This window comes from Salminus brasiliensis, chromosome 18, assembly GCF_030463535.1.
Source record: "Salminus brasiliensis chromosome 18, fSalBra1.hap2, whole genome shotgun sequence".
Classification (NCBI taxonomy): Eukaryota; Metazoa; Chordata; class Actinopteri; order Characiformes; family Bryconidae; genus Salminus; species Salminus brasiliensis.
Window position 1 is genome coordinate 13,106,949 of NC_132895.1, and position 144,179 is coordinate 13,251,127.

The 144,179-nt window shown below is 40.0% G+C and overlaps 7 protein-coding genes and 1 long non-coding RNA gene across 14 annotated transcripts; 4 read left to right on the forward strand and 4 right to left on the reverse strand.

Annotated features, from left to right (window-relative positions):
- Nucleotides 1-5,160: 5,160 nt before the first annotated feature.
- LOC140539394 (5-hydroxytryptamine receptor 4) lies at nt 5,161-41,537 on the forward strand. Of its 3 annotated transcripts, none has more exons than XM_072662099.1 (9): nt 5,161-5,329; nt 10,109-10,208; nt 14,403-14,493; nt 14,654-14,797; nt 16,551-16,751; nt 18,008-18,161; nt 20,777-21,339; nt 38,031-38,111; nt 40,610-41,537. In XM_072662099.1, the coding sequence occupies exons 3-9, from the start codon at nt 14,465-14,467 to the stop codon at nt 40,701-40,703; spliced, it is 1,266 nt and encodes a 421-aa protein (XP_072518200.1). In that variant the 5' UTR covers nt 5,161-5,329; nt 10,109-10,208; nt 14,403-14,464; the 3' UTR covers nt 40,704-41,537. The 3 variants fall into 3 exon arrangements, with proteins under 3 accessions (XP_072518200.1, XP_072518201.1, XP_072518202.1); XM_072662100.1 differs by having other exon boundaries at nt 10,154-10,208; XM_072662101.1 differs by lacking the exon at nt 10,109-10,208.
- Nucleotides 41,538-42,090: 553 nt separating this feature from the next.
- LOC140539258 (protein regulator of cytokinesis 1) lies at nt 42,091-47,370 on the reverse strand. Of its 2 annotated transcripts, none has more exons than XM_072661924.1 (14): nt 47,113-47,370; nt 45,836-45,968; nt 45,605-45,727; nt 45,286-45,519; nt 44,914-45,084; nt 44,625-44,774; nt 44,355-44,505; nt 44,095-44,231; nt 43,909-44,004; nt 43,495-43,641; nt 43,310-43,405; nt 43,090-43,227; nt 42,670-42,771; nt 42,091-42,498 (listed from the first exon to the last, which is right to left on the reverse strand). In XM_072661924.1, the coding sequence occupies exons 1-14, from the start codon at nt 47,127-47,129 to the stop codon at nt 42,433-42,435; spliced, it is 1,761 nt and encodes a 586-aa protein (XP_072518025.1). In that variant the 5' UTR covers nt 47,130-47,370; the 3' UTR covers nt 42,091-42,432. The 2 variants fall into 2 exon arrangements, with proteins under 2 accessions (XP_072518025.1, XP_072518026.1); XM_072661925.1 differs by having other exon boundaries at nt 42,670-42,768; nt 47,113-47,368.
- A 1,878-nt stretch (nt 47,371-49,248) lies between these two features.
- slc26a1 (solute carrier family 26 member 1) lies at nt 49,249-56,545 on the reverse strand. 3 transcript variants are annotated; one of them, XM_072662364.1, is made up of 3 exons: nt 56,403-56,545; nt 51,474-52,121; nt 49,249-51,382 (listed from the first exon to the last, which is right to left on the reverse strand). In XM_072662364.1, the coding sequence occupies exons 2-3, from the start codon at nt 52,092-52,094 to the stop codon at nt 49,871-49,873; spliced, it is 2,133 nt and encodes a 710-aa protein (XP_072518465.1). In that variant the 5' UTR covers nt 52,095-52,121; nt 56,403-56,545; the 3' UTR covers nt 49,249-49,870. The 3 variants fall into 3 exon arrangements, with proteins under 3 accessions (XP_072518465.1, XP_072518467.1, XP_072518466.1); XM_072662366.1 differs by having other exon boundaries at nt 51,474-53,988; XM_072662365.1 differs by lacking the exon at nt 56,403-56,545 and having other exon boundaries at nt 51,474-56,381.
- Nucleotides 56,546-60,573: 4,028 nt separating this feature from the next.
- Nucleotides 60,574-61,808, reverse strand: rbp4l (retinol binding protein 4, like). Its single transcript, XM_072662496.1, has 5 exons — nt 61,732-61,808; nt 61,410-61,527; nt 61,159-61,295; nt 60,939-61,051; nt 60,574-60,833 (listed from the first exon to the last, which is right to left on the reverse strand). Exons 2-5 carry the CDS (start codon nt 61,524-61,526, stop codon nt 60,574-60,576), a joined length of 627 nt encoding a protein of 208 aa, XP_072518597.1. The 5' UTR covers nt 61,527; nt 61,732-61,808.
- pde6b (phosphodiesterase 6B, cGMP-specific, rod, beta) lies at nt 61,167-77,923 on the forward strand. 2 transcript variants are annotated; one of them, XM_072662677.1, is made up of 23 exons: nt 61,167-61,297; nt 67,860-68,942; nt 69,705-69,857; nt 70,636-70,725; nt 70,825-70,965; nt 72,034-72,108; nt 72,198-72,262; nt 72,371-72,437; nt 72,557-72,604; nt 72,721-72,870; nt 73,072-73,215; nt 73,324-73,389; nt 73,541-73,687; nt 74,033-74,140; nt 74,247-74,356; nt 74,644-74,731; nt 74,828-74,928; nt 75,112-75,219; nt 75,347-75,410; nt 75,503-75,577; nt 75,729-75,812; nt 75,907-76,063; nt 76,221-77,923. In XM_072662677.1, the coding sequence occupies exons 2-23, from the start codon at nt 68,472-68,474 to the stop codon at nt 76,277-76,279; spliced, it is 2,571 nt and encodes an 856-aa protein (XP_072518778.1). In that variant the 5' UTR covers nt 61,167-61,297; nt 67,860-68,471; the 3' UTR covers nt 76,280-77,923. The 2 variants fall into 2 exon arrangements, with proteins under 2 accessions (XP_072518778.1, XP_072518779.1); XM_072662678.1 differs by lacking the exon at nt 61,167-61,297 and adding an exon at nt 66,376-66,399.
- Nucleotides 77,924-80,036: 2,113 nt separating this feature from the next.
- Nucleotides 80,037-82,706, reverse strand: LOC140539873 (uncharacterized). The gene is made up of 4 exons (XR_011977850.1): nt 82,617-82,706; nt 81,829-81,883; nt 80,506-80,604; nt 80,037-80,162 (listed from the first exon to the last, which is right to left on the reverse strand). It is a non-coding gene; the product is annotated as an uncharacterized lncRNA (long non-coding RNA).
- Nucleotides 82,707-86,733: 4,027 nt separating this feature from the next.
- On the forward strand, nt 86,734-87,619 carry hspb9l (heat shock protein, alpha-crystallin-related, b9-like). Its single transcript, XM_072662138.1, has one exon. The coding sequence runs from the start codon at nt 86,769-86,771 to the stop codon at nt 87,381-87,383; it is 615 nt and encodes a 204-aa protein (XP_072518239.1). The 5' UTR covers nt 86,734-86,768; the 3' UTR covers nt 87,384-87,619.
- Nucleotides 87,620-90,868: 3,249 nt separating this feature from the next.
- On the forward strand, nt 90,869-94,617 carry LOC140539411 (intracellular hyaluronan-binding protein 4). The gene is made up of 8 exons (XM_072662119.1): nt 90,869-91,300; nt 92,002-92,110; nt 92,531-92,677; nt 92,870-92,941; nt 93,079-93,162; nt 93,279-93,444; nt 93,554-93,757; nt 94,336-94,617. Exons 1-8 carry the CDS (start codon nt 91,006-91,008, stop codon nt 94,378-94,380), a joined length of 1,122 nt encoding a protein of 373 aa, XP_072518220.1. The 5' UTR covers nt 90,869-91,005; the 3' UTR covers nt 94,381-94,617.
- The last annotated feature ends 49,562 nt before the right edge of the window (nt 94,618-144,179 follow it).

The following is a 144,179-nucleotide window of genomic DNA, read 5'->3' on the forward strand; positions in this document are numbered from 1 at the left end:
ATGTGTTGAATTAGTGAAGCCTGAACTGCAGAACTGCAGTGAGGCTGTAGACACCAGACTCTCCTGATGTTCATACTCCAGGTGATTTTTAATGCGAGTTTAGGACATACTTTACACAAATGCTTTAGATTCAACAACAAAAATAAAAAAATCAACAAACAAATTACAATATGCTGCTCATGACTGACGATAATAATGACTCATTTCACCATCTCAATTTCTTTTTCACACTCAACCTGTTCATTAGAGCTTTCATTCATGACAACAGGGCAAATGTTAGGACTTGTAGGATTGCCTCATCTAGTGGCAATAAGTGGTAAGACTGGATTTACATTCACGTTAAACTACACAGAACTTCACCAGGTTTTAATGTTATGGCTAATTGATTTGTAATCTAACATTATCAAATCAAATCAAACATATCTGTATTGAGTTTTTATACACAGATGCTTTACAGAAATCCAGTGACGAAACGGAAAGATCAGCAAAACATAAACAATAAGACCCCCACTGGGCAAGTCAAAGGCGACAGCGGCAGGGACAAACGAGGAGGAAGAAACCTTGGAAGGAACCAAGACTCGCAAGAGACGACCCAGCCTCCTCTAATCAAAGCTTATAAATTTGTCACCAAATCATCACACGGGTCTGATTATTATGTTCAAGTGTACTGACATAGTCAATAGCACTAATGGTAAATATAATGAAAGTAATAATGATGGTTAATGATGAGAATAATAATAATAAGAAGAAGTAGAAGAAGAAGAAGAAGAAGAAGAAGAGCAGCAGTTAAGAGTGTAACATGTAAACGAAAAAAGGTTTGATTGACTTATGATGCTGACAGACAAGACGTTCAATAAGGCTCTCAGTAACCGTAGCTGACCCTTTTTGCTTTTATTTTGTTTTTGTGATGTTGTGACACTGATTAATTACACTGGTGTTTAGGTGTTCAGAATTACACTCCCAACAGTCTATTTTTACGCCTTCTGTCTGAGTCATTTTAATATCAAGCATCAATATGGAGGAGATAACTAGTGATATTTCTTCATGTTGAAACAGGAAATCTGGTGGCAATTACAGAGGATGAGAATGATGCCATTCAACAGCTAATGTTCATTGAGGTAGATGAGATGGAGGAAACTACCAAGAAACATTTGGGTGAATAAAGATGAACTGTAATGTACCAAACCTTGCTATGAACATCAACCCAGCGATGCCTTCCACTTCTGCTAGCTGTACATCCTCTATCAACACAAATATTGTCAAATATATTCATATTTAATCACATTTTATTGGGAAATTGTTTTTTACTCCAGAAGAAACAGGGAGACATCTCACAGGTGCTGGGCCTGAGACTGAAGCCACCAATGCCCTGATGAATCTTTTCTTTGAAGACACAGACTCAAACACGACTCTTGGTAAGGAAAGAGAGAATGAAGAAAGAATGTTATGAAAATGATACAGCTGAAGCCATTCAGGACCTGATGAACATCCACCTGGACGAGACTGAGGAGGCAACAGTGGAGGAATCTCTGGGTAAGTAAACCAAAGCAACAATAAACATGATGATGATGATGAACCACAGCTGTAGCAGTAGCAGTGCTCTTTCAAGGAATGTAGGAATGTAGGAATCCAGCTGATAAATGATGGTTATGACATTGATGATGCCATAGGCCAGCTGCTGTCCATACTCGGAGGGAGGACAAAAACAGAGGATGACCAGTTACTCAGTAAGTAATGTAAATGGTCAGAAAAAATATACCCAAAATGAAAATGGCGATAACTGATGACTGATGGTATTTACTGATGTACAAGCTGAGGTTAGAAAGAGTCAGTAGGAATCATACGAATCATAAGGAGTCATAAGTGGTCAGAAGGAGTCAGGAAGAGTCAGTAGGAGTCATAAGTGGTCAGAAGGAGTCAGGAGGAGTCAGTAGGAGTCATAAGTGGTCAGAAGGAGTCAGGAGGAGTCATAAGTGGTCAGAAGGAGTCAGGAGGAGTCAGTAGGAGTCATAAGTGGTCAGAAGGAGTCAGGAGGAGTCATAATTGGTCAGAAGGAGTCAGGAGGAGTCAGTAGGAGTCATAAGTGGTCAGAAGGAGTCAGGAGGAGTCATAAGTGGTCAGAAGGAGTCAGAAGGAGTCAGTAGGAGTCATAAGTGGTCAGAATGAGTCAGAAGGAGTCATAAGTGGTCAGAAGGAGTCAGGAGGAGTCAGTAGGAGTCATAAGTGGTCAGAAGGAGTCAGGAGGAGTCATAAGTGGTCAGAAGGAGTCAGAAGGAGTCAGTAGGAGTCATAAGTGGTCAGAATGAGTCAGAAGGAGTCATAAGTGGTCAGAAGGAGTCAGGAGGAGTCAGTAGGAGTCATAAGTGGTCAGAAGGAGTCAGGAGGAGTCAGTAGGAGTCATAAGTGGTCAGAAGGAGTCAGGAGGAGTCATAAGTGGTCAGAAGGAGTCAGGAGGAGTCAGTAGGAGTCATAAGTGGTCAGAAGGAGTCAGGAGGAGTCAATATGACTCAGTGTGTGCCTCGCGCACACACACACACTGAGAAGCACACATACATACACACGCCACAAACACACACACATTCAAATGATTTTAAGGCTATCAAACAGTGAACATCCAATCCAATACCAGGGTCTCCCACCTGTATCGTCTTAAGCCACGCCTCCTGTACGAGTATTGGATAAAGGTCATGTTTACGCCCATCCAAGAACAGTGAACGTAGGAGTAACGCAGGAGGCGGGGCTTGTCGGGATACAGGTGGTGTAAAAAAAGCTTTGTTTGCATCTGCAAGTAACGGTACGATATTTCGTTTATAAGCAGTTAATGCCATAATACAGGTGCTTAAAACCTACAGTCCTGTCAGCAGGCGGATCTTACTGAAGTTGGTTAAGAGATGCTGAGGTAATCATGACTGCCACCCAGTGGCTCCTAATAGCCCATCCTGCAGTCTGAAGAAATAGCCTCGGTTCCTCTGATCAACGAAATCTCAGTGAGATTAAGATGAACTTTTATTCTCTGCTGGGAAAACAGCAGGAAAAACGTTAAAACAATGAAGAAAGTGTGCTTTTATGGCTGTACTGGCGTTTACGGAACAGCAGAAGACGAGAAGCTATTTGTGCTAATGCAGTTTTTGACTGAATGATTTATTACATTATCTTATATTATCTTATTTTATTATATTATTTCATATTATATTATATATTGTATAGATGAGTTCTACAGAAAGTCTCTTCCTTATTTCTGCAGTTCTGTACCTTCATTTCAGGCATTTTAGAGCATTTTAAATATATTACCATTTCTACATTTTTGCTCATTACACAAATTAGTCTTGATTTTTAATCTACAAACATTAACAATGTAAAAGATATCCCTTTTTCAGAAGATGACTTTCTTTTCCAGGACTTTTAAATGTCATGCTTTTCCAGGCTTTCCAGACCTGTGTAGGAATCCTGCATTATCTGTGTAGTCATACAACTTTAGAAAGAGGTAAAGGTTGATGAAGTAAATGTTAGCTCTAAACACTAATGAGAAAGTGTACACCAATTAGCCATAACATTAAAACCACTGACAAGTGAAGGGAGTAACATTGAGTATCTGGTTACAACGGTACATGTGAAGGGGTGAATGGATTGGGCAGTGAACAGTCAGTAGTTGATGTGTTGGAATCGGGTCAAATTAGACAAATGTAAGGATCTGAGCCACTGAGCCAAACAGGGGCCATATGGTGATGAGTAGATGATCTCCAAAATGGCAGATCCTGTGGGGTGTTCCCAGTATGCAGTGGTTAGTTCTGGTTAGTTCAAGGCTCACTGGTGTGCATTTGGGGAGAAGACTAGCCTGCCTGTCCAATTCTGCAGAAAATCTACTGCAGCACAAATGGCTAAAAAGTTTTTTACTTTTGAACATTTTCCTGAATGAGAAAGAAGGATGTTTTGGAAAAGTTCAAATCCAATACAGTTTGCAAACAACCTTCACTAGTTATGTGCCCACTCCTTTGACCAGTTGTTTTATTAGTAGATGATGTGACCCCATCGATAGTTATCAGTATATGCATCCAAATCTTATTCAATATATTATATTGTACTGAGAATACTGAATTGTGAGCCTGATGTAGTAAAGTCCAGGGCAATTCTCAAATTTTACTAAAATAGCAAAGATTTCATTATGCAATTAAAAAAGTTATTTATATTTAGAAACATATAAATGTATTATAATTTATATTTATTTTATTTTCTTGTGTTTTTTCTTTCAATCTTTATTTATAATACATTTCATCCTCAGCATTTTTCTGCTAGTTGTACTGCGTTTTATGTGACAAATAAACTTAGATTTCATTAGATTCTTTCTTGATTAAGTTACAGAAAATAATATGCCATTTTGTTGTATATTATATGAATTTCTGGTGAGGGCAGGGGTGGAGCTATATTATACAGAAATATCAAATTAATGCCATTGTTATAGCTATGAATATCAATTAACATTTATATCGGGTACCTTTTAGAGTACTTCTTAGGAAATCTCTGAATGTCACTGAAATGGTTTATGATGGCCATGAACAGTAACATCCAGAATCGTTTTCTTTAAGAAGGAGCATATAAGCACTGTGAGGAAAACCCTGGCTATTTGAGGGATGCTAATAATAGTGATTACATCAGTGAAAATCTTAAAGGAGCAGGAGCAAGGCGACGTGTGAAAGGTTTAGATTTTGTATCAGTTCATGAGGCCTCCCTGGCAAACTGCACTTTGAGCTTTTGCAACAATAATTAGACCTTGGCGGTGGATATGGAACAAGGGACTAATCTAACAAGTAATGTGCAGTACTGCAAAACATCCAAAAGCCCCCTAATAGGCTTACTCTGCCCAGTTCACAAAAAAACTGGCACATCACAGTCTACTCCAGTTCAAACAGATAATTTATTTTCCTCTGGAAATAGATGTATATAGTATGTGTGTGGCATTACATACCCAGGTCTTTAGGGTGGCTGTATGGAAGCTCCTTACATGAACATTTCAACTTGCTTAGATCTACAGTCTGATCTAATGAAAGTTCAGGCAGCTTTTCATCAAACATTGGGTGGCACTGTTGTTCCAGGATGAAGATCAAGGCGCTCCTCTTGTAAAGTGTAAACAGGCGAAACAGGGAGTGTGCGTGCACCTTACTCTCCAGCAGACCTGCATCACACTCCTGGCTGAACTGCTCAGACGGCACAAGCACTCATCACCTAACTTCAGTCCTCTCGAAGAATGGATTATGACAGTTTACAGAAACAACCAGCGTTTGATGAAGGCACACTGTTCATGGATGAGGATTATTGAGGCACAAAGACCCGGGTGAGTAAAATGATTTGTATCAGACTTATAGTACGGGGCTATACAGGATGCTGCTTTACACTGTAAATAGGCCTGTAACTATATAACTGGAGCAGAACAACTTAACAGAAGTATGTATTTAATATGATTTCTTATAATGTTCTCTTCTTGTTGTATTAATAATTAAGCTTGCTACTGATTTTGGGGGAAATGTTTTTCCCTTGTTACAATTTACTTACTATCTAAATTATTCCTTACCTGTAATGCAACTTGCTTCAATATGAATGACACAAATATTTGACCCAACCAGTTTGCAAACATCCCTGTGTATACATCTGTGCATACATCTTCATTTCCCATAACATTACATTAATAGCCTGATGAGTCCATTGAGGTGGGCAATATGGCTCTACAAGTCATTGTGAGAAATGCATAAGCATAAGCATATCGTGGCCATTGTGAGTATTTACAGAACACCGACCAGCTGCATGTTTCATTAGTCAGTTTAGTTTGTGATTGAATTTTTTGTCAATTATTGTACTGTAATTGAATTATTGAATTTGATATAATTTTGGGAAAAAGTGCCACTACTGCTGCTCTTTGCCATTCATCATCTCATCAGACCTCAACAAACCACCGATTTATAAGGTTATATGATTTATAAGGTTGTGTGTAAAAGTGTATGATCAGTTTAGCTCCTTCTCTTAAGGATGTCTTTCAGTCGCGCTTCTCAACCTGGTCCATAAGACATCCAAACGTTCTGCAAAAATGTGGATCTTCTGGGGCACCATGAGGCCAGTTTGAGAAGCACTGTTTAATAGTAAATGTCTCAGGTCTGTCTGTTTATCCATATGTTCATGCTAAAGCTGTTGTGGACTATATTGTGTCTATATTTCTGCCATATCGGTCACTCCTAGTGGAATAAAATTGGTCAATATGGCTCAGACAAGGTGTGTCCTGAGGTGAGATTTTATGAGATAAGATTTTTCCAGTCAAGTCCCACAAGCCTTCCTCACTCATGCCCTTTGAAAAGTGGATTTAGCTTTTTTTCCACACTCAACAGCACATTGCAAAATAGAACTTTTGAAAGTAAGACGAATGGTAACAGGCCCCTACCACAAGCTTAAGGTCAATTTCTGTTTCATTTTCATGGAGTGTACTGTTTCTGAACTGGATTATTTGCTCCACTCTTAAGGGGCACAGTTAAAGGAATAGTTCAGTGAAAACAAATAAACATGATTTATCATTTAGCCCAAAAGCAGTTGCTCAAAATAGACGTTTAATATCTGACATGTGCTTATTTAGTTTACAACAGGAAAGGGGCTGTTAGGCTTAATGTTGCTGATAAACAACTGGACCTGGACTGACACCAGACTCATCATGGTGAAGACGTGCCACAATCTAAACTTACTTCCTTCAAAACAATGTAACAAAATGTTATGTAAGCAAGTTAAAAAAAATATGTTTCTATAAACCTAATAAACATCTATAAGGGGATCATGCAATTACTGAGCATTTTAAGTTGTTTTAAACAACTAAACAGTACGTTTTTTACTTTGGTTGGGGTGACAAATGCTGTGATATGGTTTTACAAGCCAATTTACAACCCTGTTATTTTACCTTAGAAAGAAACACATTTTGAGCTCTGCTTTTATTGGCTGGCTTAATGCATCTTGACAGCCTACAGCAGCTTAGCATAGGCTAGTGTGGCTTGGCTTAGCCTAGCTTTTAACTGTAACAACAACTAGGTCTAGTAGGGTTAGCTTTTAGCCCAGCACCTGACAATAACCCAACTAACCCTCAGTGCATCATCAGCTTCCCCAAGACACACAGCTCTTTCTTCCTGGCCGTCGTGGATGGCTCGTCATTGAAGGCACTCGCTATATGTGGTTGGCTTGCTGAAGAGATTGTAGTAGGGTCTAGTATTGTTAGCTTTTAGCCTGGCTATTACCACTTAAGCCAATGACTAAAGAAATCATGGACAGAGCAATATCTCTCAAAAGTGAAGCAACCACGGGTCTGGCACCTCTGCTGTCTGGTTGCTGTATGTGAGTGTAGCTCATCCCATCCCCATATGTTTTAAAGACAAAAACAGCCCATTTCCAAGTTATTTTTCTCCTCTAATCATCTCCAGTGTCTACAAATTCTAACAGTTAGTTTTTCATGTGCTAATATTGGCACATTTAATTTTCCATCAGAAATCAGTGTGTAAAACTTTATTTTGCTGCATCATGTATCAGAAATTAAGTGATTGACAGACTTGGCTGGAAGAAACGGACAGCAAGACATGTACCACACACTTTCTGTTCATTACATGCAGTAGAAGACATATCCAGGGGGAAAATCCGCTTTGCTTCTGGTGGTCTGAGACACGCTTGGTCTGGGAGAAGGGGCAGTGGTGGCTCAGTGGTTAGAGCGCCGGGATATCGATAACAGGGTTGTGGGTTCGATTCCCGGGCTCGGCAAGTTGCCACTGTTGGGCAAGGCCCTTTACCCTCTCTGCTCCCCGGGCGCTGGAGTTGGCTGCCCACCGCTCTGGGTGTGTGTGTGTGTACTAACTGCCCCTAACACGTGTGTGTGTGAGTGTGTGTTCACTACCAGATGGGTTAAATGCGGGGGACACATTTCGCTGTACACTGTACAGTGACAAATACGTGCACCTTTACTTCACCTACCTAATGAGTAGGCGAGTCTGACTCCGTCTCTGGTCCATCATGTGTAGACTCTGGTTGCAAATTTGATAACATGGCGGACAATTTTGGATTCATTTCTATAGAGCGAACAGGAATGGAACCAGTGTCCATGTTTTCTACAGCCATAGTTCTCCTTCTATATTCTCTTGACATAGCTGTTGCATGTATATGTAAATGTAATGAGACAAGACTGTGATGTAACAGTCCAGGGATTTTGCAATTGACCTGTCAAATGAAGATTTAAACACATTTTCAGCAGGTTGAGGGACATTTTTTGTGTATATATTTACAGAGATGTGCTTTTAAGAGAGTTTAAGTCAGATAAGTCAGTTTATTAGTAATGTTAGCCTAGCATCTCTTGTTCTAAACTAGAGAAGCAAACGCCAGATACCAAACCTATCCTGGCTGATTAGCTGAGGTAAGTGAGATAAGTGATGAATCATATTAATTCCTTTAGTTATTCCTTTAAAGATGGACTCATAATCTGAAAGATAAGGGTTTTAAGGACTGACACCAAGTCTTTCACCTCATCATGAATCAAAACAATTGGGATTAATTGCTCTGCAAAAAGCAGTTTTTCATTTTATTTCAAAATGTTGGAGCTGTTTTCGGGGATTTTAGCAGGGAACACCCTCTGTGAGCAAGGCAGCTTCCGTGATAAGCTAATTGCTGCTTTTGTGTGCACTTTGTTAAGATTCACATTTATTCTATCGTCTTTTTCTTTAGAATTTGCGGTTAGATGCTAAGTGCTTCTGTGGAATTCTGGTGAACACTTAGCATCCTGTTTGTTTGTACTGTGTTAAAAAGAGGATTTCAACCGAGACGGAGATGTCATGTACACCCTTCCTGCAGACAGTCTTTAAAACAAAGGTGTCAGAAATGGTTGGCTTGAGTGCTGCTACAGAAGAACCACTTTTGGTGGCCAACATATAGTTCTTTAAATAACCATGCTTGTCAAAGAAATGTGTGAGGAACCTGTGTAAGGTTTACAAAATTATTTGTAATGTAAAACGTTTTTATAAACAGATTTATAAGGTTAAAGGGTTCTCCTAGAACTGAACCTCCAAGGCAAGAAGCATTTAAGAAGCATTTTTGAGACCTGGCCACATCATGACCCTGTTTACACCTGTTCACTTCATGCATCTTGAGTATCGGGATTATACCTACATATAGACTACATAAACATGGTAAGTAAGTAAGTAATGGTGCACGTATTTGTCACTGTACACTGTACAGCAAAATGTGTCCTCTGCATTTAACCCATCTGTGGTAGTGAACACACACACACACACTAGTGAACTAGGGGCAGTGAGTACACACACACCCAGAGCAGTGGGCAGCCAACTCCAGCGCCCGGGGAGCAGAGAGGGTAAAGGGCCTTGCTCAAGGGCCCAACAGTGGCAGGTTGCCGAGTCCGGGTATCAAACCCACAACCTTGTTATCAATAGCCCGGTGCTCTAACCGCTGAGCCACCACTGCCCATGCAGGTGCAAACACAACCAAGACACATTTAAAACAACAGGGGTAAACGGGGTCCATAAGACTAATATCTAGTTAGTATTTTGATAAGATTTTAGCCATATGCATTTACACTGGGCAGTCTTCAGTTAGTCAGACTGAAAGCCGATTGCTGTGTGGGATGGAATATGCAAATTCACTCGTTGCACATAACTGGAGTTTCGGTTGTATTAGGAGGGGTTTTGATTGTGGAATGCATCTTGGAGAGACCAAAGCATTTACACTGCTATAAGCTGGTCAAATGTGTCCCTAACCATCGCCTGAAGTGGTTTAAATGCATCTTGGGTGCATTTACACTCACATTTTTTATGTGTCTCTTCTGAGATATAATCCTGATAAGATGGTTAAAGTGACCAGGTGTGAACAGGGTCTTTAATTGTTAAAGCTGACCAGTTTAGCTGCAGGGATCTCTACTCTACAGCAGTGCTTATTAAACTGGTCCTCAGGAACTAAATTGGACCTTCTGGGGGACCTTATGACCCATGTGAGGATCGCGGTCTATCAGTAAATGTTCTTGTGTGTGTCTCTTTATCTATACATTTCTGCTAGAACTGGTTCTGATGTGTTTCTGATGCATTCTCTCTCTCAGATGCTTTGCTTGTTGTTTGCTCCTGTTGTGCTGTTGCTGATGAAGACCTGTGCAGGTTCCAGACGTGACTAGACTAAGGCTGAGATGATCTTGTCCAAAGGTAACATTAACATGCCAATTCCACATGCTTTTTCTGTTTGTGCAGATTGTGATATATGCCTTTAAATGTAAACGCAGCTGAAAGCATTCAGTTTGTCTGATGGAGCGGAATTAAAAAAAGGGCTGTGTGGGAAGGTGTTGAAATTGATTATCATAGCATTTGTCACTGCAGTTTTTTTTTTCCCTCATGTGTTTGTATCACGTTAACTGTGTATATTAGGGACAGTCATGAGAATGTTCATGGTGTCCATCCATATTGACATGAGAGTGATTATTCTCTAAAATATGATAACTGGTGGTGGATTTATTATTTTTTTCTGCTGTCTCTCAGCTGCAGAGTTCTGGGAGCCTGACTTTAGACTTGATCCCTTTAATTAGTTCCTTAAACAAATTGTGCAAGTATGTTATTTCTCACAACCAGCACAAGCAAGCTATTTCCCCATGAGGCCGTTTGTTCTAGAGATCTGTTTTTGGCGGAGCAGCCTCATCTTTGACGGCACGGATGTACCAGATTCTCCTAAACTCGTCTTTGGATCTGATGCTGATGAGTCCAGGACATAACAGCACTCTTAAAAATAAAGGTGCTACATATGGTTCTGTCAGCTACACTACAGAAAAAAACATCTTTTGGTTTCATAAAGAACCATGGCCCTCACCAGCTGTTCTTAGAAATAGAAATTTGTTTGTCAAATTATTACCTTTTTATCCGAATTTGGTACTGTCAATGAACCCACCTGATCCTAACTCCCCCTAGCACTAGCAATGCTTGCTAGGAAGGTATAGCCACTACCTCTTTTCGAACTTCCGCTGATGCAGCATTGCTAGGCAGCCGTTACTCCACAGCACCAGCTAATAGATGTCTGTGCCAGCCAACATCACCCATCTATCTACCCACATGGAAAGAGCACAGCCAATTGTACTCTTTCTGACTTCGGCTGCTGATGGCAAAGTGGCACGCAACTTTTTTTTCTTTGAAAAATTCTTTGGAAGGATGGTTCATACTTCATACTCACACATTCTTTATGGAACCAATTGTAGTTCTTTTATGACAGTATTCCTTAACCCTGTTCTGGAGACACCCTGCCTTGCATATTTTAGTGCTTTCCCTGCTTTAACACACCCCTTTCAACTCTAAAAGCACCTGTTGATTAACTGATTACTTGAATCAGGTGTGTTGAGAGAAGGGAAAGCAATAAATGAGCAGGGCAGGGTGCCTTCAGGGCCAAAGTTGAGAAACACTGTTCTATGGCATCACTCAAAGAACCATTTGAAGCACCTTTATGTTTTAAGAAAGTGGGATTACAAACTTTTCCCCTTGTTTAATTTTTTAACTGTTTCATTTGAGTGTTTTTGGAGAGCATTTACATTTGTGCTTACACTCATAGCCTGTTACCATGAGGAATTCATTAGTAACTAATAGGTTTCTGTAGAAGTATTTTAGGATTTTAATTTTCTCCCATTTATTACCCTGTAATTTCAGCTGACTAAACATACAATGAACAGAACATTCTGAAATGAAGTCCTTTTTTAAGACCTGCCCAAGTTCTTGTCCTTTTAATCCAGTCTGTGTGTACTTTGGGTGTGTATTTGGCTCTACACTTTCCAATAAACCATGTTCACACCTGCATGTGTTCTTCGATAGGTGGAAATGAAAGTGTGGTTCAGTGTGGTTTGATGGATGCATGCACATTTGCACTTCGCTTCATGTGAGAAAGAAAAGGTCAGGGAGTAACGTCGTGCTCAGAATTGGCAGCCTCGCTCCCACCGCGTTTTTAAGGACAATTGATCTTGTTCCAGCAGCCCTACAATTCTCCTCAAGTAGGACAGACCTCTCTGCTTAAACCTTACCCTGTTAGCCATGCTCCAAGTCCTTAGAGTGGCCGTGAATAGATGGCCCTCAGAAACTCATGAGCTGCGGTTTGTGAGGATCTAGTGGTAGAACGCAGGCCACAGTTTTCACACTCATTGACACTCTGCTTATACATCTTTCATGAGTCCATTTAGAAAACTGCAAAGTTCAAGACTGTTGTGAAAATTTGCAGTCCCCTGTGAGTGACCAGAGCTGAAATGGCAAACTTGGCGTCAAAGACTTTGGTACACCTGTGTAGTCTCAGGGCTGATTTAAAAAAAAAAAAGGGAAGGTAGAGCGATTGGGCAGAAGTCGCAGAATTGAGTTCACCAGTTGGAAAAATGCATCACACTTCTCTTCTGTGTAGCCAGCAGGACCTCACTCCACTCCTGAAGGACGTGCCTCCAGAGTGCTTTCGGCTCAGGGTGTGATCTGGCCACTGTGGCCTGGACACTAATAGTGTGATGATGAAGTGTCCTTGCTGTGTGCTTGGGCTCTCAGAATGAGGTGGCGTCTTCCCTGTGTTAGATTTGTTTGCAGTTTTTTAAAAAGGATGTCAGAAAGAGGAAAACGGATTGAAAGACTGGTCCGTCAACATGACCGCATTGAGACAGTGTGAGGATATTTTGGCTTTATGGTATAAATGTTTCATTAATTGTTTTAAATGTTGGTGTAGCGTGGTGGAAAACATCACTGCCCTCCCAACAGCAGACTAGGATTAGATTCCCTGTTCCATTCCCTTGACATTTGCACTATATGGACACCTGCTCATTCACTGTTTCTTCTGAAATCAAGGGTATTAAAAAATGTCTTCAATGTCCCAAAATTTAGCCATGTCACTCCACTGCTGCGTTCCCTCCACTGGCTTCCTGTAGCTGCCCGCATCAGATTTAAAACCCTGACGCTGGCCTACAAAGCCAAGAACCAGCCCCTCCGTATCTGATGGCAATGGTCAAAAGCCGATCCGCACCAAGAGCCCTTCGAGCTTCAAGTACGGCTCGGCTCGACCCGCCATCCCTCAAAATCCGCGGAAGACAAGCGTCCAGGCTTTTCTCTGTCCTGGCACCAAAGTGGTGGAACGAGCTGCCCCTGGGTGTCCGAACGGCCGAGTTGCTCGCTGTCTTCAAACGCAGACTGAAGACCCACCTCTTCAGAGAGTACTTGGACGAATAGTTCTATGGTCGCCTTATTGTATTGTGTTTAGCAATGTCTAAGCTTGGAGGTATCTTTTGTATTATTAGTCTATTCTAGCTAGCTAAGGCTTTTCTTGGGTAAATAGTAAAGCACTTTGTAAGTCGCTCTGGATAAGAGCGTCTGCTAAATGCCATAAATGTAAATGTAAATGTAAAAAAGACTTCATCCTGCTTTTGTTGGAGTTACTGTCCAGGGAAGGCTGGACAGTAGATTGTGTGGCATTGCTTTCAGTGACAAGAGTGTTAGTGAGGTCAACTCCCCAACTCATTCCACAAGTATTGGATGGAGCACCAATACTCATTCCAGCTCAATGCTGGGGGAGCTTTATATTCCTCTAAACAAGCTGCCAATGAGTTCATGTTTACCCATTCTATTGGTAATACTTCTCTACAGGGACTAGACAAGCGGTGTCAGCAATGGGTGCAACCTAAAGTAGCTGAAAGCATTCTTTAGAAGGGGTGTTTATAAACATCTGTGTATATAATGTATGCAGAGTGTTTTAGCCTGGACTGCTTCAAGAATAGGGCCCAGTACAGGGCAGCTGTATAATACATTGGAAACAGAGCTCATTTACATCTATCAGCCTAGAGAGCACAGTCTAAAAACCGTGTGATAAAGCTTGGTTCATTTTAGGGGTAATGGTCACCTAAATTGAGAATAATATAGGATAGAAAATGTCAAATGTAAGATATGGGTCCCTTAAAAATAAGCTGTAAAGTTTGTGGGCCTGGTTCTTAAATGCTTGTCGGCTCAGTTTTGTGTGAGAATGTAAAAGGTCAGGGACACTTAAATATGGGTCACATTCATGTACTTCCTCTGAGGAAGCATATCTGTAAGAGAAAATTCTGCCTTCGCTTCTTCATATCTGTCAAGAGACAATCTGCATTATTGAATCTTTTTTTATTTACATAAATGCCTTTAAGGTGTTATTGTCCAAAAGACCTTATTCCATTCCTCTAAGAGTGACTAATACAAGGTACCCGATAGTGCCTGTATTTGGCTTGTGGCTTTTTCTTTTTTTTTTCAGAAGGCCTGATGACAGACCCATCTTTCATTTGGAAGATATGATTTGGTCACATAGAAGTTCATTCTGCGAGAATATGATTGAGTTTGAGATGTGAGAAATTGAGCTTGTTATTTCTCTCCTTGCAGAGGCGCTGCTGTGTCTAGTGTGGAGGAATCCCATCTGACCGTCTCCATGCAGATGACCAGTGATGGCCACAACATCAGACCCAACAGAAGAGTAAGGATATTATATTATGCTGTGTTTGAGCTATTTTACTGATTTTAATTCTCCGGTGGGAACAGTTCTAGTTGTGAAGGCGTATTCCTGTCTTTGACTGGTTACCAACTCCGTGACATGAGCCAATCTTCCTATAATCACTGCTCTTATTTACTTCCAGTTCAGTTGATGAAGTGGTGACTGAGCACATTTTTAACCCCTTGGAGAGGATCGTTCTGACCTTCTTCCTGGCCACCATTATCATAATGACTGTTCTTGGTAACCTGCTGGTGATGGTGGCTCTATGTAAAGACAGGCAGCTGAGGTAAGACTCTTCCTGCCCTAGATATCACCTGAAACAACAGTGCACTGATTTAGAACCTGTCATGCGAACAAATGTGCAAAACATACCATGTTGTTGTTATTACAACCACTATACAACAAAGTGGACAAACTGCATTATTTGGAGCAATGCCACTGAAGATCTACATTGATCCTAAAAAAATAGTTATATTCCAATATATATTTTTCATAAAATCGTACTTCCAAGCTGAGAACAATTTAGAACAGGACTATCAGATACACATGAACCTATTGGCACCATGCATAATGCTAGGTGTGGGCTAACTGCACTGGAGATTTGGGAATGAGGTGGGATGGTGATCAACCAACATAATCTAGTAGAAAGCTCTGGAAAGTAGAGACAGTTACTCCAACAAAAGAAACTCATTTTTAATTCCATTGGTTTCAGAAGAAACAGTGAATGAGCAGATGTCCCAATACTGTTCTGATTGGCAGTCCTGTATTTTGTCTCAGTTAAAAAGCAGTAAGGGCTGCAACACATCATATATCTTCAGTGTAAATGGGCAGGGCTGCACTGTTGTCATTAGAATAGGTGGATACAGGTACATTTGTAACATCACAAAAACATTAAATTGAAAATGTTTTTTTTTGTCTTTGCTTTCACATCTAGCATCCATATTTGGACTATATGGACATGCTACATTCAATTATTTTATTCACACGTGATTTTCTATGACACAGGCCCTTTAATGCGTTCATAATTACTGAAAATTGTATGTTAGTTAAAAAAAAAATTAAAAAAAATAAAATATATATATATATATATATATATATATATATATATATATATATATATATATATATATTCTAATAAAATAATGTATTTTATATTTAAAGAATGGCCTTTTATTTATGTACTGTTTGATTGTTATACAGCATCCCAGAGTAAACTGAAAGGGGCTTATAAATACAATTCAATTTTTATTATTATATCATTATAATTAAGTCATGCTGAAAGGGTGGAATTCCCCAGCTCAGAATCACCAAAGCATAAATCACAGCTGTTTGCCGGGGATCTGGGGATTTAGACCAGGACCAGAGGTTGTTAAGCCAGTGGATTGAATGATGTTGTAACTGAGAAGTAATATGTCAGTCGGGAATTTTCGCCTCATGAGTTCATCCTTAAAATTATGAAGAGCCCAAAATGCGGTTGCACAATTCAATAATACAAAAGGGCCACATGAGATGTGAGTTAGTAGGACGATTGCATGTTCGAATGTCGGGCAGTTGCAGCATTTGTGAAATTGGGAATTATGTTTTATACACTATATATCCAAATGTTTGTGGACACTCCTTCTAATGAATGCATTCTGCTACTTTAATTTGCACCCCTTGCTGACATAGATGTGCAAATGCACACACAGCTTGTCTAGTCCCTGTAGAGAAATATTGCCAACAGAAGAAGTCTCCCTAGAGCAGATAGCACTATACCTAATGCCAAACGTGGGCTTGAGGGGTATAAACCACCCCCCCAGCATTGAGCTGTGGAGTAGTGTTCTCTGGAATGATGGTGCTCCATCCAATACATTTGGAATGAGTTGGGGACCTCACAGCAGTGCTCCATAATCTAGTAGTATGCATACAAATGTGCATACTATGTTAAAAACAGTAGAGTGCAGCACAGGTTAGTGCGATACTCTAGCAGCTATTTTTCTAATAAGTAATCATTTTTAGTTAAGCTAACTCTCTCTTTTTTTTTTTTTACCAAATGTCAGGAAGAAGAAGACCAACTACTTCATAGTGTCTCTGGCCTTTGCCGACCTTTTGGTCGCACTGTTAGTGATGCCGTTTGCAGCCATAGAGCTCACCACAGGCCACTGGAGTTATGGAGAGACGTTCTGTCTGGTTCGCACCTCACTGGACGTTCTGCTGACCACTGCATCCATACTGCACCTGTGCTGCATCGCTCTGGACAGGTACATGTGATTCCAGCTAATGGCCCGAGGTGCACATCTTATCAGGAAGTTATCTGATGTGCTTCTGGGTTATTATTAATAGTTTTATGATGCTTTACTACTCGCTCTAAATAATCAGAAATGAATTGCGTAAAAGTTTGTAAATGTTACACAGTTGGCTTATGAGCTGGATCAGATCCTGTCATTATTACCGTGGCCTCATTATAGCGGTGGCGGAGAGCCCACTTTAGAGCTCCATTGAATTTAATGGGAATGACTAACACAATGGTCCAAGGTTGATGTGTTTCGGTTTATTAATCAGTCATGTCTGATTAGTGCACTGTGGGTCATGGTTTATTTATGATGTTCATACATATTTACCCTACGTTTCGTGGCGCAATTGCACTTTTATCAAACCGGTTTCAGTGCTTTTCCAAAAGTGTCGGTTTGCTCTTTGGGTTTCTGTTGTTGTTCAATGCACTATAATTTCGCAATGCTGTATCAGAATGTGCTGTTGTTCATTTCTTTTGTCTCATGTTTCCTGCTGGGTCATATATTTAGAGTCCTTGCCAGGGCTCAGAGTTCTGAAACACTGATTTGCTTGTCATCAGTTTTTCCTTTAACTCACTGCCATGTTCTGGAAATTTCAACATGTACGATCCGCTACAAGCCTCTGAATAGAGCGCAGCGTATTCCGTATGTCCAAAGGCCTTGTATGTCTTCATTGACAGCACGGGTTTTGTCAGGCTAATGATGTCTAATTTGCAGTGTTTTGCATGCACAATCTCTGTGCTCATCTATTAGGATGATGCCACCTCCCATGGCTTTAGAGAGAGCAGCTGTGTCTCTTGTACTGCACCTGGTCCATATGGCAACAACACTCAACACACTGTTTTCTCTCTCTCTCTTGCTCTCTGTAACACACACACACATATGCATACACATTGTCGCATTCTCGCCTCCCCCACTTCGTAATTTTATTCATCCCACGATGTCATTCATTCTTCCCTACACCCCATCGAGCCATGACTCATGTTTTTGCCTCACGCAGGTCAGAAAAAAAAGAACGAAAAAAGGCCTGATTTCTGAACTCTGAAATTTGCACAGACTTTTATTTCTGGGTAAAATCAGCATAAAATAAAATAAGTAACAATGTGTGTCCAAGCTGTTTTAGGGATGCACTGGTTATGTAAGACACCCCAGTTGCTCAACAGCATCCATGAATCACACTCAAGATATTCACTTCAGTTATCATTCACAGTTCTCGTCTTTGGCAGGTACTATGCAATTTGCTGCCAGCCGCTGGTCTACAGGAACAAGATGACACCCATCAGAGTGTCTCTGATGCTGGGGGGATGTTGGGTTATCCCCTCGTTCATCTCCTTCCTTCCCATCATGCAGAACTGGAACGCCATTGGCATCGAGGACATTGTAAGTGACATAAAGATACACTGTATAAAAAAGTATTGGGACACTTTTTTCTTTTGAAATTAAGGGTATTAAAAAGAGTGAGTTTATCATGCTTTTGTTGGAGTAACTGTCTCTGGGGGTTTGATTGCATTCAGTGACAAGAGCGTTAGTGAGGTCAGGATTTTGGATGATCACCACCCCACTTCATCCTCAACTCCCCAGATCATCCCACAAGTATTGGGTGGAGCCCCAACCATCATTCCAGAGAACACAATTCCACTGCTCCACAGCTCAGTGCTGGGGGGCTGTAAACCCATCTAGCCCATGCTTGGGATTAGGCATGGTTCCAATAGGTTCATGTCTATCTGCTCTAGAGTGTTCTATTCTATTGGCAGTACTTCTCTACAGGGACTAGACAAGCTGTGTGTGTGTGCATGCATTATTTTGCACATCTGTGTTGGCAATGGGTACAACTCAAAGTAGCTAAATCCATTTATTAGGAGGGGTGTCCACAAACATTTGAACATATAGTATATATGACCATATATCCTATATATATGGGAGTTTGTTTTCAGAGAATCTTAAAAACAAAGGTCCCTAAATGGTCCAGTTTTAGGAAGATCCTTCTTTAGGAAGGTTCTTTACACTCATTTATAAAAGAACCAACCATTGAAAGGTTCTTTAGGGAAAAGATTGTCTATTGCATGGCTCCAAAAAACATCTTTACTTTGAAGAGAGTAATTTACTTTGACAGGAACACTGAGCCTGAAATACAGTTCTGTAAAAATACTATGCAAATTGCAATGAGCAACATTTTTAGTCTGCCTGTGAAATTGCCCAGAAGAGCACATACAGCTACAAAAGGACAGGTTTGCCGCACTGAGGTTAGCAGTATTCCTGTGACCCACAGAGACCAGACAGCAAGGAATATTTCTGACTAATTAAAAGACAAAAAGTCCAATATTAACAAAAATGTTACATTGTACATTACATGTACATTGGTTTGTTATCTTATAATCCCAAAGGCACTGAGTGCCTTTATCACTGACTTAAACAAATAAAAGTGACTGCCGAAGCTCTCAGAACATCACCAGTATTTAGTGGCGGCTACAGCAGCGTTTACACAGTGTTAATATGGCTGTCTGCGATTTTGAACCACTCCGTCTGATGTTCAAGCGTTAAATGCTACTTACCTAAGCTAGCGAATTAAGTAATACATTTGAATGTGTTACATAAAATAGTTCACTACTGTAAACCATGTCCAAATGTTTGTGGACACCTTTTCTAATGAATGCATTCAGTCAAGTCAAGTCAAGTCAGATTTATTTGTATAGCGCTTTTTACAACTGTTGTCGTCACAAAGCAGCTTTACATAGATAGTGATTAATAAAAGACAGAGACAAAGAAGAAAGAAGAAAATAACGTAAGACATGATGGATCAAAGACCCCCAGTGAGCAGCCAACGGCGACAGTGGCAAGGAAAAAGAAACCTTGGGAGGAGCCAAGACTCACAAGGGGGACCCGTCCTCTTCTGGTCAGAACAATTTAAACATTAATGATTAAAATGACCAAACCAGTTACTTTAAGCTGCACCCATTGCTGACACAGATATGCAAATACACAAACACAGCTTGACTGGCACCATTCCTAATGCTAGGCGTGAGCTAGAGGGGTATAAAGCCTTCCAACATGTGTTAGCTGGGGAGCAGTGGAACTGTGTTCTCTGGAATGACGGTTGGTGCTTTATCCAATATTTTTTGGGATGAATTGGAGAGTTGGGGATGAGGTGTGGTGTGATCATCCAATATTCTGACCTCACTAATGCTCTTGTCGCTAAATGCAGTCAATTCTCCCAGCAATGCTCCAAAATCCAGTAGAAAACCTTCCCTGGGCAGTAGAGAGTTTCTCCAACAAAAGCAGTATACACTCTTTTAATACCCTTGATTTCAGAAGAAACAGTGAAAGAGCAGGTGTCTCAAATGTGCTTGTCCATATACTTTAGACTAAGTGGCTAGTTGGTCGTTTTTAACCTCACTACAGCGGTGAACAGCACTTCATCAGCATGCAATTGGTTGGAGTCTAAAGATCACAGGAGTCTTATAATATTCCTGTAGATTAGATTTAGGGCAGTAGGGTTTGGCTGTCAGTGTAAATGGAAGCATAGTGGCACTTGGAGGAGAGAATTTACAGTTTGGGTCTATTTTCACAAGCTAACAGCTGCCTGAGATTGCCTGGCATTACTCTAAAGAATAAAGAGTAAGGGAGGACCATGTGCCCACCCCAAAAGCAGCAGGGCCAGTTATGCTCTGCTAGGGATGACTGTGGCATTGTCAAGTTGTACACTAGGGAATGATAGAGTAAGAATGCATAGGATTCTTCTGTTTAATCATTTTCTCACTTAGTGGTCAGAGATCTGGGTTACTGCCACCGTTGGACCCTTGAGCAAAGGGCTTAACATTCTCTGCTATAAGGGCTCCTTAACATGGTTGACTTTGCTGCACTCTGACCTTGACCTTCTAATGTGGGACATGCAATAGGAATTTTGTTGCACTGTATAAGTATAGTGACAAAAAGGCCCAAAACTGATTAAATTTCCAATGTAATTTAATATCTGTAATGTTTGTCCAATTTGTTAGATTGAGGAGAGGAAATTCAGTCACGGCACCAATAAGACGTCTTGTGTGTTCCTGGTGAACCGGCCATATGCTCTCATTTGCTCGGCGGTGGCTTTCTACGTTCCCTTGGGGTTAATGATTCTTGCCTATCAGCGCATCTACGTGACTGCCATGGAGCACGCCCGCCAGATCGGAACATTGCAGCGCGCCGGATCCGCTCCCGCGTCCTACTACAGCCACGTGCACCAGAGCTCCAGCCGCATGAAGATAGAAACCAAGGCTGCCAAGACGCTGGCCGTCATCATGGGCTGCTTCTGCCTGTGCTGGGCTCCGTTCTTCATCACCAATGTTGTGGACCCCTTCATCCAGTACAGCGTGCCCTGGCAGATGTGGACGACGTGGTTGTGGCTGGGCTATGTTAACTCAGGCCTGAATCCGTTCCTCTATGCCTTTCTGAACAGGGCTTTTCGCAGAGCCTTCCTCATGATCCTGTGTTGTGGGGATGAGCGCTATGCCCGGCAGGAAAGCTTTAGCCCCAGCAGACCTTACTCGGCGTCTGTCAACGGCACCTCCATCGCGCTCAGGTACAGTAAGTCCCCCCCTGAACACACTGTTCTTCCAGAAATGAGTTCTGAGAGAAAGGAGATGAAAGATTATCTAACATATGAAAGCCTTATCTTTAAGGGTTAGCAGGGTCATCTTTGCAGGTCCAGCAGAGTCATACTGCTGCACTTATGTATAGTAGATACCAGCTCATTGTGGCCATTTTGCACTTTTACTCATGTTCATTTCAACTTTGCCTATGGCAGTGCAGACCAAATGAATTTCCCTCTATTGCTCTGCTTTATGATAAGTGCCTCAAGATGCCTGGGATGTTTGTGCAGACCGCCTGGCATGTAGAGAAATGGTTCTGAATCATAGGGGAAAGTGTGGCACAACCTAACATATTCTGTTTTTTGCTATTTTTGAAAGCATAGAAAAGTATAGAAGTATATAAAGGAAGATTCTTAGTAACCTACACCATCTCGGCTACGAATGAAACTTTTTTTTACAGCAAATATCATTAGTGAACAGTTTTTCAGATGTTATTAATGGTAACAGACAGAGAGGCAAGTTGACGCAGTTTGGTAAAGCGGTGCAAAACCAATTCATTCAAGCTTTCCAACCTAAGTAAATACAAATAGATATTTAGTTATATGTGTACACTATTGAATCTATGCTCTTAATATGGTTGAAAACAAAAGCTGAAAATATCCAAACACTGACAACGACTGAAGAACTCTCTGAAGAACTACTGGTCTGGCATTACTGCGACGTATGATTTCTCATTGTGGTACTCTGGAACACCCAAAGTCAGTCAATAAAATTTAGTGTTAAACTGAAATACAGATCGCAAAAAGAATAGAAACAAAAAATATATGTTTTAACTTTTAAAGTAAGGAATTTAAGCAATATGAATGATGTAATTATACAACAGATAATGAGTTTAAGAATGTAAGACCTGTATTGTTTAGACAAAAATACAATTATTCAAACAGTTCACCAGTAAGTAGCACCCTAATCAAGAGCTATTATCCCAGACCAGTACTTTTTACATTCAGATAGCTTTTCTGCTTTCCTTTTCAACCATAGTAAAGGGCAGATTCACAAAGGGGATTTTACTATTGATCAGAATAAATCTGATCAGTGAAAAGGCTGTGTTTAATTTTAACGTGGCAAATTTATTTCTGACCAGAAAGAGGAGGAGCTAGGAGGAGTTTATATATATATATATATATATATATATATATATATATATATATATATATATATATATATATGAAAATGAAAACTGTCCAAAGCAACTTGGTAAGAAGTAAGAAAATTAACAGGGAGGTATAGACTTCATCGGTGGAGGCTTAGTTCTAACACTATGTGACAACTAACCCCACTGTGTGGAGGCTGTACTTTAGTCCTAAATACCTAAAGAGAGTGATTCATAAAATATGTCCTGCAAAAATTATATAATGTGAATCTGGCAGTTAGTCTTTACATTTTGTCTAAAGTTCGTCATGAATGGACCAATAACTATGCTCCCAAATTAAAACTGACTTCCATTGAAAGTTTTTTTCCTTCTCCTGTAAAGCTGCTTTGTTGCTTTGACACCAACAATATGACGAAAAGAGTTACTTTTGGGGTGCATAAACAGTTTTCATGGTAAATCTAGAGGAATAGCTGTCTGGTTACACATTTACAATTCACAAATACGTGAAGATGACCAAAATCATGATGTACTTGAACCCCTTTAACTGCATAAAACTGCAAAAAGCTGTTCCGTTTTGCCCCATGTTAGTTTTTGCTCTTCCCCTACTTTTTAAAAAGTAACATTTCCATCAAATGCATATGGCTCATGTCTGTCTAGGTCACAGAACAAATCTCATAATTGTTCTGGATGAATCTGGGAATTTTCAAGGCGGGCACAGTTTTCTCAGAGCGATGCTGTCCTGAAACCAGTTTCCACATATCCACAACTGTGTTTTTTTTTTACTCAGTGCTGTCATGAAACATTACTACAAGGCTTTAGAGAAAGAGAGCTGGGCTAAATGACATCATGGTGGCTTGTGAGGGGTGTGACCACCAGTGTTCTTCACTGCAGAACTTTATGTGCTGTGTAAAACGGCGCAGACGTTTTAAAAGCCCAACTGCTTATTTTCTCGCCTTTTTATTTGTGCATTTATTTTACTTGTATGTGAATTTTCCCTTCCAAACAAATGAATCTCTTGATTGATGTTGTGACCTTTCATACTGCTGCGATTAGACCCAATGCTACAGCTGTGCTGCCCTTCGCGGTTTCAAGTCTCCTTCTGGCAGGATGGCTTTATGCGCCATTACTGTGGGTGGGTCTTTATGGTTTGTTTTTGTACAATAATTGTTTGTGGGCATTCCCCACATTTTATTGCTATTAGGTTGTTCTTCAAATTTCGTTCATCCACTTTGTTTTCCGTTCGTTATGTTTATTGGAAAGACTTTTAATCACGGCTTGTAAGTTTGCTGCATGTTGGTATTTATTGGGTACAACGCAACTCTTAGAAGAACGTAATTCAGGAAGTACACAAACAAATATTAGAAACACCCTGTGGGCTGTGTGTGTTTATGAGACACAAAGCAGATGGGCTTATTTTTTGGTAATGAATTCAATCACTGAAGCTAGAATAGAAGTTGTCTGAATTGTGTGTTAACAAGTCTGCTACGATGCCGTTGATGTGTTTAACAGGGGAACTGTGTTAATCCGTGCTCCTTTTGCTGTTTATGGCTTGTCTTCACTGGTGTTTTTATGCATTTTATGGTGATTTTATAATCTGATCTAATGGCGAAGTAGATCTTTCCTTTGAAGCTCACTGGGGAGAATAGAGCAGAGAGCCAGTCGTCTCTTGAAATACATCACCTGCCATGATTAGCATAATTAGCATTGATAAACTCTCTTGTCATTTGAATGTGTTTAAAAAGCAACAGTATTTTTATTTGTTTTACCTTTTATTTTTTGGTGGTTAAACTGCGAAGACTTCAGATACTCATTTTCATAACTACATAACACTTTTTCCATTTAGAATCCTGGTCATGAACACAAATTCTCTAAATTCTCTTTTTTTAGTGAAGCTACACATATTCTTGTTCTTGGTAAAGTCGCAGTGTTTGGCCAGAGTGAGCATCAAACCCCCGTGCCTGAGGGACATGATGGTGTTTGAGCATTTTACCCTGATATGTGGTATTGCACACTACCAAATGTATCTTCTTAATAATAAACCTGTAGATCTATGAACAATTCTGTGAGAGTAGTGGAGTGTATTCACTGTCCTGTAGTTCTTTGCAATGTGGTTGGTGTGGCGCAACAGATAACACCACTACCTGCCAGTGAGCTACCACATCATGTGGGAGACGGGGGTTTGATTCCCGGTCTGGGTGGCTATGCTGCGCTACACCAATAAGAGTCCTTGGGCAAGACTCCTAACACTACACTGACCCACCTCTGTAATACGAGTAACCTTGTAAGTCGCTCTGGATAAGAGCGTCAGCTAAATACCATAAATGTAAATGTAATGTGCTCCCATGAGTTTATCAGTCACCACCTGTGTTATTAATTTGTTATGTTCTAAATATTTTGAAAATCGACTTATGCTCCTTTAACACATAATCAGTCTACAGATTAATTACTGAATAATACGCTTGTGAGGGGTTAAGTGCTTCCCTACTGGAGTGTTTTTTTTTTCAATGCTGCTTTCACTGTTTAACAAAGTAGGGATGAAGAGTTGCACTTTGTATGGAGAGGCACAAGCCATTCAGGCTCAATCAGTGCTGGTGAAACAGCAGCAGCACCAAAGCCAAAAGAGAGGGGGTCTCAGCCTTGACAAAATTGCTCCAGCAGGCCTCTTTCTGAGTAGCTTCATTATCAGTGTGATGATTAAAGTGCTGCAGAGGTGGAATTAAAAAAGACCCTCATGTGCTGTTTTTCATGTCTGCAACCCCAGCCACCCACAACCCACAGCTTGTGTCAATCACAGTCTTTCTTTAGAGAAATATTCTGTATTTCTGCTTAATATAAGAGGGTTCCTGAAGCATGTGGAGAACACTATGGTGTAGTAAATTGGTAGTGCTTATAGTGTGGTAAGCGGCTAGTCATAGTTTAGGGGGAAATATAAGGTAATTCTAAATAATGTGGAGTACATACTTTGCATGTTGGAAGTTAAATGGAAGTAAATGCTAGGCATGCAGTTTTCCGCCCAATTTCTCTCAGATATTTGGTATCTTAATAAAGTATTGACCACAGTCGATTTAACACTACATTGGTGTTGTCATTGAGAATGCAGCCACACATTTAGATAAGACATAGTTTTAGATTTTAGCCAGTTGGCTGATTAGCACTTGGCTAAGCACTCGCTCACTTCACCAGCTTCCCCACAGTACGCAAGCTGCTTCTTCTGGTTCAGCATTACCTTATTATCTTATACATTACCTTATACATATTCCTACGGAATAGCCTTCGTGTTAAACTGTGCTAGTGGGCTGGGTATATGTACGTTTTGGGGTGGTGTACATAACAGTTTGGGGTTTTACAGATCTATTTTTGTTACATCAGATTTTTTTTTTCAGGAGGAAACAACAGTGTTTCAAGTACACGGTCGGTTACTTCCATTTACTGAAAGTTATTATGCCAGATTTGGACAATATGAGGTATGCAATTTCACATCTTTAACATTGAAGTAAAATCACATTTTAATGGACTATTTGCATAATCTGGACTAATCCTAATTAATAAAATGACTGTTTTGTAGTGTGTTAATGTGTTTAATCAAATTTAAACAGTTTCACAACAACATTTAAACTGCTTTTTTAACTTTAGAAACATCCCTCATCTTTGCAGGCTATGTCTGTTTAGAGTGCTTGTAACATAGCTGCATTAATGGGTTAGGGGAAAAAAATAATTGGTGGTGGATCATGCTTAATATTAACTATATTAAGTATTCATATTATATGAATTACTTCTGCATAGCATACATAACTGTGACATTATAGCACTTATACCTGGTGTTTCCCACTGTGCAACATATTTCTATATTTTACTCCTTTCTACATCTATCTCTTTTCTATGTACTTCCATATTCAGCTTGAAAAGTATGCCCAAAGTATTACTTTAATATATAATAATCTGTCAAGGGTTGGCATACATTAGGAAGCAAGTGAACAGTCAGTTCTTAAGGGTGATGTGTTAAAAGCATTGAGCCATATTGACAAGAGCCAAACTGTGATGTTCAGACAACTAAGTCAGAGCATCTCCAAAACATCAGGTAGGGCTTGTGGAAGTTTTCCAGGTTTTTTTGGGGTGCAGAGCCAGCGAGACAGGGTCATGGGCACCTTGATGCTATCCATGGAGGCCCCACCTCACAACTTACAGTACTTGAAGGATCTGCTGTCTTGGTGCCAGATACCACAGGATGCCTTCAGAGGTCTTGTGGAATCCATGCCTTGAATGATTAGATCTGTTGTGGTGGCACAAGCGAGACCTACTCAATATTAGGCAGGTGGTACTAATGATATGGCTGATAGGTGTATGTACTTTAGTATCCAACCTGGATACCATACTGTAGCATAAATGCCATTAATTGCATAAACCTTATGTTTTAAACTATTTCTCAGATGGAAAAGGCCTTGGTTGAGATCAAGTGTGTGTGATTAGTGGAAGTGAATGCATGCTCCCGTTTAGGTAGATGTGCCTGGCAAAGCTTTACATCTGCAAGAGGAACTTTGGACTTGGATGCAGTGAAAGCCAGCTACAACCAGTATTCTTATTGGTTTAAGCAGAAGGCTGTGCGCTTTATTCATGCCAAGAATGAGTAATGAAGGACTGAGGCCAAAAATTGTTGTTCTTGAGTTTGCTCAAGCTTTCTTTTTTTTAATTATTATTCGGAGCATTTCTGAAAGATGTTGTTCAAAACAGCAAGTCACTAAGCTGTATTTGACAAGCAGCAACTAGATGAAACAGAGGCTAAAGTGAACATCTAGAGACAAGTCCAGAGATAGAGGTCAGAGAGTCCATCTTGATGCATTTACTGTCAAATATTCATACAGAAACTCTGTAGCTTACCTAGAAGTGTAGATAAATATGATTGCATGACTCCAGCAAGGGAGATAGACTGTGTCTGACATCATGTACACATATGGCACCTCAAACAGGACATGGCTAAGTGCTAAAGTGTTTTATGATGCTCTTTTAGATTAGGGATGTTGTTATTATCGCTTGCCATAAAGATGTCCTGTTAGGTCTGGTTCGTCCGGTTAATGGTTCAACTGCTGGAAGGTTATCTTGATCACAGTGCTTTCGCTTGGCAGTTGCACAGTCTTCAACCTTACATTTAACACACAGCAGTTGGTGAACAGAATATGACCCAGATTGTTCTGTATATTGTATTTTTATTTGATTCTTTATGCAAAGCTCATTGATCATATAGCACTGTTGCTTGCTAGCAATAGCATTATGTTGATAAATGACTGGTTTATTACTGCAGAAAAAACTGTCTATTTTATTGAAATTTCAGGGACCACATATTGATTTGCCTGTGTTGGCCAGCCTTGAATTTCACATTTATGATATGGCCTTGATTTATACTGCTGTGGTTGTTGCTTTAACCTTCCTTCTTGAAAGGTTAGGGCAAATCACAACAGTTCAAATATATATAGACAAAGGAGCTGAATCTCTTTCATCAAGTCGATCAACTAAATACAGAATACTTCTGAAAGGACAACTTCAAATCCATTCAATACAATATCCATTTAGAGCTAGCATTTAAGTCCTCATAAACTCATAAACACGGGAATTTCTGAGATTACTATAAGGAAGTTGCCGTCAAACAGCTGACTAAGTCGTAAACGCTAGTGGTAAACTTAGGCAAGTGTCACGTTAACCTTGTTCGCCATTTGTTATGTATTCTCTGATAACACATGAATGCAGCAGACCAGGCTGGCAGACTGTGCTGTAGTTGATATCAATGACACTTCAAATTCATAATGCGTGTAAACGATTAGTCTGCAACATTAGGTATCAGCAGTCAACAGTAAATTTGCAGTGAGTGAACTCATTGGTCCACCCCCCCCCCTCTTACTTGCATGTTGTTTCCTATCTATCCAAATGTTTGTGGACCCCCCTCCCCTTTGAATGAATTAATTCAGCTACTTTAAGCAGCCCCCATTGCTGACACAGATGTGCAAATGCACACAATCACATATAGCTTGTCTAGTCCCTGAAGAGATAAATTGCCAGTAGAACATGTCTTTCTGGAGCACATACGCATGAATCTATTGGCACTGGGCTGGGAGCAGTGGACTGTGTTCTCTGGAATGATGGTGCGTCATTTATTTCTTTTGGGATGAGTTAGGGATGAAGTGGGATGGTGATCACTCGACAAATCGTCAAATAAGTGCTTCAAAATCTTGTAGGAAGCTCCATTAAAAGCAGGATGCACTCTTTTTTTAAATACCCTTGATTTCGGAAGAAACAATGAATGAGCAGGTGTCCCAATACATTTGTCTGTATAGTATACATAGTTCACAATTCTGTGAGCAGATTCTTTTCAGCTGATAATATTCTAATACGCAAGCCTGCTTTGTGTGATGGGAAGATTCTCTGGACAACTGAATAGGCATATAGGCAGTAAATACACTCCTCAGCACTCCTAACTACGTGAGACATTTAGAATGTGTTAACAGGGGCATGGGAGTTGTGTAATATCGATTTTACAATGTGCTTTTACAAGCTGTCACTGCGGGTTGATGCAGTTATTAGAGCTACAACCCAGTCTTGGCAATGTCTTAGCAACCTGCAGCAGTGCACATGGAAAAAGGAGAAGAATCTACAGAGACTATTTTTGGAGTTGGATAAGGATCATGTGGTGAAATGTATAATGCAAAGTATTCATGGATCGGAGATTACAGTGAGGCAGATTTTGAATAGTCAATTGACTTGGATTGTGCAGTTAGGTGGTCTGCTCCTGGGTAAACTGTTTATGGTATAAAGAATGAGGTTTCATGTGGAGTTATGGAATCTTGTCATTTTTGTTTTCTTGTCTGCCAGACCCTCATGGACAACCGGGCCTTTTATCCATCACATTTTAAAATACTGAGTCAATTCTAAAATATAAATCTCCACTGCATGTGCCATGGACACAAAGACAGTCAAAGTTGGCAGAACCCCAGTTCGGCAGAGAGGCAGGACAGTTCCACAACAGCGAAAGGAATGTGTTCATTGAGAAAGTCAGCAGAAGCTTCTTGTAATCCAGTAAATGTTGGCACTGTGGTGTCAAACAAATGCACATGGTCACTGTTTATGTGGCTATGTGAATGTGATGTTCTTTAGGGATTTGAGTTAGCAAAGTTGGCTACCTGAGCAGGTTCCAAGGAGGGTGGGGGAGCAAAGCTAACACAGCAATCCCTTCGTAGTGGTGGCTTGACACCGCTTGTTTTTTGCTTTGTAGTTATTTTCAAAAGGAAGAGGAAAAGTGATATTTCATACTTCCTCCAAAAAAAGAAGAGACTCATGCAGAAAGTCAGATAGAGCCAGATAAACATGATAAGAGTATAAACTGTATAAATAAAATGTGGAATGATAATGAATGCATACATTTCTTTCTTAATGCATGCAAAGCACCATAAGCTAGAAAGCAATCTGCCCCTCTAACATAATCACTAGCCCTAGACTGGCCCCAGACTGGCCCCCCTAGTTGAAATGGTCTAGAACTGCCACTGATCCATCAGCATGCTTTAGCTTTTAACACTTTTTTTGGACCACCACTCCTGGATAGACTCAAAAAACTTATATTATTATATTTTGACAGGTACATCAGCTGGGCCCTCCTAGCCCTACAGTCACCATAAAGAGACTTGACATAGGTACAGTAATATATCACCAGCATCGTAAATCTCTTGAAGTTTAAATGTTATTGTTATTTTTTGTCTCATTTCAGTCTTTGCAGTCTTTTAAATATGTGTACCTCTTTATTGAATAAAAACAGCATTTCCTTTTTGTCATTATTCATTCTTTAGAACATGTTTTCTGCTTTCAGAGGGCATTACACACAGACACTTGTACAGTTTCAATAGCCATTTCTCTAATTCTCTAACAAAACTCGCGGCAGGGAGTCTCAGCCGCAGCAGCCAAACAGAATGAAGTGTCCCATTGTGGGTGCTGGCTTGATATTAAGCTTGCAAGCACAGTTGTCTCATTGCGAAGCACATGTACCATGGCTTTTCTTTTTTGAACCATGGGAGCAGTTATAGCGTTATGTGCTTACTTGGCAGTCATACACCATCCATCCATTTCAGGCAGGAATATGCAAATATCAACTTATATTATTGGTCGATTCTAATGAAACTTACAGGATTATTTTAATATATTTCATTTTGATTTAACAAAATGCTAAACTGTGTGTGTGTGTGTGTGTGTGTGTGTGTGTGTGTGTGTGTGTGTGTGTGTGTGTGTGTGAAAATGGTTGCAGACCAGCAATGGTTGTTTTAGAGACTTTCTGGGCGAACCAGTGTGGTGGTTTGAGTTTGTACTGTACTGGGCAGTGTGCAATGGCTGCTGAACAGAACCTCAAATCACGAGTTCTGAGATTTGAGTGTCACTGCACTGAGCAGGCTTGTAGAGGTCCTGAGAGAAAGGAGTTTATTTTTAAGGACCATTGAACCAAGTTGCAAATCTTTTATTTACACGTGACTGCTGCAGAACTGTGGAAATACCTTTATGACTCTGATGTCCTAAGAAACAGCTGAAATCAGATTTTTGACTGTGTTTATGGTTGTATGTATGTATCTTGGTTCTTCTAGTGCTTTCCAGCTCTTTAGAAATAGCTTTTTTCAGGCCTCCAGTACACAGAGCTCAGAATAATCTGTGCTTCACTGCATGCAAATAGCAAACATTTATATACATGCCCGCTCCAGTAGCACAAGCATGTGCAGTGAACAGGATCATTTGAAAAGCAGCATTGCTCTCACACATTAACACACTCACTTTTAAGAGCACTGTTGTAGGTTGGTGGGGGAGTGGGTGAGTGTGTTCATGTGTGTGAAAGTGACACCATGCAGTGGGAGCTCTGCGCTCAGATGGTCTGGACTACTAGATAATGGCCCGAGCTTAATAGCTTTGGTGTGAAAATAAACAATTGAATGAGTATTTGTTCTCATCCATGAAGTGCTGCTTCACCTTGAAGAACATGCCAAGTTCAGTCCTTTAGCAGGAACGTGATAACTTTGTGGTAGTGGTATTATTAGCAAGCTTTTCTACATTTGCTCTATTCTGTTGCTTAACAAGCATAAACAAAAGAAGACACATTACAATTCTGATGGAGGAATGATGTTATCTGCCCCTCAGGCTGCTTTAAAGGTCTGAATTTGGTGAACTGTAGATGAATGATAGCCGAGCTTGGCAAGCAGCATTTGAAAGGTATCCTCTTTAATCCACTGCTAAAGATGATGTTTCCATTTTTGGTCAAAACTGGGACAGGTTTTATCTCTGGGGCAATAAATCCAGCTTTTCAGGTTAATGCCATGTCGAATAAATTCTGGTCATAGCGTTAATTGATAGTGCTTCGAGTGAATGCCTCATTTATTGGTTCCTTTGAGTGTACATGATTAGCACGTTTCGAAAAATGATCGCCCATTTCGAGGGGATCGGAAGGAAACTTGACTCATCCTGTTTGGAATCTCAGTTCCTTTTTTTATTTTACATCTTGACACACTTTCAGCTCTTTAGTATAATGTCTTCAAATTGACACTATAATAGGAATAAATGCTCCAAAATCCGAGAACACAGACTTGTAGCCGGGTTCCTTTGCTTTGCGGCCAGAATCTGTAGAGTTTCATTGCCAGAGCCCTTCACCTTTTGAGGAACCACTGCGCAGATCTAGCTTCCAACACACCATAACGTAGGGTATGGAAGTCTTAGGTGCTTAGGTTTGTTTACATGGCTGAATCAAGTTGCAACTGGCAAACGTCTCATTTACGCATCAGTGCAGAACAGTGGAAACCCATTTAGGACTTGTTGATGAGCAGAAAAACTCAACACATATAATGCTTTGCAATTAAATCTGACATTGCTTTTTTCAGGCCTCTCAGGTTTCTCATATGTAGCTCAATAATCTGGGCTTCACTGCAAGCAAATGGCAATTTTATATAAACATGTCAATTCCAATAGCACAGTGATTGGCCTGATGGTGCCTGGATACATATGGATGTAATGTAAAAGCACTGCCAAACTTGTCAAAGACAGTTATTAGAACATTTAGGTGAAACAGGGATTTGGCTGAGCTGAACCGAAGCATAAGAAGCCAGTATTCCTTTTCGCTATTCTATCACTGCTCGTGTATTTCAAACTGCCAGTGGCTGAGAATGGGCCATTTTTGGTCCTTTTCTGTACAGAATGTGTGCAGATCACACAAGTATGTGAGAGCGTCAGTTCAGATAGGAAATCCATATCCTTTAGGGATTAGATCTATTTATCACAGATGTTTGGGATGTTTTTAAATGATCAAGCTATTTGACTATGGTTTGATTTGATCTGTATATCAAAATGAGATTTGCAATGGTTTATTTGGGTATGATGTATCTGTGCAAATTCGTAAGGCCCCTGCATATTTTCGGCCACCCCTATTCCCTTGTCCGTCTTTAGTTCTGGACAGCCGCGGCCTGTGTGGTCAGATAAGTTGCCAGAGGATTCAGGCTGCTAAAAATAGTTTGTACAAATTCACCAAATGAACACTTTGTACATTTTTATACAATTCGTAACGCTTTAATGTTAGCCATCCCGTACCCAAAACGCTGTAGGCTTTACTTCGAGTGGCTAAACAGTAGGGGTCGCTGTAGGGGTCTTGGCTTTGCAAGATGTGTTAATTGGCACGGGGGCCTTAAAGGCAGCTCACCAAGGTTTCCATCCACAGCAGCAGAACACACGGCACAACTGCTGCCAATATGAAGGCACAGGGTACTGATCATTGTCAGCAGGAACAGTAATTAGGTTCATGCACAAGTGACCTGTTAGCGCTGTTAAAAAACCTTGCACTTGCAAAAAACTTCACACTCATGATGAGAAGTTCTAAACTATAATTATAGAAATGATAAAATATAAAATGATACAATGATAAGAAATGTTTTCCCTATCTAATTGTAAAAATGCAGTTTCAGAAATACAAGGTTTTATTATTATTTTGTTTACTTTTTGACATCTGGCAGTTGTTCTTTTCATTGTTTTAAAATGTCATAATGAACGCAGACATCACACCTTTCCTGTGACTCGTGGGATACATTGAAAGAGGCTCCCTGATGCCCACAAATCATATGCAATATCCCAAAAATGGAAACATTGTATATCAGGCTCGCTTGCTCACTTTTTGGGAGCAACAAGCGAGACTGAGCAAGTGAGTGACAGACGTAGCGAGAGTGTGACATACAGAGCATCCTGATTGGTCTGTTGTTGTGCTCAGTAGACAGATCAGTGTCCTCTGTAGGCGGGACTCACACTCAACCTTTCTCTTTCATAGTGCACCAGTTCAGTTTAGTTCTACAGCTCCATCGTAGAGAGTTTAGAAACCTGGGATAAGTAAGGACTCTTACTGTCTGTATTGCCCATGTTGAGAATTTGACTGTAAGACATGTATAAGTTATGTTTTATATACTAGCTGCTAGCTAGTATATATGAATATTTGTTTAGAACTGATATCATGAAAAATACATCTTTTTCATAAAAGAATACATATTTCAACTCATTCTGAGCCCAAATAAAAAAAATTACAGATATTCTACCATTATCTTCCATGGAAACAATAAGAAGCTATTTAAGGCTAATGCACATTGTCTTTAACATAAAAAGGATCTACGAGGTTGGCGAAAAGTGTCATTTTTGTCAATGATATACAGACATAGATGGCTCTCCGAGACTAATTGCAGCTCTTAAGCTTAATGGCTTTAAAAGCCAGAGCTCGCCTGATGTCAGCAGATGTTTCGTGTCTCTGCTGGAGTTGGTACCTGTGGGAAGGCTAATTGATCCAAGGCCACTCTGTAGCGGAGGACAACATGGACTTAGGAGCGCATTCAAGTGCTGAGCTGAAGTCATTACACTTGTCTCAAGCTTCTCGGGTCTGTGCCTTTTTAGTCATCATTTCGCACAGTGGACCAATTTGATTCTAATCAATATCCAATTTAGATCGTGCTGTAACTCAAAATAGCCTTGCTATCACACAAAAACCTTGGATCTCCAGAAAGGCAACTTAACTTTCAGTGTAAAATGATTTATTCTAACACCTTAAATCATGTTGGAGCATTTCTATTGGTCCATTCGTCATGAAATTCAGACATAACGCAAAGAACAACTGGCCGATTGTCGTATCCAATTATATTAAAAAGTGAAAAATTACAAAAATGAACATACAAGGTTTTTGCTTGACCGTGCAAAAAAAATTGTGTCCACTGTTATGAACAGTGCAAACCAGACCCAAACCTGAAGTCACTGTTTAATGCTCATGAAGCTCTATGGTTTGTTTTTAGATATTATAGTTCATTCTGCACTCACCGCTAACATCAGCAGTGAGATCAAGACACACAAACCTTTGCTGAAACACTATGTTCCTATTAGGCAAAAGACAAGAGGCCTGAGACCAAGATGGGCTGTTCTTTTTATGGTAAATGCGTCTCAAAACACACGAGTCGTGAGAATCTGTTTTGACATATGGGGAGTATTACTGGACATTATGAGTATAATGTACCTCATAAAAGCGGGTACGGAGCTGAACTGGATTACTGATCTTATCGCACCCAGTCTTATTATAGTAAAGGTTCATGTGAACGGCTTGAAAAATGCCTTGTATAAATGCTTGTTGACCCGAGGGTACCTCGAACGTCTTTCATTTCTCTGCGACAGTTAAAGCACTAAACTATAATCCCTACATTCTTCCACTGAAATTTGCTTCTGCCTGTTCATGCGTGTATTTTGGTGAGAAAAGGGTGTAGATGTAATGTTTGTTGTTATTTTCCTGCTTATTTATTTCTTACATTCATTCATAACTAGTGCTTATGTGTTTTATTAGATGAGATATTTCAGATATACCCTTTTCAAAATCATAGAAAGGCCTGAACATCTGGTTTGTTAACTTTTTTTTTAATATATATATATATATATATATATATATATATATATATATAATAGAACACCAACTGCAGCATGTTTCATCTGGTGCCAGCAACCAGCTCCTCTTTAAGCCCTAAAACTGCACAGTGGAGATCTGTCCTGCACAGGCTATGCTAAGTTTATCTGAGAACCCATAATTCCATTATAATTTACAGTGTTAATAATATTCCATACACTGAACAGGTGTAGGCCATCCTATAGATGGAGGTAGCATGCCTTTTCAGTTTCCAGTTATTACTCAAACCGCCGTCTGTCAGAATAGCCAGTACTGTGTTTTGATAATAATTTGATTCAGATCCTTCGGCGCTTCAGATGCCGTCACTGGTGATTGATCTGATCTGTATTTTGGAAAGCAGAAGAAACGTTTGGATCTGGATTCCAAAGCCGGCGTTTAACTGCAAATTTAATTCCAGAAGAACTTTACCTGGCTCGCATTCAAATTACCATTCCCTCATGAGAGAAGAACAATTTCAGAGAAGGAGACAAAGAGCCATGATGTATCTGACACTGGCATGAGCTATGATCCATGAAAGAAACTTCAGAGAGGCCTTTAGGGTAGTAAACACGCCTTTTGCTGTAGAGTCAAATGCATGGGAGCGGTGTGGCCTGTAGTGTTTGCAGCCATGCATGGCCATACGGCCGCATGTTTGCTCTCAGCGTTCATAACAGGGACACTTTTAGGGACTTGGGTCGGTTTGCACAGGAGACAGAGAGGAAGAAGGGAAAGCGAGCATGAGAAATGCGAATGTCAAAGATGAACTCTTGCGGCTTCTTTAGCAGCCAGGCTGAAAATTCCACAGTCATGCACTACCAAAACTTAGCAGAGCTTTCTACAAGACAAATTCACACAAGTCAATCACTTCATACTCCTCCTGTACAGCCACAAGTACGCTTCAACCTATTAAACATTCACTCCAGATTTAACACTGCCAAAGTGCCATTATGTGCTGCTCTAATGAAATACAGAGCATGCATGGAGGAACTAATGCATGCACTAGAAACTAATAACTGTAACTTTCATGTGAGGTAGAGGACATTTCATGGCGTAGTAGAAGCAAATATAAGTATCCTGTACTCTTAATCCTATATTTTCATAGGCCTTGTAGCCTTGTAGTTGAGGTTCTTTACATCTTAAAAAGATTCTTCACACTCTTCTGCAGCCTTAGAGCAGTAAGAGTGGTTCTTCTGTCTCGCTCCAAAGAACGTTTTTTTGACACCTGCATTGTTATGTGTTTTATGAGTGTAGGATGGATAAGGAAGAGATGTGGGTGTGAGTTGCTGAAGTTATTATAAGAATGGACTGTGCCAAGTTTGACTGGCTGAAGCTCTACAGAGTGTGTCAAAGGTCTGCTGAGGTTCAGCAGCCAGTGTTGAGATATTGCACATGAAGTGATACTTTTAGAGTTTCTGCACCACATTCTGCTGCTCCATGACTGATGATGTTTTAGTATCAGGTTCCTTCAGTAATTCAACCAGGCTTAACTTCCAGACTGCCGAATGAAATTTAAGTCCATCATAAAGCTGTTACAATACTATAACTCTAAAGAAAGGCCCTGGAATTAACCTCAGCCTGTGAAGAGAAAAGGCCAGAATGGATCAAACGCAGTGGAGCGAAGATTACTTTCAGGTGGAGCGCAGAAATCCTGCGCTGGGGCTAAGAAGCATCATTAAAGTTGATCATCTCACACAGAAGGTGTTTCTGTAGCTCCTGTTTTAATCAAAGTGTTGTTTAATACCACGCTTTAACTGGGCAAGAGCCTCTGCAGTAGTGCTGTTGTCGAGAGTTTTAAGGGAATTGCAGTAAACTTGACCATCTCGGCCATCTCGGCAGGAAGTGGAATGTTGGATTGAATATCAACATAGACAATCCAAAAAAAAAAAAAAAAAAGTAATAATAATAAAAAAGAAACTTCTTTCATGCGTCTGTGAACACTCTTGCATAATGTTTTTCCTGAACAAGGATAAACTGTGTTTAATAGTTTTGGAACAGAGTCATGAGCTACAGTTGAAAAGATTCCCTCTCGGAATGTTATCTCAGCGCGATCTGTTTTCATGTCTATGCGGCTTTATTACGTTCAGATACATTCAAATTAATTAGCTTTCTTGAAAAAGAAAAAAAAAAGAAAATTGAACTTGTTCCACACAAGAACACTGAATAAACCAGATCTATTTTCATAATCTGGAAGCTTTTTCGCTGCTGTCGGGTTACCAAAGGGGGAAAAGAATGTTTCCAGCCAAAAAGGCAAATGTGGAGTAGAGCAAAGAAAAGCAGATGTGCTGATTGAACTGATAAGGAGCAGCGTATGCACGTCTCTGGACAAATTTAGATGCCTCCTGCCTGCAATCCATCCCTGTATGTTCCTTTTCTATCCAGATTAACCTTCTCCTTCATTGTTTTTGTCTGCTGTAGATAAGGTACACTCTAAACATATACTATTAGAATGTTTTTGCAGAAACGGATATTGTCTTAGCACTCAGTGTATCTCTGTATCGCCAAAGCTTGAGCATGGTTGAGAAGTATTGGTGTTAATATAACTGGGGCTATTTGTTGTATTTCATGTTGTCGATCAGGAGCACATGTATTGAGGTTCCCTCACCAGCTCTGCAGGAGCTCCTGAGACACAGATTCAATGGACAGGCCCATCAACCTAGGTACTGCACCATGCTCTTGTCCATGTTGTAGCTAGAATTCATTGTGTTGATGTTTGTGATGTGTGGTATTTCCTGAAGAGACATTTCTCAGTCATGGCATCAACAGCAGAAGAAGTAAGGGACGTTCTGAGAAATCTTGCTTCATGAAAAGCCCCACAACTCACCCCACCCCATACGTTGAACATGTTGACATTTCATTCAATGAGAGGTGACCTTTTGTCATGTAAAAGGGCCATATCTTATATTTTTACATCTGATTTTTTCCCAAGCTCTAATTTTGTCAGCTGTTCTCTTTTTTTAACGTTTTATTTTGTACTAAAATGGTACATATTTCATTTTTGAAACTCCCTTTACTGCCTTAAAACAATATATATTTTATATAATATATATATAATATATTAATGACATTAATGTATAATGACATAATATATTAATGACATTTACTCTAACTGGCTGCCCTGTGTTGTGCTTTACATTATAAAAGCAGACTGAAACATACTTCAATTTCAGTGTGAATCAAAAGGGCAAAAACAAAGGTTTTGTGACTTCTTAACAAGTTGTTTTGCTTTAAACTTCCATATATGGAGTGGGGAGTTGATGGTTGAACAATGCTTATAATTTATTATACAATTATTTTAAAAATCAAGGACGTTTTGTTTCCTGTGATATGGGCCCTTCAAGACCCATGTTCTGTAATATGTCTGTTATACTGTACGTAACATCTCAGCTCACTGTCTACATTTTACAGGTTTCTGCTAAAGTCTCTTTATGTCCGAAGTCATAGTGTGTGTGTGTGTGTGTGTGTGTGGCACACAACCATCTCAATATCCTATATTTGAAGCTGCAGTTTCATTATTTAAGAATGTTTTTGAATTCAATCAAATTCAACACTGAATTGTTGTTGTTTTTCAAGTCTGTTGAAGATATGGATTCTTCACATCATTTCATTTGTGTGCTTACTCATTTGTTTTCTATTAAAAATTACATGTACATTGGCACACTGATGTTTGTTCAGTTATGTGTAAATATATCATTTTACTGTGAAGTTACTTCAACTTAAAAAATACAGAAATAAATAAAGTAGTAAATTGTGGCACATGCAAATGTTTGGAACCCAAACAAAGGCAATGCTTAGTGACAGCCCCACTGGCCAATATCACAGCTTGCAAAAAGCTATTCATAGCCAGCTAATCTTTGTTGTTTTACAAATGTTTATCCACTCTTCCTTGCAGAATGCTTCTAGTACTTTAGCTGTCCCGTTCAACATCTATCCGTCTATTTTTCTTTGTGTCAGGGGACTGTGACAGCCTTGTTAGTAACCTCAGCTTCAATTTCTTGAAGTAGTTCCTGCTGGATTTTGAGGTTTCGAGAGTTTGTTGATATTTAATGAGAATTTATTCTTTCATATTCATATGCAATGTGAATATGTGCTGGCACACAAACCCGAAGCATGATAGATCCACCTTCATGTTAAAGCAGGCAAGGCATCAAAACTCCAAAACCTAACTTTTAGTGACTGTGGTCAAAGTGCTATGACTAATTCATCAGTCACTTGTTTCCAAAATGAAGTATGCAAAATACTTTATTTTGGAGTTCTGCATACATGACACTGACTTTTGTGATGAGGTCAGAGGTATGGCATCCTTCTGATGGCACCTGTGAGTAGATTATGTTTTTGCAGCAGCTCACCGCCACTCATACGGAGGTTTGGCTTTGTCTTGGGGGCCCTATCTTGCACACCCCCGCTTTGCACTATTGAAATAACAATCCGCCAGTCAGACTGCACCTCGCTCTTAAAAGGGAAGGGCAAGTTACACACTAAATGGTTTATTGCATGTTACGCCCAAAACACACCTATGGTTAATTAGAGCCTTAGAACATGCCTTTTGTGTGTTTCGAGCCACACAAGGCGTACGTTTCCCGTCTTTGCAATAGCAAAAGACACAGGGACACCCTAAATCAAGCTGTGTGGAGGACGATTGACAGCTCACCATAGGACCCCTGGTCTTCCAGGGCTCACTTTGACTTCCACAGTTCCCCTTAGTTGACGTTTCCTTGCAGAATGCTTTTAGTCTATTCTAACTAGCTAAGGTTTTCTTGGGTAAATAGCAAAGCACTTTGTAAGTCGCTCTGGATAAGAGCGTCTGCTAAATGCCATAAATCTAAATGTTTCTTAATTATCAGTGATATCTTTTTATAGCCCTACCCTGCTTTGTAGATAACAATTAGCTTCATCTTCAGAGCAATTGAAGAGTCCTAGAATGTATTACGCTCTGAAACAAGAGCTGAGAATTACTAATTATTCCTGCCCTTTCTAACCAGTCCCCAATTATGAATAAAGCCCCAATGAGTTAATCAATCTCCAAGACTTTAAAATTGGTTGTCCAAACAGTTGCATATGCTACAATAACTTTAACAAAGTAAGGAATTTGGTGCATAAGTATTGACTACTGTATTATAACCTGTAAACTCTAACATTGGTCTTGTTTTCTCCACAGATTGTCGTTTCTTCCAAACCGAAGCTACAGTGACAACGGCAAGCGAATCCTATCTAGTGAGCAGGAATCTCAGGATTCCGCCGGTGTTTTATAGCAAAGAGAAGACCTACAGATGGCAACAGGCTGTTACAATGAACAAGCATCAACCCATGGGAGGAAGACACGTATACAGATGAGACACTGAATGCTCTAATGAACATGGTTTTCACCTGTCGCTACAATAAACCCTGTGAAGAGGCATTTCACAGGCCTGACTCGAATAATGTATAGATGCAACAGGGTAAGCCAGGCACATTGGAACATTGGGCCTAATTAGCCTCCAGGAACGCATGTGACGCTTGATGCTGAGAGGAACAAAACCAAGTGGACAATGGAGTGAACGCTTCAAAGAAAAAGCTTTTGTTTTTTACCTCTTAACCAAACAGATTTTCAAGAGGCCATGAGGTGCTTTCAGCTCTTCATTTCTCATTTATGTAACTGACACTCCCTTTCAGTTCAGCACAGTGCATCTGCCCAAGACTGTAAAAGTGTCCCTCACCCATACTTTATTGCAATGTCAGAGCTGGTCATAGGACTTGCTGTATGACCAGCACATGTTGACAGCGTGTCCAAGTAATATAATTATTATTTAAAGCTGCTTAAAAGCCATTAAAATGGTTTCATCGCAACATTAACTTAGTTACAACGATCAGTCTGGGGTAGATGTCCCAGATGTTCTTTACTTCACTGCTTTATTTATTTTACAGCGTGCAGTTTCGGCTTCAGAAACGAGGAGCAATGACGACTGTCACCATGTGACATTTCTTATTGTACCTGCTTGTATTCTCTTTGATCTTTGTGTTGAAATATTGTTTCAAATGTTTTCTGTGGGACAGATCTAGGAGCTGTGGCAAAGTTTTTAATAAATAAATAAAAATAAATCCAAAAATGCTCAGCCTTGTATCTGTTCACTACATCAATGAATTTACAGTAACCTTCAATACACAACTGTTTGATTAATAAATCAATTCTTCTCATTTCATGCTCCCAAGACAGTTAGACTGGAGTTCAGAGCAGACAGATGACTGACGAACTGTTAATTACATAATGCTCCATATTGCTTTGAAAGCATGCAGTGCTCAAAGCATTATACCATTGTGCTCAAATGAGCCGATTACAGATTGTGCACCGTTCATAAAGCAGCTTGCAGTCATCAAAAGATCCAAGTCACAATTAACATGCAAAATACAGAGTATTTGTGAAACGAAAAAGGTAGACCCAGGCAAACGAGGTAAAATAAGATGGAGATTTCCACACCCACACTAAATAAACACGTCAAACACGAACATTTGCACTATGCCAGCCACAAATGACAACACCATCTGCATCTGTACACTTGCCACAGTTTTAGGTGGGTAGATGCTTTAACTAACAGCACTGCTGTCTTCCATCCAAGCTAACCTTGTTCACATGGACTGATCAGTCAGGTTATACCCCAGGGCTAGAATTGTAGATATTTATTTGGCTTTTAACAAAACAAAGATACAGCTTTAGAAGTGCTCAGCACAGAATATTTGAAATGTATCATATTTGCATGCCGCTACAAAAGAATTGTACTGTACAAAGCAGATTTTAAAAAGTATAGATAAAAAAAAAAAATAATAAAAAAAAAACTGTATAAACTGATAAAGCAAAAGCTCCTTAAAATGACATTGCACCACACATACATAAACAATGATCCTGAAATAATAAATGCCCCTCAATCTGTAGATGCCCATAAGAATGCCCTATAATACCATGATGGGGGGAGGCAAAAGTAAAATGATCTACGATTTGAAGACAAATCACAGCACGTCCTTAACAGTAGAGTTCAGAACAGCATCGTGACAAGCCTTTCTGGAGAGCTCACTCTGGGGGAGGAAACCAAACACAAATAATCACAATCAACACAACTGCTCCTAAAAAATTGTACAATAAGTTATGTCTAATGTGGACAAATTACTTTTCATTTTGCAGCTGATCTTTATTTATAAATAAATCTAAACTGCTTTCCTAAAAATGCACTGAAGGGTTTCACTTACTGTAAAGTCTGAGTAGCTGATGGAGATGGGCTTCTTATCGCTGTTGAACTCTTGCAGTGGCGTTCTGGGGCCTGAACAAGCCTCAAAGGTCTTAACCCTCTGCTGGACCAAAGAAGATGAAATGAGCCTTGCTGAACCAAGGAAAACAGAAGCTGGACAAGCAAAGTGGCTAAAAAGTCTTTTCAGCATTTATGCACCCTTCAAGTGTAATGACACTCAACAGTCACAAGTTAGGGAGCTGACCAGTATGTCAACTTAACCAATCAAAGCTCAGTCACATTTCTAGATTCTCATTTTAGGGCAATGGTGCCCTCTATTGTTGGTCTAAGGAACTGCTTTGTTAACTACATTATTTCTCCTTCTTTTCCAGCGTAATGTAGAACAGATCAACACATGAGGAAACTGAAGCAGTGGTTCTACCTTGGCTGAGAGTGGAGGCTTGCCAGGAACGCACAGAAAGGTGCTTGACACGCTGCTGGTGCTGCCACTGATTGTGCTACCACCACTGCTGTTGCTGCTGCTCATTGTGGTGGTGCGGAGAGCAGTCTGACTAGGAGTCTAACAGGAAATTAACAAGGAAATGAATGAGGAAAGAATTTGTGATCAACATAAACTTTAAAGCACTGTTTATTTGCCGCACCTTCCTTATCTTGCTGGGGGTCACGCTGCTGTTGGCTTGTCCGTGGGCCCTCTTAGTGGGGGTCTTAAACTGAGAGTTGTCTGTTTTCTTGGACATCTGTACAGAAACAAGGGGGAGTCAGGTCGCTAGTAAATGGTCCCCTGTGTAGCAATGTTATAATCTAGCGAAACAAATATGAAACTCACACGCTCATTCTTCTCCTTGTCTTTCTGCATACGATGCTCTTCCCATTGCTTGGAGATGTACTCCATAACCCTCTGGCCTTTTATGAGAAAGGGGGCGCTCTGATTCTTTTCCCAAGCCTCCACTCGTGCTTTCAGCTCCTCTTCTAGCTGTACATGCACAACACACAAACAGTAGGCCAACAACATAAATTCTAATTGACATTGGTATTTGATGGGAACACAGATGTAGGTTAATTACAGCTATTTACTGTGCTTTTTTAGCATTTTATCTTCATGCTACTGCCACAAGCCAATTTACCAGTCCATAGAATACACTATACTAAATATTATTAATAAGCATTATACTCCACTAACGTCTCCAACATCAGTGCAGTTGAATTATCACCATCCTTGGTTACACTCTTAGTGTTATACCTTGGGAAGCAACTTCTGCACTTTGGCCCTGTCCTTGCTTTCCTTCAGTAAAGCACCTCCTCTATTGGAGAAGCGGTTTGGATCTGCAGCCTTTCTCTGCATAAAACAGAAAACAAACATCATCTACCCATTTTCGGTAAAGACTGATTACGTGCTGAACATAAGTTTAGAGTTTTCTGTGAGCACCTCAAAGTCCTGGAAAAGAACCCAGTGTCTTTCCCATTTCTCAATGCCCTCCACTAACGGACGCGCTGTCTCATAAAACTGCGTCACTTTCAGCAGCTCAGAGTCATGTAGGGCAAGCAGCTCCTCTGTGTAATTATCTGTAGGGCAGTAAGAGAGAAGAGAAACATAGGTAATAAGAACCAGAATCTAGTCCATGACAATGTTGTGTTTACATTCATTTTCACACAAAATATTGACACTGCCTTAGTAACGAAACTTACTATCACAGAAGTGCGCACTGAAAGGTTCTCTCTGCTCTGGTCCAAACATACATTTATCCCAGAGGATCACAAGCTCCTGTCGTACTTTGTCGATCACTTCTTCTAGCTTAGCCCTTTGGAGCACCTCCAGACGATCCACTATATTCTGCCACTGTAAAGACAAAAAAATGTAGGGTCAGAGACAAACTCCATGAGTCATCATCCTGTTTAACAAGGTTTATAGATTAGATGATTGTAGATAGTGACAGAAGCCCACTACAAAGCCCCTACTCTTCTAATGTCATCAGAGAGAGTGTTCAGCGCTTCCTGTTTGAATTCCTCTGCTTCCTCTTCTGGACAACTCAGGCGATTCCACAGGCTGGTAGCTCGATCCTTGAGTTTGTCCCTAGTTGAAATAAGGGATTCCTTCTTCATTTCTAGCTATACAGGAAAAGAGGATAAAAGGTTCATAAAGATCACATACAGCAATTTCTGGCACTGTACATTTACTGTGCTTAAAACATCAATACATAAAACAACATTAAAAGCAATGATTTGCAAATGCTGCAAGCTTTAACACCTGACTGAGAAGCAGCTTCAGGGCTTGGATGTTTTCATGTGTAAGCAGAAAGATGTCTGTATCAGAACACACAGACTCCCTCTCCAAGCTGGTCTCAGGCTCATGGCCCATCTCATCCATCAGGCTCTTAATGTCCTCCCGGAGACCAGAGAACACCTTCACCCTGCTCTCCTATGCCAACAGATGGGATGGTGTGACGGCAGTGATTAATAACAAACATCCTGTGGTGAGCGTTGATTACTCAACCTCAAACTTTCTGCAAACTCCACAGAGGAGCAAGAGGAGCAAAAGGAGCAAAAGGAGCAGAAGCAAGGGAAAGAACAAAAGAAGCTAGAAGCCACAGAGCAGAGTCTCTCCCATGCGGCCTGTTACCTTCTCCTCACTCAGATTCTTGATGTGCTCCCGGAGCTCCTGGAGTTGCGTTTGTGAGGGCATGCTGCCACTGGGAATGTAGTATGGAGTGGCACACAAGGTCACACATAGCTCCTCATCCTGCTGCCTCAGGTTATTTAGCTCCCTCAGTCGCTCATTCTTTTCCTTTTGAAGCGTCTCCAAACGACAGCGGAGGTTCTTCTCCATCTGCAAGACTGTCAGGTCTTCTTCCACCTAAAAAATAAAGAGAAAGAAATACATAATCACATGCTGATTCAAGATGTTGAACCAGAGAGATTATTGATAAAACACAGCATACTTTGTATGATTCCATAGACAACTCCAGACATAATGTCTCTAACTGCTTCTGGGTAGTAATGATACTGGTTTTAATGCGATGCCTCAGGGATTCCTCTTCAGTGATCATGTCCGTCAAAAGGTCCTGTGCGGAAGATCATTGGAAAGTATAGTTACATAAAACAGGGAAGACAGAAACAAAAACTGTCAACTGTCTCAAACAAGCAACATGCAAACAAATGCTGCAACTCACCTCAATATATTTCTTCACGGTCTGCATTCGTTCAATCCTCTGATCCTCCATGATGCCAATACTGTCCCATATGTCCACCAGCCTGGCCATAGCATGGTTAATTCCGGTTACAAGGGAGGATGCCAGGGCTTCACTGTATGTTAAAACTGTATGTTAATGTCCGAAATGTTATATTTCATTTGGCCCATATGAGCTCACCTGACCACAATGACCCAAAACATATGGCTAACAGCATCATGTACATGCTCATAATAAATTAGCCGCGTATTTTAGACACATGGGACTACTGATGCTCTTTAAAACAAATGAAAATAGGGAGTTCAATTGAGGGAATGCAGCAGTTTAGTTAATCGAGGGAACCGTTTAGTAAATCTTAGTTACTAGCTAGCTACTATAATAGCTACTTCAGGAGCTTGCACAGAAGACAACATCTAAACAATAATTAAAATATACTTTAGTAGCATTATTATTGGATATCCACGCAGGTTTAAGCACTTCAGACCAATATTAACATGTTCTGTAGCCCTTTATTGGATTATAATCACAACAGTGTAGCTATAAGACTTTTAAATGAACGTCTCTCGTAAGCAAACAAACAAACAAACAAACAAACAAACAAACGTCGCGAGGGCGCGCGCTCGCTCGCTCGCGTGTCACTAGACGTTAGCTAGCACTAGCTAGCTACTATTTACAAAGCAAACCATAACGTTAACTGAACGTGGTAGCAGATGTTATTACGGCAAAACGAGATAAACTTCATACACAAAACAGAGCCACGGTCGGCTACGTTTTTCGCTCGTTGGTTCGTCGGCACGCTCTCTCTAACGTTAGCTAGCTAGTAAAGGTGGCTAGCTAGTAGCACTAGCACTAGCACTAGCTAGCCTATTTTGACTGACAGTTGGCAAACAACAATGGCGATAACAGAAACTCGGTCAAAGATAGCTGGATATGGACGTTAGCTAGATGTTAGCTAGCTGTTAACTCGCCGCACGTTCACTGTTGACTCTACTCCGGTATCTACCCCTTAATTTCGGCCACTTGTGCACTTGCATCGGACATATCAGCGAACATTAAATAAATGGATGCACTTTACTCACCTAAGTAGCTAAACGTTTTTTGAGGAGAGCTATGTGTCTAGATTACTGTACAAAAGTCGTTTGATTTCGAAATAAAATATATTTGTTTATAATTAAGTCTTTGTTTAATTAGATGCGATTACCGCTAGATACTTAGCATAGCTACTATCTAGCTAGAACTTACCGAGGCAAAAGACTTACCTTCTTCGGCTCCCCATTGTTTTAGCGTAGGTGTAGAGACCACCTTTCTTTTTAGGACTGTTTTTAAAACAAAAAAAATAACCGAAAAAATACCGCAATCTTCTCCCCCAAGGCGAACAGCCCTCGCTAACCCAGGCGCTAAAATTTGAATTATGTCTCTTCCTTAGGGCTTCCTGAGAGGCTGAGCGGAGCAGGCCGGACTACTGCCGCCTACTGGAGCGGGCTCTGAGACCGAGGACCTCACCTCCAACGACGAGCCTTCATCATGGGTATTTGTGGCTTTGTGTGTTGTTCACTGCTTGACTTGCTCGCTGTTGGGTCTCGCTAAGGGTCCGAGGTTCGAGAAAAGAGGCGTTTCTCTGCTTACTGAAAGTCAAATATTGGAGGACACTGAATTATGGCTACTTTTGCTATAGAGGTTAGGCGTGCCGTAGCTTTCTGGATATTTGCTGGGACATGGGCATGCCAGACTGCTTGCTGTGCAGTATATGACCATGTATGAATGTGCCTGTGTTGTGAATGATACTGAGCCCTTAAAGTATATTTGGAAACATACTCAATTCTGTGAATGTAAACAACTGTCTCTTGATTAACCTCTTAATTAGCTTCTTAATTTAGTAGATTTTTCCCACTAATGTGGGGAAACAGTCTGTTCCCTCCATTTAATCAATCAATTTGAACTTTAGTTAAACTGAGGGAATGATTTCTGAAATTGAAGGGACATATTTTTTAATACAAAACTATGATTTATACAATTTAAGGGATGCTTTATTATTTTGGGGGCTGGTCCAACTCTCCTTTGGTTTTGCAATCTTCCATTGTTTTGTAGGCTAAACCTGTGTTTCTCAACCCTGCTCCTGGAGGCATCCTGTCCTGCACAGTTTAGTCGACTTGCTGCTTTAACACACCTCCTGCAATCCCGAAAGGTCTTGTTAATGAGTAGGGAGCAGGGAAAGCACTAAAATGTGCAGGGCAGGGTGCCTCCATTTACATTAATGGTATTTAGCTGACGCTCTTATCCAGAGCGACTTACAAGGTTATTCGTATTACAGAGGAGGGCCAATGTAGTGTTAGGAGTCTTGCCCAAGGACTCTTATTGGTGTAGTGCAGCACAGTCACCCAGACCGGGAATTGAACCCCAGTCTCCCACATGGTGTGGTGGTTCACTGGCAGGTAGTGGTGTTATCTGTTGCGCCACACTAACCAACCTCCAGGACCAAGGCTGAGACACAACAGAACAGTGGGCTAAACTACACCCAGGTCTTTCAAGATTTCACATGTTGTTGTGGTTGGGTCAGCGCGGGTGACTACTTAGCTTGCATACCACTCATTACATGTCGGCCATAACATTACTTCAGTTGTTAAAATAGGTAAACCAAAAGAGTCACTGTCTGTTCCTTCACACAAGAAGAATGCACTCTGAAAATGATGGCCAGTCATCTGCTTGGTCATCAGTCCCACTTTTCTGGGCTTTTGGTGTTGTGAGTATTATGAAGTCCACCAAACAAGTACCTGCAAGCCGCATGTAGTCCTCAGACTCAGTCCTGGGCTCTGCCTAGTCCTCACAGTTCTTCACAGTTCATAGTTCTGGATGAAAATATGTTCCAGTGCAATTTCTACAAGCCAGTTTTGTTTCGCCTCTCTCCTTCATCACATGGGAGGTGGAACAAAAAGTAGTGAATACACTGATGTAACTGTACTCAGTAGTGTATTCCATTCCAATATACTAGTAGTATCATTCAGAATACACTTACAGAAAATAACTCACACTTTTCCTCACTGTTTCTTCTTGTTTTCTGTGTGTTATTGTTTTGTTAGGCTTATCTGTTTAATAAAGATTTAGTACATTGCTGGCAGGACTGCTACTCAACTCGCAAGCTAAGCAAAAGTGAGACCCTTTTTGGAAAATGCACCCACAAAAAAGGTATGTAGTCGTGGCCTTTGTGTTTTGTGAGTTGTCTCAAGCCTCTTAAATGTAAAACACACACTCTAAGCTCATGTGGAATGTCATTCTAAGCCTAGAAATGGTGCACATGTCCACCAACATAGAGACTGTTTATTTAATCATTCCTCAAAACGTGTTTAATTTACCTAACAACCTCCATAGGCTACTCCATAAGCAAAATGGTAACAGGCCAAATGTATCCATTTTTATTAACAATGTAAAAAAAGAGCAGAAATGTTATTCACTGTATAGTCCAACAAATAAACTACACAGCCATAATGTAATAATATCAAAAACTATAAAACTAAAACAGATGACAGACAGGAATGCTTCTATTAGATCTCAACTGGATAATAGTTATTCTGAGATTTAAACTGATCTTAACTGTATTTTCAGTTACAGTTTTTACATGTATGTCAAATAACACAACAGGATAAAAGGAAAAAATCTATCCCTTTCATTTATACAAACAGGTTCATGGAAGGAATGCTCATGACAGTCAGCGAAGTACACTCAGCAACAATAGTTACTTCTTCTTTTGCAGTAAAAGTAAGAAAAGAAAACAAAATGTTGTGGCAGTGTTTTGATACCAGGTAATTAGTGCTATCGAGATTCCCTTCTGTTTCAGCAAAGCATTTAGCATGTATAAAATGCTGAGTTTCTGAGGACATACAGGCAAATGCTGGTAATTGTCAGTAACATGTTATGAAGTGTGTGTTAGTGGTGGTGATACAGTTTTTGTGTGTATTACTACTCTTTTTATATTTAACAACAGACTTTTTTGTAGCCACCTTAAATCAAGTTACAGACAGGTTACACAGATGAAGCATTAACCGATGCTGCAGCGGCATCTGTGGCAAAAGAAACTGCACTGTGAATAGTGTGGAATGACAGTGTATACATTTCTTTATCATCGGGTCCAAAGAAAGAATCTAGTCTCAAAGAATCTATGACTTTGGTGTTGCAGCAAGCTAGAATTACGTTTACACCAACTTCTTTGTAGTCTTTCAGCAGTCCTTTAAAGGTGGAAATTCCTGTGGTGTCAATGAAGGATATGGAGGAGCAGTCCAAGATAATGGTATGGAAATCCAGCTCACTAGCTATAAGACCTATACTTACATCACCATTGTCCTTGTCAGTCTTCTTTGCAGCCCTTTCTTTTGCTTTCTTCTCCAGTTTTCTCCTCCGAGCTTTTTCAAGGAATGGCTCGAGTCCAACTGTTTTGTACAATGACTTTAAGAAAAAGTCCTTGTTTGCATAGTAAAGAGGAGCCTGAAAGCGGAAGATTTTTACTTTGGGAATGATCACTAGGTGGCTGTAGTCGTCCATGTCCTCATAGTGATTAGTGTTCTCGATTTGGCCCAGTAGTGAAACCTTAGGGTATTGAGTTTGAGCCACAACACATATCATGGAAACGACTACTCCGATCACCAGTCCGATCTCCACGCTGATCAAAGCAGCTGAGCACATTGTCACCATCCAGACAGTTGCATCAATCTTGCTAAGACGCCAGAGTGTGGGAACATCTCTGAATTTACGTAGGGCGCCTCTCAGGCTGACAATAATGATGCAGGCGAGGACACACTTCTGCAGGGAGTAGAAGAAGGGGGCTAAAAATAAAAGGACTAAGAGCACTACAAAGGCACTCACTACACTAGAAACTTGTGTCTGGCAACCTGTTGAGTCTTTCACCATGGTTTTGGCCAGAGCAGCACTTGTGGTGAAGCAGTGAAAGAAGGACGGAATGATGTTGCAAAAACCAATTGCCAGCATCTCCTGGTTTGGTCTAACTGTGTATCCATTCTTTTTAGCAAACATCTCTGACAGGGAAACAGTGAAGGCAAAGCTGATCACAGCCAGTGGAATGGCATCAAGGGCTATCCTTGGCATCAGGTCAAAACTAGGCACCTGTGGTGGAATGAAACCAGTTGGAATGGCACCTGAGATGCTAGAGCTGTACTGCCCATTGAGATCAGCAAAATGGGACACTATAGTAGCTACTGCTACTACTACAAGTTCGGTGGGGAGTGGCATCTTCAGACGATTTTTGTACCGGTCCTGGAGCTCCTTCCCTGCCACTAGCACAGCAATACAAATAGCACTTGTGATCATATCACAGAAGTTGGTCTTGTGTATGTTCTTGAAAATGTTGATCCAAGTCACCACAACTGTACCGTAGCCCTGGTGGCGAGGGATTTTGAGGCCCAGTAGATACTTAGCCTGAACAGTTAGGATGGTGCATGAAGCACCAGTGGCAAAACCATCCAGCATTGGAGCAGAGAGGTAAATGGAGACAAAACCCAGCCTAAATACAGCCATCAGTACCTGGAGAGTAAGTAACAGGTTAGGCTCACACAGTAAAGAGTTAAGAGACTTTTTTTAAATTGTGAATGAGTTTAAAGAAAGAAGAAAGTACCTGGTAAATCCCAGCGAGGAATGTTAATGATGTTGCAATGCTGATAGCATAGCATTCCTTTCCACATTCCATATTAAGGGCTTTTATTGTGAGATTCATTGCAGTTTTGCTGTAGTCTTCACTAACGTTCCAGCCTCCATCCATGGAGCTCTGCGTACTCTCTTCACCCAAATCAAAGCCAGCCAAATAGACCTCTCTGTCTACAACCTGCCCCACCATTAAACTCATGAGACTGAAGATACCCACAGACACATGCCTGGATGTGCCCAAGATGAAGTAAATTATATTTCCGAAGAAGGACGTGTACAAACCATAAATAGGTTCCAAACCTGCCAGGAGGCAGTAAGCAATGGCTTGAGGCACCAAAATGATCCCCACTATGAGCCCAGACATCAGATCACCCCACACATATTCATTAATCTTGTACTTTGGCAGCCAGAGCACCACAGGGAAGAAGTCTGTTAGCGTTCTCTTCACTTTTGGCACAGAACAGGAAAATTGACGGCGCAGTTTTGTCTTCATGGTCTCGAGGGCTCCTTTTCTCTTCCGAGCCTTGCGTTCCAAAGAGCCCATGGGTAGAGGTTTTGTGTCCTCCATGTCGTCTAATGATGAAGCACCCATGTACTGCTGGGGCTGTTATCCTGTCTCCTAGAAGGTGAAAAAGAAGCAAGGCTATTTCAGCAATCACCAAGATCAAAAGGCACTTATAAAACAGGACCTGTCCTGCCTACCCACTACAGTACATGGCATTATACAGTGCACCTGCTCATGGTTGCTTAGCGATGTGGAAGTGATCCTGATGCTGCCCCCGTTTTTATTGTGCACAAACTAAATCAGAAGTTAGTTTGTTGTGTCTTGAGTATTGAATATAACGTTCTGGTGACTCGCTTCACACAGATTAAACTAAATACTCATTCATGCTGCAAAGGCTGTGCAGTTTACATCTATGTTTAAACATCGGTTCAGAAAATCATTTAAACATTTAGTTTGCTCTCAACCTCTCAACTGAGATGAGACTTTTAATTTACAATGGCTTGATAGCAAGATGGCCCAAACAAATCCTAACAAAGTCCTGGCCTAACACCATGTCCTTCAATTTATTACTGGTTACTTTGATGTGAGGTTTATTGACCTGACTTTGTATCCAGGGTATAGCAGGCATTTATTGAGGTCAGCATTAATTAATCATCCCATTTTATTATGGCAGTAATAACAGAAGAAATAACACAAGAAAACTATTTATTCTTTCACCTTAGCCTTCAGGAAGGATGTCCAAGGGAAATTAAATTAATGCTTGAACAGATGCTTACACCAACCCCTTTATATTTGTGCAAAGAAAAAGGCACTAGTCTGAGCATGTAGATATGTAATTACGAAAGCAGTTCTGTTGTTTCCTGAAAAACACCTTAAAACGTGGAAGAGTAAACAATGTGTGATGTCCTATCACACTAACCTATCTTAATGTCATTAAAGCAAACAGATGGGTTCTGATGTGTGCTTCCTTTCTGCAATTGAAGACTCAGCTGTAAGTTAGCTCATGTAGTTTTAACTTCATATGAACTACAAAAACAAATTGGTTGTTATAATTGTACGGATTTTTGCAATGTTAACCCTAATATGAACTATACCAACTTAGGTGATTCTAAAAAATAAGAATTGGCTTGTTGTAAATGTACATATTTAAAGTATTACCTTCTCGGACAGGCTCACCGGAGACGGTTAACATTTTTACTATAAATTTACTATAAACTATAAATTTTCATATATTGTTTTAAAATATTATCTATCTCAGAAAGGTTTACAGGAGACATATATGACCTCTTATATATTTTAAGTCATGGTAATTGCATTCTAAGAGAACAGACTAAGATAATCATTGCAAAACATCACCTAACGAACTCATCTTTAACTGTTAAATACAACAGGGTCAGTGGACTTAGCTACAGCATGTTTGTATCTGGTCTAGATAAAAATAAAATCTGTATATTGGTTACCATTAACTCCATCAATCTGGTTTCCATGGAACACACTAAACAAAATATAGCAATTTGTCGAACAAAATGAGAGAAAGAGATGCGCAGAAGAAACGTCACTCACCCAGATAATTCAAGTCGAAGGTAGCTCAGTACCTCAAAATGAAGTCTTCACAATGTTTAAACAACTTAAGTTCACCAATGGAGGCTGCCCCCACCCTCACCCTTTTCATATAAACATGTGCTCTTACCACCTTGCCTAGACTATGTCTTAAAAAGCTGAAGAGGTCAAGCCTGCTGGCACACGATATAAAAACATAAAGGCAGTCCTCTGCCAGAAATTGCCGTATTTATAGGCTGAGAACTCCAAGGGGTGGGGCTGTTGTCTCTTTACAGGGTGGAACATAGTGATAGTAGGTTGTCAAGTCCTCCATTGAGCAACATCAGCAGGATCAGGGCAAAGGGTGCAGTCCATTTTCTACTGACTGCTCTCGTGCGTAGGGTGTCTATTCAAGCAGTGTTCTTTCCACTGCCTAAGTCACCTGAAAGAGCCACCAAATGTCAGCATCTGGCACACGTCTCACATATTACTCGTATAACCCGCTGTTTAAAGTCCTTCAACCAGCTATTTGGGATTAAATACGCCAAGGATCTAACTACATATTAACTATTTTTTTCCTCCTACCCAGCATTACTAAAGTCAGTGCCTTGTAATCAAGAGGCATCACTCATTTATTTGGACTTTCGCTGTCCTATCAATATTTTGGCAATATATGGCAACTTTAGCTTTTAGATTTTTATTAATGCAGAAAAATGTCAGTATATTAAGTGTCTTAAAGAAACAATACAGGTCTTCCTGTTATGTTACTGTGGAAATTACATCAGAAACCAAGGCAAATTGTAACTGTGTCTTGTGATCAGTGGTGTGATTTGAGTAGTACTGGGCTATTTAAGTGTAAAAAATTGTGTTTTACATGCATATTTTGGCATGACGGCATAAAAGCAACTGAGGCCTCTTAGGTTTTTGTAGTAGTTTATGTGTAGGTGGCATTTATTTATATTTTCAAAAAGGAAGGTTCATTTAAGATAGATGTTACAATAAAGAAATGATCATCACATGTTTTTTAGTGTCTGCAGGAGGGACATTTGATTTGTTTCCAGTATTTTTCTGCTAATTTCTGATTTACTCTTAGAATTTGAGATAAGCCATGGAAGAAGCTATGAGTAGGCCTGTCACAATATTTCGTCCCAGAAATAGTTATAGAGCAATAGAGCAATTTTAAGACCATGGTAAAGCAATTACACCCTTTTAAAGAGCAATGAACTAACTTTAATTATTAGGAATATTCAGACATGGGAATTGAAATATAAAATGTTTAGAAATTCTAAATAAATAAAACAAACAAAATCAAATATTGGTGAGGTTTATTCTTAGGTAAACAAAAATACAAGTAACCACAATGGGCAATATTTCGAGGTCAGCAAATATTATTTTGATCATGTCCATATATTGTCCATAAGTAATTATTGCGACAGGCCTAGCTATGAGAGAATATTACAGCTATTAATATAGTGTGTATAGTATTTGGACATTAAACTTGCCTATGTACACCATAACAATGGATTGTAAATGTGCTGTTTTTCAGCTTTGATTCAAGGGGTTAACCGTTTAGGAGTTAAAACCATGTTTTACATTTTACATTACAATTATATTTTAATATTCTCAGACGTAATTAAACAAACTAAAATCCTTTTAAATGGACAGATTATTTAAAATACTTGCATATTAAAATGTTGCAGTCAAACACTGCCTGTAGTCTGGAACCCCTGGACATCACCAAATGCTGAGTGTCCTCTTTTGAGATGCTTTGCCAGGCCTTTACTGCAGCCAGCTTCAGTTGCTGCTTAATTGTGGGTGTTTCTGCCGGCAGTTTTGTCATCAGTTAGTGAGGTGCTGCTCATGTGGTTTGAGGTCAGGTGACTGACTCTTGGACTGCTTTTTCTATTGCCTATGTTTTGATTTATTATCCATGCCCATGCTATAGCACTGCCTCCATCATGTTTGACAGACAATGTATATATATATAAACTAAATCTGTGTTAATCTACATGTCTTTCATGGTTTTCCAGACCTTTTGTTGTTTGGAGTCATTCCTCTATTTTAGAAACGTATGAAATTGTTGTTTTGGCCAATCTAAAAGTGTCTACTATCTGTGTGATAGATTTGAGTTTTTTTTGAGTCTAATGATGACCTCTTTCACTTGTATCATCACCTTTTCAGACCTCATATTAAGAGTTCCAATAAACAGCTACTCAATGCAAATTTCATACTTGGAATCACCTCCAGACCTTAATCTCCTTCATTTGTCCAGACATAATGAGGGAGTAGGCCACAGCTGCCTATGAAACTGCTTATCAGTTCATTGTCCTATTACTTTTGGGCCTATGAAAATGGAGGGACTATGTAATGGCTGTAATTCATAAACAGTTAATGCAGTATTTTTGTTAAACCCCTTAAATTAAAACTGAAAGTGTAAATTTGCTTAATTTCACAACAATTGAGGTGGTATACATGGGCAAAATTGCAAAACTCATGTCACTATCTAAATACTTATGGACCTGGCTGTATGATTCTTGGGAAATGTATGATCTGGATCTCATTTGTAAGTGTACGTGTTTGGGCATTTTGCCTTAGTTTGGATAATGTCTGGGAACTGCCGCAATACTCCAGATAGCTTACTGCAATTCACACAGGGTTTTGGAAATCATAAACAACATAACATTAACAAACTATGAATAGACACATAAAGATTAAGATTAGCGAGAGAGGTTTGTGTTTCCATCCAAAAAGCTAATCTCTGATCTGATTGCAGACCCGGCAAACACATGGGAACCCCTCCTTCACAAAGCCTGCTTTTAGGGGCCAGAATTTCATGAGACAGAAAGAGCAACTCACCCTGGTTATAGGAGCGAGTGAGTACAGTGGAGAATACATTTGCCATGCCTTGCTCGCTGGATTTCCTGGTGTGCATCAGCTCGATTAGCTTGCTTTGAATGGGGCAAGGAATGATGGGAAAACACCGTCGCTTCTTACTGAGCTCTGCACCTCAGCAGCCAATCCGGGACAAATGGAGACAGAGAGAGGGGGAGGGGGGATGTAGGCTTTCAGTCTTGTCACCATGGAAACAGTGCCTCCCACAGACATGACTGAGTATATTTGAACAAAAATGGATGGATGTCTCTGCAGAAAATGAATGTGTTTTTTGAGCTTTAGGGTTCTCTTTTGCATAGCTGAATGAAATTAGTTTGCAATTGTATGCAGTTTATAGAGATGGTACTGCCTTGCTCCGCTGTGCCATTAAAAGATGGCCGGCCTTATAGTGAAAAGTCCTTTGTTTATAGCTTGTTTGAAAGAGACCCTGCAATAGCATATATATAATCAGAATGCCATAAACGCCAATGACTATATTGACATGACGGCAATATTACGTAGCACAATTTTCCCCGCCCTGCTGAACTACCTGATAATTACAATAGGAATTTTAATTGCTTTTAATGATTTAGCAATGAATACACTGTTTCTTTTAAAGGTTAACATCAACAAAACCAGCTAAAACATTGTCCTTTCTCACAACCTTCCGCCAGGCCTATGGAAGTATCAACACACACAAGCTCACGTAGTAATTTACATATTAACCTCACAGCTCAGGACCATCCTGTTTACATGTAAATGTTTACGTTCTGTATGCTCAAGCGAAGTACTGACCAAGTCACTTATTGCAAAGATGTGCTTGAGAATGTGAAGTGTCACGTCTCTTAGGAACCCACAGTTAATGTGTACACAGCTTTAGCTTACCTATTTTCAGCCTGCGCTCTTCAGCTTAAACTATGACTATTATTAGTGATATTTAAATTACAATATGATATATGTTACCTGAACTTGCTCGTCCTTTTGAAAGAGTTAAAGTCCGTAACCAAAGTCTTCATTGTCATGGTCATTATTCACTGACCAAAACAAGCTTGTTAATGTTTCATTTTCTTAATGGAAAGTTCTCCCCTACAGCAAGTATGGTTACTTATTATTTTATGATGAGGTAGTGAATTCGTGTCCATGTGCAAGGGTTAGTTGATAAGAAATCAGTGACTTTAAGCATGTCAAGGATGGATCAAGTGTCAACAGTGTTAGCCACCCATTACGGGTTGGCTTTTTTTGGATTTATGTTATATTTTTATTTGTAGTCCCAAAAGTCCAAATCTTCTGATATACATATCAATTCTGTTTATATAAAATCTGTATATACATTCCGTATATAAATTCTGTATATGCAGAGCTGCTGCCAGGAATGTGGGGCACCATGAAAAGATATTACAGTAGATCACACAACTCCAACAATTCTGCCACGCCTGCCTTGCTTTTTGAAGCATATTGAGAATAATGTTAGTGCTTAAAGTATACTGATCAACTGCAGGTTTCATTACAAACAGTGTAATTTAACAGCTTTGGTTAAATTAGATGAAGTGCAGCAGATGTGATAAATATTGCGTATCATAAAAAATGTCTTTAAATATTGTGATATAGTATTTTTACCACATCGCCCAGTTCTAATTTAAAGGTCCTTTATCAATTTAAGGATTCTTCACATTCACAGCTCTCACACATTTATTTATTTTATGGGTTCCTCCTACCTTGCTCAAAGAACCCTTTGTAGCACTTTTTTTATTAACAACATTTTTTATTTAATGTCAAAACTATCATCAACCAATGTCTCAGTTATTAGCAGTGTATTTATAACAAATCTGTGTAGTAGCTTTCTGTGTGGTAGCTTTTAGACATTAACTACCATCACCATTGTGAACTATTCTAAGACATTTAAAGATTTCTTCAAAATGCAACATTTCTCAGCAAACCACTCTGAATGACTTTGTTTACTTCTTAATCGTTTAATTATAGTGAAAGAATTGTTGGAGTCCTGCTTCAAAATGCTGAGCATTTTCCGTTTCTGTAAATAAATAATGGATTAAACGTTGTCTTTCTGCAGGACTGAAAAATAGAAAAGAAATAAAGTTACCACTAGAGGGAGCTGGATTTATAAATTAGGTTTGACCAAAAAAATCAACTGATAGCATGTCCTCTCTGTTCTCTCCACTGTCTAGCCAATAGTCTATATGCTGTTCTGAAATGTGCGTCAGAAAAGTGTGTCAGACTACATGTCTGGGCTTTTCCACATTGTTCCCTTACGTTAGCAGCCAATACTAACTGACCCTCGAAGCCACTTAAATCATTAACCCTGGCTTCCCTAAAACAGATTTCTTTAGTAAAGACTCTCAGCAGTCCCGAGCAAGCAATCTGGTGTCTGCAGGAAAGATCAACTAGCAGCTGCCAAGAGAATTTGTTTTAGTTGTAGACCAAGAACAAGTATTTTCTTTGTCTTTTTATAATTAAAAGCTATATTTACAGTATAATTTATAACCTACAGTATATCACCAACCTGCTTTCTGCCTCACGCAGAACTGAATCATTTTTGCTCTGTACTTTTGTTGTTGTTTTTTTTAAGTTGGCTTGTTTTCAGTAATTAATGGTAATTTGACTCAGTAGTGTGGTTTACCAGGCCACATGTAATCTGGTTTTCAGACAGTGAACCATTGGCTAGACTCTTGTGTCTGTATGTAAGCTATATGTATGTATGTATAACCTGTGTTTTTCTCATCTACATGGGCCACGTAAGTGTGGTTGGACAAAACCAAAATGTAGTAAATATATAGAGAGAGAGAGAGCGAGAGGGAGAGATTCATACAGTCTTATGGAAAAATACATGATGAAAAATAAGTAAGCAAATCATTTACAGGAAGCTTCAAATGATTTTTTTCTGCACATTATAGTCAGTATAGTCAGTCATGTATTTTCTGAAGTTAACGTATGTGCCATTACTTTTGCACTTTTGCCACAGTCATTGGTTTTTTTTTAGCTTTTCTTTTTTACAATGTGTTAAATTAAGCAAAAAAAAACCAAAACAATAATTATACTTTACACAAGTAATTTGACCAAGGGGACCCAGTCATTTGCATAGAGAAGTACTGCCAATACAATAGGACTCTCTGGAGCAGAACCTATTGGCACCATGCCTAATGCCAGATGTGGGCTAGAGGTGTATAAAGCCCCCCTAGCATTGATCTGTGGAGCAGTGGAACTGTGTCCTCTGGAATTATGGAATGATGGTGCTCCATCCAGTACTTTTGCATTGGGGAGTTGGGGATGAGGTAGTTGTCTGGTAGAGAAAATGTAGTAGGAAGCGTTCCCTGGACAGTAGAGACAGTTACTCCAACACAAGCAGGATTTACTCTTTTTTTTTTTAAACAGCCTTGGTTTTTATGTAATTATTATTTTTTTTTATTAAAAACTTCTGTACTATATGTACTTTTGTCCATATAGTGGATTGTTTGTTCTTTTGCAAAGCCTCACTGGTCTTTGAGATTTTCTGGTAAGATCACAGTGATCTAGTGTTTTCTGTGCTACCTCTCATTTGATTTATTTACCCTTGTTTATGAGCTTAGACCTTCTGCAGTTGATGTTTTCTTTAAAATTGCTATTGTTTAAGTGCACTGGACCTGCAGTGGAGCTTTCATTTTGCAAAAGGAAAAATACTATTTATTCTTAAAAATGAAGATTAAATACTGTTCATTAGTTACTACAGTAACAGACATTGAGTACCTTCATATTTCAGCAGATCTGCATATTGCACTACTGAAGGCTATTATATAGACAGACTTTAAGACAGAACTTTTGTTTAAAAAATATTTATTTTCACAGACACAAGTTTCCCTTGAGACAGTGAGTTGCAAACAGTTTCTCCCTGATACACTCTTTGTTTTCTGAATCTCTATAATGCTGATTTGAGATGCCTCCACTCCACGTGCCTCTTCTCTTGCCAGCGCGTTAATGTAACCTCTCTCAGAGAGTTTAGCAAGCTCCTGTGGACCAAGGAAAGAAAAGAATGAAATGCTTAGGGTTGCATTCTTTCTGAGTTCACAAATTTCCTTCATGTTAGCATTTTTAAAATCTTCAGTTCAGAATGAACTCAGACAGGGTATTACATTAGCATTAGCAGGGCATTCCTTTAGTGTTTTTATCATAGGCGCTTGGCCATGTGTGAGAGAGCCATATATTCAGCCTCACCTGATTGGAGCACGGGCTGGAATTGGCCCGCCATGCAGATTTCCTCTTGCTTCTGGCGCACAGTGCGCTGGATGGCAGGGGGCAGGCCACGGGGGTTGCGAGAGAAAATAAGAGCATATCCATCATCGCAAGTGCCGTCATCCTTCAGGGTGCGGCAGGCATAGGTGATGGCGTAGTTGTCATAGTCGGTATCAATGACCCAGTAGTTGTCACCTGTATGAATAAACTATACTGTGATATAGGACATGAAGCAGGGTCTGATTTTAAACAAGCACAAGTTAAATGTATTGAGCTGTGTTAGTGTGCATGTTAACTGACCTCCACTGGACAGGTAGCTGGCCAGACCCTGGTAAGTCATGAACATTTTGCCAGGGGTGGTGGGGTCAGGCACAGTGTACTGGGCAGCCATATCAGCACACACAACCCAGAATCTAGATTTGGTAAGGATAGTATAGATTATTGGTATCTTCTAACTCTGGTAAATGAAAGTTGTCCTTCATTTGATCGTTAACATTTCTTCGTCTTGCTTTTTACTCACCCAAACAGTGTGACACGACCCTTGGAGGAAGCAGTCATGGTGCCATCTTCATCAATGGTGTATTCTGCAGAAATGTTGTCCTGGAGGAAGAGTCCCTCCGGGTCTTTCTTCTGCTGGGCGTACCATTTTCCTGCATACTGTGAGTGAAAAGGTCAGGTTAGAGGCCCTTCTTCATGTTAGCAACGAAAAGTAGCAAGATCTGCTGTTAATTCAATTTGAGCTTCATTCTTCTCATGGTTCCCTAGACTCACTTTTTTTGGGTCAAAGTCCTGCTTGACTGTGAAGCTGTCCACCACACAGGAAGCAGACCAGCAGCGCTCGATGTAGGACAAGAAGACCACAAGCAGGGCAAACTTGTAGTATTCCATTCTGTATGACAGACAGAGAGTGCACATGTGATCTAGCTGATGTCTGATGTCCTCAAATGCTACTTCTTCCACTGTTTACTATTGTTTATCCTTCCACATTTTAGTCTTGAAATGTATTTTACATCTGAAACTTGTGCTGTAAATCTGCTACAGTTGATTCCAAACCTAAAGCTTCAGAGGCGCATCATAGCATTTTTAGATTTACCTGTTTGGTCTGATGTTGTCCGGTGTTCAGGGGTGAGAAGAAAGCAGTGTTGTAGGACCTCTCTATGTGGTTCTCCACCAGGCTCTTATGTCTCCACACAACAGGGCTGTCTTTATACCAACTCCACAGACGGGCTTATTGATTATTTTCACTTCTTGTAACTAAATAAGGTGCTTAAATCTAGGGTTAATCCGTTTGTAGAAATCCTCAGTGTAATCTGGCTACTTGGTTGAACCCTCCCATGCTTGCCGTAAAAACAATTAAGGCTTTATATAACACAAGGAATTGTATTAGTTAAACCCAGGGAAAAACCTGTGGTGAAAACCGCAGATAAACAGGATCATCTCCTTATTGTAAGAGGAATACATTTCTAGGTCAGAATGTACTGTACATATGTTTTGATTGGATGTAACACATTGCAGATGTAGATTACCTAGCCAGAGGGTTCTTACTGGTGATGAGCCCGACCACTGTGTGGTTCTTTCTCTGGGGTTGTTGGGTAATCAGAAGAGCTATATCCAAAGAAAGCTGTTTAATATAATACATTGAACCTCCTACAAGTTCTGTTCCACAGTGGCAGTAGATAAAGTAAACCATGTAGCTATAGTTTCACCCAGATTCTCAGTTAATTTTAGAGTAATAAATATATGCTGGCATCGTAAAAGCTGGACGATCTTCTGGATCATAAACTTGGATGTAGACAGTGATTAACCACAAACGGCCATTCATCATGAAAAAAACAAACAAACAGTGCACTCCAGTGCCCGTTTAAACATAGATTCATTTTTGGAGTTTGCTCTAGACAGAGTCAGAACAGTCACATGTCCTAAAGTCTAATCCAACATCGTTTCTTGATTAACATATTGCCTCGTGGTTCCTGTTTGAGGCCCCAATGTTTGCTCAAAATTGACTGCTGCACTGTCTTTTAGTAGACCCAAAGCCAGTAAACACTGATTGTCTTGAATTTTATCTTTGCTTGTTATCTGCAGACCTGACCGTGCTCTACCGATTTGGCACAGGAACTGTGATTACGCTATGTTTGTTGGTTACAATGTGGAAGTGCATGTGCCAATGTTTTGTCCATTATAATGAGCTCCTGCTGGCTGTGGGCCAGTTTGATGACATGTGCATTGTTACAGAAGCAGATTTGCTCATTATGAAAACCTGTTGTGTAATTTTAAACCATTGTCAGAAATAGTGTACATAGGCTTTAAATAGCAGTTAATGCTGACTAGTTTGTATGCTTTACCTCGTATGATCCATTGCTGCCTTACTGAATGCAGATTATAATTATCACATTATGTAAGGGTCTCAAGGCAGATTCACTACAGACTAATTATCTTAACTGACAATTTGATACAGTATAAGATAAAATCATCCATCCATTAAAAAGAACCTCGGCTCTGTTTGTCCTCAGGAATTCATTAAGTCATAAATGTAGTTAACTGTTAATTACCGTGGTTTTATTTATTCTGAATTTTCTCACACTGTTATCTGTTGAGGAAGTCTGTCTTAAGTTGATCTAGGTGTGTTAGAAAGCAAAACTGCAGTGTAGAACTATTGGCTTTTTAATGGCTGCTAATTACCAGATCAATGATCTCGTGTTTGTGTTTGCTGAGCTCATTTAAAGCCAGTTAAACTTTATATCATGTTTACCTTCAAACAGCTTATCACCTTCATCTTCTGATGAAACTGAAAATTCTTCCAATGCGTTTCACAGTGCATTATTAAATGAATGGTCATTCTACATTGTCAAAACATACAGTACAGTACAGTACATACTTCTGTTAGGCAACATGACCCACGTTGAACTCCTCAGGTGACTATTTCCCACGAGGCTATGTAATCTCATGCTGAGTGACCAACATTCTGCCAACACACCTGAGTAGCTTTATAGATGGCAGTTCAGTGTCCTTAAGGGCCCAAAAGCTCCTGGCCCTTCAGCAGAACGCTACAACTTTCTTGTCATAGTGAATATGAGAACCTGTCATATGGTTAATTGAGCTGCGGAGAACTGTATCAGACGATGCTGCCCTTCTCATTAAAGCCAGCCTGAGCTCCTGGCATAGACTATAGATACACAGTTCAATGATATTGTCTATTTACAGATGAGCTTTGAAAGGATTAGCACAGTTCTTTTAAAAGCACTTTTCTTTATTTGGCTGCAACGCTTCAAGCCCTTTTGCTATATTTATACATGTCAACAGAAGTGCTAGGATGCACATGCTCTGTTTACTAAGCTGTTCCGTTTTTTGTACAGTAAAGCACATTGCACACCACGTGCAGTGTTTTTCTAGACAATGCATACCCCCTGACTGATAAAATGTATTCTTATGAAATACAGTGTATTTTATTTCATGACAGTATATTTGATAAGTCTGTATTTGTCTAGAAACACACAAAAATGACAACTGACGTGATGTCACTGAGAGTTTCTAATTGTAACTTCGTCTGGGCCTGCTCTATCCCAGTAAGACCACTCTTTCCAGTCCTGGCATGCTCACCCTCTCCTGTAGAAATGCATCCATAACCGTTCTGTGCTCCACGTGGGCCTTCTCTCATAAACTTGTAGCCTAATCTCCCACATCCCCCATGTGATCAGGACTGGCCTCCAGCCAGCCTGTTCAGGCTTGCAGTCCTCAGACAAAGGCAGTGCTCAGTGCAGGCTCAGAGCCGAGGACTTTGATGCTACTGCTGATTGAGCACATGTTCCCACAGGCGGATGCACTGGACCAGGCTTTGGACTGTTGCTAAGGCTGGGCCTTGTTCATTTTGTTAAGTTAAAGAGCTTTACATTAGACAAAATGGTCCATCCATTCAGCCCATAAATTTGGCTATTTTTTTTCAACTCAAATAAATACTTCGTCTGAAAACAGTTGGAAATAGGCTGTTTACATTGCTACAGTTGAGTCCAAATGACTGGCTTGATTTAACAGTACAATGATCCAAAGTGTATCATAAACTACCTTAAGAAACACAAACAGAGGTTTTTGGACTTTATCATTGTGGGAAGTCAAAATCTATAGAAAGATACACTATAGGTCCAACTGTTTATAAAGACCCCCTCTAATGAATGCATTCAGCTACTCTAGGTTGCACTAATTGCTGACACAGATGTGCAAATGCACACATACACACAGCTTGTCTAGTTCCTGCTGTAATGCTATCATTATTGATAGAATAGACTCTGAAGCAGATAAACATGAACCTTTTGGTACCATGCCTAATTCCAGACATGGTCTTAAGAGAAATTAAGCCCCCCCCCCCCCAGCCGTTAGAGGAAATGTGTTGTCTGTAATGATGGTTCTCCAATAATAACTTTTGGGATGAGTTGGGGATGAGGTGGGGTGGTGATCATCCAACATCCTGACCTCACTAATGCTCTTGTTGCTAAATGCAATTAGACAGTAAATGCAAAAAGACAGTTACTCCAACAAAAGCTGGATAAACTCTTTGTAATAGCCTTGCTTTCAGAAGAAACAATGAACGTGCAGGTGTCCCAATACTTTTGTTAAAAAAAAATTAAACATGCTGAGAATACAAAACGGCCCACAGAACAGTTGGTGAAAATTCCTAAAACATGGACAAAAAGACTCAAAAGCATTTTCATGCAGTGATATCTGCCAAAGGGGATATTCATTTAAACCAAGAGGTTTTGTTTTGCTTGGATTAATCTGTCCACAGAACATTTTTTCAATGTGCTTCTGGCTTATCCATGTGGTCCTTGAGCAAACGTCATATGGGAAGTAATGTTCTTTTTGGAGAGAGTTATTTTTTCCCCTTCCTTTGTGTTTGCCTGGTGGTGGTTACATGGACATTGACATTACACCGTGCAGGAGAGGACTACTGGTTCTAGAAATCTAAGTAGCATAACTAAGAATTCTGTATTAGATAGATAGTGCTAAAAGATGCTTGTTCAGTTGATGAATACACTTAAATTGTGCAAACCTACTGTAAACCTAAGCCTACTGTAATCAAACATCTACTTTAAATGGTGATAATGAAGACTTGGATTTGACATCCTTTTAATTGTCATTATATACAGAACAAACACACACACATACTGCTGGGTACGTTCTACTATGAAGAACACGGGCTGTTTTAATCAATAGTGCCTTAGTAGTGTGTTTTACATGACGCCAAAAAGCTGCAAAAGTAGCACTGCCTCAAAATCCCAATGGCAGAACATTAGCCAGTTAGATTTGATGTAAAGTTTAATCCCCAAACAAATCAATATTTCAGATTAATTTTATTCAATTTAGAAAAAATCATCAGGTCAAAATGTTGACCAAAAGATTTTGTAACAACACATTTTTACATTCAGCACGCTGTTGCTTAACTGTAGTTAATTTAATGTGGATTTTGTCCAGCATTTCTGGCTTCCCATAATGCTATTTGCCAAGCTTCTGGTCTTTTAGTGATTTTAGCTGGACAGCCACTATTTGAGAGAGTAATATTGGTGCTGAATAGCCTCCATTTTTAGACCATGTGCCTCTCAGGGGATTGGTGAAAGCCATTATGAAACTTCCATAAATCTGTGTGGTGAAGACCAGACTCTGATAATGAAGACCATGTGTGCACATTGTCCACTGTGTGTGTGTTTGCTCATTAATGTATATGTGTGTGTTAAAGGTGGAGGTCCAATTTCATCTGTGTCCAACACAAATGGTGATTGTGCTTATCATTTCCTGTCTTATGTTCTTTATACATAAAAGGGTTTGCTAAAGTCACATCCTCTTGATTGAAACACCTGACTTCAATTACCACTTTGACTTTATATGTTGGATATTATATGTATGCATGTTGGAGACATTTTCTTAATAAGAACGAAGTGAACGCCATGTTTTTGAGAAAATTGTTTAAGTTTGTTTAAGCTTCTTTGAGTTTTAGGGATAAAAACATGTAAAGGGTACACAAACTTCTAACAACACTGTGGATCTACCCCCTCTGCATGCAGTGTCCCAAACAATGTGTTTTTTGTGTTTTTTTTTTTGTTTTTTTTACATTTTCCACAGAAATTGACAATATGGCAACTTTCTGTAGCTTTACTGTATGTTTTCAGTCTTACATCTTCTACATAGACGAGTTTCCTGTTTACAAACATTACTGTTTATGAAAAATTGTTTTAGGAATATAGCCGGTCAGATGCTTATAACATTAGTAAACGTAGATTTCACAGTGTTTGTCTACTCAGTAATAAAGAGTTTTGCACGCATCTCTGTGAGGAGATTGCACAGAAACCCATCTGTAGTGTTACTACTTATCCTGGGCTTTATGAGACATTGAACTATTGGATACTGTTCTGCTGCTCTCTTCTGGGCATTTAAAACATTGCACAAATCTGAATGCTGCCGCAACAGGATGACATTCAGACCTCTGTATGCATTTATTGGTGAATAAGTTTGCCATGTATTTATATTCACCATCTATGTGCCCTTTTTTTGTTGTTGTTTGTTGTATTGATTGTGTAGTTTCATATAACGGAATAAACCATTATGCATTCGATGCCGCCCACTAGGTGGCATTGTGGCTATCTCAGTATTCCATGCATGTGCAGAGATTAGTTGCATACTGTATATTTTATCAGTGTATATAAAGAAGACTTTCATACTATAACTATACTATTGCCAACCCTGTTACTCGGTTGTATCTATTCGTTCCTTCTGGACACAGCCAGCTGCTATTTCCAGATATGACACCAGTATGAAGTCTCATACTCTAGTGTGTGCTCTCACACTCACTTGCTCACACGTCTGTTGAAAGGCTTTGTCCTCCGTGTAGATTACTATGTGCAGGTATTGAGCTATTAATGTGGCGATAATCCTCCTGACCTTTTGCCTAAGATGGTTATTGGGTCTTTATATAGATGTGTGCTAATGACATTTTCTTATTTAGGCTTTCTATCATTCTCCTACCAGGGTCCACCTCACTCAGTATTCATGGTTTATTATTGCTGTTGCAGTCTTGCATGGTAAGATTGCAAGATTGCAAGTTCCCTCAGTATAGACCTACCTTAAAGGTATATATATGTAAAGACCAACAGTGAACATGAATGCATGAACTGCAGTAAATGATGCTGTAAAATATGTGCAAGTATTTCTTTACTTTAATTTCTTTCTATCTTACAGAAGGGCTGTATTACTGCTCTCTTCAGTGAGTGAGGAGAAGACCAGGGTGCTGAGATAATCAGCTAGTGGCCTGACTAAATAGGGCTTAGGAATGAGGAGTGTGTTTTTAATAAGAACATAAAGAGCTTGTGTCACAAAAGCCTGGGAGAGGAGACAAGTGGAACGAACCAAACACACATCTTCAAAACACACCAGTCACATCTGTGGCATCTTTCAACTGAAGCGTTCTTCAAGAAAATGGCCCTTTCCTGCTAATGCAAAGACGAGGGAGTGAAGAGGACTAAGGTGCTCCATTGTGGCTGCGGACCCCAGCTTTGCTGCTCATCACCTGATCAGTTTTGCATGAGCGGATCCTGGTTCACCTTCAACACTATTAGGGAAACACCTTGCTGATGACAGTTGGATTGGACTCAGGTCGCCCCTGCTGCTGCAGGTGTTTCTCCACGCAATTTGTTCCTGTTCTGCCGTCCTCCTCTTTCTCGACAGTTTCAGGATCATGTGCTGCAAACATTTTTCTCTCTTTTAGGCAACAACAAGCTTAAACCTTGTTTGAACCTTCGGAGGTGATTATAAGTCAGTGCTGGAACAGGGGCAGAATATACCAAACCCAAGATGAGCGTTAAAAGTGAAGACGTGGCAAAGTTCCTGGAAGGAAACCCAGGCTTTGCCAAGACCTACTTTGAAAAAAAGCTCAAACCTGGAGCTGTGGCCTCTGTGATGGGAATTGCAGAATCCAAGGTGGATGTGGATTCCTTTGAGCAGATATCTCAGGTGGAAGAAGGGGCGATATTCTATGATTTAATCAAAGACATGCAAGAGAACGTCAACATGGAAAAAGTGATGTTCAAGATCCTAAGGAGACTCAGTTCTTTGATCCACGCTGACCGCTGCAGCCTGTTCATGTACCGGCAGAGAAATGGCATTGCCGAGCTGGCCACCCGACTGTTCGATGTCAATGATGCGGCCAAGATGGAAGAATGTGTGATTCCTCCAGACTCAGAGATTGTCTTTCCTCTTGATGTTGGCATAGTCGGACATGTGGCCCACACCAAAAAACCAATCAATGTTAAGGATGTGAATGAGGTAAGATATGTATTTCATATATTTGCTGTTGTACACAATTCCTGGTCTTTATTTTTCGACAAAGAAAATCACAACCATATCTTTGATATATCTGAATTCATAAATTCATTCAGTGAAGGAGTAAAATCTGTACAGGCTGCATATACAGATACAATAGTACATGCATATTTTAGGACACCTAAATCCTCTTGACATAATCCATTTATTTCAAGAGCCATCTACAACTGGGGATTATTTCACCTGGGTATTTTTGTGTCAGCAACAGTGATTTATTTATTTATTTATTTTACATTTTTCACACAAAATACGGAAATTTTAGGTTTCAGGTTTATCTTAGATCTGAACTGCCATAGATCTGACAATTTCATCTTAGTTCAATTTGGGACACACCGGATAATAATTATAATAAGTTATTATTTACATTATAGAAAAGTAAAGAAAACATCAACACTACGTTAGAAGAAATATATATATATAAGAAGAATTATATATAAGAAGAAAAATACCTGTTTAACCTTTAATCCAGAAATTCAGATGCAAAACGAGATCAAAATGTCTGTAGAATAATGGAAAACATTGTCAGTTGTGTCCAAACTTTTAACTTTTGCCCCCAAGCAGGGGGGTTAAGACCTGAGAGTTTTGAGACCCTAATATAACTGTAGCATTACAGTAGTTATTGGCATTTTGCATGATAGCTGCATGTGTTTATTTGTGATGAGCACTTTCATGTCATTTCTGATTAAACCTATTGAATCATTCCAGAGTAGTCACTTCTGCTCATTTGTTGACGAGCTGACAGAGTACACCACACGCAACATCTTGGCTGCACCCATCATGAACGGCAAGGATGTAGTGGCAGTCATTATGGCTGTCAATAAGACCAATGGACCCCATTTCACAGATGCAGATGAAGATGTAAGTCAAGCTGCACCATCCCTACCCACCACCAAAAAAATTAAACATGTAATCATATGTGTTGCAGCACACAATTACTAATTTTAAACATATACAGTTGACCTTTTAAGCCCTAGATTACTAATTCAATTATTAGTCTTAAAGCAAAAACTATTGTGTAGCCAAGTCCCACAGGGTTCAATTTTAGGACCTATTGAACTGCTGTAAATTATGAAACTAATAAAGTGTATAAGTACATACAGAGTTTTAGAACATACATTATGTAACTAATATTAGAGACTGTATTAGGAGTATTAGTCTGAAGACCTACTAATTATACAAGTGGAGTCAAGTGATCTTCTACTTGCCTGACCTTTAAAAACTATAGCCTTTAAAGGCCATTTCAATGCACTCCTGTAGGCCTGTAGACCCTCTGCACTGAATTATGTGCCTTGGTGCAGTACATTTGGGGTGGTGGTATTACCCTACTGCCCTTCTTAAGCTGAAGTACAAGCAAAGGCTTACACATCTTTGGAGCTTGATAAGATGTCTGTGAGTAAATCTGTTATAAAGGTCAGACACATAAATATAGTGTTGTCCAGCGGAGCTTTGGCTTTTCCATATGTTCCCTCATTGCTTATCCATGCCTTCTAAACATGCTGTACACTCCAAGATTAACTAAAGCGTTCTAGACTTGTTGCACAAGCCAATTTCTGACATGGTGCATTTTTCTATTTCAAACATGGTGTATTTTGTGTTATAATTAAAGTATTGCCACACTGTCTCTTTTACTTCACAGCTTTTTTTAAAGTATCTGAAAGTTGGCACTTTGAACCTGAGGATTTATCATCTGAGCTACCTGCATAACTGTGAGACACGTAAAGGGCAGGTTAGTGCGTGCCCTGTCCTCTTGGATACAACATGTGTGTCCATCATTAATGTTGTCCAGAATGACAGGAACTAACCCTGTTCTCTCTTCTGTGAACAGCTGCTCTTGTGGTCTGCTAACAAAGTGTTTGAAGAGCTTACTGACATTGAGCGGCAGTTTCACAAAGCTCTGTACACAGTGCGGGCGTACCTCAACTGTGACCGCTACTCTGTGGGATTGCTGGACATGACCAAGGAGAAGGTGTGTCTAAAGACAGACACTGTGTAAAATGGAATAGCTCTGCATTTCAGTTAGTTAACCCATAGACATCCCTTATGATCACATTGCTTTACATTTAATTTCATTCATTTCCTAGTTGATTATTCAAATATATTTAAACTAGATATACATTATACACTATATGGACAAAAGTATTGGGACACCTGCTCATTCATCGTATCTACTGAAATCATGGGAATTCCAAAAAGAGTTTATATTGTTAATATTGTTGGAGTAACTGTCTCTACCATCCATGGAAAGCTTTCTACTAGATTTTGGAGTATTGCTGTAGGGATTTTTTTTTTTTTTTTTGCATTCAGTGACAAGAGTGTTAGTGAGGTCAGGGTGTTAAATGGAGCACCATCATTACAGAGAACACAGTTCCACTGCCACTATGACCCGATTTGAATCTTGGGTCATGCTGCCTGCCATCAGCAGCCAGAGCCCAAGAGAGCAGAATTGGCCTTGCTCTGTTTGGGTGGGTAGATGATTCTCTTTCTCCCCACATATTTAGTGTGATGCTGGCCGGCACAGGCACCTGCTAACTGATACCCAGTGCTTTCCTCCGAGCATGTTTGAGAGCTACCTCAAAGTGACAGTGGCTAGTTATGCATGTGTCGGTGGAGACGTGTCAGTCCTCATACTCCCGGTTTCGGAAACATTACATGTGATATGGAGAAATTACTAATAAGTGGGCTGTGTAGTGTTATCTAAAATTAGGAAGGGGGAAAAACTTCTCTACAGGGACTAGACAAGCTGTGTGTGTGCATTTTCACATCTGTGTCAGCAATGGCTGCAACTTAAAGTAGCTGAATGCATTCATTAGAAGGGGTGTCTGCAAACATTTGGACATATAGTGTATATCAACAGATTTGCGACATTTAAAACATGGTAAACATCAAAACAATGTAAAATAAAAAGGTACCCAATGTATTTCATTAAGTCAGTCGATCTCCCACAACTATGGTATTGTTTTGAATGCCCTTGTACCAAAAATGACATTTATCCCAAATGAATACTATAAGGATGCCTGCTGTTTCTCATCTACAGGAATTCTTTGACATCTGGCCTGTGCTGATGGGAGAGCAGGCACCATACTCTGGCCCTGTAACTCCAGATGGGAGGGTACGTGTCTTGAGCACTTCATGAGCTGGATGATTTGCTTTTCACCTAAGCTTGTCAGATAACTTGAAGGCTCATTTATTTTTATGCAGGAAATCAACTTCTACAAAGTCATTGACTACATTTTGCATGGAAAAGAAGAAATCAAGGTCATACCGTAAGTTTTTTTCCTTGTTTTGAAACACAATCTCTCATCACACTGCAAATCAACATGATTTTACAATAACCTAATGGTTGAATGATAAACATGTGTCCATTTGATCAGAAATCCACCTGCAGACCATTGGGCACTGATCAGTGGACTTCCCACCTATGTAGCGGAGAGTGGTTTTGTAAGTGGTGTTCCTTTGCTTTTTTAGCAGGAATATATGACTATAATGTTTATTGCAGTGTATTCATTAGACCAGAATATCACAGTGTAACACTGCATGCTTATTTTCTTGTTTTTAAGATTTGCAACATCATGAATGCAGCAGCAGAGGAAATGTTCAGCTTTCAGGTAGAAATCCATGCTGTCTACATAAAGTTTCTATTTTATATATATTTTTGACCATTTTTACGAAGTGTGCACAAAGCTCTCCATCCATTCCAAGCTTTTGTCTCTATGTGATGTAGACCGAACCTCTTGATGACAAGGGCTGGACCATTAAAAATGTGCTGTCTCTGCCAATCGTCAACAAGAAAGAAGAAATTGTGGGAGTGGCAACTTTCTATAACAGAAAAGATGGCAAGCCATTTGATGAACAGGATGAACAACTAATGGAGGTGTTTTTCATGTTTTTTTCCCTTGGTTACTATTCTTATTATTTCCTTGGTTACTTAATACTAAGAGTATTCTGTTTAAATATCATGTATTTTCCATTGCTTATACACTATGAAAACTTGAGTGTTTTGGTCAAATGCAATGTCATGTGACTATGTGCATGTCAATAAGACTTTGATTCAGAGAACAATGTTGATTTCAAGGCTTTGACCCAGTTTCTGGGCTGGTCAGCACTCAATCCCGACACTTACGACAAGATGAATAAATTGGAAAACAGGAAGGATATTGCCCAGGACATGGTCTTGTACCACGTCAAGTGTCGAGATGACGAGATTCAGAATGTCCTTGTAAGTTCATGTCTTTAAGTCTCTCTATTGGTTCACAAATATTGGAACAAATGCAGACAAACAGAAATTGATTCTACTTTTTTGTTGGTTGTTATTATTATGTATTAGAAAACCAGGGAGATTTACGGGAGAGAACCAAGCGACTGTGAAGAGGACGAACTTTGGCAGATCTTGGTACATACAGAGCTGAAAATCTTACAATTTTGTAAACACCTAAATTTAACATTACTGTGATATCAATACATATTTCCAACAGACACTCACTACATTCACTTTTAGTGTAGTATAAGGAAAGATAATTAACTGATGTCTTCTTTATTCGTAGAAAAAAGAACTTCCAGGGCCAACTAAATTTGAGATCTACGAGTTCCGGTTTTCAGACTTCGACTGCACTGAAATGGACCTGGTGCTGTGTGGGATACAAATGTACTATGAAGTTGGAGTTGTAAAGAAATTCCAGGTCCCTCAGGAGGTCAGTGTTCCCACTAGTTAGGGGAATCAGATGAAACAGCAGAACTAAAGGCATATTGCTTCATGCTTATCCTTATACAATGACAGTTCAATAGGAACTCAAGATATTTAGTATCAAACTGCCTTGTATCTCCGTTTTTGTCATTTATGGGTTTTTTTGCCTTTAACAGTTGTTTCTTACATTGTGTCAGTTTCAACAATTTCATGATCAATGGACCAATAGAAATGCTCCAAAATAATTTGGAATAAAATATAGTTCAACTTTCAATGAAAGTTTAAAATGTGTTTTCCTTCTCCAGTAAAGTTGTCATCATAAAGTAATGCTTTTTACTTTAACCTCTGCTAGGTTCTTGTGCGATTTATGTACTCACTCAGCAAAGGCTACAGGCGGATCACTTATCACAACTGGCGCCACGGCTTCAACGTTGGACAAACCATGTTCACACTGCTAACGGTATGAGCCTCTCTCCCTCCAACAATGCAGTAAAAGATAATTTACAATGTAATTACAAAATAATATAAAGCATTTTACATTTATGCTTTCATATTTGTGGGCTCAGACAGGGAAGTTGAAGCGGTACTACACAGATTTGGAGGTCATGGCCATGATCACAGCCGGCTTCCTGCACGATATCGATCACAGAGGCACCAATAATCTCTACCAAGTGAAGTAAGTTCATCTCCGGCATTGCTACTGATAACATGGTTACAACAAAATTATTGATATGTTCATTAAAATGTAGCTAATTCATGTGACCAGTACAGTAGTGTTTCTTAACCCTGGTCCTCAAGGCCCACTGTACTGCCCTGCACATTGTAGTGCTCTTCCTGCTTTTACACACGCACTTTAACTCAGTAATGAAATACTGAAATACTGACCTGCAGCATGAACCTATAGGCCTATGCAATTGAACCTGTCAGAATTTTACACTGTTTTTTTTTCTTCTTTTTTTTCAGATCTCAAAATCCTCTAGCGAAGCTGCATGGCTCCTCCATTCTAGAGAGGCATCATTTAGAATTTGGAAAGTTTTTGCTTGGAGACGAGGTAAGAGTTTGCATCTTGAGAACATGCTGCTCCTGCCCACCAAAAGTAGCCAAGCTGCGAAAAATTACTGATCTTGACATTTCCCTTTCTCTGCAGTCTTTAAACATCTTCCAGAACCTCAACAGAAGACAGACAGAGCATGTTTTCCATCTCATTGATATTGCGATTATCGCAACTGACCTTGCCTTGTATTTCAAGTGAGTCATCATTATTTGGTCAATGGTATTCTTTCAGTTTAAAAAACGCTCTTTTTATGGATCTGTTGTGTATTTGCATATAAATCAGAGCAATCTGAACAAATTCAGTAGGCAACATCTACAGCTCAAGTCGAGTGCTTATACAAGAGCATTGAAATGTCATCAACTCTTTAATGTTGACAGGAAGAGAACAATGTTCCAGAAAATTGTGGATCTCTCAGAGACGTATGAGGATGAGAAGAAATGGGTTGACTTTATGTCTCTAGAAACAACAAGGAAGGAGATTGTAATGTGAGAGTAAACAATTTATATCTACATTAAGCCCTTCAGGAAAAAATGCACAGAATACAGTAATCTTACACTCCTGGTGATAAAGACTTGTTTATGAAGAACTGTTCTTGTTCCACTCAACATGTAGGGCCATGATGATGACAGCTTGTGATCTGTCTGCCATCACCAAGCCATGGGAAGTTCAGAGCAAGGTGAGCTTTGACAGGGTTTATTGTCTAATGCAGAGTAAAGTAGAATAACAAAGTTCTGACGTTTCTCTGCACGACTCTGTGATTCTCTCCAGGTGGCCCTCTCAGTTGCAGCGGAATTTTGGGAGCAGGGTGACTTAGAGAGGACTGTTCTTGAACAGCAACCGATTGTAAGTGCTTAATGGTTGGGCACTCTGTGTGCGTGTCTGTGTTGGTTAACGTAAGTTAGAGCAGTCCCCTCAAGGCTGATTCTGGAGTAAATGTGCAGTGGTTTTGTTTGTGTGTTTGGGGTTAGACACATGTCCTGCTTTTCATTTCTAGCCCATGATGGATCGAAACAAAGCAGCAGAGCTACCCAAGCTTCAGTGTGGTTTCATAGACTTTGTCTGCACTTTTGTCTACAAGGTATTGTTTAGAGGTATTCTATGATCCTGATTATGATTTAAAAAGGGCCAACAGCCTACATAATCACAACACCCCATAAACCTTTCCTTTGCAGGAGTTTTCTCGTTTCCACCCGTCCATCCAGCCCATGTTTGATGGCATCCTGAACAACAGGAAGGAGTGGAAGGCCTTGCAGGAAGAATACGAGGCAAAGCTGAAGGTGGCTGAAGAAGCAGCCAAGGCAAAGCAAGAGGCCGCAGCAGCCAAAAATGGTTTGAATTATACATTATCCCATTGTTTTTAAACAGCTGCTTTTGAGAAAAGAGGGAATGTTTAAGACACTGTGTAGTCTGATTAACTTAAGCTTCATCCATGTGGTAGGCTGATGCTGGCTTTGTTACATATTTCTATTCTGTTATTTTTCTACAGCTACTGCCAACAACACCAGTGAAGGATCATCGGGATCTAAGACCTGCTCAATCTGCTAAAACTGACGGACCATTGGGAAGGTCAGGGTATTTTGGGAAACACAGCCACCGACTACTCGGGCGGGAGTAACCTCACGCCAAAACACACATTGACTGAGGAAAAAAGAAAGACTGACTTACAGAGCAATTTATTAGGAAGACCTGTGTACTTGCTCATTCATGCAATTATCTAATCAGCCAATCATGTCACAGCAGTGTAGTGCATAAACTCATGCACATACTGGTCAGCAGCTTTAGGTCATGTTCACATCAGCCATTAGAATTAGGTAAAATGAGATCTTGGTCATTTTGAGCATGGTAAGATTTTTCGTAACTGCTAGAACAGCTGATTTCTTGGAGTTCTGTGGATGATAACAGCTTGTTGATAACACGGGTCAACAGAGAATGGCCAGACTTGTTTGAACTGACAGAACGGCTACGTCCAGCATGATGATTGCACAATGTCACAAAGCAAAAGTGGTCTCAAACTGGTTTCCTGCACATGACAATATTCTTGCGTGGTCTCCCCAGTCACCAGATGGTGATGGATGTGGAAGAACGGGAGATTTGCAACATGAAAGTGCTGCTAGAAACTGCAGGAATTGTGTGATGTGATCATGTCAAAATAGGATAGGAATGGGGAATTCATGCCACAAACAATTGAGGCCCTACCGGTATTAGTATGGTCTTCCTAATAAATTGCTCAGTGAGTTTATATGTTCAATGCATCACAAACTATCAGTGAGCCTGTAGACCACCAACTCTGGTCGAAAACATTTTTTTTGTAGGCAAAAACTGGTGGTTAAGTTTGCCTCCAGTTTGTATCACTGTTTTCTGTTAACATGTTTGTATATTTTGGCTCTTAGTTCTTGGTCAAATGTATTCATGTTGAGTAATAATTACCTCTTGTGATGTCCAGAAGTGGAGCCTACACAGGTGGTTACATTGCAATGTACAGTGCAATCACAGTGCAATGGTAGACCTGTTATTTCAGTTTGTTTGTAGACAGGTGTGATATTTTGATAAGCTGTGATAGCAGTGGTTTGATACTTCTTGTTATTGTTTACTTTAATTGGCAGCGACTTTAATCCAGTGAATACAGTACAATTATCAGTAGCACTTATGTAAACAAGACACACATCTCTAGGCACACTTAAGTTATCCAAAGTGGATAGACTTTTTGGAGCAGATATTTGAATAAGTGTAATTTGAAAAAAACAATGATGTGTCTGACTAACTTTGATCTGTCAGGATGATGATAGCATTGTAGTTCTTTCCTTGTGGAACTTCCTCTGAATTTTGGATCGATTTGCATTCTCTACACACACTGCATTTCGCTGCTGTCCAATGAAAACCAATGTATGCCCATTTTTGTCCGTTTTTAGTTTTCTCCATTTCAACCCTGTAGCTGCTCTGTGCACTGTCTAAATAACTGTAGATGAATGAACCAATAGAAATGTTCTAAAGTAATTAGAAAAACAAATCAATGATTTTACATTAACATCCACTCAAAGTTTTTGCCTTCTCCTGTAAAGTCACTATTTTGGAGATACATGGTTTTCATTGGACGGCTACAAAATCCATTTGTTATATTTAAAATGTCCTTCCTGAAGTGACCAAACATTTCCTACAAAATGGGTACTGGCTAATATGTGCTTTGTTTGCATGGAGGTCAGTGTATATATATATATATATATATATATATATATATATATATATATATATATATAAGCAGAAAATATTTCGTAGCATTAGGTTCATTGTCACTGGCATTACATTTTGATCACTTAAGAGACAATTTGAACATTTATTTGAACAATATCATCATTTCCATCAAGTGCTACTATGCATGTGCTATGCGATGTTTCCGATTATGAGACCTGCAATTGGAGAGAATACTAAAGCCTGTGGCCTTGATACTACACATCTAATGAGTTCTCAGATTTGATGACACAAAACCTACAGATGTTACAGCTATCTGTGATATCAAGAGTTCAGACAGGGGTACAATGTCAACTATTTTGTTGTGTTTATAAAGGAGGGAAGTGTCTTTCTTCCAGTAGCTGTTTATGAGGCAATCTCAGAAAAGCAGTGATCTGACAGCAATTGTAAATTGTCTTTATTCTGTAAATAAACAAGTAGAAGCGATCAACTTTAGGAAGAGAGCATGTGGCTGGAGTATACTGTATAGCACCCAAATTAAGGTTTATTTTTGCTATTAAAAGTTGCTGCTTTATTTGCGCATGTGCAACACTAGTTTTTGTGTCTATACCTAAATGAAAACCAAACTTTTGTCAGATATAAATCGTAGGATTGGTCTCAGTTTGAATGTGGAATTCGAACTCTGTCGCTGCTGAAAATACTGCTTTTAAGATACTAACCCCACTCCCAACATGTTTGATAAATCCCCCTGTAAAGCTGTTTCTCTATGCTTTCCACAAAGAAAAATTAAAGTCTGTATTTTTATGAACTTATTTGTAATGGTGTTTGGTTAAAGTGACTTCTGTACCGGTTTTATAGGTTTATGATTCAATCCAACTTGAGAACTGGCAGCACAATTTTTGATGGTCTATTTCAAACAGCCCTTTAATTAGCTTTCATGTCATAGCCGTTTATGAGCACTGACTCACTCCCTAATAAAGCCTCTTATCTTATACAAACTATCAGCAGTTTCCAGCCCTCTAGCTCAGTGGTTGCCTGCCGGTCACCTGCTTAGGTTACTTAAGTAACTGCTGGTCCATCCTTGCTTCCTCAAGGAATTCTTTATAAACAAAAATATCAGATTGTCACCTTTAAAGATCTGCATGCTGCTTTCATCATTTTAGCAGTGTTTTTTTTTGTTGTGTTGATTAATTTCCATGGATAAAACATTAATATATGTATAATTTCTCTAAACTGTAGTTTATGCTGTTTAATTTTATTTACAGCAAAACAGACAAACAAACAACCACAACTGGAATAGTTCGGGAGCACTGCACATCTAGTTTGGTAAAACCTGCAGTAAGTGGTATTGCACAAACTCAGCACTTTCTTGTATTGGACTGTGACCTGAATCCCAGGATTTATGCTAAACCTTGTGTGGCTTACACAACTGCTCTCCCTCTTTAAACCTCAGTGTAGCAGCGCTGAAGGGCAATGATGAGCGCTATACAATTCCTACCATAGCAAATTATTTGAATGTTGTTTGTGTTTCTCATCATTTATGTTCAAGTATTCATTTGGAGTTTATAACACTGAGTCAGACATGTGATATTATACAGCTGAAAAAATGAGGTAAACATACAGCAAAAGTAAAGTAGCTGTTCTGTTAAAGTTTCATGCTTATTTGCTTACACTCGTTTACCATTTCTCAGTCAACTAAATGTAAAAGGGTCTAAATCATGAGCAAATGGGTAGAAATGAATAGTAAAGTTCACATTTAAAGCTGTATGCTGTACATACAGTCAGGCAAACGTTCAAACAAGGTTTTTCAATAAGTGAATGTAAAGTCCTTTATAGGAAATAAACTTAAGATGGCATTTTTATTTGCAGATTTTAAAGCACATTTTTCATCATGTTTTAATGTACTGTAGAAAAGATCTGCCAGACACCTACTAGTATAAGCAAAAGCTGAAAAATACAAATTACATTTATACATATAAAATGATATATTCTATAATACTTGACTGAACTCACCAAAATGTATAAACCTATTTTAAAAGTTCTTTGTTTTAAATGTTTGTGTTAATTTTGCTAAAACACACAAGTTCCAAAATAGTCCAAACAGAGAAATACTGTGTATATTTCATGTTTTTATTGAAAAATAGAGGTATTGTAATTATTCATATACTTCACTTTAAATCAGTGCAGGACATCACTGAAGAGACTGAAGTAATAATTCATTGCAGAATGCTGTCGGAGTTGGCTGTGGAGAAAAAGATGCAGTTAGTATTGGTTTATAGCCACGTAGAGCTGAGATCTGAAGACGTCACATACAATCCATTTGCTTCCACACGGTGGCACTGTCTGTGCAGTTGATTTTACATTGCATTTCTTTGTGCCAAGGAAAGGAATTAACCACACCCAACAACTGCTTGCCAGGATGTTAAAACTGTACATTATGTTTCTACTGTCCCATTGTTCCCCAATTTCTGTTCAAAAAGCAAATGCATCTCATATCAAAGAAAAAATAATATCTACAAATATTTTAGATTAAAGGATTTTATCTTTTAAAATGTGTACCATCACCCCAGACAAAAGAGAAATACCTTCAGCCAGCTGTTTGTAAATTCTCTCTTGCTCCTCCCTTAGTTTCTTCTCAGCCTCTTCAATGCGCCGCTCCTCCGCAGCGATGGGCTTCAGGTAGTCTTCAAATAACAAGGAGATTAATCAGGCAGGCAGGCTATTAAAGGACACAACAATACTGAAGCACAATCACATCACAATTGCAGTTAGATTATAAGAGTCCTTCCATGAGACCAGAGCGGACATTCTTCAGATCATTAAATCAGTTTGTCTTATAGTTTTCATTATACATTTCATTATTGTTGATAACCCCCACCCCACCCCAACTCTAAACTTACATTTTTTGTGCAAAATAAAAAAAAAAAAGAGACTAGTCTCATAACGCTGAACTTGTAAGGGTAGAATACATCAGGCTTAAACTATGCTGCCTGGTATTGTGTATTCCTGTGATCACTGCCAAAAAAAAAAAACACAGATATGATATACTTCACAGACTCTTTTAAGGATGGAAAAAATAAATTATCAGTGCTGAATAACAGTTAAATCTACTTTTGAACTTGGCTCCTCTGAAGACTTGCATGACATCACATACTCTTCATGACAATACATTCATTTTATGGTAAAATAAAAAAAAAAAAAGACCTAGACAAATTTAGACTTTCCTTTACTTAGTATGTATTTTTTCTTCATTTATATAGGTAGAATTTCAGTAACTGTCTTTATGTACAAATCAGATACATCTACCAACCATAACATTAGTACCTCCTGCCAAATACTGAGCTGGTCTCCCTTGTGCCTCCATAACAGATCTGACTATTCGAGGTATGGACTCTACAAGACCTCTGAGGGCATCCTGTGGTATCTGGCAGCAATAGATTAGCAGCAAATCCTGTAGCAAGTCCTGTAAGTTGTGAAGTGGGGCCTACAAGGATCACATCGATGAGCCTTAGGTACCCATGATCCTGTTGCCAGTTTTACCAGTTGTCTTTTCTTGGCCGATTTTGCTAGATTCTAACCACTGCATACCAAAAAACCTCACAAGACCTGCCTGATGTTTTGGAGATGTTCTGACCCATCACAAGTTGACTCAGTGACTCAGGTTCTCCTATTTTACCTGCTTTTAACAACATATCACCTTCAGTAACAGACTGTTCACTTGCTATCTAATATATCCACCTCTGGACAGCTGTTCATGTAGATAAAGATAATGAATGGGTTTTTTTTCACTTCAGACATCACTGTATTCAAATATTCAAATATTTAAGACTGCAAATATGAGCAGAATGACCCATTTACTGACTGAATTTGCAATACTACTGAGAATAATACTTAATAGAGAACCTTACCATATCTCTGCTTCCCATAGATTATTCCCACCAGCAGGGCTGACCACCTTGCGGTCTGAAATTAATAGAGGAGAGAGCATGAGCCATGATCTTACTACTGAGATCTCTTAATGTCACCTGTCTAGCTGCAGGGCAGATAGCTGGATAGCTAGCTAGCTAGCTAACCTCTCCCCATTTAGCTAGGGCTAGCTGTCCAGAAAGACTTTAGAGGCTAGTTTAGGATGACCGTCATTTGCGTCATTTCTAAAAGACATAAGAAACATTGGAAATCCTATTAAAAGGTAGCTAGTGACGTTGGCTAGTAAGCTAGCTACTGTCAGCTGTGGCTAGGCTAATTTGCTAGCAAGTCATTCAATGACATTAACTTGTAACCATGACAAGCTAAACCATTATCAGCACCTCTTTAGCTCACTATCAAATAACAACGAGCTATTAAAGCCAGGCAGATAGCAAGCACTAATAAAGCCAACAACGTCTGCTTGTTAGCGTAGTCTACATATCTCTAGCTAGCTAGCTAGCTAGCTATCACTGACCTTCCAATACACTGCATTAGCAGCTTGGTGGCTAACACGGCTAGCGCAGCGCAGCAGCGTGTGGAGCTCAGCACACACAGTTAGCTAGCACTGGCTAGCTGCTCTGGCTCTATGAATGAAGGTCGAGTCAGGACAGGCTGTTAAATACTTTTACGCGCTCAGGCAAATGAAGCACAGGTTTCTAAACTCAAACTACTGTAGCTACCTACACCAGGACTATGTAGGACTAATTTCTCCCAGCTGGTAAGATATTACCTTGATAAGTGGTGAAACCTGGACAGGAGGAACCATTGTAAGCTCGGCTGCTGAAGCGGCGTCTGTAGCACTGCAGGAGCTACAGTAGGGGCGCAGTGAGGACAGCCCGTAGAGTAGAAGCTATAAATCATCCAGGACTAACAATCCTTCATTTTCTTATCATTACAGGTGTGTAGAGCAGCTTAACCCACACTCAAGTAAATGCACTATATGGACAAAAGTATTGGGACACCTTCTCATTCATTGTTTGTTTCTTCCAAAATCATGGGTATTAAAAATAAATGAATCCTGGCTTTGTTGGAGTAACTGTCTCAACTGTCCAGACAATGATTCCTACTAGATTTTGGAGCATTGCTGTGAGGTCTTGATCGCATTCAGCAACAAGAGCATTAGTGAGATCAGGGTTTTGGATAATCACCACCCTACCTCATCCTCAACTCCCCAACTCGTCCCAAAAGTATTGGATGGAGCACAATCTTTCCAGGGAACACAGATCCACTTTATACCCCTCTAGTCCGCTCCTGGAATCGGGCATAGTGCCAACAGATTCAGGTTTATCTGCTCCAGAGAGACTTATTCTAATGGCAGTACTTCTCTACAGGGACTAGACAAGCTATGTGTGTCAGCAATGGGTGCAGCTTAAAGTAGCTGAATGCATTTATTAGAAGGGGTGTCCACAAACATTTAGACACATAGTGCTCATTGTTTCAAATGTTGACTTGAGTAAAAGTACCTTAAAGGCATAAAGAGTAAATTGATCTGGAACCAGATTCACAAAAAAATTCCTACAAAAATAAAATAAAATAAAATAATTATATATATATATATATATATATATATATATATATATATATATATATATATATATATATTAAGCTTAAAACCAAAACTTTCTAAAGAATTCTCAAAAAATCACTTCTCAAATAAGTGGTTGTCTTAGATTTCTTATCTAGACATTTGTAAAGTTGCCATGTATGACAAGACCCATAATTTGAATTCCTTATTATTCCTTATTCAATTCCTAGTATTAGTTAGTTGAACCAAACTTTCCTTTTTAAAATACTTGACTAAGCAAGACCTAAAAGTGACACTGGAGGAAACAACTAGAGCTGTTCATCTTCTAATTTAAGATTAAAACAACATCTCCAGTTTTAATCTTAAATTAAACATTAATTTTAATAATTCAACTCAATTTAGAGGCTTACCTTCTGAACCTACACGGTGTAAAGTAAGTGTGAGTTCATCATGAAGTTAGAAAAATAGGGAAATATATTTTTTAGAATTGTAATATACCGAAATTCAGATTTTTTTTAGAAGGAAATAAAAATGATTATTAAGAATTATATTACAAAAAATATTAAGAATTTCTTTCTTAAGACACTTTAGTAGGTCTGGCCCCAGTCAAACTCCTCTCTTCTTTTTTTGAATCCTTGTCAATAAAATCGGAAGTAAAGAGACACTCACCAACGGAACTGAATGAAATTAAACCCAACCAAGATTTATTAGCTAAATGTTAATGACTAAAGAGGAACATAGTACTTTATGGAGTGGATTTTTTTTTTTTTTTAAATGTGTAAGTCATCTTAATGTTACCTAAATACATGTCATTAGTCACCATACATTACTATAGCCTACCTACACTCCGCATGTGTTTGAATAACCTTCCACAGAACTGTTACACATTGATGTGTTGTTTAATAGCTGGCTAGTATAAAAATAAATACATCAATAAAAGTATAAATAAATGCCATTAATTCATTAGTGTCCAGAAGTCCAGTGACTGCATTCTGAAACAGTAAATACTTTGGATAGCGTTCGGTTAGTTATTTTTAAAGCAGGCATAAGATATCTGGTATGAGTGTGGGATGAAGGACAACTGTTGGTGTGCTCTCTTGCTAAGTTTAAACGTATGACAAACATTATGATAGGAAATGTTCGAGATTTTCTTCTGAATGAAGTGCAGCCTGACCAGGGTACTCATCTACCTTACTGCTTACTGTAACATGGCAACCTTAGCCTAAATAAGACTGTAGAGATGGCATATCAGTATCAGAGGGTTTCAGTGCTGGGGCAGATATCAGCAGAAGTTGCTAGATCGGATATCAGAGGGGGAAAAAAGGAAAGAATCTGATCCTGGAACAATATCCTGAAATAGCTCACACTCACACTGTGTGACGTCATGTCGTATTTCTACCTGTGGGGTAGTGGAGTGTTTGAGTAGTTTGAGTAGAATGAAGGCCTACAGTTAGAGGCTCATCTTAAAGGGAAATTCCACCAATTTTTCTCCATATTATATCCATATTTCTCCAGTTGTTCAGATGAAGGCAAAGTCATTCAGAGTGGTTTGATGCGAAAGGCACAGCTCTAATGGCAGTACTTCTCTACAGGGACTAGACAAGCTATGTGTGTCAGCAATGGGTGCAGCTTAAAGTAGCTGAATGCATTTATTAGAAGGGGTGTCCACAAACATTTAGACACATAGTGCTCATTGTTTCAAATGTTGACTTGAGTAAAAGTACCTTAAAGGCATAAAGAGTAAATTGATCTGGAACCAGATTCACAAAATATTTCCTATAAAAAAAAAAAAAAAAAAAAAAAAAAAAAAAATATATATATATATATATATATATATATATATATATATATATATATATATATATATATATATATATATATATACATATATATATATATACATACATATATATATATATATATATATATATATATATATATATATATATATATATATTAAGGTTACAACCAAAACTTTCTAAAGAATTCTCAAAAAATCACTTCTCAAATAAGTGGTTGTCTTAGATTTCTTATCTAGACATTTGTAAAGCTGCCATGTATGACAAGACCCATAATATGAATTCCTTATTATTCCTTATTTAATTCCTAGTATTAGTTAGTTGAACCAAACTTTCCTTTTTAAAATAATTGACTAAGCAAGACCTAAAAGTGACACTGGAGGAAACAATTAGAGCTGTTCATCTTCTAATTTAAGATTAAAACAACAATCTCCAGTTTTAATCTTAAATTAAACATTAATTTTAATAATTCAACTCAATTTAGAGGCTTAAGAATCTGATCCTGGAACAATATCCTGAAATAGCTCACACTCACACTGTGTGACGTCATGTCGTATTTCTACCTGTGGGGTAGTGGAGTGTTTGAGTAGTTTGAGTAGAATGAAGGCCTACAGTTAAAGGCTCATCTTAAAGGGAAATTCCACCAGTTTTTCTCCATATTAAATATCTCAGTTGTTCAGATGAAGGCAAAGTCATTCAGAGTGGTTTGATGCGAAAGGCACTGCTCTAGAGAAACTTACCAAGTCAGAATTATTCATATTGGTGGTGACAGGAACCAGATGGCTCGTATCACAGAAAGTGATTATATGAAATAGTTATGAATATTCTGTCTGATGTCTAAAACTTTGATTTATGATAGTTGTGGCTTAAAGCACAGTTTTAAAATTCATTTAGAGCCTGGAAAAAGTTGTCTGTAAGGACTTATTTCACATCAGTCCTTTTAAAATAATGGTATTTAGCTGATGCTCTTCTCTTCAGTAGGCGTCTTCGTCAAGGACTCTTGATGGTGTAGCGGGGTGTGCTAGCCTGGATTGACCCAAGGATTGAGTTTTTGTCATAAATTTGCTTCAGTTAAAAATAGCGCAGTATTAAAGCTTAGTAGATTTGTAAAGACAAAAATCAGACTGGTATTGGCTATCAGCCGATACTCAGGATTTGAAGATCAGTAATGGTATTGGAAAATAAAAAGTAGTATTCTCCAAATGATTGCACTGCTTTTATCTGTATATTAGTGGACACAACAAAGCTAGACAGAGTCTGTCTGAGTGGTGGCCTGTGACAGAAGTGCAGTAGCAGTGGCTGTAAATAGAACAATGATGTACTCCTCTGGCATGTGGCAGCTAGATTACAAAAATACTACCATCTTGTTTTGGCGTATGACTGCACCTCCGTAGTCATTTGCACTCTGGTGCAAGGATGACACACAGTGTGAAGCCAGAATGCTGCTGGAACTTTCCACCCCAGCATATAAAAGCACAGGGCTATGTCTTCGGAGCCAGAAACAGAACGCCAGCCGACCAGCTACGATCAGAACAGCACTGAACAGCAGCCACTCAAGATGCTTTGCCCAAGCACATTTCAGTCTCCGCTCAGCCCCTTCATGGACTTCCACTGGCCTGTGCGCAGTCTCTGGCCTGAGACGAGGCCTCTCTTCTTTCAGATCGAGCAGGAGATGGTGAGGCACATGCAAGAGATGAGGCACAACCTGGAGTTCATGGAACGCCTCCACAGGAGGATTTTCGACGAGATCGACCACGTCAGCCCTTCCCTAACATTCAAGCCAATCTCATTCCAGCTGGGGAAAGAAGGTGACCAGTTCGCACTGACGCTGGACACCAAAGATTTTTCCCCACAGGAGCTGTCCGTCAAGCAAGTGGGCAGGAAGCTGCGAGTCAGTGGGAAGACAGAGAAAAAGCAAGACGATGGGAAAGGATCGTACTCCTACAGATGCCAAGAATTCCGGCAGGAGTTTGACCTTCCCGAAGGTGTGAATCCCGAGACGGTGACCTGCTCTTTAAATAACGGCCAGCTGCAGATACAGGCGCCCCAAGAGAGCTCTGCTGGTGACAAAGAGAGAGTGGTGCCTATTACATACACTCCTGCTGTGAAGAGCCTACCTCTGAGTCCACAACCTGATGCACAAGAGGCCCAGGAAGATTCCCCTAAAAACTGACCACAGTATCCTCAGGCTGTGCTGAGAAATGACCATGAGGTTCTGTTGAATGTGCACATCTAATTTATTATCACTATTGTAGTCTATTGTGGTCCTGATTTGTCTTTGTTTTAAATGTCTGTGTTTAAGAGTCATTGTGCTAACCCCTACTACTTCAGTTTGAATGTATTGTGAATTCATTATGGATGGTTCGGTAGGGTCGGACTGTGAGAGATACCCTAACATTGGAACTTTTTACTGGAATTACTGGCTCATTAACTTTGTACCAAATTAAAGTAGTTTTCTTGCAAATGATTTTCAAGCATTTTTTGAGAATTGTTCGAACTAAGATGCCTCAATTGTGTCATTTGCAAGGACAAGACAAGACAACCATAATCACCATTTGTGTTGGACATAGATGGAATTTGGCCTCCGCTTTTAACCCACCAATGCAGTGAACACACACAGTGATAGTGAGCACACATGCCCGGAGAGGTGGGCAGCCATTGCTGCTTCATTGGGGGACCAATAACTCCCCCACTGAAATATTTAAACAGTTCTTATACTTTTTTTTTTTTTTTTGGTGAACAATTTAAAAAAAGACCTGGTTAAGCAACAAGACAATACAAGATGTCACCCTGCTCATCAAGTGGTAAAATGGGTGGAGGTTCAGGAGATGGTATGGCTGACACAATTACCAGATTTGAATTCCACTTAAAAGTGTGGCACTGTGTTGAACATGTGTTGAGAAGAAACATTTAACCACTGTAGGAGGTCCCTGGACATCAGTGAACTAAGTGTATGAGAAGAACTTCATTTCTACCAGGGGTGTCAAAACATACAATCCTATAAACGTCATTATCTTTTTAATTAAAGAGTTCAGCTGCTTATAGAACGAAAACGAGTCTTCATAAACTGCACAACGTAAATGTCACATAATATGATTGAAAATGTAATAGGGGTAGGTTGCACACCTATACTGAACACATAAGGCAGGATGGGTAATTGCTTTGTAGCTGTCCACTTAATGAATAACTTTAATAAAATGAAATGGCAGATCTCTAGATAGGCTTAACCCCTGTCAGATGATGACTGGTCATCTGAATGGACCCTTTTCACACTCTGATGCTGTTAAGATGAAATAGCGAGAAAGCAGGTGAAATCACAACCAGTTAGCCGGCATTCAAAATCATGGCTTTAAGGCGCCTTTTGACCTCAAGCAATTTTTTACTTTTTCAAGACAATTAGGATGGCCGTGCATGTAGTTGCTATGGAATAAACATATTCTCTAATCTTGGGCTTTTGAAAGTTATTCCAATAGAAACGGCAGGGTACAGCACCACCTCTAAGCATGAATCAACACAACATCACTCTCGACAAAGTGACGACTGCAGGCATGAACACCAAGTTGTGCTACCATATTGAGTCTATTTCTAGGCAAAGCTGCATAAATAAAACAGCAGGTAGGACATTCTGTTAGCCTAAAAGCACAATATCAGAAAAAGCTCATAAGAGAACTATAGACAGGATATTTGAATAGCCTAAATCACTGTATCAGTAAACAAAGATAAGGTAATAGAGGAAATAAATCATTTCATAATTATTTTACAATTTGATTCGCCATTTATACTTCCATAACATATATATTCAGTGTATCTCTAGCCCCATTGCTGCAGTACTGCATCAGCTGAGCCCTTTCAGTATGTACTGAATACTATGTACTATTGTAGTGGTCAGGTGGCCTAAGCAACTGCTTCCATCTCTGCAAAGCAAGAAATGACTCAGCATGTACAAACTTATCGGAGTTCATTCAGCCATGAGAGCAGTAGTGGAAATTTGTAGATCACAGAAATCCTAAGCCTCATAACTACAAACAATCAGCTATACTAGTTTTAATAATAACGTTATTTACACAGTTACATTTTATTTAATTGAGTTTTTGAAGTATTTTATTCCTTTTGGCGAAATACAGGTAAGATTCGAACACAGCACAGAACAAAACCAACCAGAAACACATAGTTATGGTGACTGAGAAGTTTCTATTTTAAAAGTGCTCTAATGGTATCCCAGTGGGCTGATACCCAAGTGAAGCCCTGCAGTTCTTACAGGACCTTGGTGCTATATTGCATCATTGTGGGACTGTATTAGCTGGGACTTAGCCTTCAGCATTTTATAGTTAAAAGAGCTGAAAATAAAGACTAAACACCATTTCACGATTATGACAAAACTGTTACACAAAGAAAGGTTCTGTCTTCTCTTTAAAAGCTGTTTTGTGAATAAAAGTATCAGTGTCTCAGTGCTCTTATATGTAATAAATGTTCCCCTCAGTTTTTTTTCGTTAATTCTATTATGATATACTATATATATATATATATATGAATCAATCAGTATAAATAAGCAGAGGAGATGTTGAGATGTTTTCATAAGCAGACTAAACAGTTCATGTTCACCCACATTTTGCTTCTCTGTTAATTATAATCTTATTATCATATTTTGTTCAAATGCACATTTTTGAACATGGTTTGTTTAAACAAAATGTATTTACTGGCTTATTTTAGGACAGAATCAGTTGGGAAAGCTGAAAGCCACTAAGAGCCACTACTGAACATGACCTGCACTAAATGGTAAGGTACCCAGTTCCCAGATTCTATCAACAGTCTGCTTAGGTAAAGAGTCCAGGTTGAATCACATTTCATCATTAACTAACATCCTAGGTGCATACACTCACCCAGCACTTTATTAGTTCTGGATATGAAAAAAACTCCCAATGATTATGAGCTTGTAAGATGGTTTTCACAAATATATAAAAAATGCAGTTGTGTTTAAGCAACTGCATACATGTACAAATCGAATCCACCAGTGAATGGTAATGTGCAAATGTGACAGCTATAAAATGAAGCATCTATGCTGATTTTCCTTCAGCTTCCTCCTGGTCAGAGGTCACAGTGGGTCTGGAGCCTTCCTGGAATTAGGCAGATGCCAGCCCATAACAGGGTACCACACACACCCATCACTCACACACTCACTCAAGCCACTTCACCATGTGTGTTTTCCTGGAGAACGTTTATCTTAATGTTTTATTTTTATTTTTTAGTTCCAATGTTATCAAAATATTTTTTTTTACAAAATTTTTGTGTTTCCTTTTTGACTTGACTTGCGTTGACACACCTTTATAAATTAGCATTTACAGATTTAGAAGTACACAGGGATAAAATATGAATGGGAAAATGAATAAAATATGCTTAAACATGTATGAGCTGATCTGTCTGTTTTAATCAGAAAGAGCCTCTTAGACGTTTTGCCAAAGTTTGAGAATGAATGAGACCCATTTTACTTCCGCCCTTAGTCCTCCACTTCTGATTGGTAAATAACAGCATTAATGAGTCTCGTTCAGCCAATCGCCGCCTCTGCCCTGGAGTTAAGTGCAGCCGGGGGCGGGGCTTAACCGCCGATAAATTTACCGCCGTTTGGCTGCAGTGGCCGGTAATGAGCCTGACTGATCTCTCCATCAGCCAGCGAAGTTCGTGCTCTCGGAAAACTTCTCCAGTGATGATTCCAGCTAGTCTCTGACTTTGTGAATCTCAACATCTCCACAACATCTTTACTTGTTTAATTGCCACCCCTCGATGTTTTTTTCTTCTTTATGAGCCCTTTGGCTGCTGTTGGGATGAAGGAGCTGATTGAGGAGATGCCTGACTCCGGGTACGGGTGCGCTGTGGCTAACCGCTTCGGGAAGCTTCTGGATGACGAGTCGGATCCTTTCGACATCTTGTACCAGGCCCAGGCGCAGCAGGAGCGGAAGAAGAAGAAAGAGGAGACCAAGAAGTCCGCTGCTCCCCCTGCAAAAGCTGGGAAGAAGGAGTCTCAGCGGGATAGGAAGGCTCCTGTTCGTGCTGCCGGTGACCGGGATAACGCTGCGAATGTGCGGAGTGTAGCAGGTAGGCGAGCATCACTCTAGCTAATTAGCTAGCTAGCTAGTTCACTGTTGGCTGACCGGACTGAATGGATGAAAATAATTTATTTATTTATTTATTTTATTTCGCTTATTTATTTATTCATCATGAAAGTTAACCTGTTCTGGTCTAAAATTAAAATCCATAGCTAGGTAACCTTATTCCTTGGATGAACCTCAGTAATGCTAGCTACCTAGCTAGCTTGTTCAACGTTAACCTCAGTTTTTACCCTCTTCTCGTTTTTAACTAGGCTTAAACTTCCTTTTTTCTTCACCAAAGGACAACTTGGTGCTTTTGGCAATATTTAACAGTAAAATATTTCTGTAAATCCCCCCAGTTTTGTGTATAAATCTCTTACACTCACCCTTTTTATTTCTACCCTAGAACCTTATGTGTCAGTGTAATTAAATATATTAAAATTGCACGTATAAATGAATGACTTTTTTATTATTTAATGGATAAGAATGTCTGGGTGGTGGGTAGTCATTCATTTTTGTGAATTCTGGGGTGGCAAGTCGTTATTTGGTCTTTATCTTGGTGTGTGTGGAAACTGAGTTAAGGCCATGAAATGAGGTGCTTAATGGGTTAATGTAGGTGTGGAGTACATTCAGATGTGCTGTGAAATATACTGCTTTGTGGATGATCACATTTATAAAGCTAATCTTCATTTGTGTGAACTTGCACAGGTCAAAAGCGCCCTGTTCGTGGTCCGCCTGAGGAGAGGGTGGAGAGACGTGTGGCCTTCACTGAACCCAAGTTCAATGAGGGTGATGACCTGGGGTACTCCATTGAGAGGCAAGCTTTGTGCTCTGGCTTGCTACCTTGTCCCCAGTGTAAACCCTGTAACTTTGTTAGAAGGATGGTAGGATACTGGTTAGCCTTTCAGAGGTACTGATTTCTGTAGTAAAAGGTTTAAAAGACTCTTACGTTTGTTGTTAACACAAACATGGCTATGTCTGAAGTTCAGGTCATGGAAGTAGTATTTTTGTTTATTTGAGGTTGGTGCAGCTAAGTAACGGTCAAAATATTTGTCAGTGAGAGGCTGTCTTTGGGGATCTGTATTGAATATGTTGAGCTCAAATGGATTCATGGGTGAGTGTTTAAAGCCCTTGCTTCATGAGATTTGTTTGGATCATGCTTGTGGGTTTTTTGGGTTTTTTGCATTATGCACTGCTGCAGTTTTGCTAATCATTCCTAATCTGAACCCTTTTATAGGCCTGTAGAGCTCTTTGACAGAGCCAGCCGGGGAAGAGGAGGTGGAAGGGGACGAGGTGCTCGAGGTGGTGGATATTCCAGGTCTGCTGATGGCTTTGACCCGAGGGGGAAGCGAGAGTTTGAGCGCCACAGTGGCAGTGACCGAGCGTAAGGACAAAGCATCTTTACCAAACATGTCTGAGCCAGTATGTAGCACTGAATGGAAGCTGATGGTCCCATTTCATGGCTAATTGTGAAATTGAGTAATTTAACTGGAGTGCCCTTTTTGCTCAGGCCTACCAGTGGCCTTGCTTTGATTTGTTGATTTTAAATATGAAGCTTGAATCGACTCTCTACCAGGAGTGTTCGTCCTGAGGAGAAGAGGGGAGGCAGTGGCCCTCGCAACTGGGGATCCATGAGGGACCATGTAAAGTAAGTCCTATGCTTGCTTCAGTCACTTGTCTAAGGATAAAGTTGAGTTGCGCTAACATTGTTCTGGGGTGTTTCTGTCTAGCGTAAGAGGAGTGTCTTGGTGCTTTACCCCTCATCTGTTTATTTTTGTCAAACAGTGCAGTGGCTGATGTGGCACCTACTGAGGAAAGTGGTGAAGGTGAAGAAGCACCAGATACAGCAGAGACTGATGTAGAAAACCAGTAAGTCTTAAGTGTCTGTGGAAAGTGTTTAAATGGGAGACTGTCTAAACCCTGGATGAATTCATAAATGGGTGGAAGGTTGCAAAAGGGATCTGAGATGAGCTGTGTTTCTGCAGACCTCTTGAGACCGAAGAAGTAATTGAGGTTGCCATAGAGATGTCTTTGGATGAATGGAAGGCTCTGCAGGAACAAAGTAGACCCAAGGCAGAATTTAACATCCGAAAGGCAGAGACCAAGGTCCCCTCAAAAGCTGTGGTGATCCACAAGTCCAAACGTATTAAGGCAGGTTGCATCTCAGGAGGAACATATCCACTGACCAAGTGGATTGGTAATCTTGGCAAGTATGTTTGCAGTCTGTTTAATACATTGGTTTGCATTTTACACTTTTTAGGAGAACGCAGATGGCCTCAATGAGGAGGATGCAGGCTTTCGCCGCCCTGCTAATGACATCACCTTTCAACTAGAGATCAACTTTGGTAGTTTGGGTCGGCCAGCTCGAGGGGGAAGGGGAGGTGGGCGAGGGGGCCGTGGTCGTGGGACAAGTACTACTACTACTACCACCACCCAAAGGTCACCGGAGAAACTTGTTGGCACGGTAAGCTTCTGTGACTTGAGGCCTTAATGTAACTTGTTTACAAATGAGCTTTATGTTTTTGGTTTTGGCTTGGATTAAAAAAAAAAAACACTTATGGTACCAACAAGTGGTCAGTGGTCAAATTTTGCCATAACACAATCTGTTGCCATTGATCACATTGCACCTAAATCCACACCAACTGATTTAGGTGCAAGGTGATAATTGGCAACAGATTAGGTTATGGCAAAATTTAGTTTCATTCAGCCAAAACCTTAATATTTGTGTAGTCAAATGGCAGTAAGAGTAGCTTGCACTCAAATGCAGTCTTCCCAGTACTGAAAACGCAGTCAGATTGACAGACATGCAATGATGCAGAAGTTGTGCTCCACTTGCTCTTGGTAAATTGAATCTTGGACTCCCTCAGTTGGTGCAAATGTGACCTTTTAGCTGTGCAGCTTTACATTTGATGAATTAAAATTTACATTGCATGCGAGTTAAATAGTGAAAGGTGTCTGAACATTTTAACGTGCAGTTGGATGATCATTAAGCAAGGAGTTGGTGCATTGCACCATAGCTGAATGAGACTGTTATTCCCTCAGGCTCCAAACCCAGATGACCCAGAGGATTTCCCTGCACTGGCCTAATGCAGCTGCTGCAGAAAGTGCCCTTTGGATCGACTTTGTGCCAAACCAGCAGAAGTCGTGATTGCCTTGCCCTGTTCTGGGTGAATCAAACTGCACTTGATGTAAAAAGAAAATGTAAATTGAACTGTTTGTTCGCTTATTCTTGATGGGCTGTTTTTTCAGATGCCACTGCAATGTAACCTTTTGGGGAGGCCCTTTTTCATTGTGACTCTCATCTAGCAGTTTTCACATGAAAATAAATAAAGCACGCAAATAAATGCTGACTCTCTATTTGGTGTGAACTAAAGAAGGCCTGTAGGATGCCTGAAGATGGTGACCTCAAAACAGCAGTGAATGTTTAAAAGAATCACAGCACCCTAGGTGTGACTGTATTTGCAGTGGCTTGATACCTGGTGGTAATATGGCTGTATAGTGATTCTCACAGGGTTGCATTCACATCCCCACTCAAGTGGAACAGGGCTTGAGGCAGAAAGGCTGATTTCTGGAGAAGGCCACTGTGGTCAGGCAGCCACTAGGGGGTGTGTTAAGACCATGTTGGGTATTTTACAAGCAAACTTGTCAATGGATTCCTAATAAATAAGTGTTTTTGGACTCCTAAGTAGAATGGTTACTACTTCCAAAATTGTTGCACAAATTGGCTGCTGGCTTGAAACTAAATTTTCATGTTTTGGAGACTATCTTAAGGAGGGCTGCATTGCATTTATAATTTTGGGGGAGGGGGACTAATCAGTCAGCTAGGGTCTGTGATTGGCTGTAGCCCTAGTATTTCAGCACTTTCTCATAGATCTGGGAGTCTGGTTTGTTCTGTTCATGGTAGACCTCTGCATTTGACTGCAAGTATATTTGCTTACCACATTATGCAAGTGAGCAACTGCTGGGCATTTTGTCTGTTGCTTTTTGAATCCAGCACGTTCACTCAGCCCTAACAATTCATCAAAAGTGAGTGCAGGGTGTCACTATGTTCAGTGTTTGGTGTCATTCAGATTGACTTCAGGGAAGTTATAGGACTGTGTTACTCCAGGCAGCTGTCATTCCCTTTATGGAGATGATTGCTATATGTGAGCAGAGGTGCTATCTGACCTGAGTGGATTGTGGAAATCTGTATTGAAGATGCAAAAGCTAAGTAAATACCCTGCAGCTGTGTTAGAATGCAATATGAGCAGGGAAGCAGCTTGGGTTTTAGTTTAATTGCTGTCCAAATCCTATGCCTTGTGTGGTTCATTGATTGGTTGAATGCCCTCAATGCTCTTGTCCCTTTAGAGTGGTTTGAGTTTGGCAGCTTAGCTACTGTGTACACACAAGGTAAATGAGTTGACTAGGCTGCTGTTTCTATCAGTCCCTCATAGGGGTGTAAGGATGCCAGTTTTTTAGGTTTAACATGATTTTTGATGCAGAATTCATAGTTTGTTAACGTTACAGCAGTCAAAGTTCCCACAGTTTGGTTTGGCTAAGAAAAACAACTTATTTCAGGACATAGGACTGAGAAATTATCTTCATGCAAGACTTTGCACAAAAGTACACTTTGTTTAACAATACAAAATGTATAGTATGCCCAGCTTTCACTAATTGTAGCATGAAAGATGACCAGATCCTCAGGAGGCAAAGGGCCAGAACAGTGGTGATTTTACAGTTGGATGCAGTATTCAAAGCCATTATCCTCTTGTAACCCAAATATAGTGTACCTTGTAACCCAAACAATCTTAGGCCTTTCCACAATCCTGTGCAGGATTACTGTTAAGATGACCAGGACCTGATGTGCTTAAGAGTATGGAAGTCCGGAAAGTCAATGATCACAATTAAATTGCTTATTTTAAAATTGCTTTGCCAGAATAGCTTCAAAGTAATGGCCTTAATGAGAACAACCTAATGAACTTACTGGACATCTGTACCCAGCACTCGGTTGTTTTTGAGCCTTGTGTTGAGTTTAATTGTAAAAGATAAATAATTATGTACTTAGTCTAACATGATGATGCCTAACATTTCAATGACACTATTTGTTTGAAATATTTTAATACTTCAGCTGCAGAGGTCCTGGTATGTTAGTTCTATAAAAGAGAACACACAAATAATGTACTAAATCTTGAGAAAAGAGCTGTAACGGTTAAGTCTAGTCTACTCAAGCACACCCTTCTCTCCCCCCCCCCAAATTAATAACCATTTAAAATGTCTCAATTGTCAGTTCTAGATTGACAAATGATTAAGTGGCCTACAAATACCAGAGGCCCTCCAGCAAGACAGCAGACTCAAACAACTTCATAGCAAGCTAGCTAATTGTTGGTAGCCATCAGTCCAGACATTAACTTGACAATTACTTTGTTTAAGCACGTTTACTTACCAATTCCTGTCAGCTGTGATTCTGCTCTGCTGCTGCAAGAAAAAGCTGATTAACTGAACTCTTCCTCAGGTGCTGTAATTAAAGCTGGTAATTACACTGTTGGCTGGGTTGTTACTGTGACAGACTGGGTTACACAAACACTACTCTCCAAAAGCTCTCCAGCACTGTGGCGATTACCCAACAGGCTCAAACCAGTGTGTTTTTTTTTTTTTTTTTTTTTTTTTTTAAACAAATATTTTATAAATAGAGTACTTGTTATTTGCAGCACCTATCTTCTATTGTCCGCTCTGGATCATGTTGAGTAAGAGGAATATGCTGCGATAGCTTTGTTCTTTGGACTTTGGCTTCATCTTCAGCCATCTTGAAGGCACATGCCAAGAAACTGAATTTAGGCTCGAGATTCCTCACTCAAAATTGTACAGCCACATAGTGAATCTTCCATCTGCCAGGATCTGGGTGATTTCTCTTGCCCTGCTTTGCTGTGTCTCCTAGCCCTGAGCCAGAAGAGCTCTGCCTGAGTGTAGTCATACGATATGTGCTGTGTTAGTCTTTGAAGAGAGTCTGTTGGTGTTTTAGTGGATTGGGCCCGATCCCTGTGGCTGGGTTAACACTGAGGTGATTGTAAATGTTAGGCTTAAGTGTTCTCTCTGCGTTCTCAGGGATGTTTTCTGGAGATGGTGTGCGTTCACTCAGTGTAATACATGCAGGCGTGAGCTCATTGGGGCTGACAGAGTGAATCCAGATGGAGAAAGTCAGGGGGAAAAACTGCAGATATGCAAGTGTACATGGCCTTTCCTGCAGCAAAGTCCTGATTTCTTCCTCCCCCTTATCTGGACTGTACATCTTTTTTTTTCCATTCCACTTCAATATGTCTTTCATTCTCCCTCCCTTTCATTCAGATGTAATTGGAGAGATCTCATGAATTATGTACATAATAGACTGTTTGCTGTATTGAATTCATGGAGACTCAAAAGGCCATGACGAATTTGGAGATTGATTTACTCTGTGAATGTGTATACTTCTTCTGCTTATGCCTCAGAGAGCGATAAAGTAGCATATAAAACTGTGTGAACTGAATGAGCTTTGGCACGTTTGGGAGTGAGGGGGGTGTTGAATCATAAAAGAGAAAAGTAAAGCTGCAGATTTACTATTCTTCTTTACCTCACTGATTTTGAGCTTCAGCATAGTCAGCATTGGAAAATGCCCTTAAATGGCTTATTTGAAAAAAAAAAAAAGAATGTGGTTTAAATTAGAAGTAGTTTGATCAAAATGAGGTTTAGTTTTCTGCTAAATTACTGCAAGTGAACGTCTCGTGGCGGCAGTAGGTCTGAATCTTATACTCTGTTAAGGGTAGTGGTCTTGTAAAACATCAAGTGTGTGTTTTGTTTGTTAAAGAATAATTACCTTTATCTGTATTATATTGTACGTCATTTTGATACAAAACAAGAACAAAATATCACTCAAGTTCTGATTATTGTATCAGTAGCTATGATATTCAGGGGTGTCGAATAGGGGGGAGTGACTGACGGGACCCTTAAAATGTATTAACTGAGTATTTTGACTGACTATTTAGAGTTTTGGGGTATGTCATGTTATTATGGGGCCCTGGCAGTGCCCCTGATGATATTACACAGGGTTTTTTCCCCATTTGTTTGAAGAAGTTGTCTTACTTCAAGGACTTGATAGTATAGCTTTTGTAGTAAGGGTGGATGATAAGGCATAAAAAGGAGCTTTATGGAACATGATAAAGTACAATATTTTTCTCACATCTGATAAGTTTGAATGAATAAAAAAAGCCAGTAGCACAGACAAAACAGTTCATGTAGAACTAATCGTGCCTGTGTCCACTTATAGGTGGTCAGTGTTCTAGAAATTGTGTGATATCCACAACGTACTCAGAAAAGCAATATTGTGGCATGTGGTAATACTGTCTGTAATGTATTATATGACAGCCATTATATAACCCAGCTCCACTTTGTTGCACTGAAATTATGGATTTTCTCTTGCTTCATTTGTTAAGCAGACTTCTCTCTTCATTCATTAATTTGTCTCCTTATCCAGAGCCTACCCAGAATCACTGGTGCAATGCAGGAATACCCACCCGGCGCCAGTTCATTATAGGGTTGGTTGTTTAAAGCTCTGTTGAATTCAGTATAACATAAATCCTCAGATTACTAGCTATACAGTCATACCCAGAGACCTTTTCATTCATCTTTTTATCCTTTCTGGTCAGGGTCATGGTTGGTCCGACCATGACAGGAAGACCCCCTGGACGGGACATCAGTCTATTGCAATGGTAGCTCTCCATGGCCAGTTCAATTTATTATACCAAGGAGTGTCAGCTTACTTACAATACAGTCCTAACTAGAGACTTTTTTTATTCATCATCTTCTCCTCTTCTGCCTGGTCAGGGTCACTGTCAGTCCGCAGCCAACCTTGAATCACTGGGTGCAAGGCAGGAATACCCACAGGACAGGGTGCCAGTTCATCACAGGGTTGGTTTCTCATAGCTCAGTTAAGTTTAGGATAACACAGAGTATCCGGTTACTAGCAGACAGGCTTAGCAAGGGACTTTCTGATTAATCTTTTTATCCTAATCTTCCTGGTCAGGGTCGCAGAGAATCCAGAGCCTAGCTTGAATCAGTGGTCGCAAGGCAGGAATATGCCAGTTCATCAAAGGATTTTTTTTTTTTAATAGCTCAATTAAACTCAGACTCGACTCAACACTGAATCTCAGCTTACTAACAAGACAAACTTCCCATGAGGCATTTTCATTATTCTTTGTCCTGGTAAGAATCAAGGTCGGGCCGAAGCACACTTGATATCAAGGGTGTGTGCAAGCTCTCTATAGCTCAGTTGAATTTAGTATATCATTAACACTGGGCACACCTGGTCACTTTTTGTGTCTTGAGTATCTGGGTTATATCTGGATCAGGCAAAACCACATAAAAAAAAAAGACTCATTTAAAACCGACACAAATTCGATCACTCAAACCGCTTCAGGCGGTGGTCTGAGACACATCAGCCATGTTATAGCAATGTAAATATCTCTCCAAGACACCTTTGATTACCGAAACCCCTCCCAGTACAACCGAAACACCAGTTATAATTGCTGTACAAAGAACGAATTTGCATATTGCAGCCCACGCAGCAGTTGGATTTCAGTCTGACTATCTGGAGACATATTTGACTACCAAGTGTAAATGCATGTGGCTAAAATCTTCTCAGGATACGATCCAGATACTAATCATATGAAGTGACCAGGTGTAAACAGGGTCATTAAGTCTCAGTTTCTAGCAATACAGTCTTACCAAGACATATAGATGAGAGAAACTGCCTTGAGATCCTGTGTCTTGTTATAGTACATATTGTGCCTAAAATACTAGTGATTTGCATATTTTTAGACATTAGAGTAAGGTGAAGTAGATATTGATAGATACTGATTTCAGGAAATCTTACTAAGCAGATTGTGCTAAGTAAGGAGACAAATGTCAGATCGTATCTTCAATCTACTTTTTATTTTTGTCTGAATGACACTTTTTGTTGTATAAGAAGTTTTCATTCTTGCAATGCATTCTTTTCACTTTTCACCTGGTGTACTTCTCCTTCCTGTTTGCTCTTGAGAACAGTTGGAGAGGGGTGATGAGACCTGCATATGTCCAGGAGATTCTAACCCCTTCTCCTGGACAGCTGTTTTGAGACAGAGGTTAGTTTCAGTATTGTACATTTTCCACTCTGGTGCAGGACTGTCTACGCTGGAGACGTTTTTGATCGACTAGTGAGCTGTCGACTGAATGAGTACCCACTGAAGATCTGCTCACTCTGCGCTGACCATTTGCTCTAAAGCAGTGTTCGCTCTTCCTCACTCATTGTCAGTGTGCAATAGTCTCTAGTAATGCAACAAATACCCCTGATATTGTATGGTTACATTTTAGGGTGACACAAGTAAAAATATGGCTGCTCGTTTGCAGAATATTAGCTTGTTCTATACACATTTGTTCTAACAGTCTCTTACACATCACTTCCCATGTTCATTACAGTCTATAGTTCCTATGGGCCTTCAGTGGGCAGTGTGTTTTGAGTGGGGACTTTCATAAGCTGGAGAGGAAGAACAGGGAGTGAAGCTTCTCTTTTCCCTCTCCTTTCTTAGGCGGCCCAAGGTTAGCTTCCATGGCAGGTAGGTGGGAACCTCAAAGAGACAAACCCGGCTTATTGATTTGAGCTCCAGGGCTAGCGCTGTTAGCAACCTTGAATCCTGAAGAGCATGTACCGCTGAGACCTGTCTGAAAAGGAAATGGAGTCTGATGTATTTTATGGGTTTTCTTTTGGAGAGGCTTGATTTCATTCATCTTGTACGTAGTGCAGCTCAAGAAAATCATCATTCTCCATGGAATTGTCATTTATTGATCTTCGGATCACAACTATTGGCATCTACATAGGCTATACTTGACTGTCAGGAGTAGGCTGAAACATTTGTGCTTAAAGCTGTGGGCATTCGTGCTGTTTCTACACTGTGGTGCAGTCTGTGGGGTGGGCGTGTTTGTGCGTACAAAGCAAGAGGCCATATCAAAGTCTTAACCCTTATCTATTAATAATGGGCAGTCAATCAATCACGGCTGTTGGGCTATTGAAACACAGCATGCTTCAGCGGTCTGGTGGAACTGAGAGCCAATCAGTAGGGCCCACGGTCATTACTAATGCAGTAGCTCAGGGCCCTCTGAGCTCACCACCCCACAGGGTTTAGAGCAGTGTCAGCTCGGCGCTCCTCTACTGCACTTCTGGCATCTTTTTTGATTTACTTTCACCACTAACGGCTTTAAGATGTCAGACCTTTCACCCGGACCATTTTAAGGATGTTTCTGTGGTATGGTATCATGGTTTCTCTTAGCACCACTTGCTCTCTGGTGCACTCAGTCGTGAGTTGGAGAGTTATGAACTCTGGGAAATCCCTCCTCATCTTTGGCCAGCTCCAGCTTCCAAGAGAAGTTGCAGACAGATAGTGTTAACATTGCTAATGCAATTTCATAACACTAGCTTCATTGTAATTAGATGAACAAGTCTGTAAAATTACTCTCTGTTTATATAGTAGAGAACGTACCATGCTCAACATGGCTTTAGCTTAATTCAGGACTATAAGAAGTGCTGTAGGACTTTAGTTCCCTCTCAGACCTAAGAGGATGTTTTTCTGTTGTCCCAAACTTGTCTTGGACTTAATGGTAAGTTTGTCCAGGTCTTCATCAAATATCTCACCACATTTAGTGTGTGGTATTGACGGAGAGATACTACCTTTTGTAAATTGCTGCAGCATTGGCGGGCAGGCTTGGGACACGCTTGAAAGAAAAAGTGCCAAGGGTCCACAGCTCCACTGCACCAGCTAACAGACGCCAGCCAACATTGCTTAAGACTGCTTAAGTCAAGTCAAATTTATTTGTATAGCCCTTTTTACAACTGTTGTTGTCACAAAGCAGCTCCACATAATTAGTAATTAGTAAAAGACAGACACAAAGAAATAACGTAAGACATGAAGGATCAAAGACCCCCAATGAGCAAGCCAACGGCGACAGTGGCAAGGTAAAACTCCCTCAGAGCTGGAGGAAGAAACCTTGGGAAACCTTGGGAGGAGAGAGAGCGTCATCTCCCCAGCCTGAGAGAACACAGTCAATTGTGCTCCCTCGTACTGGGGCTGCTGATGTCAAAGCGGCATTGCTTGGGATCTGAACTCACAACCCTCAGGCCATAGTGGTAACGCATTAGACTGCTAAGCCACTCAGAGCCACGTACCACATTTAAATTTGATGTCCTGCTTAAATCTGTAGGGCTTATCCCCCTATTAAATAACCCAACCGAACCATTTGAAAAGACTATGAAACTTGGTCTGGAAGCAGTTAAATCTGTCTCAAAAAGGACTTGGGGCAAGGGGTTTTGATCTTCACTCTGCACTCTGTGTACCATTTTGAAATGTTCTACCACTTAAACAGATCAACTTCACAGACCTGCTCATCTAACATTAATGAGCAGTGTATTAGTGAGTCATGGACTCTTGAATCGACCTCTGCTAGTCATTGTCTTGGCCTTGTCTACTATAAGATGTTTTTGAAAGATAACCTTCTGTGTAATGTTTTTTTTTCTTTTCTTCAAGCTATTATGGACCATTTCTACTAAACAAATGGAGTTACGAGATTTTGATAGGACAGTAACAATGTTCTTAATTGCTGCAATTCTGTTTTTGTTGATATGAGGCATAACAGCTTGTTGACTCCACAGCTTGAGAAACATCAACACTCATAATGGGGAAATTGGGTGACTGCATGAGGGACGTCTCAGTCGTCATGTAGAAATGATTTTCAGTTGAAAATGAAAAAGATGCATTTGTTATAGGGTGTATGTAAATGAAGGCGAATGTGCAGAGGTAGTTAGCATCTCCTCTTCTCTTTGAGCCTAATGTGACCTCTCCTTTATGTCCCAGCTCCCATTTCCATGACTGCATTTGAATGTGAAATATTTGAATGTGACTTCTCTGTTCGGCCTAGTTCTTATCATTTCTCATTTCCAGTCATTGTGGCAAAAATGACTACCTTGTCTGGAACATTTTGTTCCCATAGTGACTAATCAAAACATTAATATTCCGACACCACGGATTCGGGGAGCCATTTGGTCCTGCATGGCAGATCTAAGGCCAATTGTAAAGTATTAGCAGTGGAGAACATGTTTGAAAGATGAGTGGTGGGAAATGATTGGATTTGGTTGCAATTTAACAGACTTTCTAACAGAGTCCTACTTAATATGTAGGTGACTTAAGGCTCTCCTGAGGAGGCAGACTTGATGGATAGACTAAATATCTGCATGTGTGTGGCCTAGCCTACAGTATTACCCTACATCATCTTGTCTGTTGGATGTGGTTAAAATATTGCCTCAGTTGATCCTCTGTAGTTCTGCAGTTCTTCTCCCTGTGGTATTGTTGCAGCTCTGGTCTGACAGGTTATAGCAGTGCAATCCAAACAGCGTGCTGTGAAAGAGTCTAATTAGTTCCCACTGTTTGCACGGTGGACACCCAGAGGACCCTCAGGCGCACAGTTACTTTGTCTTAATGTGTTTACGCACAGATGTAACTAAGTCACATTAATCACCCCGCATCTACAACCTTAGTGCCCTAGAGAGTGTGGGCTGCAAAGGTGGAGGCTGGAGATTGTGTGCATGTTCTCAACCTGGCAGGCCAACATGAGAAGTGTGTGCTTTACCAAACTAAACAGGAATGCACTTTGCCAGGCTGCTTCTCTTCTGTTAAAACCCTGCTGCCCCTCTTTACATATGCAAACAAATCCATATCTAATACGGTACTCAAGGGCTTTCTGAGCATAAACACTCCTGTCATATAGCTTATTATGTGTGGGCATGCATCTCATATGTCCTCTAAGCTAATGATGTGATTCAGGGTGTTCTAGGTCAAGGGCTGTGTTGTCTGGGAGCTGGCGTGTTTTGGCCTAAGGTGAATGTGCATACACAGCCTGTAGTGTACTCTGTAGACTTGGCTACAGAGAACAAAAGCCTTCGGCTGTCTAATAGCTTCATATTAAAAAGTCAGGGTCATAATAGGGGTTACTGTAGGTGGTTAGATTAGAGCCTTCCCTAAAGATCTGTTCTGGAAGCGTCACTGATGTGTTTGTGCCAGTGGTATAAGAATACTGATTTTTAGCTTTGATCATTTGATAGATGGTGGAGAGAAAGTTTTGTTTAGGAAAATCTGCTCTATGTTTGGGGAACATTTACTGTCCATTGCTGCGTAATATTCCCTTTTGTTAAAACAAACAAAAAAAAATCTATATTAGATTTGTCAGTCATTCTTTTGAACAGAGCAGCAGTATATAGTAGCAGCAGTAGTAACCTTTATAATAATAAAAGGTTTGTGTCCTCTAGGATATGCATATAGATATTTTCTTGCATTTTATGTTTTTCTTTAAAGGTCCACCTTTGACATTTGTTTTTTTTATATATCAAAAACAAAGCAAACAGTTTTTCTCAGACTGTTTTTCTTACTACAGTGATTGCTGAGATGATCTCCATTTCAGTAATTATGAGACTACTAGCACCAGTTGCCTGGACCTCTGTTGAATTAGGTCAGTCACTTTAAAGGGGGGTATTTGTGCAATATTTGTAATGTAGTGTTTTGTTTAAATCACATTACTTTGTAGAAATTGGTTTTCACTTTGACTTGTTGTAAATTCTTAAAAAATATCCAAGGGGGGTGAATACCACATGAATTGGGAATACCAGGTTTCTATGATATGGGTGCTGTGATATTGAATAGCTTGACAAATCCAGTGGTGTTCATTTTTTATTAAACTCTCCTGCACACTTCTGTGCTTGGTACTGTGCTTGCTCATATGACTGTGTCAGAGCAATGCCCCTAAACAGCGTTCACACACTGGCAGTGTAATCGCGCTGACAGTGTGCGCTGTGGGCTGACTGTAAGAATGCCTGCTAATCCTCTGTAATTGAAATTGTAATAAGACAGTGAGGTGATGTGGGTTACTTCTGCTGCAGAGCAGCATGTGAATTTAACGTCCCGGCCTTAGTGGAGTATTATCCAATATGGAGCCTGTTTATTTTAGACCGTGCGAGTTAGATCTTACAATGTAGTAAAAATCCAATTACTCCAACATAATATTGAAGTAATCCTCAGATTACCCAAATATCAAAGCAGTCCGAAGAGAACTCTAATAAGCATGAGCATTCCTTTTTGTGATTTGGACATGGAAACTGCGATTACAAAGATTGGTTGTTGATTTTGGCAGTCACGATTGCCCCACAGGAGGCGACAGACTGTGGATCATGATAGGTCTAGCAGTGTCTCTCGGCAAGCATTGCTGAAAGTCATGTTAGAAATTGGTGGAGAGGAGCGGGCCCTGCCTGATGTACATTCGTCTGGGTCGGAATATTTGTTATGCAGACCAGCCAGAGCGGTCACACTGATCTCCTGATCGCAGTCGGATGCATTGGCCCGGCGCTTCAGGCGGTGTGTATTGGGGTGCCTCCCTGGTGTTTCCAAAATGAGAGATGCGAAGGCTCTTTTGCCTCTCAATGAAATAAGAATGTGCAGCATATTGCCGGGGTTAGATAAGCTTGTTGACCTGAAAAAGCTGAAGGTGGAATTGGAAGGAGAATGAAAAGTGAAACCAGATTCTGTATGCTTGCAAGATATGGGTGAAAGATGATCTGATGCCATGTGTGTAATACACTTGCATATTTTGTGAGTAGGCATTCTGTAAGGTTCATAAGTAATTGAACAGTGTGATAAAGCTTATTTTGTTAATATCTGTGCTGAGTGAAACATGCCATCCACTGTGGGGTGTAATATTTAATTGGACAACTTGAGTTCTGTGTTGTTTCTTAGCCAGCTGTTTTTGCATCAATAGTTCAAGCACAAGGCAGATGACACGAGGTCTAGAACTGACACAGCAGTTCACAGCAGCAGGCGTTTGCATTATCCAAAGCTATAAAAGGTTGTTACTACACATGATACTGTATACATGAACCCCTACATTTTCTGCTGTAAAAAGATGATTTAGTGAAATGCTGCAAAGTAAACATTAGCTCTGGACCACAGTGTACATATTTCAATAGCCCTTCTAATATAATTAGCAATATTGTCTGCAATATTGTGGTTGGTGATGACATTTTACACAAAGTGTAAAAGGCAATCGATTTTTGGTGGCCCTTTAGTGGCTTAATTAGTCAGGCTTTTTATTGCCCAATGGGCAAAACTGTTCTAGTTGACTTTAAATAATTAAGTAGATTATTAGGTGTTTAGCTCATTTCAGCACAGGAACAACTGGTTGCCATGTGACAAGCGAATTTGCACATTCCTTCCCACACAGTAATCGTATTTCACTATCACTAACTAGAGATGCATTTGACTACTCCATGTAAACATGTGGCTAAAATCTTATCAGGATACAATCCAGATACTAGTCATGTATTAAGTATAAAGATATAGTATAAAGAAATAGTATAAAGCTGTAAAAAAAAATAGTTTCACGAGAATTACATAACTTTTAATCATGGTTTATGATTTCACATTCATGTATGAATGATAAAACATTAGGCTGTGGATCTTGATAGGTCATCAGTCATGACATTAAAACCACTTACATGAAGTCCGTAAATATCTTGAATATCTGGTTACAATATCAAAATTGAAGTGGAAAAAAACTGAAAAGAAGAAGTCCAAAATTAGGAAAAAAATATTGATGTGCGAGGACAATATTGCTAAATAAAAAAATAAAAAATAAATAAATAAAAGCAAAAATAAGTGGTGGGGAAAGAGTTTTTTGAAATGATGTATCAAACCATAATAATTAGACTTAGTTACTGTACTCCATTCAAATCAAAAACTCAATTTATCCTGAATTGAAATAAGTAAAGAACATTTGTAAATATTTAAAATATAGTCAGTTATGCAACAGACAAGATAATGATGGCTTATAGCTATTTGTTTTGGTTAGACCCACTAACCATATAATCTACCACAAATACATATTAGACCATAAATGCAATAATACTAATAGTAGTAATTAGTAATGTTATTAGGTCAGAATGGCATAATTGCGCACAAACATTTGTGAAACCTTTGAATGAAAACCTGGCATCTGTTTAGTGGGATATTCGACATCAAGTGAACAGATATGTGTTGGAATCAGGAAAAACAGACAAAGTTCAAGAATCTGTGAGTGAATTTTTGAAGCGAGAAACTGTGTCTGGGTCAGATCTCCAAAACGATCGGTCTTGTTGCATGTTCCCAGAATACAGTGTTCAATACCTTCCAAAAGTGGTGCAAAGAAGGTAAACCAGAAACAGGGTTGTGGACGCCCAATTGATGAGTGTGAGGAGCGGAGGCCAGCCTGTCTGGTCCGATCCTACAGAAGAGCTACTGTAGCACAAACTGCTTAAAAGATCAATACTGCCTGCGTCTTGTGAAGTCCACGCCTTAATAGGTCGGAGTTGTTTTATCTTTTATTTAGTGTATAAGATAAAACATGTAGTATTCTGAATCTCATTTTAATAGCTGTAATTGGTTGGTGTTTTTGCATTTTGGGGATTTCTGTCATGGAGTAAAGTGACAGTAGATTAAGTATAAAGGGAAGTGAGACCTTTACTAAGATCTGTGAAGGTCCTCAGAGATAGATAACACACTAAAACAGCCATACAGACGTTAAACCAAGCATGTGATCACAGTGTAACGAGATAGTGGATGTTTGGAAAAGTAGAGCATTATACATCGTTGACTTTAATGCAGCGACTAAATTTCAGAGGGTGTGCGATAACAATATTGTGTGTTTAATATCAGGCTGTACCTTATTATTAAATATCTGCCTAGAACCCAGATAGATTGTGACAAGGTGAAGCCTCAATATGAAGAAATCTAGATATTGTTTATAGCCTAAGGAGCCAAATCAAGTCAAAAAGAGAAACTGATCTTCTCCATTAGGACGTGTTGTTATTATAGCAGCAATATAAACATACAGGGAAGTTTAAAGAGGTACATAGAGGTACATGCAAAATGGTTCTTTATGGAACCAAAAGTGGTTCTTCTATGGCGTCACTCAAATAACCTTTTGTAGCACCTTTATTTTAGGTTAGAGAAGTGGGCTTAGGACCTGAAGGCCGCTGGTTCAACCCCCTGGACCACCAGGAAGTGGGGGGTTGGGGGCGTAAAAGAACAGTGCCTCCTCCTCCCTCGACATAAACTACATACAAACTCCATCCTAAAACAAGCACACAGCAGTCTTTACTGTGCTCAGATGGTAACTGCTTAACGTCTAGCGGTTGCTGTTAAACTGTCTTGAAATCTGGGAATGCTGATCCCCTCTTAGCAGCCCCCAACATTCATACACACACACACACACACTTCCTGCATCCCAGAGTTTACGAGAAAATGGCTAATGAGTGCACTTCATTTCTCATATGTAACATGATTTGCAAAATTTGATGCAAGCAAATTTTAAGAGTTCACGGCTTTAAGAAAATGGGCTTGGAGTTCATGCAGGTGCTGGCAGTCATAAAGCTCATTACAATTACTGATGGACACTGGAGAGAGAAGTGATGGCAGACTATTCAGTAAAAATCTCTGCACCGTCCAGGTGTGGCTTTTTTAAAAAAAAAAAAAACACAGCAGGACAGTGAGTGGCACATGCAAATGGATTCAAAGTGGTCAATCAGACCCAGAGAGCAGGAGGGACCACAGCAGGAAAACCGCGTCAGGATCCTGCACTAGCATCATATCAGGGCTTGCAGGCCTTTCAGCTCCACAGTAGCTGGACCTCTGTGGAATTCACTGGTTTGTTTTTAATCTTGTATTGTGTGAGGATGTGCTGTATGTAATCACAACAGAGCAAATGGAAAAGCTGAGAGAGGCCTGTAGTTAAAGGTGCCAGATGATGCATTTATTCAGGATTTTAAATTCTTCTCTGGTGTCTACATAGACGATATGTGGCTTTGGTTGGAGTTTACATTTACATTTCTAACCCTGTGACACAAGCTGTCTCTCTTTTTTGGTGGGCTCATGTATATCTGCTCTTTCTTAATCATTTCTGAACCATTCATTGTTACTGTAACACACAAGCCACTTCTGCAAGTCTTGCTGCTATCCTGTTTGTGCGGTGTGCCTGAATGACCCTGCCTACCTCATATGGAGTGCTGCAATTAAGCCATGTTTCCAGTTTATGTTGTGTGATTAGTTCTAGTGGGAAGTAGTGTAGTGTGTTTTCGAGGAAGTGGACGTTGGAAAGTAAAATAATTGGCTTTTAGTCTAGCATTGACTTCTCTTGCTTTCACTTCCTTGTGCACCACTCACATTGCTCCCTTTCCCAGCCACTGGCACCAGGCAAACCCCCATCAACTGACTACAAGTAACGAAAGCACAATATTCCCAGGACCCCAAGTGGCTGCTGCTGTTACCACACCGTCATCTTGAAATAGGGCAAGAACGTGGGCTGGGAGCATGTAAATTGTGGGGTGTAAATATGAATAAGTCAAAACTGTTACAAAAGAGTTGAGCACATTTGAAAGCTGCCCTTTTTTGCTCATGCAGATTTTCATTTAAAAGAGAACAGGACAGTTTTTGAAGTTCATGGTATGTCAGCTCTATGTACCAAACTCTCATTGTTTAACTATGCCAAGGTAAATACAGTTTTCCATCTTCGAACATCTTTGATGATTGGTTCTTAATTGAGATAAAGAATAGATTGAAACTTGTGTGGACTTGTGTTGACTCCTGCACTCCTGTCTTACTGAAATCATAGTTACAGAGAAACGCAATGTAACTAAATTAATAACACCCAAACAGCTGTACTGTTTACCCTTTATATTGAGCTCTTTGAGTAAACATTCACAGTGCAGGCTAGAATAAGTAAATGATCCTCAGTGTTAATGCTTCTCCAAGACCTAATTGGCAAAAGGTGTATCAATTAAGGAGATGACTTTGGATATGGGGAGTTTAAAGGTGCTTTCCCCATTAAATAAATGACCTAAAGAGGACTGTGTATTCCAAACTAATCAATGAACTGAAACACATTTGCAGAAAGTAATGGTCCAGAGTGCACATCTTATTTGCAGCTACGGACACATTTGGTGGAGGTGAATGCTGCTAATGGAGGAGATACAGGCTAATAAATTCAAGGATTCACTTACTTTTTCTAGCCTGCACTGTGGGTGTTTATTACTATGCTCAGTCTCTCTCTCTGTGGCCTACCTTCCACTACTAGCCTCTCTTTACACCCTCCATCCTCCCACCCTTCCATCCTCCCACTTGCCATTTTACTCTCCCATCCACTCCTCTATCTCCATCTCTCCTCTCACCTTTCTCTCTGTCTCTCAGCTTTTGCAATTTCCTTGATTCCTCACTCTCTCTCTCTTTTTCATTCTGCTGTTGCTTTGTCTTATTGACTTTTTGGGAAGTTTTCATGTTAATGCACACCCAACAAGTCTGCGAGAACAAAGAGGCTGCTTGCCTCTGTCAATATCCCCAGTCAAACTGAGGCTGTTTGCTCGTATATGCTTGGCATATCCACAAACATCTTTAACAGGGAACTATGGAAATTATATTCATTGATTTTCTTTTTTTCCCCATGGCTTAGCCAGTCGTTTTCAACTGGGGTTGTGGCTGATGAAATTACTCTCACTTAGAACGATATAAACACAGTGAACGATCAGTCCAGCACAAGAGCTTCTTTGTAGCTATCCAATTACTTGTCACCGGCAATTTATTCACCATTAGAAAGGCATTTACACTTTGTATAAACCAATGCAGCTCAGTGCTCATATGTGCTATTCTTACTCTCTTTTTTTCTGTATGTTCTGTACTGAGGCTATATCTCTGTGTCTCTATTTGTCTTTAAATGTCTTATTCCATTAACTAGCATCTAAAAAGAGACTTAGTAATAGCAGGGAATTATAATGCTTATAGTCTATTAGCACTGCACTCTTAAAATAAAGCTTCCTAAATGACTCTTTGCATGGAAGCCACGGCGCATTTACATTGTGTGGAAGGTCTGCAAATGTACATTCACAAAATGAGTTCTTTATTAAACCAAAAGTGGTTCTTCTGTGGTTTTGCTCCAAGGAACCGTGTTTGGAACCTTTATTTTTAAGAACAGAGCCTAAAACAGACTTGTTAGCTACCACTGAATGTTACATGTTACATCATGATGCAGTTCATGCAGATCATTAATGACTCGTCAGACTGGACATGTTCTTTCATCTGTGCCATGTAGATAGATGTTAAATGTCCATACCAGCTTCAAAATATGGTAAATCTGGCCTGTTATTCACACCACATCTAATACACAACGCTACTTACTGAATACTTTCCTGCATTGTCATAGCTATGTGGTCTACAAACGGGGTTGGTGTGTGAAGTGGTTACTTCGGGAGAAGCCGGAACCACAGTGTTTTTATGAGAACACGTCAAAGCACTCATTTATAGCCCCAGAAGGAAACCGCTGAAACAGTGCCATAGGCATCCCAGAACTACATCAGAGGTCACTTCCAAACCTACATAGCACGTTTCACTAAATCCTGTCTCACGGGGTTGCTGTTAGAAAGCCTCTGCCATTGCAGTACTGGCAACATCAGTGAATCCAGATTGGGACTTTCATTTCCATCATGGACAGGTTGATGAATTTTGCATTATGTTATATTCTGAAAATATGATTACAATGCAAGTTCACAAAATAAAAGACATGCTATGGCATTTGCCTGTATTGAGAAATTCAGACATTATTACAGGAAAACTGAATTAGTTTTTAGCCTTTTTTAGCCTTTTATTTTCTCTCCACTAGACTACCCTAGCCTACCCAGACTCTTTCTGTTCATTCTGGTAAGTACAGGCTGTTGTTACTTCGACAAGGCAAGATGCTACACAGTTTATTAGGATCCTGTAGGATCCATGGGGTTTCCATGTTGGGAAAAAGAAGAAAAGACCCAACAAGAGCATTGTGTTGGGTCAGGAGGTGAGTACAGCTTGAGTTTGGCCTACTTGATTATTCTCATAGCAACTCTACAGATGCAGATATTAGGAATCAGCTGCATCCTGCTTCTTTATTCATTATGATGTACCAAACACAGCTTCTAAAGGATGTTGAACACTGTAGGCTTCAGTCAAACACCTACATGTGCTGGCCTGTCTGATATGTTCAAAACAGAACTACCAATAATGTATTTATAGTGTATTATATGTTTATTATTATTATTATTATTATTATTACTACTATTATGCATGTGTTGATTTATTATTATTATAATTAATAACAACAATAATAACAATAATAATTCAGTTGTTTTAGTAATTGTAGCCTTATTGTAGTTTCTGTATTTTGTCTTATTTTTCTTTTTTTTTCAAGTTTTTTTTACATACTTATTTATTAATATGTTTATTAAATGTTCATATTTTTACATCTCCTAACTTTGGTTTTATTTATTTTACAGATCAGTTTTTTTAAACAACTAACAATCCAATTTTTTTTTCCCAATCCTACATTATCTTGATTGTTTTTCTTAATTTAAACTTGATGAAATCCTTTTCTTTCTTTCAATCCCAGTTTATTGTAAATGCGTGGCTTTGTTTCAAAATTAAAGTTAGATTAATATGATTCTATCAATTTAAAGTTGACAAATGGAACCAAAAATGGTTGCAATGCTGCAGAAGAGCCACCTTTGGTTAGTTAAAGAGCCTTTTAGTGGATGGGTCTTCAAAGAACTATTTTTGTATATGAGAAATGTGAGTATGAAGAATTTTTTTTATATAAATAAGCTCCATATAATTTATTATATATAACTTTCATTTTTTAGAGTGTAGTGTATTGACTGCTATTTCCATGCATAATGTCAGTTCTACTTCCCTGCCCAGTCTGTATGGCTATCTAGAACTTCTATTATTGTTTCCCCTGGCTTGCACTGTGTAATTTGATCTCGTTATTCATAGCATCTCTTAAAATTTAAAATATCTCCCCACCAACATACCGTGACATTATTATTTGCTGAGGATAAATGCATTAAAAGATAGCCCACTGCTGGGAAATTGAGCGTTTATATTTGCACTGGATGCGATAAACAGAGGCACACAGGCTCAAGGTTTTTTTTTCTGCTGTTTGTCCTGAGTTTGCAGTCAGCTCACAGCTTTCCTCGGGTCTTGCTGCCAGTGCGGCGCTCGGGGCAAAGCAGTGGCCATGGAAAAGGCAGCTTTTATCCAGCCTGAGCAGAACGCAGGAGGGCCTGGCTGAGAACGGCACGAGGTGAAATGGCCTGTCATTGTCAGCAGGCGCTGGTTCACTATAGCCGTCACATGTTGAGCTCATTTCGTTCCAAAAGAGTCAGGTATTCATCCAAAACGGAAATCCAGAGGAAAGTCAACTGTAAAAACAACACCACGGCTCAATCCGCAGCCTGTAGCTCTGAGTGGAAATAAAATGAAAGGCCTGTTTTATGGTGCTCCAAATGCTGGGAAATCATGCGATTTTTGTACAGAATAAATCCTGGCCTTCCTCTGTTAAGCTATTCAATTTCACAATATAAATAAAACAGCTCAGCTCAGCTCATGTGCCAGCACAAATATAAAGGAAACTAAATAAAGAGAGAAAAGGGAGAGAAAAGAGGGAAGAATCTTGTGAATTAGATTTTGGAGGCCCTAATCCTATTGTCAGAGTCAGAGATGTCCTGCGGTCTGGTCAAAATAGAGACATTAATGTGGAGATACAGAAATTACAACAGACATTAGAATCAACTCAAATAATGTGTGTTTTTAGACAGAGACGTGTGTTTTCAGACATGACCACTGGAAGCTAAGACTACTCCTGGACTAAGTTAAACACCTCCAGTCTACAGGCCTTATAAACTCCACACACGCTGCCAGATAAGTGATGAAGGCTGAAAAATGGTTTGTATAAACTATTGGCCTGCTTGGTTCCCAGCGACCCTGTCTATCCAGTGACAGACTGAGAAAATCTCATTTCCCCTCCACACGTCCACCCAGTGCCGGTTTTCATAATGTTATGAGTCACAGTTCAGGCCAGGCCACACTGGGCGCTCACCTCCTTGCGGGGACAAACTGCCTCTAATCTTCTGGATGATACATTTGCCACCATAAAGGCCTAGAACTAGCTTGAGAAATGGGCTTGTCTTGAATGTGCTATTTAACAACTGTATTCTACAACTATACAGTAGAAGAAAGAGTTTATTATGAACAATACTCATGCATATTTAAGCACAGATTTCCCCCACTACTGACCTACTGACTTGAATTTAACTTATGATAGAGGCCAGTGGGCAGTCGCTGAATTCCTTGAATAAATGTTATTACATAATATAAATGACAACATAACAGATATATGAAACTACAGCTGTTGTACAGCTCTAACAATGCCTCAAACAATATGTAATATTTATTTAATCACCAAAGCTCTTTATTAGGAACACTATAGTAATACTAACCAGATTACTGAGTAGGGCCTCCTACTAAAAGTGGGCCAAATCCAATCTTTTTTATCATATGTGACACAGATGTGTGTGTGTGTGTGGCGGCGAAAATACACTGATTCTGAATTCTGATTTGAGTGTTGAAATCCAATACACCGGCAATATGCGACAATATGCACCTACAGCCAGATCGGAATTGATGTGAGCGAGTCATGGTAAATATTTCTTTGGAGCATTAATTGTTCAGCCGAATGTCAAATATAAATATAAACTCTCAGAAAATGTGGTCTGATCTTTTTTTAATAGTTAATTAAAGCAGCATTATGCAAGAATTGGATTTTTTTACAGGGCTCCCCCTGTAGTCGGGACATGTGATTTGCATTCTGAGCCACCCCTAGCAATACAGTCTGTTCACATGCTTTTTACAAGCTGAGAGATATAGAACCATCACTGTAAGTAAAAGAAGCAGGTGGGCTGCCCTGGTAAAGTAATATTACAGGGTTTTATACAAATATGACCCACAGTGTTACATATTTCTTGCAAGCGTTATTCAGTATTACACAGTGCAGTTTCTGCTGTGCTGAGCCTGGAGTAGCAATGATGGTGGCACTATTCTCCCAATTATAGGCCAAAGGAGCATTTGAGGGATGTTATTTTGAGGTAAAATGCTACATAATGCTGCTTTAAATAGTAATAATTGATTCATGGTTCCTATCACTACTACCATAAAGAAACATCTGTGTTAATGAAGGCATCATTTAAAATCAAATGTAAGTGACGTTCTTACATTTCAACAACTGAACTATACAGACATTTTGAAAAGTATGTTAAATTCCCCTTCAGATTTCCTGAATATTCACTGGTATCCTGGTGAGAACAAGCTCTATTGCTGTTCCAGAGCACGATGCTTAAGCTCCCCTTGCGTCACAGGCCTTGGCCCTCTATGCCCTCTGAACCTCTTTACCTCTCTGCATACCCTGGTACTTTCTAAAGGCTTTTGTGGTGTTGACATGGGGGCTGCTGGACACAGCCTTGTTTCCCTGTTGACCCAATGACCCCTGTGTCAGAACTGCACATAGTTAGCCCAGACTCGTTTCACGTAATGGCCTCTTATTCTGCCACGTCCACATGAAGGACTCATAATTGTCTCATTATTTACACTCTATGTCCTAATTCTCCTCTTCCTCTAGCAGCCATCTAACAGGCTAATGCACTTCAGATTGAACTCCCGCCTTTATAAACTCGCTATCTCAAATTCATCTGTATTATCTAAAATACCTTATTATGTACTGGCTGTATGTGTCTGTGTTCAGACTGGAAGTGAGCATAGTCTAGTCTTTAATTTATACTTGTCACAGATGCACACATGAGCTGCGTTTAAGGTGAATCTAGGCGTCATGTCTGGCGTTGGAGTACGTTTAAAACAGCTAGTTGCTAGTTTAATGACCAATAACTGCAACATAAAAAAGCTAAAAACAAACCCCATGACCGTACCTGAATGAAACCTCTTAATAATGTACCTGTGTTATAAACATATAATATATTTTATATTAGCAGATTTTCAAGCTTAGGGAAAAGTGATTGACCATTTTGACAAACCCAGATTCTGTTATTTGACTTCACTGCCATTCCGGTTCACTTCCTGTTACTTCCCTATGCTGGATCGTAGATTTGCTCCAGTAAATCTATGATCCATAACTTGCTCCTATTCTGACTGACTGTAACTAAGCCTTTTTAAGTCAGTTCTCAGAACCAGCTAGAAGAGGCCTGCTTTGACTTGCTCAGAGCTCGGGTTGAACCTATATGTAAAGCCGCTTTGTGAAAATAGCTGCTATGAAAAACACTTCACAAATATGATTTACTGCAGTAGTCCTGAATTTCATCACCCAGTATGTACCACCACCCCACCAGAGAACCCTCCTGTCTCCCCATTTGCTGTAATGAATAGTAGTTCCATTAAGGGTAGACAGTATCTATCACATTATGCTTTTTTGGGCATAATTTGGATATTAGCAGCATTTTAAGAATTCTGACAGAAAATTGATGTCATCAAAATATTGTTAGTTTGATTATCACTATACTGCAATATACTGCAATAAATAATTATTTAAGGTCCTTCTAAAAGTTGCCAATGGCAACAAAACCCCGAATTAACCACAAGATCCATCCCAATGCTTCATAGTTGCTTAGTTAGCAATTGATGTTTTCTTGTGATCTAATTACAATTTGCACGGCAAACTGCGAGCTGAACATGTCTTAGATCTTCTTATAGCCTTCCCCTGCCTTGTGGGCATCGGTTATCATTTTCAGATCATTAGACAGTTATTTAGAAGTCAAAGAATTAATAAAGCCTGAAAATATGATTCATTTGACAGTTCCTAATTACAATTGGTGACACACCTCATTTGCAAATTAAGGTCAGAGACCTTGGTAAATGTAATCTGAGAGCTCAAATCTGTTGGGTGGCTCAAACTTTTGCATGCTTCTTCTTTCCTTTTTTTTACCCTATTGTACAAATCAAAAGTAATACACGTCTCTGCGATATGTGTTGTATATTGTGATTTCTCATAGTTTCTTCATTTTGACCACCTCTATGTGTCATTTTCTGCACACACAGGAGGAGGAGGAGTAGTATAGGGAAGAAGGCGTACGGAAATGAAGGAGGAAGGCGAGGAGAGGTGATTAGCTGGTGATTCATCAACTCTTCCTGCAGAGTGGCCACACTGATGGAGCTTTAATAAGTGCACAGTATGCAGGCCGCGGGACAAGAGCCAGCCCTAATGCAGCAATTTGCAGAGTCTGGCTTTTCGGACGGTGAGGAGCAATAAAGCATGCTGACGATAAAAATGACACAATTACCGGAGCACTCCTGATGCCTAATTGCATCTGATCACATTTTATCCCCTGCTTGACGTTCCCCAGTGAACTCCTCGGCACTAATGAAAGCCTATCAGGAGCTGACTTGTTCCAGAGCGGTCAGTCTCTCCACGCATAGGGGGACAGCGGGGTGAGCCAGTTTAGCTGCTCGCTGTAAAGTGTGTTCGGGTGATTCAGTGCTAGCCCTCGCATTTTGAAGCACGGCCGTTGCGTCCTTTATAGCAGGCTATTAGTGCTCTGACATTTTGTCCATCATCATAACACAGGCAAGTGATTTAATAGAGCTTTGAATATATGAGCTAAAAGCTTTGATCCATTACAAGCCTGCACAAAAAATTGGCTGACGCTTTATCATCCTCTAGGCCTGTTTCCATTCTCCTCATGAGAACAGTATTTTCAGTCCTTCCTCGTGCATGATATAATCGTGTTTTAGTAGCTTTTAGTTTATTTAGTAGATTGCAATTATTTTACATTAATTATTTCTGAATGGGCACTATGAGACTGGGAATTAAGGGGAATTTCAGTTTTTACAAAGTTTCTACATCATTAAATTCACTCATAAAAAGTCACTCAGCGTGATTTGTTTGTTGTGGTCTTTTAAAGTAACTTAGCGAGAATTGTTAGAATTGTTCATAATGGTGCATCTAATGCCTCTAAAAGCATGCAAAGCATAAAATGGTTTCAAATACGCTGCCTAATGCATGAAATATTATTTTACAATACTTTTAATGTAAGCCATTGGCCTAAAATGATTGCCTGATTTTTTAAATTTTTTATTATTTATGGAGGAGGAGTTTATGTTAGGCCAAAAACATACTCAATGCAAGTATGCAAATGCAAGTGCCCACGTCTGGCTAACGCTCAGCAAATGCACAGTCCTGCTGTACAAACTTGGCTTCTCTTTTAGAAAGATTGTGCATTCAATGCTGCACAGTAGCTCCATGCTGACAATTCAAAGCCCTGTACCACTGCTGTAAAGAAATCCGAAACGGATTGTAACACTGCTATAAAGAAATCCGAAACATATGTATTTTCTACAGTACACCATTTAACCTGACACCTCTATGAGGGACGACTTTACTCATACCTCAGGGATTAATTTATGTAAGAGGTTTGAAAAATTGGTGAGCTTCCCCTTTAACACAATACTGCCCTTACCTCTGGACCTCTCTGTATGTAATATAAATGATGAACAGTATATCATTAGAGGATTGACCATTAGATAGCCCTCACTCCATCAAAATTGTTTACCCATCTGAACGAATGCTGCCTTGTGTTAATGCGTTGAGGGATTTCCACATAAAAGCTGCCTCCATCCCGATCCGAGTCATCCTTCGTCCTCATTATGTTGCAGTTTTGGCTGTTAAGAAGTTAATGAGCTGCAAGGGAGCGGTTTAGTCCACCATCAGGCCTGTGCTGGACCTCCAAGGGAATATTTATGGGTTTTACATGCTGCTCTTCTGTTCAATTAGAGCCGATGAAGAAGCCCCTGAGAGCGGGAGTAAACGGAAATTGACTGATAGCAGAAGTAATTAGACTTTACCTTTGACAGGACGAGTCTCTGGGTTAGTGCCACAGACTGACAGTAACAGCAAGGGGACTTGTTTTGATGCCCAGCCTGTTTATACATATTTTTTTTTGGATTTGAGTTAAGCAAGTCACCATGTTGCCCTGTGTACATCTGCTGTCTGTGAAACCACGATGAGGCGAGGGTAGAACCGAATGCACTTCATATGCCATATCGCAGCAGGGTGTCCACGTGTACAGGCCGCTTTATTATTAAGTTGACTCGTCATTATTTGAGATTGTTTTTAAAAAGAATTTCAAACAAATATTTAGCGTTTATGTGATGTATGTGTAACACTTTTCTCTGTGACCTTTTGATAAATGTCAGGTCAGCAGCAGAAGTACACAGTTTTATAATGTCAACTCACTTATGTTAATCTTCAGGAAGCTCATTTTACGCTTACAGAGTGCAGGCTGTGCCTGATGTGTTTGACAAGTCCGAGCTTTGATGCTTTTATGTGAATTAAAATAACAGCTCTCTTAATTTTCCTTCTCTCAATCATGCTCACTCTGACTGTACACACAATCAGAGGCTAGCTGAAGATGCATCCTTACAGCAAGGCAGAACGATATCAGGAGGAAAAAATCAAAAATCAAAAATCAAAAATCAAAAAAACAAAGATCAAGCCAAAAATGATTTAATGGGGAAATTAAGATATTAGGTCAATATTCTAGTGAACCTGAAGCAGTGTTAATCTTGTCAATTAATTAATGACAAATATTCACATTTATTACCCCCCCCCCACACACACACACATTTTTCGGTAACAACAAAGGAAATGATGCTCTCCATAAATTACATCAATGATGTATTTTTTATTTATTTCTGTCAATATATAAAAAAAAGTAAAATAAAATGACTAAATCTATTTCCACAGACGTCCACATATTGCTTATGACTGTCAGAAACCTCAAAAAGGAACACCACAATGATACAAGTATTAGCCAACTACTGTATTAGTGCTCCAAGGCTTTTTTCAAAGCTACATTAGCCCAAGCTATCCATACAGTTTTGCTGTTTTACACCACCACCATCCCTGTGGCTGACTAGGGTTTGAGTCCCTGGCCAGGCACTCAATAATTACACCTCACTACACAATATGAGACCAGGTCTACGCCAGAGTACCTATGGCGCTTTACTGGGCAGCAACCTCATTCTGTTGTATTGAGAAAATCAGTATTACCTGGGAGCATGGGCATCTGCAGTTGATCAGAATAAAAAATAAAAATAAATAATTTGTTACAAAACTAATAGGTAATGACAATGACTGCATGAGCAGAAGCAGAAGTCGGCTACACTTTGCATTAGCAAAGGTATGATGAAAGTGAAGCACGACACATACTTCAAATGTACCTCCAGTATACCTTCTTATACAGCAAAAATTGGGCACCCTGGTCAGATTACATGTTTTATTTATTTTCTAAGTGTAAATAAGTTCACATCCTATACAGATCCTCTACATCCTCTGCGCACTGCTGCACACTTTAATGCACATGCTTAATGCTCATCTGGAGGAGATCCTGCATAGTCCCACTTTGAAAAAAAAAAAAAAACAGTGTATCCTGAGGTGAAACTTGCTAAAATACATTTGAACATTGGTCTGCCTAAGAGGAAGCAGACAGTGATGCAGTAAATGGAATCAAATGTGAAACAAGCCTCGAGGGAGCCATCAGCCTGGCTGAGCAAAAGGGCTCATAGCAACTTCTCTCAACTGTGGACTGTAACAGCAGCTGACATTTGCATTATAAAGTGAGAGTGAATGGCCCCTGAACGGTGTTGTTGTTGTTGTTGTTGTTGTATTTCTGCATAGTTTTCCTTGTTCAACTGATGTAATAAGAAAACAGAACACAGTCTGAAACAAAAAATGACATGGTTTGCATACAGGGGGCACTTACAAGAACATATTGAACATGGCACATTTGCAGTGTCATCCTCTGTGAGCAGCCAAATTGCCCCAGTAGGGTAATTTCTGGGATGACAGACATAAAGCTTCTAAAACTGGATGAAAGGTTTACGAATGTGTGTTGGTGTACTTCGCGACAGAATTCATGCTTAAGTCACTTCAGGTTGAGGTAAAGTGATGTGTTTTGAGTGCTAATCAGGCGAGGCTACAGCTGTCCTCAGATTAGCAGGATGAAGCCTGATTAGATCGCAGCCCGTATAAGCACTGTTATGACAGAGCCTCTCCAGGGCCGGGAAACCGCTATGTTTCTAGACTAATCTGTATGGTATGGCGAACGTGAGTAATGCGATGTTTGGCCTGTTCGCTGGCTGACTCCTCCGGCCCCGCAGTGTCGGGCCGGTTAAGGTTTGTTGACATTCAGACAGCTTGGACTCTGCCTGTCTGAGAGGTGAGCAGAGAGAGGAGCACTGTGATATTCTGCCTCACTGACTTTATGTGATAAGAAAACACAACATAAAGTATTCGTGCTCAGAGGGAATAATAGCATCTGACAGATTCTTCATGCCTCACGCTCTTTTCTATTGATACGTGGTTCATGACACAAAGAGGGAGCAGAAATAGAAGTCGGCTTCAGTTTGCATTAGCCAAAGGTTGGATAAAAGTGTTGAAGTGAAGTGTTGAAAAATATTTAAAATACAGTGTACCATCTTATACAGCAAAGGTTTGGGCATCCCTAACGTGTCAAATGACATTTCAGTTGATTTGTAAGTGTAAATAAATTCACATTGTCTACAGAGAACAGGCTTCTGCACATTTGTAAGCACGTTGTTTATTTGCTGAACTTTATGTACTGGAAAAAAAATCAAACTTTATCTCTTTGTCATCCTGATGTACTTGGATATATGATAGGACTGATTCAGCATTATTATTACCAGTACCACTAAGCATGTCGTTCATTATAGCCCCTTTCAGACATGCACAGTAACCCAGAACATTTCCGGATATTACTGTATGTGTGAGCTGTGTGTGTGAATGCAAAAGTCTGGATCAGTTGTGCTTAACATTACCCGGACTTCATCCTGCCAGCCCCCTAGTACCAAGTCTGGGTAATGTCTGGGTGAGCCCACGTCTGGATAGGGCAGGTCATTTTCCTGAGAATGCACAGTGGGTGTGTTGATGATGTTTCTTATGCGACTGGTGCAAAACCAAGATCCTATGCTATTTCCACAGCATACTTTTTGTGTCATGGATTTAATGGGAATTAGGTTTTGGCCTACAGCTCTAGAAACTAGAAACACTATATATATATATATATATATATATATATATATATATATATATATATATATCATTGTCATTGATATGTCATTGACATTATCCGGAGTTGCCCTTTCACACATACAGCATGCACAATGTTCTGCATGGTTTAGGCATGGGGTGGCACCTGTGTATACTTTTTTTCAATAACAAGGGTGCCCAAACTTGCATATGACCATACACTCTTTAATAAGAAAGGGTTCTTCAGAGGGTTCTTCAGTATAGTCAGTGGTAATGTATAGAACTCTTTACAACCAGTTATGAAAATTGATCTTAGCTTCTGTTGTGTAGCTGTCTCTATAAAAGTTTACCAAAAATGTATATTCACAAATATCATCTTTAAAGTATTTTTATATTACTAGCTAAGCTGTTGAGCTGTTTAGCTGGATGATGAAGTCACTTGCTCTACACGCAGGGGAGCTTTTTAGGTTTCTAGCTTCACATTTTATTATTATAATTAGCTTTATTATTAGCTTTGTTGTTAATTTTTGTAGTTCACATAACGAATAACTTGTTTGTATCTATTTAAAATTGGTTCTATATAGCACAGAAAAGAGTTCCTCTATTGTCAGAATCCTTTACTGGTGCCAAATAGAGCCATTTCTGATAAGAATGGGCTTATCCTTAAAATAATGGTCTGTTAGGTTTTGAGTCTTGGCCAGATTTCGCTCATCATGTTGAGATTTTGTGAACAAAAAGTTGGCCGTTCCTGCACCAGACTGGCTGAGGTTGATAGAAATGGCTCCATATTTGCTGAAGCAGACAGGCAATAATGAGTGGGAGGTCAAACCAATTAATAGAGCAATGGAGAAGCAGCAGGCTTTCTGTGTAGTGCTGAAGAGCTCCATCCGTCTCTTCCTCCTTATCATCTCACTTTTCCGCCTGTAGTCAAGCAGCCTCAGCCTCGTTCCTGGAGACCAGTCTCATCGCTCACCTGCTGCAAACTCACAAATGATAACCTGAAGCGACTTCTATTAATTTTTCATTATTTCATTAAATTGTCAGTCCATTGCGCCTTTGGATTTGTGCTGAAACGACTAGTCTCATGGCACATTGCTGCCAGCTCCCTGACACGATCTATTCTGCTGAGCGTTTTTCTTCACTGCTTGGCCCTGTTGCTGTTGCAGAGAATCGTTATGCTCAAGTCAGTACTTTCTGCAGAGGCTATATGCAGCATCGAAAGTAATTCTTTTAACAAATGCTAGACTCGGCCTGTCCCAGTGCCAATATGAATTGCATAGCTCACTTAAAGTGAGTGATGGTCTTTATTTGGCTGTTGCTGCTTTGAATAGTCAAAGATCAGCCTTATCAATCAGCCACCGCACCTGAGCCAAGTGAAAGCTTGATTTTTCATTAGTGCCGATTTGTTTGCAGAGGTCATTGACTAGGAAAATCTCTTTTTTGAATCAGCCAGTGTGTAGAACAACAAAATAAGAGTGTATGAGATGATCTAGTATGACCTCTTTAAACATCTTTAACTGCAGATGTACAGTATATTCATTTACTTTTATGTGTCATGCAGAAATTAATATGAAACTACTATGTGGGTTATTTGTGTTACACACTTATAGGTACTAAAGAATTCCTTGTTTAGTATTTTAAGGTGTTGTTCAAATCATGGGTATTATATGGCTTTTGTTGGATAAACTGTCTCTACTTTCCAAGTAGGGCTTTCTACTAGATTCTGTAGCATTGATGTGAGGATTTGATTGCATTCAGCAACAAGAGAATTAGTGAGGTCAGGATATTGGATGTTCACCACCCCACTTCATCTCCAACTCATCCCAATCATTGGATAAAGCACCAGAGAACACAGTTCCACTGCTCCGCAGCTCAATGCTGGGGGACGTTGTACCCCTCTAGCCCATGGTGCCAATAGGTTCATGTTTATCTGCTCCAGAAAGTCCTATTCTATTGCCAGTATTACTCTACAGGGACAGTGGGCACTTAAAGTAGCTGGATGCATTCATTATAAGGGGTGTCCACAAACATTTGGACATATCGTGTTTGTCTGTATTTTATTTATATAATGTTATTTTATCAGAAATTAAATTGAATTCTGACTTGAAAATTTGCCCCAACCCTTAGAAGGTGGAGATGCTGGAAAATGTAGAATATTGATACAGGTTTGAGTGTGAGCTGCTGGGATATGTAGTTGGATATGTTTAGCCACATTTAGTCAAAAATATGGAATACAGGAAACAGGTTGCTTAGAAACAACCGTTGCACTTTTTTAGCAGGGGGTCTTTGAGGGTTAAGGGGTTAAAATAGAAAGCAATGCGAGTGACTACAAATAATTAAAAAGAAAGGAAAAAGCATCATCCAGGCACAAGAGGAGGGAGAGGAAAAAAGAGGTCGAAAATTACATTTACATTTACATTTAAGGCATTTAGCAGACGCTCTTATCCAGAGCGACTTACAAAGTGCTTTGCTATTTACCCAAGAAAACCTCAGCTAGTTAGAATAGACTAATACAAAAGATACCTCCAAGCTTAGACATTGCTAAACACAATACAATAAGGCGACCATAGAACTGAGAATGAGATCGAGAGGCAGAGAGTGGAGCTGCTAAGAGCTAAGCCTTGCTAATAGGAAGTGATGCGCTCCGGCTGATGCCACAGGTGGTAATAAGATTAGAGAACATGTGGAGAGTTTTAAAAAGGCGGAGAGGCGATAATGAGAACGTATATAGTCCTGCTCTCCTCAGGGAAGAATAAGACCTCTGTTGGCTACATGTGGAATTCACTACGTGAAGGTATAATTAATCAGGTGCTTCTTAGTGGGAGGTAGAAACAGTAGTGTATACCAAGCTGAAGAGTGGTGTGCCACGGCATTGAGTCACACTGGAGCTAAACCCAACTGGTTGCGACTCCTTTGTTTAGAGAAGATGTGTGTCTTGTGTTGGCACGGTTTGCCCTTGAATCATGGATGCGGATATTTGATTCTCCACTCCATGTATGAATTGCATCATACTCTTGCATCATTTGTCAATAATGTATTAGGTCCTTAGAGCTTGGCAAGTCCCGTGGTTCCTCCTGAACCACAGACGAGCAGCACTAGGGGAACCAATGCCAGTTGCCAGTGCAGTTCAGGCCTGCTGTTCACATGGTGAGCTGGGTAGTAATTTGTATGTAGAATCGTTAGAACATGTTTTATATGATTATTATTTTTTGCTGTAAATTTTTACTTACCATTCATATGTATTGCAGATGTATGACTGGACCATGGTGGGAAATGCAGGACCAAATACAAATTTCTGCACTTCAGAGATCCAGTTCTGGGCTCAGTTGGGAGTTAATTGGGGTTGATTAATTAATGGCGTTAATTAAGGTTTGTTTTCAGAGTCACTTGCACAATTAAATTTTTGCAGAATGGTAGATAACTGGGTTATCCTTTCATTTTGACAAAATATGTCAGTGACAAATGGTGATTGCTGGATGTGTGTCATGATGTCATGCAAGTGTCCCAATACTTTTGTCCAAATAGTGTACTTTAGGGATGCAGTTTGCACTATGCTAATTGTTTTTTGAATTAGCTACATGAGCTCCATACCTACTGCACAACTAAAGGGGCTGACTATAGACATCAGTCAAGTTTTGGCTGATTGGCCAAATCTGGGGTAACGGAAAAATTGTGTAAATTTTTTTTGGCAGAATGTATGGCCATAATACGTCGAGGGAAAACATGCTCTGTAGTCTGGATCAACTGGCAAAATTGTAGAAGACAGCTGGCCCCTGACTGTGACTGGTACTCGGCCCCTCCTGGCTCCATCATGTCATTGGGATCTGCTGACATTGGTCTGGCTTCAAAAAAATACACTCCCAAGGGTAAAAGTGGATTACCTCATCAAGTAAAGTCTGTTGTCACTGTCCAGCAACACTTCATGACCGTTGTTCCACATCCGAGAGCCGAGGAAGTCTAGCAGGTCTGTGGGGCCACTTCACCCTGCTGCTGGCTGGCCAGCTCGTCTGCAGCCTTTCCGTCTGCCCTCACCCACCGAGACACTGAACTCATTCAGAGTTTTTTCTGCAGCGCTCGGTTGGAGGGACGGCAGAGAAAAGGCTCAAGTGGGTCATTAAAGTGCTTAGAGGGGACTAGGGAACCGACTCAGCAGAAAAGCCTTGCATCAGTCTGTGCTGTGATTGAGTGAGACGCAAGGAGTAGTCTTCCTTATGAGAGAACTCTGATCTTAAAGAAGGCCTAGTGAACATGAAATACCAACTGCTCCCACATCCCATTTCTACAGAGTAGCAGCGAGTTAATACTTTATGAAGGATGGAAATAATAAAAATCAAACACATAAAGGAAATGGAAAGTTTCCGGTGAGTGCATATTCCAAAGATGGTGCTGGACTTTCATTTCACTTGTCAAACATTTTGACGGTATGATGAAATAAAACAATGGTGCCAATCAGAATAAATTCATGTACTATCTGGTAATGTGAAGCGCTCATAAATCATTCAAATGGAATGTAATTCCATGTCAACTGCCTTCCTTTCATTTACTCTTCCTAATACTTTTAGGACCTAATACTTTTGCTGTTCTTAAGCTATACCCGATGTTTTAAAGTAAAGGTTTGGCTATATATGTATGTGCTTTCTGACACTGCGTGGCATACTGTTATCCTTACAAATGGACAACAGTATGTATCCATCCTTTTTCTTATTCGTTTCATCCTGGTCAGCAATGGGTTCAGAGCCTATCTGGAATCATTTTATCCTCATTCACCAACAAAAATACTTTGTGCTTGGGCATTGGATAAATCCCAAAAAAGAAAACATTCGTGAATTTCAGAATATTTGTAAAAACAGCATAAGTGGGCCCATGACTAAGTACCATTGGGAGCAGGGTAGGAATACCAGAATACTAGTCAAAACCAGAGAGACAAAAGCATGTAGCATAGCTAAAAACAAGCCATCTTGTTTCTGCTGATAACTATGCAGTGTCTGAAACTACACGATGGAGATACTTGAGAAAACGTACAAGCTTGCTGTGGTTTAAGACAAGTGTGTGATACACTATGTGTCCAAATATTTTTTAATGAATGCATTCAGGTACTTTAACTTGCACCCATTGCTGGCACATGTGTGCAAATGCACACACACAGCTTATCTAGTCACTGTAGATAAGTATTGGCAATAAAATAGTACTCTCTGGAGCAGATAAACCTATACCTTTTGGCATGGCACTATGCCTAATGTCAGGCGTGGACTAGAGGAGTATAAAATAAAGCCCCATATAATTGAGCTGTTCTCTGCAATGATGGTGCTCTAATAATTTTTGCTCCAATACCTTTGGGATAAGCTGGGAAGTTTTGGGTTAGGTGGGGTGGTGATCCAACATCCAACATCCTGACCTCACTAGAACCTTTGCTCCAAAATCTAGCAGAAAGCCATCCCTGGATAGTAGAGACAGTTACTCCAACAAAAGCAGGGGCAGGTGAGCAGGTGTCCCAGTACTTTTGTCCATATCATGTACTATAGGTATGCAGTTTGCTAGATCCTGTTTGTCTGCAAGCTACATTAGCCTCATAGCTAATAAGCAAGGTGGCGGATCGACTACAGTTCCAGAAAATAAAATAAAATATTTGTATTTGTGTTCAAAATCTTTATTTAACATCTCAGCAATGTCTTCTAGCTCTTGCTAACAAAAGCTCATTGCCTTACATTCCTATAACAGGCCAGTTATATGAATGTGAACCTTGCCTTGTCACAGCTGTGTTTAGAGTCGACATGGCAGGCCAGTTTCTCGCTCCCCTGAGGAAGACTTGGCCCATGGTCAGGTTATAATAAGGTGAGCAATCCACACTTGCTGCTTCTTACCCTTTCTTAATTCCATGTGAAGTCCCTTCTCCCTCGGCAAGCCTTTCGGAGCGCTCGTGGAGAAACGGAAAAACGCACCTCAGCCTCGGAATGTCAACGAGCACCCACTTCCCGGCGGCAGCTGGAGATGTCTGAAAATGAATAATGGAATGATGAGCAGCTGAACATATTTCTTTGCTTGGTGTCAGCCACAGAGAATGTCACCTAGGATGAAAGGTGCAGCAGGGTTTAAATTTGGTCCTGGGCGACAGAAAGGTGCAGATCTTCATGCTCGGAGAGAGTGGACAGCAGAATACAAATACACACTGAGCCATATAAAGTCCCACAGCTCATGTTCTCGATGGAGAGAGAGTAATCCGTCAGCAATGTTCAACATTGGGTTCAGTAAACGCCCAGCAAGTGCTGCACAGCAAAGACAAAGAGCAAGAATTTCAATGATTCTGGACTAAATCTCATTTATTATTGTATTTACTGAGACTGTAGATCTGCTCTTGTGACGGGGAAGCTGCAGAAATATGGATATGAGTGTGTTATACTAAACTCTGAGCAGCAAACTTTGTTTGAACTACTGTTTGATGTTGGAGATCTAAATGGAATGTTCCTTTAAACCATGGTCACATTGTGATGTTACTGTAAAATCAGCATAGTTTAGCCAGGTGCTAAAGGTGTAGGTAAAGTGGGAAAGCCTTGCGTCCCAAAACTCACTTTTAATCTATGTGGGTTTCTTCCGGGTCCTCCCACCTCCTTGAAATCCTTGATGGGCGTGCGATTCTTTGCTAAACAGTCCCTGGGTTTGAGTGAGTGAGTGTGTGTGTGTGGCACCCTGCAATGGCCTGGTGGCTTGTCTTGCAATTCCTGGTGGTCTAGTGCAGCCTGGGCTCTATTTCTAGTCAGGGGGTCAGAAAGACATTTTGCGGGGGGCAGACATGGCCCAAAGGTTAGAGAAGCAGGCTAGAGACCGGAAGGTCGCTGGTTTATTCCTCAGTACTGGCATCCACGGCTGAGGTACCTTTGAGCCAGACGTGTGTTCACTGCCATGGATGACTTAGATGTTAGATGACCTGAAAAGAAAACAGGGGACATTTCCAGTTCCATTGACTGAGTGGTTGGATGGATCGACCAGTAACATATGAGAAATTTTGGGGTTTTTTTTAGGGGGTGGGCTGGATTGTCAATCAGACTTTAGGGCTGGCCACCCCAGCCATTCCTCTGAATCTTAAGCATTCCATGTCAGGACCTGAAACATGCACTAAGCCTGTGTAATTAGAGTCATTATCTGTCTGTATTAGTGTAAAATTCAACAGACTTCGGAATTCAGTTGTGTTTCTGCTTACTCGACAGTACACAGCTCGGGCTTTGTGAAAGGTGCATGTGCATAAAGGGCCCTTTATGGAAAGTTCTGTTTTACAGAGATAACTGCAAATTAGGGACTCTTTTTAGAAGTCTTGTAGAACATTATAGATTATTGTCTTTCTCTCTCACTGTCTAATTACATTCCTCCACACAGGGGAAAAAAAACAATTAACTTTTTTTTCTCAATCAATGTTCATCATAAAACAAAATAGAGCCTCTTCTATGATTACAGTAATTGGTATTCTTAGAGTCATTTCCATCCATCAAGTTTTTGGAAAGTCTTTTCTCTCAGCCTGAATGAAGCCAGTGCATTGTGTGTTTCCAGTTTACTAAGAAAATGAAAAAAGGAATACCATTGCTGATGATTGACGTAAGAATACACTTGCTAACAATGCTACATTTAAGAAGCAACGTAAAACAAACTTTCTTGGTCTGAAAGATGCCTTTAACTGCTTGTTTGGGTAAAGCTGAATAGTGTATTTGCAAGAGGACTACAATGAAGCGCAGAGAAATGGCAGAGTCAATAATAAAAGAGATAAGGACTCTGGGATGTTAGGGTTTTTTTTAATCTTTTATCACTGGGCTCAAGCGCTCATCTTTCTCTCCCTCGCGTCGTGCCATCTCTCACCTCTCCAGCCTTCTCTCGAGACCCTCCGTGATGAGCAGACAGACACGCTCCTCCCTGTCACTCTTTGAAGAGAGCTGGTGTCTCTATAGATACAGCACAAAAAATCAATTTCCCATTGACCCGGGCTGTATTCCACGCTGCTCTCCTGAAATGCATGCTTTGGTCTGACTGGACGGCTGTGCAGATTGTTCCATGATGAGGTCGCAGCCATTTACTTGGCTTCTCCACTGAAGTGAGAGACGCAGACACTCTCTTTCTCTCTTTCTCTTTGTTAAATGAACACACACACACTCAAGTAAATAACTTACCGTTCGTTTTTGAGAGGTGGAACTCCTCCATCTTTTAAGCTGGTGTGTTTGATCGTATTTCCAAACTTCAGCTGTTCCTGGAAAAGCTATGGCCCTCTTCAAGACCCCAGGCAGTACCAGGTGTTGTTTGTTCAATCAGACTTCATTTAGCTTTCTGTCAGCCAGTGATGAAGTAACTGATGTATCCGTACTCTGCTCACAAATTCGTTTGTAGGAACTGCTGTGAGGCTGAACAAGCTTTCCAAATTCCTATCCTTGAATGTGAATGTTTGTTGAGTTTTTTTTTTTTTTTTTTCATTTTCCAGTTTTAAAAAAAATCTGACCTCCACCAAGCTGGACTGTGTGGTTGTAGCTAATCAAACATGGTAACCAACAATGAATTAGCCACCATGCTAACGTGAGCTCAATTACAGGAAGAAAACATACATTAGTCTCACTGAACTAGCTGACCTGTTTTTAATATGGCTAATTGAAAGGCCGAAAACAACAGTGAATTTGCCACATGCTAACATTAGCTTTATTACACACACACACACACATCTGTTCATACTGTGTGATTGTTCATGCGTATAGAAAATAAATGTCATGTGAAATTATTTGAAATGGACATATTTTGTGTTGTAAGCTACAATTTCTCATTAGAGTCTCATTAATATTAGCAGTATTAGTCTCATAAAAGCAGCACTATGTAGAATTACACCTTCAAATAACAGCTTCAAAAATTACAACTGAGATTGTGATGCTTCACTAACTTTTAGCCTTGTTGTTGTTGCTACTCCGGCCTCCGGCATGCTGCTAACTTCAGTATGTGACTTTAGTGAAACAGGCTGGACAACCCTGTGAGAAATGTGTAACGATGCGTACCATAGTCATAGTTGCGTAAAATCCTGTAATATTACTCTACTGCCTCAGCTGAAACGCTTCTATGACTCTTTAGTGACGGTTCTGTATATCTCAGCTTGTCCAGAAAAGCATGGCCTTTAGTGGTCCCACCTAAAGGGGGAACACAGGAGCAGGAAATGCCAATTTCCATGGTTACTTTAAATTGTGTAAAAGTTCTGTTTAAGGCTGTAATGGAATGCTGAGTATGTCATATACTTCTCTTTTTATTCTGTACCTATTTTGCTTATTAATTCATGCTTTGATAAAATTGTATTGGTTTATGAGATCAGCCATTAAGTTCTCAGCCTAAAGTTTCTCAGTTACAGTGTATGATTTTCATCGCAAGAACTAGTTAATGTAAGAATGAATAAGATGTGTAAGATTAATAGTGCTGTATGACCTCTTTGTAAATGGATGAAATTGTATTCTGCATTCACATGGCTGTGTTCCTTGAATGCATGGCGGTTGCTGTGTGTAATCACTATATTTTAACCATACAACATTGTTGTTCTGTGGAAAGGTACTGCCAATAGAATATGACTCTCTGGAGCACATAAACATAAACCTATTGACACCATGCCTAATGCCAGGCATGGGCTGGAGCATTGGGCTGTGGAGCAGTGGAACTGTGTTCTCTGGAATGATGGATGAGTTAAGGAGTTAGGGATGAGGTGGGGTGGTGATCATCCAACATCCTGACCTTACTAAGGATCTTGTCTCCGAGTGCAATCAAATCCTCACAGCAGTTTCCAAAATCTAGTAGAAAGCCTTCCCTGGAAAGTAAAAACAGTTACTACGTCAACAAAAGCAGGATAATACCTTTGATTTTGGAAGAAACAATAAATGAGCAGGTGTCTCAATGCTTTTGTCCATATGGTGTCCTAAATATGTTTCCTGGAAATCCATGCCAACGCGTCCTTCAAACCGCAGCCAAGTCTCCATTAAGGTTGTGCCACATTAGAGGAGAGTAGAACTTACTCTTGATAAAACCTCTCAGTGTAGCTGAATTCAGTAGTGTTTTTAGCATTATCCTTGCAGCTAAAAGGCAAAAAAGGAAGACACCAAACACAACTTGGCCAATCTGCTGCATTTTGGCTAAGTGGAAAAGTGTGTAAATGTGTTTAGTTTTCAGGTAGCCGGCACGGACATCTCATAAACACATTGGCTTTTCATTCTTGGTTTCTCAGTAGTCAAGCATCAGTGCTGTCTCACTGTCCCTTGACTGTCTGTTGACGCACTGCACTGAGTGTCCGTCCATACACACGCTCGCACACCTTTTGTGACTGAGAGAGGTCTGGCTGAGAGGGGCCTGTAATTGTTTTGGCAGCTGAGTATCATAATTGATGCATAGACTATGATTGTTATCAGGCATGGCAGCTTGACCTTTGTAAGTTACATCACTTTATAGAATGAATGTGCTGCCGACATTAGCCATGATGAGTCAAACTGTGTCTCAGCGCTGAAGAAGCTGCTTCCTGGCTAACCCGCTAATTTGCCATCCCCATGCATAATTAGATTGACATTTTTCACTAATAGCCTTTTCCCCTCCATAATTACTGATTGTACTTCATTTTAATATCCTGTATGACGAATCAAATGACCATACTGCAGCCGTCAGGTGGTGTAATGAATTTTTGGGCCTGTGTTCTGTGTGTATTAGGAATTGAAATGCTGTTGTCGTTAAGCATGGCGGCGTTGCACACACACTAATAGAGGTGAACTGTGGGCAGAAATGATTGACTAATTGTCTATGCCCTACCAATGTCATAGGGTAGCATTCCAGCTGCAACCAGTGTGAACTGTGCTACACCAAGGGTAGGGTATCTGTGTGTGTGTGTTTGTGTGTGTGTGTGGGGGGTAATTTATGCTAATCTATGAATTCAATTCTCCCATTTGCTTTCCCTAAACTAAAGCACATGCAACCCCTAATATTAGAACACACTACACTCCTCTGGTAACTAGGCTCAAGCTAACATGCTAATAAAAAAGATCCAGCATCCAAAGTGATCTTGATCAGCGTGATATTAATAAAAAAGCGGCCTGCACCTCACTCACCTTTTCGTCTTGCTCTGAGAAGTGAAGACAGAGATTGTGCTTGTGTTGTGCACTACTGCCTCTGGCCGATCTCCCCCCTCCCCTCGCCATGTAATTGCCCCAGTATTTTTCCCTCCGTGATTGAATTCATCAGGCCTCCTTTGTGTGCGAGGCGCGCCTTTGAGAGGCAGGGGTGTGAAGCTGCTTATTTATATTTATGAATTCACACTGTTTGCCCTGGTGTGAAATAATGGGTCATTCCAACACAACATGGAGTGCGGAGGCTGAATTTCAAATGGATTTCTAGTTTCGCACCACTGAGCTCTATGAATGCTGAGCACAAGAGGGGGGAGACAGAGGGAGAGAGAGAGTGGGAGAGAGAGGGGAGATGCACTGTTGGGGAGTGTGAGTTTAAAAGGCCGAGTGGGAGCTCATACTGGACTGGCATTGTTCTGGTCACTGGCTTTATTATTAAAAGTCATGGTACAAGTGTACTAGCTGCTAGTGGCGTATAGGCCAGCCCTATGCAGCACACAGCTGAATTCACAATTCTCTCTCCCCCTGCATCCCTGCATTTCAAACATACTCCCGTGTGTCACTGGTAGAGGCCAGAATCCCTGCTATGTTATTTAGCTCAGGACACTATAAACACAATAAACAGTCTATACAGTCCTCACTAATGCATTCCAGGTTTAATGGTATGTCTGAAGTAGTGTAGTCAGGATTCACATATTGAACTTAATTGCTTGATCATTGATTATCCCCTTAAAACCGAAAGGCTTACAAAACACTAAGGCATATTAGTCAGTAACCACTATACTGTATGACTGACTTCTGTACAAACTGGTGGGGCTTTTCTTTGGTAATAGAAGTTTGTAATAACACCTTCGGCCCGCCAGTGGGCCCTAGGCTGTTTAAGAGGTGAAACCTTCTTTAAATTTTCTGGTTGAATTAGCATTGATTAGTTTAGCAATTTGTATGATGATGGCACATATTTTACATTTTCCTTCCAGTCGAATATGGTACATGTGTCAAAACTTTGATGTTAGAAATATCCTTCTTTACTGTTACTATCTGTTTCCTTGTCTAATGCTGACCATAGACTAGAAGATTTTGAAAGGTGTCTGGGATTACATTTAAAAGTCTGACACTCTTTAATATCTAGAGAAAATTAGTCATTACTCACTACACAACTTTGCAAATCCCTTTATTTTCTTATTTTTATTTTCCATATATTTTATTTATTTATTTTGCCTTCTTGCTTGAAGCTGATGAGTTTCCTCCTCTTTTTTAAAGATCAAAGCTGCAAGTGCTGTTTTTCCAGGCCCAGCAACATGAGGGAACATGAGGAGGGGCAATGTGCCCATAGATGAAATACTGGCCCCCCCTTCCTCAGCTTTGGATTTATATTCACATACACCCATATATACACCCAAGTCCAAACTGCAAGTGACCCGATAGAGACAAAAAAAAAAAAAAAACTATTCTCGGCCGTGTCAGACCACTAGGGGCCCTAGTCTGCTGCCAATGTATTGATGCCTCTTGTGTTTATAGGCTATACAGGAATATCAGTAGTAGGCTAACCTGTTAACAATGAAAGATCTGCATTGGTCGGGTGACATATGTCATATTTTAAAAATCGCAGAATTTGATGTGCTGAAGGAAAAACTAAAGTTATCCTGGAATGTATTTAAAAATGTCTGAGCTCAGTTTTAGAGTGAATCCATTTTTACTTATTTTGGTAGCGCTAGCATTAGCTGCTTGAACATATCTAAACTAATAAAATAAGGCGTTAATAAAGTAATAAATTAAAGTGACTGCACATACAGTCAGTCACAAGACTACTTCATCATCTTCTTGTGAGTTTTTTTTTTTTTTTTTTGGCAAGATAGCCAGCATGCTAATCGCTAAGTTGCAACCTCAGCTAAAATGAGCTGACACAAAACACCCCCAGCAGCCGATATACAGTTTGATACTGAAACTTAATGTGCCGCACTATACTGTAGAAATTAGACAATTATCTGGCATAATTATGCTCACTTTAGTATTTTATTGTTTACGGTAACCATGATAGATAGCATGCTAAATGCTAAGTAGCATCTCGGCTAAGAAGAGCTGGAAACACAAATAAACTTAAATCATCCCAATATTGCGAAGCACGACTGTTATACTTTTATACTTTTAAAGTAAGTGTGAGGTGCTGTACTGTGAACATAATTATGCTGTTTGTGGTCATTGCATTAGCCAGTCTGCTACTTGCTAAGTTAGCTCCAAGCTAAACCCCAGTCAAGGCCCATTTTGCAAGACGATGCACACAGCAGATGTCTAGTGTGGCTGTGGCTTTAGTCAGTAGCATTTTTACATATATGAACTTTTACCTTCTGGACTTAAATTTGCAATCTCAGATGATCTTGATAGTAGTTTAAAAAATACACACTTGTCTCATGGATTTTCCCGGGTGTGGCCTACCTGATGTAGCTAACAAAAAAAAAAACATATGGTTTGGTATTCAGCTGACAAAAAACAGGACTGCTGTGGACAATGAAGGCAATGCTGAAGGCGGTGTAAACTGTGAGACTTGTATAAGCTTGCTGAAGCATTCCTGGTTTAGCTTGTGTGAGATCAATTAAACTGATGATTGAACGATTTTAGTTTTTTTTTTGCATTATTGCCTTCTGGTGTTTTTTTCTTTCTTTCAATAATGTACTTTGTGTAAGCTTAATAGTCATCCAACAATACTTAGTCACTATAAATTGGTCCTGGTGCCGCCCCAGAGACTATCCGTAAACATTAGTCACCTGTAATCATTTATCATGTTGCCTAATTGCAGCTAAGCTTGTCTGTTTTTGAAGTATGCTAGTATGTTGGTATGAGGCAACTCTAGTGACAAGTGGGATATGTTCCTGGTAATTCCTGTAGGTTTGTTTGATTCACTGATATCAGACCATCACTTGGTTCACTAGGTTATTTATTTTGCCCCCTCTTGCCCGTCTACTTGACCCTGCCTCCTTCTCTGTGTTTATCTGATGTCCTGTGTGCAGTTGTTAGGGCTCACATTTTCTTTGTTTCTTCATATCTTTTAAATATTTTTTTAACTTAGTTTTCACAAATGGATTATCCACAAGCAGATTATAATATAAATATATATAAATAAATATATAAAATATCAAATCTCTTCATAAATATCAATGTGTGACTTTTATTTAGTTAAGATAATTATTAACTAATCATCTAAACAATTGCTAGATTTCACAGTTGCCTACAGAATCCACAGTTACACAGACAGGTACTGACTGGCAGCTATATGTTGAGATGGGTGTGGAGGTGGGGGGCTTCTCCTGGATTCCTTGCTTTGGCTCCTGTGGGCTGTGACTGACTCTGACAGCAGGGTGTATTCTGTGATGAGAAAATGCTGCAGCTCCAGCACACACAGCTGCGTTCTTCGGACCTCACACCTGTGCACCCTGGCAGCCACAAGGAAACAACATGGCCTGAGAAAGCAGCCAGAGTGACGTGCGCAGGCACAGCCATCGAGAATAAATGGAACTGAAATTATTTCCCAAAAGAGAAGCCTTTAATGAGGGTGTACAAAGCATCTGAGATAACACACCGAACTCCAGCTAAAACTGGAAAACTAGGCCAAAAAACAGCAATTACCAGTGTTGGAGAGTTTGTGTAGAGGTAGTGTTTATATTTCGTGAGGAAAGATGCACTACATTCAAGTGCCTTCCTTTAATTTCCCAAAATGATGCTTTTTTCAAAGCACGACAGCTGGATTAGGAGAGAGTTTGTCTGGCCTAAAATGAGAGCAGGGCCCATGCGGCTGGAGCATGCAACTTTTTATGTTTGTTTGAGGCTTGTTAACAATTTTCAATGGACCTCCTTTTCATTTCAGCTCTGGTTTCCTTAATGGGCCATTCATCTCTCTAACAAGCTGACAATATTTAAAAGACAAAGACAAATAATCTGATCTCCTTTCCCACCCATTTAAGCCCCTTTGGGGTTCTCTAGAATGGAGACAGCGACTCGGTACACTCCAATGACTCATGAGTTCTTGCTGAGGTGCACTCACAGTATCATCTCTAAAGGGTCACTGGAGCCTTATGAGCGAAACTTATGTCATGAGCGTCTGAGCAGTTTTACTGCCTGCGAATGCTCTTCAGCACCGCTCGTTCCGAAGGCCCTTAGCATGCCTCAGGCTCAATACGGCCATCTGAGATGTCTGTGGTTGCTCACTGGTCGGCTATAATGACCAGGATTCCGTCAATACCAAGACTTCATGCTTCGTTTAAGGGAGTGGTTATGACTGATGTGCCTTCAAAAATCGAGAGACCAGAGTTGCTCTTCTTTCCACTCCTGCAATGACCATGTCTCCAGGCTCCATAAGATCCTGATGGAGGATCCCAGGAAAGACATTCTTCACTGTTGTCCATGCATTGTATTTGCAGATCTGTCAGGCAGCTGGCTGTTGCTATTCTGAGATCAGTTCTTCATGCTGTAATTGTCTGCAGACTCGGTTCGCTGTGCCACGGTGAGCGCAGGTGTTAAGCCTGGTGGCCGCTTCGCTACGCTGACATCATCTGCTCGTCTTCCTCTCACAGCTGTGACAGCATGGCTCAGGAGGCTGGAGGAGCTCCACACCAGGCCTTCAGGGGGTGCGAGAGAACGAGACAGCTAGACTGCAGAGAGCCGCACAATGACGGTAAATGCTGGAGACTCCATTAAGGGGCTCACGCGGCCTGCAAAAATGGCAAGAGAATAAAAGGGCCTTCGTGCTCAATGGTTAATTAAGTGTCTGCGAATCCATTTCCAGCAGCTCCTGCTGGAGCGGAATGGGAGCTGGCAGAGCAGGGCCAGCTGTGCTGGTGCCGATAGCCGGCATCGTGATCCGTTTGTAAAGCTGCTGACACCGCCATCAAATCCACCTGACTCGGCCTGCAAGGCACGGCTTTGGAAGGTCCAGGCGGCTCAGGGCGAAAAGAGAGAGGGGGGAGAAGCCAAGTAGACCCCCCTCTCAAGTCCTCGCTGCAAGCAGCAAGCCGTGGAGATGGAGACGGGCCGTCTGAGCTTCAGATTTATGAGAGCTGTCACTCTGTGATCTGTTTTTCACACAGCTGAAGCTCAGTGCCTAACCTGAGCAGACACAGGGATGTGCTCATTATTCACATCGCTGCTCAGTCCTCAGAGGCTGCAGCAGCAGCAGATGAATTGGCTTCTGCCGGTCCTCCGATCCGTACGGCTTGTCATTTGGCAATTAGGAATCTGATACTAATGAGTAGCTGTCAGGTGAAAGTTTGAGTTGCTCCAAATGCGTGAAAAACATAAACAACATGAGCGTGAATGAGAAATACAGAAGGAGTCAAGTACATTAAGACATTTCAGACAAGTACTGTCACCTGAGATATTAGGCCCCTTTCTTGCTACATTGGTTATGCTATCCAGTGGCTGTGTTACCCCAATAAAATATCCAAAATTACTATTACGATTACGATTTTTTTTAACAATTACGTAAATATGACAGACTGGAACACTGAATGTAAGCGACCATAAAAATAAGTACTTCACACCCTGTCCACTAGGTGGTGAGTGTGTGAAATGCACATTTATTGACACTTTTGGACAAAAGCAGTGGCAGTTCTTCTTGTTCTTTACACTGTGACAGAAGTTCATGATGAATGGACCAATAGAAACGCTTCAAGAAAAACGCTTCACACTTCCCCTGCCTCTTAAATGAAACTCCAGAAACTGCTGCTTGTGGTGTTACCCTGCACTTTTGGTTGACAGCTTGTATGCTTGCTGACCTGCTGTTTGCTAGTTCTCTTATTGCTTGTTACTCCTTGTATTTTTATTCAATATTACCTTTGACTTATTTATCTTACACCTTATTTACATCTTATTGATCAAACTCCAACTCCCAGAATCCCTCAGCCACTCACATGACTCAACCCTCCAATCAGCAACCGCTTTCCAGATAATCATCACCTGAATTCTGATTTGCAACACCTGTTTCACCTTTCTGTTTGGTTCACACATTATGAAGTATTACCCCTGCTTTATTCCTGCTTTATTCAACACATTGTTTTGTAGTTGTTTTTTATCTTTATCTTGTAAAACTACAATTTCATTTAGGATAGATTAGAATTAAGGATGGTAAAATGGATCAGCTGTGTATCGGTATTGGCAGTGTGTCTGTAATTTAGCTGATCCTGAGAGACAATCAGATTATATTTGTGTTTAAAAGATTACAGCAGCTCAGTGATCAGAGAACGGTATCAGCCCCAAAAACACTAAACGGTCCATCGTTAATTATATACAGCTCCGGGGGAAAAATTAAGAGGCCGCCCTACATTATCACTTTGTCTGGTTTTAGTATTTATTGAAAATGTGTTTAGGGAAATTATTGTTTATTTCATAAACCATGGATAACATTTCCCTTAAATTCCATTTATTTGCAGAAATGACAACTGAAATTATTATAATAACTATAATGCAAAGAAGTTATTATTCGTATTTAAACAGCACAGTACTAATATTTGAACTTTGAGAGCATTAAAAAATCACTATGGTGAAATAACCTTGACTGCCAATCAAGGCTTTCATGTCTTGGCAGGCTCTCCAGTAGTATTTCATATTGCTGTTGGGCCACTTTATGCCATTCATAGTCTGCAAATTCAGGTAATATATATACATAGAGAGAGAGAGAGAGAGAGAGATTCTAATCTATCTATCTACTAATCTATTAGTTGATAATGTATTTATTATGATGGCAGTTTCTATTGGTCTACACATTATACTGGAGGTGCATGTCTGTGTCTTGGACATCTGAAAAAATGTAAAAGCAGGCTGTAAGTGTTTGTTAAATTGCACACTAGTTTTAGAATAAATACAAATAAGTATTGTACGTTGTGATTTTATTTGCAGCTAGAACAGCCTCCACTTTTTTGGAGTCTGTCTGTGGGAATTTGTGTCCAGTCAGCCAGCAGAGTTATTTGTGAGGTTCGGCACTGATGATGGATGAAGATCTGGCTTGCAGTCGATGTTTCGATTCATCCCAAAGGTGTCCAGTGGAGTTGAGATCAGGGCTTCTTTGCAGCCTGGAGTTGCTCTACAACAGACTCATCAAACCATGTCTTACATCACTCTTCACTCTTCAAGCCCAAACTTTGAGAAACAGCCCCACACCATTATCTCTCCTCCACCAAACTCTACTGTTGGCACTCTGCAGTCTGATTGATAGAATTCTCCTGGCATGAACCAAACCCATGAATTCATGAAGATCCCTTCACACAGTTCTTGTGCTGATGTTATTTTCAGAGGCATTTTGGAACTTTTTAATGAGAGTTGCAACAGAGCTGTGGCACTTATGGTTGACTGGGGCAGATCTAGCAGTGCAGAATTTTACAAACTGACTTGACAATATGACATTTAAAGTCACTGATTTCTCCAGTATGTCCACTCTGTGCACGTTTCAGCACTGCCAGTGTTTGTCTATGGAGATTGGCAGTGTGCATTTTTTCCACATGGTAGGTGTGGGTGAAACACCTGAACTTATTTATTAGTAGGTGTGTCCACATATGTTTGACCATATAATGTAGCCATTTTCTTTTTTCAAGTTTTATATGACCATATATATGTTTGTTTATGTACTGACTTACTGTGGTGGTCATATCAAATTGAATGTATTTATATGATGCTTTTTACAACTGTTACTGTTGCAAAGCAGTTGTACAGGTTTCCAGCAATAGGACAAAGGGTCAACAAAACATAAATCATGAATCCCCGAGTTGGCAAGTCGTGGCAAGGGTATAATGCCCTTTAAGCTGGTGGAAGAACCAAGACTCTCACAAGGGGGACCCATTCTCCTCTTTATAAATTTACAAATGGTATAAAGTCACCTTAACACCACAAAACACCACAAAAGTGTTGATGTGTATGGGTGCACTAATATAATCATAGATGTGCTTGACAGTAGGAATGGTACTACTAATAATAATGTAACAAGGATGGTTAATAGTAGTATGTAAACGAAATAGCAAACGGATGGTTAATATTAATACTAAACAGAATTAATATATTAAAATAATTGTATTAACACTGGCTGCATTTGCACAATACTGTACATTTGATTTCATATGCCATATATAGAACACCAATCAGAAATTACATTAAACTGACAGGCGAAGTGAAAAACATGATTTTGATCTACAGTGGCTTCATCTGTCAAGGGGTGGATACTTTAGGCAGCAAGTGAACAGTCAGTTCTGGTGTCTACAGAACCACCTTCAGATAAACGCTGGAAAGACCAAAGAACTGGTGGTGGATTTCCGCAGGTGCAGACACCCCCCTCCATCAGTGAACATCCAGGGTATGAACATCGAGAGTGTGGACTCTTATAAATACCTGGGTGTTCATCTGGACTGGTCAGTCAACACTGCTGCACTCTACAAGAAAGGCCAGAGCAGACTCTACCTGCTGAGGAGATTGAGGTCCTTTGGAGTGCAGGGAGCACTCCTGAGGACGTTCTTCGACACAGTGGTCGCATCTGCCATCTTTTATGGAGTGGTCTGCTGGGGCAGTAGCATCTCGATGGCAGATAAGAAGAGACTGGACAAACTCATAAAGAGGGCCGGCTCTGTCCTGGGGTGCTTCTTAGACCCAGTGCAGGTGGTGGGAGACAGGAGGATGACAGCCAAGCTGGCATCCATGCTGGAGAACAGCTCCCACCCCATGCATGAGACTCTGGCAGCACTGGGCAGCTCCTTTAGCGACAGGCTGCTTCACCCCAAGTGTGTGAAGGAGAGGTATCGCAGGTCCTTCCTTCCTGCTGCCGTCAGACTGCACAACCAGCACTGCTCCCAGCGGACTACATACACACACACAAACTACACACACATGTTCATGTCAGGGAATACTATGTGCAATATCCCACCCCCATGTGCAATTAAGAGTCTTTTGCTGTAAATAGTATTGTTATTGCTCTTTTAATTCTTATTTATATTGTGTATATATATTGTGTATATAGTGTAAATTATTTATCCAAATTTTTTGTAACTGAGTGTCTTGCTATCCCTTTCTGCTGTTACACTGGGAATTTCCCCACTGCGGGACTAATAAAGGACTATCTTATCTTATCTTATCTTATCTTATCTTATCTTAAAAATGAGCCAGCATTAAAATCTGAGCCACTTTGATAAGAGCAACTTATCATCTCCAAAACATCAGACAGGTCTTGTGGGGTGTTCCTGGTATGCATTGGTCAGTACCTACCAAAGGTGCTTCAAGGAAGGATAACCGGTGAACCAGCGACAGGGTCATGAGTGCCCGAGGCTGATTGATGTAATCTATTAAGGCCCCACCTCACAACTTACAGGTTTTCAGAGGTCTTGTTGAGTACGTGTTTTGACAGATCAGAGATGGTTTTAATGTTATGGCTGATCGTTGTGTTTATACTGTATTGCCTCCAAAGATTTATTCAGTATTTGTGACCTATTATTTACAGTGACGGATTAAAGTCTGCGCAACATGGGCAGACCCCTGGGGCAGCATCTTCCTGGGTGCGGCAGTTATACTTTAGGCTGTTTCTCACTTGATAGGTTGTGGGATGGAGTTGGACTTTAGAGTAACCCTTGTTACACATGTGCAGTGACTCAGATCAGCCTCTTGGTGCTCGTCAGCCCTGAAGCTTACTGTGAAGAAAAGGGAAAGGGATAAGTGTAATAAACCTGGAGCACAAGCAGTCAGATGGTGGAAATTATAGTGCTAGGCACTAGAACAGGATTCACACCTACACTCTGACCTGGAAAGCAGAGTAATTTGACAAGCTGGATGTTCATGCCCTGTACATTCACACATCTATGAAAGCATTTATTTCCTTGGCACATGATTTTTAGCCTTTTCTTTCTTTTGATTGCTCGCTATTTCATGACCTTTGTGCAGCTCCAATGCCATGCACTACTAGACCCATGCAAAAAAAAAAAACCTGTGGAGCCTGTGGAATTAGCTTTGCCCTTCAGTGAGGCCTTCGGCCCTGGAAAGGTTTAGAGGGGGTCCCATCTGCACAGAGCTGCACACTAGATTGCTTATGCCTCTGTGTGAGAAGCAGAAGCAGTGTTATTTTTGTTCGCTAAGTTAATGGAGCTCAGTGCATGCCCACTGTTCAAGTGCCTGAGATACAGCCAGGCTGTGTATCTTTGTTGGCATGGGAACAGCTTTAAAGTCCCATTACAGAATACAAAAAGGACAGAGTCATGGCCGCCTGAAGCACAAAACACTCTGTTTGGTTTCCATCAGGGGATCCAAACAGCCTTGCACTCAGAAGCATTAGCGCATGCATCATGATGACTAAACCAGCACTGTACTGTCATAGATTCATAGATGTTATGCCTGCATGGCTGTGATAGAGAATGTAGCATATACTTCACAAGCCAGTCCCCCAAGCTGTCTGGAGAGGTAGTGAGAAGGAACATGTAGATCTAAACTGGAAAAATAAGTTCCTGGGAGAAGCTTGGGAAGTGGATGCTAACATAGTCTTTAGTAATTCATGTTAGCATATTAAAATCACCCAAATAATACAAAAAAAAAGCCAAAACAATGTTATATAAAAATAGAATGTATGTATCTACAATATATGGACAAAAGTATTGGGACACCTGCTCCTACATTGTCTTCTTCCAAATTCAAATATTAAATAAAAAAGAGTTGATCCTGCTTTTGTTGGAGTAACTGTTTCTGCTGTCCAGGAAAGGCTTCCTACTAGATTTTGGAACATTGCCGTGAGAATTTGATTGCATTCAATGACAAGAGCAT

Excerpts from the sequence above, each read along its gene's own strand:
- LOC140539411 (XM_072662119.1), top strand. The coding sequence starts at position 91,006 with ATGAGCCCTTTGGCTGCTGTTGGGATGAAGGAGCTGATTGAGGAGATG. Across the intron at positions 91,301-92,001 it reads GAATGTGCGGAGTGTAGCAG|GTCAAAAGCGCCCTGTTCGT; the intron begins GTAGGCGAGCAT and ends GAACTTGCACAG. Across the intron at positions 93,163-93,278 it reads GAGACTGATGTAGAAAACCA|ACCTCTTGAGACCGAAGAAG; the intron begins GTAAGTCTTAAG and ends GTGTTTCTGCAG.
- LOC140539394 (XM_072662099.1), top strand. The coding sequence starts at position 14,465 with ATGGCCACAACATCAGACCCAACAGAAGA. Across the intron at positions 14,494-14,653 it reads ACATCAGACCCAACAGAAGA|TTCAGTTGATGAAGTGGTGA; the intron begins GTAAGGATATTA and ends ATTTACTTCCAG. Across the intron at positions 14,798-16,550 it reads TGTAAAGACAGGCAGCTGAG|GAAGAAGAAGACCAACTACT; the intron begins GTAAGACTCTTC and ends ACCAAATGTCAG.
- rbp4l (XM_072662496.1), bottom strand. The coding sequence starts at position 61,526 with ATGGAATACTACAAGTTTGCCCTGCTTGTGGTCTTCTTGTCCTACATC. Across the intron at positions 61,296-61,409 it reads AGGACTTTGACCCAAAAAAA|TATGCAGGAAAATGGTACGC; the intron begins GTGAGTCTAGGG and ends TTTCACTCACAG. Across the intron at positions 61,052-61,158 it reads GGTCGTGTCACACTGTTTGG|ATTCTGGGTTGTGTGTGCTG; the intron begins GTGAGTAAAAAG and ends TACCAAATCTAG.
- LOC140539258 (XM_072661924.1), bottom strand. Across the intron at positions 44,506-44,624 it reads TCTCTGATGACATTAGAAGA|TGGCAGAATATAGTGGATCG; the intron begins GTAGGGGCTTTG and ends TTGTCTTTACAG. Across the intron at positions 44,005-44,094 it reads TTCTTTTCCAGGACTTTGAG|AGAAAGGCTGCAGATCCAAA; the intron begins GTGCTCACAGAA and ends TGTTTTATGCAG.
- slc26a1 (XM_072662364.1), bottom strand. The coding sequence starts at position 52,094 with ATGGGTGCTTCATCATTAGACGACATGGAGGACACAAAACCTCTACCC. Across the intron at positions 51,383-51,473 it reads TCCTCGCTGGGATTTACCAG|GTACTGATGGCTGTATTTAG; the intron begins GTACTTTCTTCT and ends CTTACTCTCCAG.
- pde6b (XM_072662677.1), top strand. The coding sequence starts at position 68,472 with ATGAGCGTTAAAAGTGAAGACGTGGCAAAGTTCCTGGAAGGAAACCCA. Across the intron at positions 72,438-72,556 it reads ATGTAGCGGAGAGTGGTTTT|ATTTGCAACATCATGAATGC; the intron begins GTAAGTGGTGTT and ends CTTGTTTTTAAG. Across the intron at positions 72,871-73,071 it reads AGGATGAACAACTAATGGAG|GCTTTGACCCAGTTTCTGGG; the intron begins GTGTTTTTCATG and ends GTTGATTTCAAG.
- hspb9l (XM_072662138.1), top strand. The coding sequence starts at position 86,769 with ATGCTTTGCCCAAGCACATTTCAGTCTCCGCTCAGCCCCTTCATGGAC.